Here is a 144,179-nt window from a genome sequence, read left to right as displayed (position 1 = left end):
TTTGATGTTTTTAAGCATCTACTTGACTTCCGTTTTCCCATACACTCTGAAACAGTAGCTCTAGTGTTACTCTTGTTGGAACAGGTTGAGTTTTAACCTTCTATGGTTCTCTTGAATAGTTGATTCTGATTGGTCAGTCGTGGAATTCTATGGTCAAATATTTTGTATAATGACTACTAAACTGTAGGGCTGGGTATTGATACAAATTTCCAGATTCGATTCTGATTCACAAGTTTTCGATTCTGATTTCAATTCTATATCGATTAATATGGGTATATTTAAGTTATAATGTCCCTTTTGCTTGCATATGAAAGCAATTATCTCCTAGCTAATACTGTTAATTATACTGGGGACCTTCTAACTAGGTACATTATGAAAATATAAATTTGACTAGTTATAGGGACCTGGGTAGCTCAGTGAGTAAAGATGCTGACTATCACCCCTGGAGTTCGCGAGTTCGAATCCAGGGGATGTTGAATGACTCCAGCCAGGTCTCCTAAGCAACCAAATTGGCCCGGTTGCTATGGAGTGTAGAGTCACATAAGTTAATCTCCTCGTGGTCGCTATAATGTGGTTCGCTCTCGGTGGGGCACGTGGTGAGTTGTGCGTGGATGCCGCGGAGAATAGCGTGAAGCCTCCACACGCTACATCTCCGCGGTAACACGTTCAACAAGCCACGTGATATGATGTGTGGGTTGATGATCTCAGACGCAGAAGCAACTGAGATTCGTCCTCCGCCACCCAGATTGAGGCGAGTCACCATGCCACCGTGAGGACTTAGGGTTAGAGTGCATTGGGAATTGGGAATTCCAAATTGGGGAGAAATAGGGAGGAACATTTTTTTTTTTTTTTACTAATTATATTTGATTAGTTTTTCATCATTTTGGTCACATTTGAGCTTTGTAAAAATGAACATATGAAAATGTATTCAATCAATAAATATGATATTATATTGCATATATTATATTTTGTTACATGTTTGTTGTTAAATTGCATAATGTGTACTATTCACAGGTGTTTACATTGATTTGTTCTACACGTGCTAAAAAGCGGTACTGTCTCTTTAAGAAAACCGACAGTTCTGTAAAGAGTGTCTGTAAATGAGCGCACATTAAAGAGAGAGACTAGAATGGCTTTATCTCATCTGTGCTATGCGTGATTATAATTAAATGTTGTTTTTGATCAGCTACTGACTATAAACAACAGAAAGGGTATTAAAAGAGACATTACTCAATGACAAAGGGGTTGCGTGGATCTTGTCTTTGGACACATATTACACAAACAACTTTTACTCTGAACATGTAGTGAAAGGATCTCACTGCTGACTACACCACCACTATACTACACAATTACTGGAGAGTGAAATGTAAACATTTAACAGCAAGTTGCCAAATATATACATTTTAGTCACATAGCACGAAATTTGGTTTCAAATGTGAGCAATTTCTTCTCATTGTAGTAGACGGCTGCGCATAAAGTTAAAGATCGATCTGGGGGTTTAAGAATCGATAATGAAGATTACAATGCATTGGAAAATCAATATTTTTACCCACCCCTACTAAACTGTATAATTGACCATTGTACCAGGCAACCGATTTTCTACATAGCTGTGCTCATTTCAAGTCTCTCGTTTGACTCCACGGATCCTTCTCGCAAAATAATTTAAACATTTTGTGATAATAAATGGCTGACGGTACATCATCCCTTATGTATAACTTAGTGGGCCACCATCAATTTCAAATAAGTAATGTGCTTTGATATACCACAATTCTGAATGATTGCAATATTCAGACTTTTCAGACAATTTGCTGGACATTTTTGTCAGAGAGGCAGTGGTGCTGTTCAGGCGAATCAAGAGATGCAAACGAGGGATGCGAGCCACACTTTCGAGTATACCGAGCATCCAGGATGTGTGCTCTCCCCACTGCTCTTCTCCATGTATGCAAAAGACTGCACTGCCAAGGAACCCTCTGTCAAGCTCCTGAAGTTTTGCAGATGACACTACAGTAATCAGCCTTTTCTAAGATGACGGTGAGTCTGCATAGAGAAGGAATGTTAAACAGTTGGCTGACTGGTGCAGTTAAAAAACACTTGAAGCTGAACACACTCTAAACAGTGGAGATGTTGGTGGTTTTCAGGAGAAACACCCCAACACTAACTCCTCTCACCATTCTAAACTGCACTTGAGTAATTCAGGTTCCTAGGCTCTACCATCTCACAGGACCTGAAGTGGGAGAGCCACCTAGACTACATTGTGAAAAAGGCCTAGCAAAGTTTGTACAACTTTTGCCAGATGAAGAAGTTCAACGTGCCACAGGCACTGCTGATACAGTTCTACTAAGCAGTCATTAGCTGCTTTTCCACCATTGAGCCAGCGCGATCAACTAGGGCTATCAACAGGTCAGCCGGGGCCAATAGCCTTGGACCTCACACAAAACCAATCTGCATTCCCACCATCGGGCCAATAGCACCGCAGCGTTGCCCTAAAACCCGCCATTAATGTGCCATCCTGGTGCTAACTTCACACACCCCCGCCGATTTCACAAGCAAGAGGGATGCTCGAGCTGAGGTATCATGTTATCTAGTTATCTGGAACACCAAGTTTATATTGTATGTAAAGATTAGCTTAAAGGTAACATTGACAGGCTCACTAAATGTAACTGCCATGTTGTCCCGAGTGGTCTCTCCACTTACAGCGGGGGCGATGTCCCAGCACACCATCCATGATCTCAAACCATGACATTTTTTTTCCTTTGGGCACCGCTTTGTCCATTGTGCGCCTTAATTTATTACAAAGGACAGTTCGGACTGCTAAGAGAATTAGTGGTGCTTCCCTGCCCATCCTCCAAGAACTGTACACCTTCAGAGTGAGGAAAAGGGCTGAAAAAATCACTCTGAACCCCACTTACCCAGTCCACTACTACTTTGAACTGTTGCCCTCTGGCTGGCGCTACAGAGCAATGAGCAGCAGAGCAGCCAGGCACAAGAACAGTTTTTTTTCCCCTCAGGTCATCCACCTCATGAACAGTTAAAACCGCCCTCAAGGACTCACTACAGTGCAATATAATCATGTGCAATACCTAATTAACATGTATATTGATTTAACATACTCTACCTCTTCTACCATTATATTCCCTTGCACAAAATTGTATATTTGCAAATATATAATATTTGTACATTTCGTTATTTTTTGTCTTGTGTATTTCTATGTATATGTTTTTCACTTATTTTTATTTTATTTTACTATGTGTCTTGTTGTTGTTTCTTTTTTGCACTGAAAGCTTATCACTAAAATTTTAATACCAAAATTTTAATAGGCAGATCTATACATATATCCAAGTTTTGATGGAGTATTGGCTGAGGGCCTTTATTTGCTTCGCTAACTGTATAAAACAGACTGAACAATAAGAAACCGATAGGCAGGCTGCTCTTGTTAACATATAGCCTATGTGATCAACATGTTTAAACATGTTTGGTTTTGATCTTTTTGACAGTACGTTGTATGGACAGCAGTGTGGGTGGCCTGGAACGTCTTCATCATCTGTTTCTACCTGGATGTTGGAGGTCTGTCAAAGGTAAGAGAGACTGAGGGGGTTATGCAGGGGTCAGTCAAAGTTTATGAATACGAGGCATTTTAATGACCATGTTTTACAGTTAAACAGGACCATTTGCGATGTCTTTACAGACAGTCTAAAACTGCATTTTTATATGTTTGTGTGGCTTTGTGTCTTTTTATTTATCTCTGCTGAAAAATAAAAAGCTTAAAACAGCCTAAGATGGTTTGTTGGTCTTTGTTGGTTTAAATTGGTCTAGCTGGTCTCACAATCTCAACAAGCTGGTCTTCAGCTGGTCTCCCACTCTGGGTAAGCTGGTCTTAAGCTGGTCTAGCGGGTCTCCTAGTATGGTGTCGCTGGTCTCCCAGTCTGGCAAAGCAGGTCTTAAGCTGGTTAAGATGGTCTCCAGCTGGTCTAGCTGGTCTCCCAGCCTGGTTAAGTTGGTCTCCCTTCCTGGCCAAGCAGGTCTTCAGCTGGTTTTAAATGGTCTTCCAGCCTGGTTAAACTTTTCTTCTGTTGGTTTAGGTGGTCTCACAACAAGGCCAAGCAGGTTTTTAGCTGGTTTAGCTGGTCTGCCAGCCCAGTTAAGCAGGTCTTCAGCTTGTTTAGCTGGTCTCCAGATGGTCTAGGTAGCCTGCCTGCCTGGCCAAGCAGGTCTTCAGCTGGTTAAGCTGGTCTCCCAGCCTGGTTAAGATGGTCTGCAGCTTGTTTAGCTGGCTGGCCAGTTGGTCTACCAGTGTGTCCAGCTGACAAGTGCCCAAAAGCCTTGCAATCAAGACCAGGCGACCTCTGCGAATGGCCAACCATCTTAGGGTGGTTTAAGCTGTTTTGTTTTGTTTTTTCAGCAGAGACATGTCTTATGCTTGAGCACTTTGCATTGAGCACTCTGGAAACTAATATATAACAACTGATTGTTCCAGTGAAGTGTTTTTGTAGAGGGAATGAAATCAGGTTAAATCCCTAAGGTTTTCCATTTGAAAACAGAAATTAACAGAAGCTTAGAGCACTTGTGTGTGTTATCCCAACCCTGACACAAACCACCCATCCCAGGATACACTTTTCTTTACATGTGCTGACAGGTCATGGACACAAACATTTAGCCCCTAGTATGTTAGCAGTGAGAAACAAGTTTGCTTTATAATTTACACATTCTCCTCTCTGTGTACGTGCTTGTTTATGACTGTTTTTTCAGCTTGGCCAGTTTCCTCGACTCAAATCTCTTATTCCCACAACGGAAAGCACTTATCCGCTTTCAGAATCTGGAGTGAGATTGTAGGAGAACATCTCAAAGTCTCAGTAGATCCATATAGAGTGAAACAGAGTTAATGTGGTACATATGTAAGGAGCTGTTGTTATCAGATTTAACCTTGTTTTCCACCGTTATCGCAACCACATGGGATAAAATGGCTAAGACTGTGCCAAGGAAATGGGAATAATTGTCAAAGCAGCTTCCTAACAAATCCTGAATTTCTGTGCTGGGGATATTGACATGTTCATGTCCTATACATTGACATGCCTAAAAATTCATTGAAACAGTTTATGAGAATAGACCAAAAGTTCTTAATAACTTTTAATCTTTATGGTCTGTAGAGGATCTCACCAAAATTTAAACCGGAAATTTAAACTATGGTATACTTTCGACTTGGCATAAGCAAAATAATCAGAGTAAAAATATTTTGCTTCTAGGCCATTTGGTTCAAACGTTATAAGCCAAAACATAAATGCAACTTTGAACTTTTGATGGCACTAGAGGGTTTGAGGTAGAGACTCCAAATTTGACACCAGGAATGTTCAGACTCTACCAGTGTGCCAAATCTCTCAACTTTTTACCATAAGTTTCCATGGGCTGCCATTGACCCCCCCATATGTAAAAAGAGGTGCCTATTGCTTTCAGTGCTTGGCCCCTACAAACATTGTTTACTTTATGTATGAATCACCTTTACCTTAGGGAACATTCCCAGACATCCCCAAATAAAGGGAACATTCCCAGACATCCCCAAATAAAGGTTTGTCAGATTTAACCAACTTCTGGGGATAAAGTAAAGCTAAGAAAAGCTTCTCTTTACCATTATGTATTCTTCCAAACATCCCCTCCACCCTTCTCTCTACTGATTAACAATGATGTAATGTATCTAGATTTACTGAGTCCACTGCTGCCCACCTTGAATTTGGGGTTTTGCTTTCATCCTTTTACTCTGCTTCCTCTGTTTTACACAGTTACGCTCTGTCACTCCCATCCTTCTCTTTACTGTCACAGGTGGGACACCATCCCCCCAAAGCCCCCACCTCCACTCCATAAACTCAAAATACATGAATATTCATGAACTGTTGCAGACAGATCTGCTGTCCAGAACGCAACGAGTAGAACCGCATTGATCCCCTCCATTCTGTCTCTCTGTGTGTTACCTCCATTAGCCGCTTGTCCTCCTGCTGTCCATATGTAGCAGTGAGGCAGTGCTGTGTGTCCATCTGTCAGGTTAATGCCTGAGTCAGCCCTCTGCCACCTGCTCCCCATAACACCCCACTATTCAGCCCTGCGAAACCCCACAACACTTCTCACACACACACACAAACTTGTTTTTATATCATTGTGGGGACTCTCCATAGACTTCCATGCATCTTATGGATTTTATACAGATCTAACGATAATTTCTATCTCCTACCCCTAAACCTAACCCTCACAGAAACCTTTTTGCATCTTTATATTTTCAAAAAAACATCGTTTAGTATGTTTAATAAGCCATTTCCCTTGTGGGGACCACTGGCTGGGTCCCACAAGGTAGGTGATCTCAGGTTTTGCTATCCTTGTGGGGACATTTGGTCCCCACAATGTAGCATAAACATGTATACACACACACACACCCTGCATTAACACAGTCCATCTTAAACCCTCAGTGAAACACCTCAAAACACTACTGTCTCACTGTGGTCTTCAATGTCATACTGGAAATGATAAAGCAGATATTGAGCTATAATTTTGATAACACTTGGCCATTGATAAGAATTCACAATCAGTTTGACTTGATATTCTTTTGACTTAAAGGTGTATTTTTTTATTTTATTTTATCTCAGCTTAATATGCAGAGACAGCTGTATGGCTTTTGCTTTGAAAGTGAGAGCGAAAACTGATGGAGAGAAAACGTTGCGCAAAATAATTTAACACAAGACAACTTAACATAATACATTTTTGTATTTTATGTACTTTTAGAAGTAACATTTCCCAACACTGGAGACCGAAAACTCTTTAAGATAAAGCATATTTATGAAACAGGACCTCCCCTCCTCTGTATCTCAGTCTCTGTGTCTCATTGATTGAGGTGTTTTGATGGGGTTGTCCTCTCATGCATAGCTGCAGGCTCTGGCTGTCAGTCTCACACTGTGGCCGTGATTAAATACGAGGCAGGGCAGTCTGAATCGACACCCTCCCTGACACACACACACTCTTCTCAATGACATATAATGTGTTCTGGACCTAAGCGATACTTTTAATGATAACACCTACTGATGCTAAAGAGGACAAACACCTCTATCCTGTTGTTATCCAGAAGGAGGTCAAAGACAAGTTACACTCTAATAAGCACATGAAGTCCATAGGTTTTCTCTTTGACAAGTGTCATTTATCATGTGTGACCTTGAGAACTGTATGGATTGACAGACGCTAAAAGATCTGACATGATATTATTGGAAGGCAGCAGCAGCTCTGGTACACAAGTAACTGTGAGGTATCACAAATAAATCATAAGGCACTTTCACACTTGCAGCTTTGTCATAAATTTAGCATATTTCCATCTAAAGGTTGTGTGAACGAGCTAACGCATTTACTCCACACCTTTACTTGTAAGACTGCGTGACTTGAGAGTTGAATCTGATATTAGAGTGCACTATATTGATATTCCTCAAACATTCTGGATAGGGTTTGTTTTATTAATATTTTATAATTGATTCAGCCCAAACCGCGAATCACACAAACTCCATTCAAACTTTGTTTTGTTGATAATTTCAGCCTTAGGTATGCCTTAGTTTTTGTTTATTGTAAACTCTATGGCCATGCACACACAAATCCAAGTTTTAAACATCTGTTTTCAGTTTACTAATGACATCGTTTTCCAAAGTATGCGGTAATGGAGAGCATTTTCTAAAGTCTCCATTTTCGGTGAAGGAAAACTGCATTCTAGTGTGGATGAGAGGATCTGACTAAAAGCGATGATGTCATTTGATCTTAAAGGGACAGCTCACCCAAAAATTATCTGATCCTTTATTCACCACCATGCCATCTCAGATGTGTATGACTTTCTTTCATCTGCAGAACACAAACAAAGATTTTTAGAAGGTTTCAGCTCTGTAGGTCCATATAATGCAAGTTAATGGTGGCCAGACTTTTGAAGCTCAAAAGCACATAAAGTTAGCATAAAAGTAATCCATAAGACTCCACTGTTTAAATCCATGTCTTCAGAAGCAATTTGATTGGTGTGGGTGAGAAACAGATCAATATTTTAATATTTTAATATTTAAATGTTAAATTCTTTCACATTTTGAAAGTGAAAGTGGAGATTTATGGTAAAAAAAAAAAAAAAAAATAATAAAAAATATCTTAAATATTGATCTGTTTCTCACCCACACCTATCACATTGCTTCTGAAGACATGGATTTAAACACTGGAGTCTTATGGATTACTTTTATGCTGCCTTAATTTTTGTAGTGTACTATCCCTTTAATGAACCAGAACTAACTGTGTTGTACAAATAAATATTGTTGAATTTAAAAAAAGTTCTTTCATATTGTATACATGCCATTCCTCCCTCTCTTATGTCTATGGAACAAAATCTTGTCAGCCCCATGTTAAATTATGTATGCATGTTTTTCAGTGTGCAGCCCTATCACTCCCTTATGGGTTTTATTGATGTTTGGCTGAATTTGATGACGTCTCCTCCACTCTCTCCTTTTAGGACAGCAACCTATTGACCTTTAACATCTCGGCACACCACTCTTGGTGGAGCGAGCATGGGCCGGGCTGTGTTCGACGAGAGATCCCCACCAGCGCAGACCGCGGTGCGGACACCCAGTCCTACATATCAATCATGGGCTGCCTGCTGGAGTACCAGTACATCGAAGTCCTCCACAGCAGCTTCCAAATCCTTATCTCTGTGAGTCCCTTAAAAAAAAACACACTCAAACAAATTATATGCTGTGAAGAGTGGACCCATTTTGTGTAGAAATTTGAGTTCCTTCAAAATAGCGAGTCTGACAGCCCTGCTTTTACTATAGTTTATAGTCACCACTCACTATATATACACTAACTATAGGGGTATGTGTGCTTATACATGGCAACAACTGAAAGTGTCCCCTCAATACTTTTTTTCCAGATGCATATTCATGCAAAAGATGCTCTTTCATTACCGTAGCAACTCATTGCCTGTTTCTATACACTCAGCCGGTTCTTAAAAGTGCTTAAAAACCTCACCAGCCTAAATTGTACCCTGTGCATGTGTAAAACGCCCCTGTCCAAGTACCAAGCCTGTGTTATTGTGGTGAAGTGGACCCTTGAGTTGAGGTCTGGCATGCCTCCAGGTTTTAGTCGAGCAAACTTAGTGGATTATAATCAGTAGGCTGCGAAACCCTCCTGGTCATGCAGAAAGGCTGTGAGATCATTTTCTAAAGGGGATATGTTTTGTTGGCTTAAATGTGCTATTTACAGTGCCCCCAAAAACGTTCAGTATATGGACACTCAAGCCACACTTAAAATGTATGAATTTCATTGCAATACATAACAAAATATCAAAGCAAAGTAGAATCTGCTAACAAATGTTTCTAGATCTTTTCTCAGAACTAACCTCACTTTCTGAGACATTTACTTTTAACCAAATAGTCAGTTCTCCAAGTTCACACAGGTGACCTAGCAGAATAATCAAAGATGTAGTTCATCACATTAACTATGAACATGGTCTACAAACATTCAACAACTGGAAGTGTCTAAATACATGTATTCTTCATTTTGTAAAAGTACATCAATTGTTTTATCAATTAAAACCCAACAAACTTTTATTTGTTAAATGTTTTGCTTGTAAATATGCTTGTGCTATGTTTCTTTAAATTAAATGCCACTTGGTATGGTACATTGTTATCTAATTTAGCACCATTCTTGCCCTAAGTGTGGCTAAATGTTCAAAATACTTTTTGGGGCCACTGTATATAAAGTTGTTTGCATTCTTCCATATTTTTTTTGGCATGATCCTTGTCTGAATATATATTGCACACCGTCCTACATATGCAGTGTTTGCTCATGCTTGTTAACTGTCTTTGTCAAAGTACTGAGCAAATATCAGTGGAAATATAAACCGGGTGTTTGGGGGTAAGGAATGCCGGAAGGTTCTCCAGAGTGATGATTATCCGCTCATTTCGAAACAATGAAACGCTAACATCACCATGAGAGTTGAGAGTTGTGGCCTGCAGGAAGTGAGAGCTTATAAACACACACAGTCAAGTTCCTACAGGCTTTTCAATGTGAAATACTGAGATTGGTTAGAAGGATGAAGATTTTTGTCTTCATTCCCAAAAGTACACAGCTTGTGGTCCTCTCAAAATTGGAAGTGAAGTAAAAGTACAATACACCTTCACAAAGGGATTGGAAGATGACTTTACAGGTAACATGAAGCAGCATTCGCAACCCACTTTACTTTCGTAATGTGGCGTATTTCAGAGTGAAACAGGATATTCAATGAGAAAAAATGTAGGGCAAGACCTGATTTTATCCATCAGAACTGATTGCATTGTTTAAAGGGGCGTTCCATACCAGAAAGTTGCCAAACTTAAATGTTAATTTGCAGTAAATTCCACAAGGCAATTGCCCTCCTGAAACACATGCAAGCCTTAGTTTCCGAGGCAGAGCAATTTTTAGGGCATTTGTGGACTGTGCGTTTTTGCTATATCATATACCACACATAGATTCTGTATATCTACACACACTTATGATATATGACGTGTGGTTGTTTGTGGGCAAGGGGAGCTGACATTGCTAGATGGTTATTTAATATATAAACCATTTTCCCATTCGAGTTCCCGCGCCAATTTCCATTGTGATATGTCAATAGATATTTACTAGGAATGATACCACAGATACAGATAGTGTTTTTTTTTTGTTTTTTGTTTTTTAATTCCATATTCAACAGTTTATTTATCAATTGTATTATCAAAATGGGGTCTAAATAAATGAATTCATTAAAACCGCAATCAAATGAAATTAGAAAATTTAATTTTCAACATAATATTGTATTATTTTTATCGAATTAAGAGATTTTATATAGAACCTCATAGCACAGTCTAAAACACAATATTGGAGTTATTTTTGTCAAATAAAGTGCTGCACTACAGAGCATCACATACTGTATGAGATATTGCGAAAATATAAAATAATTGTTATTGATTTATTATTATTAGTAGTAGTAGTAGTAGTGGTAATATTACATTACTATACAGTAGTGATATATTTCTGTCTTTTTCCATTTAAATTTAGCTTTTCTTTTGGCGGAAGCTTTTATTTTGGAGTTAAGCCCTTTCCATTTCTGTGTTTTTGACAGTCGTTTCTTGCCTCTGGAAATGCAGGTCGCTACATGACCCAGTGTGATTATTAAATTGCAAAAGGCTACTATTTCACTATATAAATACTATTTCACTATACTGCACACACAGACTACACTGTGTGTGCAGTGTGCTACATAGTGAATTGGCGCTCACCGCTACAAATGACATTGTTTTAGACCTTCCTGGTATGAGTATTTGACTTCACACTGACATTCATACATTCTTAAAACATGGTCTATTTACTTTGAAGCGCACAGCACTTGTAAACTAAATATTTATCTCATTAAAAAGCAGTTTTGCAGTTTAATAGTCACACTAGGACAAACGTGATTTTAATTTGTGCGCTGAATGTTTACGCAGTGACATTTGTACGTCAGATGGTATCGGTTTTTGCTATCAGAGCATTTTTATGAGCACGAGTACAAGCACTTGAGTGCAGTATTGGACTCGATTCCAATACCAGTATCTGTATCGGGACATCCCGAATAAATACCATATACACTGATGAACCAAAACATTATTACCACCTGCCTAATATGCTGTTGGTGCTCCGCGTACCGCCAAAAAGGTACCGATCCGTCGAGGCATGGACTCTGCAAGACCCCTGACACCAAGACATTAGTAGCAGATTCTTCAAGTCCTGTAAGTTGCAAGGTTGAGTCGCCGTGGATCGGACTTGTTGGTCCAGCACATCCCACAGATGCTCAATCGGATTGAGATCTGGGGAATTTGGAGGACAGGGCAACATCTTGAACTCTTCATCATGTTCCACAAACCATTCCTGAACAATGTGTGCAGTGTGGCAGGGCGCATTATCCTGCTGAAAGAGGCCACTGCCATCAGGGAATACCATTGCCATGAAGGGGTGTACCTGGTCTGCAACCATGTTTAGGTAGGTGGCACGTGTCAAATTGATGTCCACAGTCGTCTGGCCATAACAATTTGGCCCTTGTCAAAGTCGCTCAGGTCTTTACTCCTGCCCAATGCTCCTGCATTCAACACATTGTCTAAGAGAACTGATTGTTTGCTTACCATCTAATCTACCCTGAACTTGACATGTGGCCTTGTTAGGAGATGATCAGCATTGTTCACTTCACCTGTGAGTAGTCAAAATGTTTTGGCTCATCGGTGTATATATATGTACTGGATGGATGGATGGATGGATAGATTCATGATATAAAATTACTTATACAATTATATAAGATTTTGGTCATGTTAATGTTGACATAAGATGCAAGATAATTGACTGGGAGAGAGACATTTGTCATTAGTGTGGCAAATTGTTTGATGTCTTTTTTTTTTTAATTTTATGTGAGCGTGAGTGTGTGTGTGTAACTTTAGAACTAGGTCATTACAAAAACTGATTTTGCCATTGTAAATAGCCATGATTTTATGCTATTGTGAATTTCAACAGAACAGTCACAAGAGCGACCAAGAGAGTAGAGACAGCAGAGAAAACAATTGAACAACTGAGAGAGTCAGTACCATAGCTTCATGTAAAACCCTCCCTCAATGACAGCTGAGAAACGTATGTGTGAGTGTAAGAGAGCACCATCTGTTTTTCCCATTAGTGTAACCCATGAGGGAGTTTACCTGTGGAAACTCATGAACAGCCCTTTAGATGTGACCTCTTCTACTGTTTTTCATCCTTCATCACTGTCTGTGACCTGTCTGGAGCACCAGTTTGTGTCTTCTATCACTCTGTTTTTAATTTGTCTCTCGTCTTTCTCTCAGAAAGATTTTTTGTGTGACAGGCACACAAACGCAGGTGTTTTCATTCTGTACAGCTGTCACAGCTAGTCTGATGATTAGTCAAAGCTTATTACTCTCCTGTGAACTTTTCCGTTTACAGCAACAACAGGGTGGGTGAGTTCACTCCAGTGACATTTTCTCCGAGGGGGCAAGGGAGGCAATGCCTCTTCAATAAATTCTGATGACATTTTTTTTTACAGTACATAAATAAAACAAATAATATATTATGAAATGTGAGCTCAAATAATGTGTATAGCAGTCATATTTTATCTAACAACACCACTAGCGGAAAAAGTTTCAGAGGGAGGCATCGCCTTTCTCACCTCCCTTCAGCTCATTGTGATCTCATTGAGCTCCTAAGACGTGGCGTGAATGCGAGTGGCGTAACCGCAGAATATAGACGAAAAGTCACGTGAGAGGAGTCAATATGTGTGTTCAACTTGAACTCTTCTTTCCAATCGGCGAGATTTGCCTGTAGTCGGGGGAGGAGTTGAAAAGAGAGCCATCAAGCCGGACACTTTGCGCTTCTCGTTGTGTGCTGAACCTACATCAGTCACGGAAGATTGCGCGATTCTTTATTGCAGACGAAGTGGATTTCAGAAAGACAGAGGTTTGAATTTTACATATAATAACCAGAAACATTGTTCTTGTGAAAGGGTTAAAGAAGTAAGTCCAATAAATGCCTATATTATTTTAATACCAATAAAGGAGTCAGAATTTGTAATCATCATTAATTGTTTTTAAGAATAAACATGATATTAGTATGATAAACATAATATAAACATGATGGACTGTTATAAGAACTGGGATTTGTGAGAGTTTAGCGGAACAGAAAGTGTCAGAATAAAGACCTTGGTTATGGCATACTACCATACTACTCTTATTTCTGCGTAGATTTATATAGCAGGAGTAGTAAGATAAGTATGTGTAGTATGCTATTGTGAACACAGCCCATGAAACACACATCACCGTTGTCATGTTGTGAGTCTGGCCAATCACGAATAAGCTGTGTTGTCATCGGAGATTGAGCAGCTGCTTTGGAGCATCTGCAGCAGCTGATTGTTTATTTTTAGAGGCAGGAGAATTGATTCCTTGTCAAATTAGAATGATATCTTACTTTATCTGGCAGTACATCGCATCTGTAATCCAATTTTCTAAAGCTGTGGCCAGTTGTGCAGTCCACCAATAACACCCACTAGCAACTTCACAATACAGAGACTAGCAACACCCAGTCACTGTCGCTGGCGGTATGAATGGGGCTAATAATTGCCGGACAAATGCTAATAGTAATAGATACATGAAATATGCTTGTTGCTGTATAATTGTAACTATTATTTTTGAAGTCATGTAAAAAAAAAAAAATTCATATTCAAATGTGGTCATATATATTCAAATTTCACTTTGATATGGTAACATATACTGTATATACATATATATAAAAAACCAGCAATTTTTTTGTAGTATTTTGAAATTTTGTTGCATACATGTGCAAGTATGTGACTTTTTATACAGTATCAGTGAAAACCATACATAAACATATAGTACACTGTATGTGTTTTACATATATTGTCATGTATCACATTTCTGTATGGGTTTCGCCTGAAAACAATGTAAACATCAATTGGAAGTGAAATATAATTTTGCACTGGCCTAAAAATAAAGCAAACCCTGAGATGGCATTGTGCCTGTCCACACACCACTGGTTCATTCCTCTATCTACTCGCTGTATCTTCCTCTTTTTTTCATCTCTCATCTCTCTCATGTTATATATCAGTTGCTCTTGTCTTCAGTAAAACATTCAAGTAAAGATATAGGGAGCTGCTTGAGATGAAGGAGAATATGGTTTGGGAATTCATCACTACTTCCATAGCTTTAAATTAAAGTTTCACACAAAATTCAAATGTTCATACTTATGGAAATCATTGGAATGTCTTTGATAATGTATATCTTAAAAAGAAAGTGAAAAGTCAAAAATCAAGGACTCCATTGCAATTTATTCAAAAGAGAAGAGAAATAAAAGAATAACACAATGTTAATAAAAATATATTAATTAAAATACAAAACATATGTTCTTAATTGCAGCATAATATTATACATTAATGCATAATTTCTATGAAGATAATTACACACAGATACAAATTTCAAAAAATAATAAGAAAATAAAAAATTGTTAAAATAAATTAAATAAAAAACATCATATACTCCTGTAACAGTTCAAGGATGGGCAAGGAGGAGGCGGGAACTGGCTGAACAGTCAACATAAAGGTTTAATGATCTAAATGAACTTAAAACGAACATAAACAGACACACATGCAACGTGGCCACGTGCGTCTCTCTCTCTCTCGAACTGGCGCCTATGGCTCGTCTTTATCCCCCTACTGGCTGATTAGCCCAATTCAGGGCCGGCTGTGTGTCCTCACGGACCAGCCCCACCCTCCTCCTTGTCACAATCCTCCATCGCCCGTCTCAGGCCTGGCATGACGCACTCCCCTCCCTTCCTTTTGGAGCCCTGGAGGAGGGAAGGGGGAAGAGGGAAAGATCGAGGTGGAGCGACAGAGAGAGAGAGAGGAGAGACAGAGAAAAAAATTGCTCGCCGGCTCCCGGACGCGCTGTCGCCCGGTCCTCAACCACTCCTCTGCCCTCTGGCGGACTCCAGCTCGCTCCTCCCCCGTCAGACAGCAGCGAGTCCTCTGGACCCTGGTTGATGGAACCACTCCTCCCCTTCTTCGGCGGACGGCAGTGGTTCCTCTGGCTCTCGGTGGCCGGCAGTGACCCCTTCGTCCCCAGGCATCCCCTGGCGGATGGCAGCGGCGAGGACTCCGTAACAGCGCATCCCTCCTCCCTACCAGGTTTCAGCATCTCTGTAACAGTAAACCATAACACAAACAGACACGGCTGCGTGTGTGTCTCTCTCTCGAACCGCCGTCTCCGGCTACCCCTTATCTCGCTATCCCGCTGATCAGCTGATTCAGCGCGGTCGTACTCCATCACGGCTCGGCCACGCCCTCCCCCTCGTCACAACTCCTAATTACACCATAAAATTATACAATAATATGTGTAATTTCTATGAAGATAACTACACATTCTGATAATAATGTTAAAAATAATAAAATAAAAATAATAAAAATAAATTACATTAAAATAATAAAACATCATTCTCTTAATTACAGCATAATATTATGCAACAATATAATGTGAAATTTTTATGAAGATAAATAAACATACTAAAAATAATCTTAAAAGATATAAAGAAAATGAAAATAATTCAAACATAAATTATATTAAAATAATAAAACAGCATTCTCTTAATTACAGCATATTACTAAACAATAAATCAATGTGTAATATCTATAAAGATTGTACATCCTAAATGAAAATGCAAGAGAGATAAAAAGTGGGAGTGGCCTGATGAGCATTAGTTCAGTTATGCAAATGAGTACTGTTAAATCTGTGCTTATATGGTGATATACAAGGCACAGTATTTATATACAAATGTAACATGATTTACATTATAACATTATATACAGTAACATGAACACTAATTCTCTATATAAAGTGGACCCTCATCATAAATGTGTCCAGTTATGAATTGTGTATGGACTGTGAGGTTTTATGGTTGTTTATGTGAAGCAGGTTTCTCAATGTTGACTTCAGTAGCTTAAGGGCTTCATCTGCTCTACTTTAGATAGAGAATAAGCTATCATGTGCATCAGACTTTATGCCTATAGTCAAGTCTGATTATGCAAGACTACTGTTTTCTTGAAATCTCCATAATCTCTTGACATAAACATCTACAATTATATTTAATAAATCATAAGAGAGTAGCAAATTATTTATCAGTTTAACATCTTTGTTTGTTAAAGTTGGAATTTAGAAGTAAACAGTTTAAAAATGTATGATTCCTACGTGAATTCATGCTCATTTTCCCTTCAGCACCCAGATGTGTTTTTAAAAACGGTCACGTTCCAACTACGCTCGTTATCACAAATTCAACTGTTTTTACGCCATTCTAGACTGTTGCTGACTGCATGTCTGAGAACATGATTAAGCAAAGTTTGACTTCAAAGCATCTCCCTTTACTCCCTGAGGAGGTTTAATCACTGTTCATGTTTTACACACACATGTACTTAGGTACATAAGTGATTGGACATGGCCACCTGAAAACGTTTAGAGCTGTTTGTTTAGCCACGGAAATCATGACAGGTAGAATATTTTTGCACAGTTTCAAATTGTGAAGTGCTTTAGGAGTTTGTGTGTGTGTTGTGGCTCTGCAGCTGCATTGAAACCTGTTGTAGTGAGTGCTGTGATTCCGATGTGATATAGCTGTGAATTTTGCCTAGAGGCAACTGAAACAGAGAGAGACATAATTGAACTGCTGTTTATTGAGTATGTAGGAGTGTGATTGCTTGTGTGTGTGCATGCTGAGAGGCACAACCATATACTGGTACGTGTACAGACTCAATCAGTTTGAACTAATTTCCATCACAGCAGGGTGACATTGTTACATAATTAACCTGTCAAAAGTTATGTTCTTGTGGTTCATCTTGTGGTGTGTGTGTGTGTGTGTGTGTGTGTGTGTGTGTGTGTGTCTTTCTGGCTTGTAGATTTGCATGGCATGAGGTCTGTATAATTACTCTCTCGATTTTAATTTCAAAGTACTTAATTGGCCTGATTGTTTTACAGTATTTCAATATTTGTAAAGCATCAATGCACAAGCACAAAATGCACAAAAAATAAAAAACATTTAAAATATAAATTGCTATTAATAGTAATAAAATAATGGTGCAGGTCAGAGATAGAAACTTTAGTCTAAGAATTAGACTGAAGTTGCAAATAAAAAAACAATTAACTTGAAAAACAGAGATTCTTTTTTGTCTATAAGAAGAAAGGTTTTCTCTGAATATTGTGACACTGTTTAGATACAAGGCCTATCATACACTTTCTGTTGCTTTTTCCTGTGAAAATGCCTGGTCATTTTCTCACATTTTCTTTGAAATCCCGACATCATCACACTGAAATCAACATGTTGTTTCCGAAAGTTCATGTACCCTGAAATAAACCTCTGACAGCCTAGTTACTGACAAACGGCACGCCCCATTAGATATTTTTCAACAATTCAAGTGTGAATGAATTTCCCTCTAGTGCTACGCCCAAGACATGGGTTCTGGTCCTGTGGGAACCAGGAAGTAATCGCATTCATATAAACAATGGTAAGCATGATTCAGAAGTTGTTTTTTCGCTCTAAAAGGACATTTTTACTCCAGTGAAGGTTAGGTTTGGGGCTGGGGTTTTGGGTTAGGTGGTAGAGTGAATAAAATATACATTCCTATTGACTGGATTACATCATATACAACAAAAAATGCAACTCACTTTTGGCACCTTTCTGTAGACATTTCACTCGGAAATAACAACACTTCCAGCTTTGGCCACTGGGGGCAGTGATTTGAATTTCGGTAAGCACAGACCGATTTCAGCAGCAAAACTTTTGACATACTGTCACCCAATTTCAGTGTTATCAGTCTGGAAATCCATAGAAATAATTATTTTTTTTTAAATATATGTAACATTTTTCTGCAGCAGGGTTTATTAAACTAATCTGCAGCTCATAGAAAAGTGTTACCAAAAAAGATTAAAGCCTTGACTTGGACTCGAGTCATGACAGAAGACTAAGACTTGACTTGGACTTGGCCTTAAAAAGACTTGAAACTTGACCTAGATTCATGACAAAAGACTTTGACGTGGACTCTGTGTCAGAGATTTGTGAACATCTTGGATACAGTACTCAATAAAATAGAATAAAATGAGTATTTAATGCAGACTGATCTCACAGTGAAATTGGTGACAGAAGGTCGAAAGCTCTGCAGCCGAAATCGTTCTATGCTTACCGAAATTCAAATCGCTGCCCCCAGTGGCTGAAGCTGAAAGTGTGGTTTAATGTATAGACACTTGTGAGCAACTGTTTCCTAGTGAAACGTCCACAGAGTGGTGCCAAAAGCGAGTTGTATTTTTTGTTGTAAATTATGTAACTCTTGAATATGGTGTCTGTCTCTCTCTCTTTGTCTCTCTCTTAGTTTCAGCCAGCTTTCTTGGCAAGGCAAATAATGCTACATGAAAGGAGATAATGAATATAAACAGAGCTTTAGAACTAATGCTTGGGCTCTGCTGAGAAAGAGGGCTGTTTGCTTAACTCTTGGGGGTGATGTGAGTGGGGGTCATCAAGTTTGTGTTTACAGGATTTGTCAGTTTTTCTGTCTTTACAATTAGTGTTGTACAATTAGCAGGTATATAACAGTTCAGATGACAGAAGCAGGTCATTGCATAGCATAGGCGTTTGATCTCTGAGACATGCAGAGAGAATGTCTCTTCCATTTTACGTGTTACTCTGAACCATGTTACTGGTTGTAAAGTAATTCCAATGCATTGCTGTTTATAATAATTGTTAGCATATTCTGCACAATCAATGTTTTATAAATTAGAGTTATCCAGTTAATTAATCTAGCTATCGTAAAAAAAACAAAAACAAAAAAACAGATAAATGAATATATGGTTATATTAATTGATATTACAAATAAATAAAAGCAAAATGCATGTCAAAAATATTATAGCATCAATACATGTTGAATAAGCTATCAGTTTTGGAATCAAAATTTATTTTGGTATTCTTTGTGGGGTTTAAAGTAAAAAATGTCAAGCTTATAACTGTCTCGAGATTGTATTGAAGAGAATCTGTCTGCAATTCCTAAAAGATAACTTTGACATAATGCTCTCATTTCTTGACCAAATACAAATTACTTAAAAAGTTTTGTTTTTACCATAGTCTTTGTTATTTCTTTTCAACAATACAAGTCATTTTTACAAGAAATTTCAGGTTTGGCACTATTTATAAAGGCCTTTCTCATAATGGCTGAATTCCCAAGCTGCAAAATTAAAAACAACTGAAACTGTAAAAAATAAAACAAAAAAAACAATTTTTTTCATTCACATTAAAATGTTTTACGGTTATTATGCCATTGCAGCAAATGCATTTTCAGATAAAGAGTTTTGTGATCTGGGAACACATCAAGATTAGATCTTAGTTGCAGGCAAATTCCACAATTTTGAAATAATTTCATAGACATTGAAGTTATTATTAAGACTAAACAGAGAGATTGAAAGTTGAATTAGCTGGCATGAGAACCATTCTGAGGGACATTTAAGGCTAATGACCAAGAAACCCTCCTCTCTCTGTCTCTCTCTCTCTCTCTCTCTCTCTCTCTCTCTCTCTCTCCTGCAAATTTACCCTTTAACCTAAAAGATCAGACCATATAATGCAGCCTAAGCACGATTTAACTCAACCTGTCACCCATATCACTTCATATTACAAAGAGAGAGAGAAGTTCAGGTTACATCTACACCACTTCACTTCTATCCATCAGAGAGGAGATAGAGATGCTGAAACAGCAAAGCCCTGAGGAGGTATTATCTCTGAATTTATTAAATTATGAGTTAAATTTGTGGCCAGAGTCTGAGTTTTCACAGTGGTGGAAACTTAGCTTTTTTCAAGAGAGGTAAACTCATCAATAATTGAATTAATCTTAATAACTATATAATAAATAGTCTGTTCTTTTCATTTTGATACAGCCAGTTTCAGTATAGAACATGTACAGTTGTGCTCAAAAGTACCCTGGCAGAAATTGTGACATTTTGGCATTGATTTGAAAATATGACTGATCATGCAAATTTATTTTATTTAAGGATAGTGATCATATGAAGCCATTTATTATCACATAGTTGTCTGGCTCCTTTTTAAATCATAATGATAACAGAAATCACACAAATGGCCCTGATCAAAAGTTTACATACCCTTGAATGTTTGGCCTTGTTACAGACACACAAGGTGACACACACAGGTTTAAATGGCAATTAAAGGTTAATTTCCCACACTTGTGGCTTTTTAAATTGCAATTAGTGTCTGTGTATAAATAGTCAATGAGTTTGTTAGCTCTCACGTGGATGCACTGTGCAGGCTAGATACTGAGCCATGGGGAGGAGAAAAGAACTGTCAAAAGACCTGCGTAACAAGGTAATGGAACTTTATAAAGATGGAAAAGGATATAAAAAGATATCCAAAGCCTTGAAAATGCCAGTTAGTACTGTTCAATCACTTATTAAGAAGTGGAAAATTTGGGAATCTCTTGATACCAAGCCAAGGTCAGGTAGACCAAGAAAGATTTCAGCCACAACTGCCAGAAGAATTGTTCAGGATACAAAGAAAAACCCACAGGTAACCTCAGGAGAAATACAGGCTGCTCTGGAAAAAGACGGTGTAGTTGTTTCAAGGAGCACAATACGATGATACTTGAAATGAGCTGCATGGTCGAGTTGCCAGAAAGAAGCCTTTACTGCGCCAATGCCACAAAAAAGCCCGGTTACAATATCCCGAAAACACCTTGACATGCCTTACAGCTTCTGGCACACTGTAATTTGGAGTGACGAGACCAAAATAGAGCTTTATGGTCACAACCATAAGCGCTATGTTTGGAGAGGGGTCAACAAGGCCTATAGTGAAAAGAATACCATCCCCACTGTGAAGCATGGTGGTGGCTCACTGATGTTTTGGGGGTGTGTGAGCTCTAAAGGCATGGGGAATCTTGTGAAAATTGATGGCAAATGAATGCAGCATGTTATCAGAAAATACTGGCAGACAATTTGCATTCTTCTGCACGAAAGCTGCGCATGGGATGCTCTTGGACTTTCCAGCATGACAATGACCCTAAACACAAGGCCAAGTTGTCCCTCCAGTGGTTACAGCAGAAAAAGGTGAAGGTTCTGGAATGGCCATCACAGTCTTCTGACCTTAATATCATCGAGCCACTCTGGGGAGATCTCAAATGTGCGGTTCATGCAAGACGACCAAAGACTTTGCATGACCTGGAGGCATTTTGCCAAGACGAACGGGCAGCTATACCACCTGCAAGAATTTAGGGCCTCATAGACAACTATTTCAAAAGACTGCACGCTGTCATTGATGCTAAAGGGGGCAATACACAGTATTAAGAACTAAGGGTATGCAGACTTTTGAACAGGGGTCATTTCATTTTTTTCTTTGTTGTCATGTTGCCATTCTGTTATAACCTACAGTTGAATATGAATCCCATAAGAAATAAAAGAAATGTGTTTTTCCAGCTCATGTTTTCTTTAAAAATGGTACATATATTACCAATTTTCCAAGGATATGCAAACTTTTGAGCACAACTGTATGTACAGTGCCTCCAAAAATTTGAAACTTGAGCATATAAAAAAAGATAGGAATGTCAGTGCATTAGGTCAGGGGTTCCCAATCTGTTTGTATCAGTTGAACCAGTATGACCTAAAGTATTATAAATACTTGAAGTAGGCCTATTGTAAGAATATTTTAACCTTGTGCATCCCCCCGTACACATGCGTGGACGTTATATTTTGGCTTCGCTATACACAACGCATAATTCAAATTCATTTAAACTGACTGATCTCAGTTTAGGAGACTCTGTGCTGTCAGTAAAGGGTTACATTTCGACGCAAAGACTCATGTTATAAAACAACATTGCGCTGATCACAGCGGAGTTTGTCTCTGGAAGAAACGGCAACAAAACTAAATCTTGTAAGAAACCTAATTAAGTTTTTACATTGAAACGATATGCCATTTTAAAAGTTTGAGCGATTTATCGCGAAACACCATGCTGCTAAACACAATGTACACTTATGTGTACTTCAGCACATTATTTCCTTAAAAATCCTTGATTTACTGTTCATTATCACATTGAGGATTAATGGGTTCATCCAAAAGCTGAAAAAGGCTTTACATGGTGTTAGGGTGAAAATAAGGTTCTGAGACCAGTGCAGACAGACAGCACACTGGAGGTTAAGTCATTCACTAAATAGGGAGCAAAGAAGCACCCTATAGCTCTCTATGCAGTTAAGTACATTCAATCCAAACTTCCTATCAAAAGTTCAGTTTCAGGCTGCAGATGATGTTTGGACCAATCAACATGATTGGCAGACATGGGACAATGGTAATCAGTACTTAGATTCAGAATTTAAAATGTATAATTATATTTTAAAATGGTTGGCAATGATTGAATGATGCTGGACATTACATTGAATCAGAATTAATTATGCTAATTTCTGATGTAACGTCTGTAACATCTCAACTTGAAAAACCAACACTCCTGGAAACATAATTTGATAAAATAGCTTTTGTATAGCTTGGTATTATTTAAAATTTCATAACTTAGTTCCTCTGTCCACATATGTCACCATCCATTTTTAAGAAAACTATTTGCTCTAGAAATTTATTTTTTTGTGCATGTTTATTACTAGTTACAAATCAAAAAAGGGAAATGGAAAATGTACACAGTAGTCATGCCCGGGTCTCAGGAGGTAAAGAAATAGAAATTATGATTATTATTATGCTTTAATATCATAATGGCAATCACAACATGCAGGTGTATCAAGTTCATAGTTGTGTGGCTTAGAACTGACCCCACATGTTTTGAATACACACACACACAAACAGATTCAAGGTTAACACAACGTTAATCAAGCCAGCTTTCCCCCCTGCAGTCGCCAGTCTGGCTGTTGACATTTCCTCTGATGTGATTGGTATTTCACAGCTCCTTCAGTGTAATAAAAACGGACTCTGAGTCACTTTACCCTGCACAGAGAGAGCTGCAGCTGTTTTTGTCACCTGTGCTGTGGCATTCAGCCATGTGCCTGCATTTAAAACCTTACACACAGACTCCACAGCCTCTCACGGGCCTCTTAGACTTCTCATTTCGGCACTTTAGATTTCATTGGCATCTCTCTCTCTTTCTTTCTCCTTCTCTCATACACAGATGCAAACATACTGTACTCATTTTTTCGAGGTAGATGTATGCAGGGCAGTCTGCCCAATGACGGATTAATTAGTTTGGAGTAGTGCCACTTTCTGTGAGTTGAGTTTGCCCTGTGTGTGTTTTAGAGCAGAGCTGTGCCATCTGCCTCTGTGGCACTGCCGTACCCATCAATATGCCAGTTATATACATACACACACCCTTTCCCTTTGCACTTGGCAAAGGAACTTGTAAAACTATTGCTTATAGTTTGCATTAAACTTTGGCATGTATTTTGTCCTGCACTATTTGTGCTACGGACATAAATGATACCTCAAATTGTATGGCTTATTTATGAGAGGTGTGCTGTTACTTTTCTAAGCAATCACACTTATGATTTTTACCTGGCGGACAATAAAATGGGCAAGAAAATCCCATGGTCTTGAGCTAGAGACTTGGCGGAGGGCTCTTTTGACTTGGGCCGGTAATCAACCACCCAGAACATCAGGGCTGGCGCTGGCTATAGGCTAATCTGCCTAGGCCCTCCGCATTAGGACCTCCAAATCCCAGAACAGTCCCCAGATTGTTTTCTCAATTTTCACAAGATATGATTTGCAATATACTTCAGACAATATTGTAGATATGTAAACATTCCAAATTAAACAAAGTATTGCTAAAATGCTCTTGTCCGACCGCTTTCGTCAGACTGATGTTTTTGTTTTGTCTCCTCAGCTACTGGGTTTCATCTACGCCTGCTACGTCATCAGCGTCATCACAGAGGAGGAAGACAGCTGTGAGTGTCTTCGTCTCTTTCTCTCTCTAGATAGTCTAGTTAGGTCAAAAATGTATGTGTGTAATGTGTGTGATGAGAGAATAATGGAAGTCTGTCCAAACAACACAGTCTTTACTCTATAATGCATTGCATACACTTTCAACAATATTATTAAAGAAATATTTACTTTTGTTTGTACTTTTACATAAGCACTGTACACAGGAGAGGATGTCTTTTTCTGTGTCATACTAGTTTTATTTTGTGAGGGAAAAACAAAACAGAATAGATCTGAAGCACATGAATTATCAATGTTAAAGAATATTAAATATTTATTTAAAAAGCAAACCAATTTTTGATCTGTGGGAAGTAGAGCACACTGCTAGATGTACTTTGTTCCCCTGTGAGAAACACTGTTTGTCATAGTGTACACTCTTAAGAAAAATGGTTCTAAATAGTACCAAGTAAGGGTTCTTTGGCTTTTAACAATAGCAGAACCCTTTTTGGTGCTAAATACAACTCTTTTTAAAGGTTCCATAAAGAACCTTCCATTGAAAGTGCTATTTATAATCTCAGTAGTGCTATAAAGAACCTATTTGATGCAAGGAGGGTTTTTTGTCTACCCCTCTATATATTTGCTCCTGTAAAAATTATGGTTTTATATTAAATATAACCAAGCAACCAAACAAACAAACAAATAAAAGCAAGGCATGTGTGTCAATTAAGAACTTTTATATTCTATTTAAATTAAATTTCTTAGAAAAAATAACAATGCTTGTACAGCAATCATTAGTTGAATACATTAATATATTATTGTAATTAAATAATTAAAAATGCATAAATCACTCACATTAATAAATACATCACATGAAAGAGTCAATAAATGCATATGCAAATGAATAAGCAGATCCACATTGCTCCACACATTAAGGCTGGGACAGAAACGTGTACATTCTTTTATATAGAGAGCATTTTTCTTCCATAGAGACAACCAATTGTTCAAGGAAGAGCAAAGTCCCATGGAAACACAAAATAAATGCAATGAAGGCTACATTTCATTAAAATATCTGCACAATCCTCTATGATGTCTTCACCATCCATCACTGTGTATTTTGGTGTAATTAATTGGCAGCCCCTCTCTGCAGGTAATGAGGTTGTGGGGTCCAACAGCATCTGTCTGAGTAGAAATACACAATTAGGTTCAGAGTCAGTGTTTCAGTATATGTAGACAATATATGTGAGCCCTTCACAATGTCAAAAAAGTGAAATAAAGTATGATAGGTTTTTGTTTTATAGGTGTTTATTTATTTTGTGACTGGGCAAAATTTTTATACATAAACCCAAGTAAATAATTGAAAAAATTCTATATGGATCACAAATTCAGTCTTTTAACACTCACGTGCTTAATGGAGAAGCGGAGAGAAGTGTTTCCACAGAACACAGCTGGAAGACATAGTGTAGCTGCGTTTTAACTGTAAACCTATGACACAAAGAAATGACATTGTATTAAATAATCATAGTGTATAAATGAATGGCAAAATAGATATAAAAAGGAAAGAGAGATAAAAAAGACTACTTAAAACACACATAACCTGATAGCTTAAAGGCAGGCATATGCTGTTTTCAGAGTAGACAGTTCATACTGCCGGTGGGATGGATACCTGAAATCACTATAAAAATCCAAAATGACCTTTTTCAGAAAATAATGTCAGTATTTTAAACAAAATGACAGCTCACCTCTTGAGTTGGTCACACTTGCATGTTCTGGTAGAGATCTATAAAATAAAAAAAGACAATTTTACGGCTAGAAAACCACCAGTTACAGAAAGTTTTACTTTGTAAAGGTTAAAATTTAAAGCGCTTAATATAGACTTGCTCAGCATTTTGCAAAAACCTACCCATGTGCTGTGCTGCCTTTATCAAGCAGTGATAAACTGTCTGTTGTCTGATAACAGGCATAGTTTCATTCATTCTGTGATTATTATTTAGAGGTTATATTATAAGCACTAAAGTTTGTCCATCAGTCTCATGCACAGCAGAGAGAGAAAAACAGATGTCACAAGCTCTAGGTTGAATTCTCTTCAAGGTTATTAAATATATTTGCAAAAAATAACTGGATGCAGGTTTTATTTGGACTATGTGGCTAAATTTCTAAATCTGAAGGTTAAGAAGCTCTGAGTAAAATAACTTGTAATTATTGAATGCCTAGAGGATAATGTTGCAACAAGAAAAATTATTTTGTGCAGTTGGTCATGCAAATGCTTAAAATAGTAACAGCTGGTGGAAAGTTCCGCCATAGCGGTAACAAAATTAAAATTTGGCCAACCTCGAAATGTTTTGCTCCCAAACAACACATTTACGATAAACTGTAAACTTTAAATTCGCTATGGTTTCACTTTCAGATACTGTGAGTGAAGCGAAAGAAAAATAAGCAAATGCTCACTCCCAAACTGAGCTAATGGGATTTTTTGTCCCTGAAAACTTAACCGCTAAAACTACTAATGGCTAAAATGTTTCTGTGACATATTTAAAAATATATATCTAGTTTACCCGTGGTGACAGTCTGTGTAACTGTCGGTTGAACTGCCAGGACTCCAGTGCTGCGAGTCAACCAATGACGCTGTGGCTTTGAAAGACTTTATTTACAGTTACATTCAAAAACCAAAAGAGCGGGAATAAAGAACCATTTCAGCAAAAAGGGTTCTTCAGTTAGATATGGTTCTAAATAGAACAATTAAGGCCAGTAAAGAACCTTTGAAGAACCATCTTTTTTTAGAGTGTAGCATTACTCCGCTCACTTTGTGAAATGTGAATGTGTGAGTACGTACTTAGCTATAGTTTGGGTATAAAATGTTTTTGAAAAGTGAGCTATATCTGACAAAACCTCAATTTGGTGACATTCAGGGACATTCTCAATTGGAACAATCAATTAATAAATAAAGCAAGTAAACTGTTAGTGTTCATTTTCTGTAGATCATAACAGCAGTAATACATCAAATAATGGTCAAATGATGGAGAAGCATGTTAAAATGTGGCATATGTAGTCAAGTGCATTTTTGGCATGTTAAAGAGATGATTCAGGTATCTGTATTATAGTAGCAGAGAGATGCTGTACAGTCCTGGCAAAGTGTGTCAGATAACATTGGTCTGCTGCATCCTCTGCTATGTAGCGCTCAGAATCGGCCCAGAAGATTGGAATTGTGGCGTGCAAATTGCATTCAGTACAAATTTTGTTGCCACAATTGCACAGATGCCTGATCTGTACAAATACTTTTTTAGTGAATTGGGTGCTAAACTAGTGCAGACAGGGTATGCAAATAAACAATGCTTTTACCGGCTGCAATTTATTTATTGTTGGTGAATTACCCCTATAACCTTCAAAAATCTTTTCTAAGTGGAAGAGGACCAGAGTGAAGCCCAGGGGGTGAGAATAAGATCAAGCCCTATTTGAAATGGTCAAACAGCAGACCTCAACTGACCATTAACGTTTGTATTCCTCTCCCTTGGCCCAAAAAAGTAATGAATATTTACCACCACTGAACATTCCCCAGAGAGCTGATCCACTCTCACATGAGGGAGTGGACACCACAGAAATAATTGACTTTTATCTTTTACAGTCACTTCCTGCTTGTTTTTGGGTTTTGATGACCTCTGAGTGTTAACTGTCACGAGGGGATGTGTCTGTTTGTGTTTGACAGCAGGGAGTCTGAATGGGGGACATAATGCCTGTTGGGGTGAACTCTGTAAAGCTCTGTACAAATTTACCAACATCAAATTGATTAGTTCGCAGAGAAAGTGAGTGTGATCCATTGGTTGTGCAGGAAGTGACTGGAATTTATTCTTTAGGAAATAAATCAAAACAAGAATCATCATCATTGTCATGATGTTTTTCTTAAAATTCCTTAGAGAATTAAAGAAATTAACACATGAGACGGTTGATTGGTATCAGTTGGTATCTTTGCAAATCTGAGCACAGTTTTAGACGTTGTTGAGATCTCTTCTGGAGACACATAACAGTAAGTAAGATAACAGGGATTTTTTTCTCAAGAGAAAAATCTGAGAAGCAGGAGACTTAAGCAAAAGTCTCCATTTAATAGAGAAACAATAGAGTGCAACAGTCTGGTTCTAGAAGTAAAAATCCCATTAATTTTTTCCATAGAAGAATTGATTTTCAATGATGACTTTAAACCTTCAAAGACTGTTAACTCAGAGGTTGTTCATCAATGGTATATGCCTTTGTTGAAACCATCAGTCCGCTTTATTTAACCTTCTTTGTTTAAAAATCGTGTTTAAATCCCTGGTGAACAACTGCACTATCCATGGTCCAGCAGAGAAAGATCCACCAATCAGAGAACTGCGGCCAACCAAGTCCAACAGCGACCGGCCACTTCCATGTCGCTTTGTGGATGATACAATTGAGTCGGTCTCCCTACACCCTCTAACTACATACATATGTGTATATATCAGAATATTTTGCAGTACACCTAAAGTATATTTTTTCTATACTTATAATCAACAACCTAAAATCAATAGTTTTATATTTCCATTTGTTTTTATTCGATTACATCAATCGCAATTCTTCATGGAATTGTAGTTCATGTTGTTTGGAGCTGGTTGGTTTGGTTCGGTTCATCGCTTAAAAACTTTTTTATGAAAAGCCTATGGAAGAAATCAATGGGAAAAATACCTCAAAAACTCAGACAGCTGAAAAGCTGGGCGAGCACTGTTGTGCTGTATTGAGATTAAAAAGATTTCATTTGTTGTTTTTCTTTTCTACGGGTTGTTTGTGTCTGGGCACAAATATACTTCTAGCCAAATCGAAGAAAGAACGGGTGTGACGTCATTTTAAATTTAATCTGTTCTAAAAAAAATTTAAAAAAAGGAAAGAAAGGTGTTTTTCAGTTCGTTGCAGTGATTCCAAACAGCTTGTTATCGCAAACTTTCAGGAAAACTTTGTGCTAGCTATTAAATACTTTCTTGCTGCCATTTTTTCTGGTTGAAGTCTTCACTCAGCCGAGCTGGTGCAAACTTACCTACATCTATATGATCGTTCACGCAGAGACATTTTCCAAGACCATGTCATGCTTTTTTTAAATCGATTAATTTGAATTTGCATGCTAGAGCATTTTTTCTCATGTCCTCATGATACATTGGTGTTGGAAATGAGGGAATGATTGTATGTGTGCGCGTGTGTGTGTGTGTGTGTGAGCAGCCCAGTGGGTCTGTTTTCTATCAAGCAAAGCTGTGTTTGGTTCATTTACACGCTCATTTGAAGTGGAGGATTTAATTTCTCCACTGCACTTCGTTCCTCTGAAGTTTATCTTCTCTCTCTCTCTCTCTCTGTCTGTCTGTTTTTTTTTCTTTTTCTCCACAGGTGATTTGAATAATAATGTGTCAGGCTTCATTTTTATCCATGGATTTTTCCTCTGCCTTCCTCTCATCGCTCTCTCTCTCTCTGTTTTAAATGGCTTGCATCCATAATTAGTTTGTGGTCTCAGTGCCCCTGTTACTGCAGGCTCATTAAAAGCTGTGTAAATCTATATAATGACAGCAGACAGGTCAGCCCAACTACCTGATCTAAGCCTAGTTTATTATACGATTTTTGTCACTTTACATTCACTTCAGACATAACGGACTGTTTACATAAGTACCCCACCAGATAATGCAGCGGTGCCCAAATCTGTCTGCTCTGCACAATCAGTGAACTGTGCAAGTGTATTTGCTTAGTGTTTTCCTGTGGATTCATGCGGATCATTTGAGTAGCGCATTTGTGTCCCGCTTTTGGAGCATTTATCTGGTCATAAAACTCATAAGTAAATAAAACAGGCATGTAATGAGTCATTGTGAAGGAGGAATGTGAGGTGCTAAGTGTATGACTTGCGTATAACAATGAACAATGAAGAAATATAGACTTTATTTTGAATTTGTTGAGCGGAAAAGTGTTTTAGAAAGTAACTTAAAAGTAAAGTAATTAGAAATGTGATTACTTTTTCAATGAAGTAATTAGTAATCTTCATTTGTAATGGATTACTATTTGTATGTAACTTACCCAGCACTAAATGCAATGTAAACAACATGGTGGCGCTCGTACCTGGCAATCGCGATCGTCTTATGATAATCAATCATTATAAACATCTAAAAATCACATTATATGTATTATAATATATAACTGTCCACCAGTGCATCTGCTGTGAAGTGTAAGGTGACTTAAAAAAAAAAAAAATTATTACAGTGCGCATTAAAGAACTCGCGCTGAAAAATTAACACTGCATCAGAGATGTGTGCGTGTCAAAATAGGACAGAGAGAGTGTGAGTGACCATGAATGTCTGCTTGGTTATCAGTGCTGAGCAGATTCCTTTGCACACCCTTAAAAAAACAGCTTCTTTTTTATGAAAGTGGGTCAAAATAGTGTAGTGCTGAACGTTAGCCTGAGTGCTGCCCCTCTCGAAATGTATTACACCCCTCTTTCCATAGAGAGAGACTAAACCAGAAGCCACAGAGAAGAGAGAAATAGATACACACTTTATTATAGAGTCAAAGAGAATTCATGTGAAACATAATATTCTCACCCTAATGCCGTCTCACTGTCTTTCTTCTGCAGAACACAAATGAAGATATTTTGAGTGTGTATGATGTGTTTTTGTCCATACATTGTAAGTCAATGGGGCCCAAAACTTTCAATCTCCAAAAACAACAAAGGCAACATAAAAATAATCCAAAGGACTTGAGGGGTAATGTCTTCTGAAGTGATACGATCATTTTGGGTGAGAAACAGACTAAAATGTAAGTCCTTATTAACTATAGATATGTAGACTATTAATGTTGATCTTATTCACAAAATTAATCGCAATACTATGTTACAATTACAAAGGAAATAATCGACAATTACATAGCAGTGCAACTCATGCTCTCTGAAACTCTGCAGACGCATCAAACGCTAATGACACATCATGAGCTCAAAGCCTGCCTTTTAGGATGCACAAACCAGCTGCTCTCTATTCAAGCCTGCTGCATGTACATTCATAATATGTAATGCTGAGACAACTAAAAGTAAACCATTCGTAGGTCAATTTCCAATAAGTGTAAACATTGTGGCACTGACATGACAAGATTGACTCAACCAATGGTGTGAAATTGGGGCAAGACTATTTGTTTGTTTGACTAATGGCAAAAAAAAACTTCATATTTTTGCGATTCAATTTTGTGCCACTTGTAGGACTGAAATAACACTTCATCTTTACATTTTCGATAGCTTAACTTTTATGTGCATACATTTAAAAACTGATTTAGCAGCTTTGAAAATCCATTAGAAATAGTATTCATCATGTGATTTGGGACACCGTTCTAGTGTGTGTGTGTGTGTGTGTGTGTGTGTGTGTGTGTGTATGCCTGTGCAAGAGTAAAATCAAATAAAGGTTTGTACGAATACATTTAGTCATTTAGCAGATGCTTTTATCCAAAGCAGCTTGCAAATGAGGAACAAGCAAGCAATTCAGAAACTTGTTCAAGTACTTTCAGTCAAGCACAAATGCTTTGGTGTGTGTGTGTGTGTGTGTGTGTGTATTACAGTGTGATAATTTTAAATTCTGTTCTCATGTAGACAATATTCATTGTTATTAATTATGTCTGCTTTGTGTAATAAAAAGTGGCGTAGTCGATATTCCAGGGTTAATGTTCACATTAATTCATATTCATGAAGTCATGCATTATGTCTGCTCATGGTTTTTGCATCAAGTGATCATCATCATTTTGTGTTCCGTTTCATTTGTTCTCCTCGCGGCTCATTTTCCCCTTTCATTTCTTTCATTCATTAATTTCAAAATTCTTTTGTTTGGTTTTTCAGTTGATTTTATTGGTGGATTTGACCCATTCCCACTCTACCATGTCAATGAGAAACCATCCCATCTACTATTAAAGCCTGTGCATCAGTAAGTACCCGTTTGTGTGTTTGTGTGTGTGTGTTAAGTTTAGATCCTATTACACATGTCCCTGCTTGTCCCTTGTCTGTAGCATTAATTAAAGTTAGCTTTTCTTTAATTAGTGTAAGTTCTTAATTAGTCTATTCATTAAGCATTCAGATCTTGTCCAATGAGGGATTAATTAAGACTGTCACAAGCTAAATTTAGCAGTGGGGAGCTTTTATATAGACTTGGAAATAAATGGCCACTTTAAAATTGTTTTTGGCAAATATTACTTGTAGGGTATGTGCTCAAGCTCTTATGTCTGTTTAACATAAGAAAAGTGTCTCATGTTAGACGTAACTTTTTTCAGATTTTTTAGTGACCTATCCCTTTAGCTAACGTTTGCTAATAGGCGCTTTCACTCATATGGCCATTTACATAAATTTAATGGAATTTAACAGTGATGCAGCGCTGTTTTCTGATGTCAAACAAAGAATTTATAAACTAGTTAGTCCACTTGAGCTTTCTCCCATTCCATCTGTCACTCATTCTTACCCCTTCCGGGGCAAAAAAAAGTGGAAGTGCTAGTTTTTTAGAACCATCAAAGCTTGATGAACTCAGAATCCCATGCTGCATTGGTATGTAAACAATATGGCAGCGCGCATAGCTGGCAGTCACGTTCGGAATTTTTGTTTGACTGAAAATTCTTTATTTTTCCATTTATAGGTCATAATGTGTGTGAGCAGTTAGAGATTATTTCCGGGAAATGACATCAGAGTTTTAATAGCATTTTGGTGCTGATGTGTAAAAGTTAGCAGTACGGAAAATAGATGGAAAGTTGTTGCTTGTGTGAAAAGTAGATATGGTACATTTATCGGAAAAGGTAATCTTTCAATTTTACTGCAATATAATGGATTTCGTGTGTAAGTGGCTAATAATGTTACTTAGCTAGCCTCTACTAGCTTGCAGCAACTCACCACAGCCCTGCTTGCTGCTCTTCCCATTTTCATTATAACAGCAACTCCTCCGATTGGTGGATCTCACTTTAGGATTGTGGGTAGTGTAGTACTCCACAGAGTCAATCACAATTACAAAAAGTTGAAATCACACTGACCTATGGGTTCTATAAAAGCATATACCATAATTTAACAACCAGAACTACTGACCTCTCTAGCCCAGACATCTACACTGCAGTAACCTTGAAGTCTTTATTTCACAACTGCATCTAATAATTCTTACTTCAGAGACAGCGATCTCCTCTCATGTTCTGTTTATTATTACCTGCTACTATATATCATTAATCTAAAGTCTTGTGTTTTTCATTTGGAGAAAATAGATCAGTGGAGTGATCCCTCTGAGCCCAGTCTTGGCCTCATTTCAATAAGCCTTAAATTATGCAGTATGTGTAATGAGTGTGTGCGCAAGAAGCCTTTTTAATTTCAATATGTGCACATGGAGGTGCTAAATACATTATATTTGCCCCAGGGACATTTCTCATGACAGTTTAATCAGACTAGTTGCAAATAAGACAAGTGCTTGTCCTGTCTCTACATACACAACCAATTCACAGTCAGAGGGATGTTAATATATCACCCAGCAGGTGTGCATCTGTGTGTTCACCTATAAGTGAACGGAACAGGTTTGGGCACAGTACAGAATTTCAGAATTTTCTCTTTTAATTCATGAATTGGAATTTAAATGTCATTGGACACGCCCTATAAGATGTTGAATTGGAATTTGGATTGGGAAGGAAAAGGAATTTACTGACTTGCATTTTTAAGAAATTCAACACAGTCGCATACTGTTAAAAAGGAATTTAATTGGTCCAGCACAAGAATAGATAACTTTGTATGTGTTCTGTTTAAAGGGATAGTGTAAAATAAAATGAAAATTCTCTCATCATTTACTCACCCTCATGCCATCCCAGATGAGTATGACTTTCTTGCTTCTGCTGAACACAAATGAAGATTTTTAGAAGAATATTTCAGCTCTGTAGGTCCATACAATGCAAGTGAATGGTGGCCAGAACTTTGATGGTCTAAAAAGGCTTTTTTACTATAAATCTCCACTTTCACATTCTTCTTCTTTTGTTTTTGGCAATTCCCATTCTTTGTTAACATCGCCACCTACTGGGCATGAAGGAGAATTTATAGTAAAAAAGGACTTAAATATTGATCTGTTTCTCACCCACACCTATCATATCGCTTCTGAAGATATGGATTTTGAAGACACTGGAGTCATAAGGAGTACTTTTTATGCTGCCTTTGTGTGCTTTTTGGACGCTCAAAGTTCTGGCCAACATTCACTTTCATTGTATGGACCTACAGAGCTGAAATATTCTTCTAAAAATCGTTGTGTTCAGCAGAAGAAAGAAAGTCATACACATCTGGGATGGCTTGAGGGTGAGTAAATAATGAGAGAATTTTCATTTTTGGGTGAACTATCCCTTTAAGGTTTCCATCTTTTAAGCTTGCTTTGTAAATTAGGAGGGTTCTTCCACCATAGTCCAAAAAAATGTAAGTTAATTTATTAAATATAATTAAGCAATATCATATAGGCAAGAGTGCTGTGATTCGGGCACAGGCACAATACTGATATAGACCAACAGCACGATTGCAAGTGTGATATTCCTTTTATACAACAGTTCAATAGACATATAATAAATAAATAATATGAAATAACTTGCATTTTAGACAAAATTGTCCAGTTAGTTTGTGCAGTTTTATCTCCGCCAGCAAAAATAGTTCTTAAAGAAGTTAAAGTGTCTGTTTTGAACTAGTGATGTTTTGTCCATAATCGAGTCAGTGTTTTTGAACTAATCATTTCAGTGAATGAATTATCTCATTCACATCCATACAGGGCTTAACATTAACTTTTTGGCTAACTGGCCACTCTGGATAGTGGTATTTCAAAGTCACTAGCCACCCAGTATTTTCACTTACCAAAATCCCCTGTCCCACAAAAAGTGATGAACCTAACTGGAGACTGTAACTGCATGCATTTGTTTTGGACATTTTATTTGAATGAGAATGATATGAGTTAAGCAGGACACAAGCCTAACGATTTAAGTCATCTCTTAGAATATCTAGAGGCAAACATGACCTGTTAAATGGAATAGGACAGAACAAGAGGAAACCTTATCAATAATATGTCCATTGGTCTATGAAAGTCCAGATTTTAACCCCTTTAACCATTCTAAAATGTACTTGCCTTTATGGAAGCTAACTGTTGTTCTTCCATTTTTTTAACAGTGGCATTTGTAATGATAAAGCCATTGCCACAGGTAAGACCATGGATACAGAAAGTCTTCCTAAAAAATCAACAATAATATTTTATTACTAAAAGAGCCTAAACGTGTTTAGAAACCTTTAACTACAACTTTCACAGTAAATAATTCCATGGAGTACAAAATGGATAATAAAATGGAGATGTTAAGTAGATTAAACTCAGTAACTATGTACTTTCATTGCATCTTTTCGCATTCAGGGAAGAAAGTCCTAAGGGGTTGGATCGAGATAAAGGTGACTGAATGATAACAGAAGTCGTATAGATTCACCCTAATCGATTTAATATGCACCTATACCAGTTAACAGTTAGTGTTACTTCTGTAAAACATTTTAGTTTGGATGATGAGGTGTATTTAAAAAAAAAAAACTTGTAATCGATGTTGATGCAGGGTGCACTGTTATCTCTTTCAGGGCTGTCTAGCAGTTTGAGAGGTTCGACTTCCTCCATATTGAGATTTTTACTAGAAGTTAGAACGTTCTTTGTAGAATTCAAATGGGTCACATAAGTTTTGTGGTCTCTGCCGGCCGCTGCGATATCAAAGCCCGACTGAATCACGCAAGTTTCGCTCTGTGCTGTCCCAGAGCTCTGACTCTATCTCTGGAGCACGATAATGTGCGCTGCGGCGGTTCGCGGTCACAACCCTAGTCCAAATTAAACTTCTAGTAATCTTATAACCTTACGTGTATTTGTGTTTTTCAGGTCTTCGTAAATGAAAGTGTGTTTGCAAAGAGGAGCAGCCTGGCTGATTCCTCCTCTCCACCAGACTCCTCGTTCCCCGTCGCCTGCATTATTCCTCAGTGTCTCTCCATACCCATTAAAACACTTCCTAATCTTCCTAAATCAGCCTCTGCTGGGTTGGAGGGAGGATTGGAGAATTGTTTCTCCTCTTCCCATCTCTGGACAAAATGCAGTCCTGCAGACGCACTAACTCCTGCATTGTTCCAGCTGCCACATTTACGGCCATAAAAATATCTAAACAATAAGGTCTATTATATTTATCAGGCGGGTTTCCATGTTGTGTGTGTGTGGTCCAAGTTTAGTATGCATTGTGACCTCAAAGGCCACAACCCATGTGAGTTATTCAGAGTGACTGTGGGGCTCAGATGTTAGGTTAACTGAGTTACAGCTCTGTTTGTGTTTGAGAGAGGAGCCCTATTGAATGCTGTTTACTTTCACACAGGATTTGTGCATGTACACAAGCTGTGCAGTAAAACAGCGGAAAGAGCCAAGAGGAGGAAGGGTGGGCTGGAAAGCGGGTTTGGCCCAAAAATCAAAGACAAAGCAAGCAAACCTCTTGTAGCTGTATTTAAAAATAGAAGTAAAATAAGAACACATTGTGTGGCAATATAAAAGATAAGAAAGAATTAGAGCTGTTTTGAGACTCATTTAATAGTATGCTTCTAAAGATTTTGTCATTGTCAGATTAGCTAGGACTTTTTCCAAGTACAAAAGTGCTCTTTAAGATGCAACAGCCCCAAAAACTATTTGGACACTTAAGCCTTACTTAAAAATGTATGAATGTCATTGCACTAGATAACAAAATATTAAAGCAAGTGGAATTTATTTTAAAGTGGGCAGCACGAGCACACTTCTAAAGCTAAACTTTTCACAAAAAGACATTTGTTTAATGATAAAACAATAGATTTACCGTTCAAAATGAAGGCACATCCAGAGTTAATGTGATGAACTACACCTTTGAACTTGAGGACAAGTCCTACATCCACTAAAAATCACCTTGACAAGAGTTGGTTAAAAGTCATTGCAAAAAGTTAGTTCTGAGAAAAGTTCTAGTGTCATTGGTTTACAGATGTCACTTGGTTTCATTTTGATTTGATATAATCCAATGGCAATTTCTGTGGCTTTAGTGTTCAAATACCACATCAGTATTTTTCTTGTGTTATCAGCATTTATTGCGAAATGTGTTTGAATTTAATCAACCTTTAGATCAATATTAAATCATCGGGGCTTCCTCTGGTAGTCAGTCCATAAATAAATTCTCATACTGAACTGTTGGACTGGTAGATATAATGACGCTCCTTTCGTAGAGATGGTGCTTGGAATCAAATATCATTTTGTAAAAAAGTAACTTGTAAAACAAACCATCAGCATGCCTTGTCCTTATGAATATAAGTAACAGTTGAGTGGCTGTCCAAGTCTTTTACTGTAGATGCAAAGCTACTGTATCTGTTTACTGGAAAAATAAACCTCAAAGCACAATTGCTTGATTTGTTGACATGCAACATTAGATGTATCTTAATGTGTTTGGCATGTTTTGAAGAGATGGCCTCTGTATTGCTTCACAAACTGAGATGTGAAGGCCAAAGGTCAGTTTGAACAAATTCGTATAATCTCCATAGTCAAATAGCTGAGTTGTCTCGTTATACCACATCTTTCATTAAATACATTGTATTTACATTTTTGGATGCTAGTTCCCTGATGGTTAAAGGATACACACACAAATGAAAATTCTGTAGTCATTTAGGCCACAACCACATAATTCATTTTCATTTGAAAATGCATTGATTTCGCAACGTTTACATCTCTCATTCACACTAGAAAGATGTTTTCCTCGACCAAAAATGCTCTCCATTACCGCATACTTTGGGAAACAATGAGTTTTCAAATGAAAAGGGATAAAGGGGCGGTCACACTAGGCTTTGAGCACTTTTTTTTTTTTTTTTCGGATAATGCAACAGGCAAGGATATGATGTCACGTGGGAGGGCTTCTGGTGTAAGTAAATAACACATCAAAAATAACAAATAAAATTATATTTAAAGGGGGGTCTGGGTAGCTCAGTGAGTATTGACGCTGACTACCACCCCTGGAGTCGCGAGTCCGAATCCAGGGTGTGCTGAGTGACTCCAGCCAGGCTTCCTAAGCAACCAAATTGGTCCGGTTGCTAGGGAGGGTAGAGTCACATGGCGTAACCTCCTCATGGTCGCTATAATGTGGTTCGCTCTTGGTGGGGCGTGTGGTGAGTTGTGCGTGGATGCCGCGGAGAATAGCGTGAAGCCTCCACATGCGCTAGGTCTCTGCGATAACACGCTCAACAAGCCACGTGATTAGATGAGCGGATTGACGGTCTCAGATGCGGAAGTGACTGAGATTCGTCCTCCGCCACCTTGAATGAGGTGAGTCACTACGCCACCACGAGAACTTAGAGAGCGCATTGGGAAATGGGCATTCCAAATTGGGGAGAAAAAGGTGAGAAAAACAGTTCTATTTAAAGTGTTAAAATATATTGTCTACTCACTTTCCTGCAACAATAAAACATGTATTCTTTGTATTGAGCCAAGAGGTCAGCATGTGGCCTTTCCATCTTCTATTGGTCAGTGTCCTCTCATCATCCAGATTCGCAGGTCCAAGTTCACCAAACTTGCACTCTTGTACACAGCAGAGTACAAAATTTCTTCGCATGAGCTTGCATTTCCGGTCTCCCGCGCTCAGATGCGATTGAATTGGAGCGAATAAAGCACAAAGTGTAGACTGACCGCTACTCCCATTCAAACGCATCTGAACGTGGGTGACCAGAAAAGCAAGCTCATGCAAAGAAATTTCGTACTACACTGCATATCGAAAGTTCTAACCTGAGTCCAAAATTACATACTGACAGTGTATGTACTGTATATGATGAAAGATGCACTTATTTGCTGGTAAAACAGTATGTTGTTTAGGTATGCATGTGAGAAGTAGGAATAGATTCTGGACATACTTCATCCGGGGACGTGGGTATTGATCCGTGATCCTAATAGATGACGTATTGCATCCGCAAAAATAATCTACTCTCGTTTTATTAAACAAGCACCATTTAAGCACAACTAACAACTTTCTTGGTATATATGTATCACTTGCATTTGAAAAGAGCATTAGAATTTTAAATCCAGCATACTGAACATGACGCCTCTACAACTCCCGAATGATTATGGGATAGTACATTTTCTAGTAGATCCGCATTTCAGAATCTCACCAGAAATACTTGTCTAGTTCATCCGCGTATTTCATGCTTGGTGTTTTATGAATGCTGAGGATTTGGACATACTAACACTCCACTGACATCTTGTTTTTGGCATACTATATAGTAGGGAAGTATGCATATTAGGACGCAGCGCAGAGAGGACTCTTGCTGACCTCTTGGCTCAATTCAAAGTATACATATTTCAAAGCTGCATGTTTTATTGTTGCAGGAAAGTAAGTAGACAATATATTTTAACACTTTAAATATAATATTTTTTAGTTATTTGTGACGTATTATTTACTCTCTCCAGAAGTCCTCCCGCATGACATCATATCCTGGTCTGTTGCAAAAAAGTTTGCGTGCTCAAGCCTAGTGTGACCGGCCCTTTAGTGTGCATGTTGGCTGTCAAAAGGACAAAAAAGCCTTTTATGTTTTAATAAATGATGACAGGGTTTACATTTTGGATGATGCATCCATTTAAATTTCTCAACGGTGAATGGGAACTGTTATAGCTGTTAGTTTACGGATTTGTGTAACTCGAAATGGCAAAAACATTTCCAGCTTCTGTGGAGTAATCTTGAACAATGTTCCATGCTGTCTGCATAGTGCTTATGGATCTACTCTACCCCCTAGTGTCCAGTGGTCTTCTATACATGCAGTGGATGAAATGCATTGTTGCCACTAACTGATGAGATCTGTGTACATTTGTCATTCTAGAATTTAGGATAATGAATCTAGCAAATGTAGCTATTTGTTGCTGAAAGCTGTTAAAAGTGGTACATCTGTATCCCTCCTTTTCTCCTTATGTCACATCTTTTGCCCTCAGATTTATTTCTCCTTGTTTCTTTTTACTGGCACATCTTTTGTAAACAATGCTTTTTGTATCTCTTCATTTGGTCTCTTCTCAGTTCTTCATTGACTGCCTGTCCATCAACATGTGTTTGCTGAGCAAGGTGTAAATAGATGTTTGTTAATAAAATATTTGCTTTTCATCTACTGGTCATGTCATCTTGTTTGTGTTTGGAATGATGCTTCCATCTATGTGCTGTTGCTGATGAAACATGCACAAATACTGTTACTTATGCACACACACACACATTTCCTATATAATCAGCCATGGATTTCCCAATTTTAACAAAATGAAGCATTCAGACAAAGAAGAGTAATGCAAATAATTGTTATTAATGAAAATTAAAGTGCACTGTGTTAATACAATTATAATAAAGTTTTTATAATAATATAATATGCCCCATTATGAATTACAAATTGTAATAATTGTATTTATTTTGCTTTGCATTTTTTTTTTAAGAAATGAAAAACATTTATCAATAACTTACAAGCATGCAAAGCATTTTTATGTCACTTTTTTTTTTTTTAAGGACTAGTTCACCCAAAAATTATAATTCTGTCATCATTTACTCATCCTCATGCCATTCAAAACCCGAACTGTGTTATTTTTGCTTGGAACACAATTTACATTTTTTGAAGAATCTGCACATAATGACAGTTCATAGCGTCCAAGCCTGACAAGCACTTAAAAAGGGAAAATAAGCAGTTAAAATATTCAAAAGTATAAAAAAGGTTTTAGATTTTTTTGTGAATATCAACTTAGAGTGAAAAGAGATAGTTCACCCAAAAATGAAAATTCTCTCCTCATTTACTCACCCTCATGTCATCCCAGATGTGTGACTTTCTTTCTTCTGCTAAACACAAACTAAGATTTTTAGAAGAATATTTCAGCTCTGTAGGTCCATACAATACAAGTGAATGGTGACCAAAATTTTGAAGGTCCAATAAGCACATTAAGGCAGCATAAAAGTAATCCATACCACTCCAGAGCTTTAATCCAAATCTTCAGAAGCAGTATAAGTGTGGGTGAGAGATACTTTTTTTTTTTTTGCTATAAATCTCCACTTTTACTTTCAGATTCTTCTTCTTTTGTTTTTGGCGATTCACATTCTTTGTGCATATCTCCACATACTGGACAGGAAGGAGAATTTACAGAAAAAAGGACTTAAATATTGATCTGTTTCTCACCCACATTTACAGTATCATATCGCTTCTGAAGATATGGATTTAAACACTGGAGTCAAATGGATTACGTTTAAGCTGCCTTTATGTGCTTTTTGGAACTTCAAAATATTGTTACCCATTCACTTGTATTGTATGGACCTACAGAAATGAAATATTCTTCTTAAAATCTTTGTTTGTGTTCAGCAGAAGAAAAAAAGTCACACATCTGGGATGGCATGAGGGTGAGTAAATGATGAGAGAATTTCCATTTTTGGGTCATATGGACTATTTTATGTTACTTTCATGGTGTTTTTTTTTTTTTTCCTTTAAGCTTGACAGATGTGGTCACTATGAACTGTTGTATGGAAAAGTGCTGCATGAAGGTTCTTCAAAAATTATCTTTTTGGGTTACACATGCAAAAATAACAGCATGCAGATTAGTATGAGTAAATAATGAGAGAGTTTTGATTTTTTGGGGGTGAACTATTCCTTTAGAGAATGACCAAAAAGCAGCATTACCAAGCACCACCAATATGTCAACCGCACTGCTGATTTGGAAGCGGATAATAATATCTGTAGAGTATTTCTCAGCATTCATCAGACTATGCACTCTTTGTTAAAGACTTTTCAGTTCAGAACTTTAGGACATGAATGCTCGAACGCTCCCCCGGATGACTGCCCTGCAGATGGGGCAGTGGTGCAGACTTGCTGCGCAGTCAGTGCAGACAACCAGATGGCCACAGGGGATGAAGACCATGGAGACATGTTTGTCCATGCAGACCTTGCAGGTCCTCTCTTCCTGAAGCTGTCTCAATTGCTCCTCTGGACTCATGTCTGATCGCACTGAAAAACACACAAACATACAAGTGAGGACATTTGAACTGAGTCATTAGATGTTTACTGTATGATCTCTTTCATGCTCTTAAAAAACTTAAGGTTCTTCAATGGTTCTTGCAGCACCTTAGGTTCAGCAAAGAACGTTTATCTTATCAAGAAAATGTTTTCACTGTATATGGGTCTTTGGAGATTTAAAAAATAATTTGTTACATTATGGGTTTGAAGAATCTAAAATAGAAGATATGTGTAACATGTTTCAGTCACTACATAACTCCCATACCTCCATTTGTGTTATTTCATAGTTTTGATGATATTACCATAATTATAAAATGGGGACAATAGTAATTATAAAGAAAGAATACAAGTTTCCAAACTTTGACTGGTAATGCAGATTGTATTCTAAAGAATCATAGAACTTATAAATGTTCCTCTGGCACTAGGCTGTCAAAACCTTTTTATGAGTACATCTTTACATGCTACTAGGTGGAGAGAGGATTAAAACACACACACACACGTTTGTGCGGCTATCCTTATGAGGACTCTCCAGACATAATGATTTTTATACTGTACGAACTATAGATTCTATCCCCTAACCCTTACCCTAAACCTAACCCCCACAAAAAACTTTCTGCATTTTTACATTTTCAATCAAACATCATTTAGTATGTTTTTTAAGCGATTTGAATTATGGGGACACTAGAAATGTCCTCATAAACCACATTTATACTATAGTATAATACCCTTGTAATTACCAGTTTGTAACCTAAAAAAGTGTCCTCGTAAACCACCCAAACCCGCACACACACACACACACACACACACACACACACACACACACACTGAATATGGACCTTTCTCCCTGACTGTGACCTGTGTTCTCTTCCCACCTGCACTGCTGCCCTGCCTCTCCACAGTCTCTAAAAGAAACAAACCATCCACATGTTAGAGGGTGGAGGATTGGGATATGCCATAAAGTATTTTATTAGAATCTTTTTGTTTCCTTCATTTTATGATGAAAAATATCTGTTTGACATAATATATCCTAAGCTAAATAGTGTCTATGTTCCAAAACCTTATGAGCTGCCTACCTAAGCAGCATTTTAGGCAGGCTTGAGCTGCATCTACCTAGGCAAGCTGCCCTTTAAGATACTTCAGTTTGGCCAAATTCTAAGGCAGCATCTCATGTATCCTTAAAGGGATAGTTCACCCAAAAATGAAAATTCTCTCATCATTTACTCACCCTCATGCCATCCCAGATGTGTATGACTTTCTTTCTCCTGCTCAACACAAACAAAGATTTTTAGAAAAATATCTCAGCTCTGTAGGTGTGATAGGTGTGGGTGAGAAACAAAGCAATATTTAAGTCCTTTTTTACCATAAATATCCATTTTCACTTCCACATTCTTCTTTTGTTTTTGGCAATTCATATTTGTCGTGCATATCGCCACCTACTGGGCAGGAGGTGAATTTATAGGAAAAATGACTTAAATATTGGTCTGTTTCTCACCCACACCTATCATATTGCTTCTGAAGACATGAATTAAACCACTGGAGTCTTCTGGATTACTTTTATGCTGCCTTTATGTGCTTTTTCGAACTTCAAAGTTCTGGCGATCATTCACTTGCATTGTATGGACCTACAGTTGAGATATTCTAAAAATGTTTGTTTGTGTTCAGCAGAAGAAAGTCATACACATCTAGGATGGCATGATGGCGAGTAAATGATTTTTGTGTGATGTTAATTCCAAAATGCATTACGACGAGCTCCGTGAATGTTTTTTTTTTTTTTTGTTTGTGAAAAAAATAATATACCATAATAATAATAAAGATGGCAGACAGTAGAGAGAAATGTCAATTATAACTATATTAAATTAACTACTGAAAAGTATTGATAAAACACAGTTAATTTAATATAATTAAAAAAACAACTATTTTGCGCTATTTACAAAAATATTTGTGTGCTATTTATTTTTATGCTTATTAAAGTATTTTGTCATTAGCTTAGCAACATGCTAATGTCAAACCTTATAGAGCGCAACAGGTTCGTTTCGGAAGTAAAAATCCCATTCATTTTTTCCATAGAGGAATTGATTATTATTATTTTTATTTCCTCCCCTTTTCTCCCCAATTTGGAATGCCCAGTTCCCAATGTGCTCTAAGTCCTCATGGCGGCGTAGTGACTCACCTCAATCTGGGTGGCGGAGGACGAATCTCAGTTGCCTCCACGTCTGAGACCGTCAATCCGCGCATCTTATCACGTGGCTTGTTGAGCGCGTTACCGCGGATACATAGCACGTGTGGAGGCTTCACGCTATTCTCCACGGCATCCACGCACAACTCACCACACGCCCCACCGAGAGCGAACCACATTATAGAGACCACGAGGAGGTTACCCCATGTGACTCTACCCACCCTAGCAACCGGGCCAATTGGTTGCTTAGGACGCCTGACTTCATTTTTTAAAAATCGTGTTTAAGAGCAGAATTCCTGTTAAAAAACTACACTACCCATAATCCAGCAGAGAAAGATCCACCAATCAGATAATCAAAAAAAAAAAAAGAAAAAAGGCAGCAAAAGAGCTCTGCAGCACTGTCTACTTCCATCCTGTACTGTGAATGACGCAATCAAGTTCCAGCATTCCAACATCTGAAAACTATATATTTGTATACATATAATGTTTTGCTAAATACTTTGAATATATTTATTCTGTACTCAAAATCAACAATGTTAAATAAATATTTTGATATATTTGCCATTGCTTTTAATTCGATTATGTCAGTGCTTCATGGTATTGTAGTTCATGGCCTCATTAAAGATGTTAAGTACACAGTCTTGTACCTTCATCTTTTTCTAAGATTTCAACATTTTTCAAAACAAAGTTTGTAATGTTGTGATTTACCTTGAAGCTGGTTGGTTTGGTTCATGGCTTAAAACTCTTTTATGAGGGATTTTATGAAATCCCTATGGAAAAAATGAATGGCAAAAATACTTTCGGAGCCAAGATGGCTGAAAAAGTGTGCAGGCAATGTTGTGCCCTATTGAAATAAATTGTGAGTCGAGTCTCCTGAGTGCTTCACGTGAGGATTGCTATTTGTACTAGTTACTGCCTATGTAGAGCAGGGCCATTTTCATGGTGGGTGGGTGAGAAGTGGGCAACCAGGATATTGTCACAGGCCCCACCCATAAAATGTTGTCCTGCACCACATGAATTTTAGCAACGACCCTGATGTAGAGCATTCCAAATCAGTCACTTATGAGGTTCCATTTCAGTTAGGATACTGCCATACAAGACAGCTGCCAAGGTAGGCAGTAGACAGAAAGGTAGCTCATTAGGTTTTGGAATAGAGCTATTGGCTCCCCCTAGTGCCAATTAAAGGTATTGCAGCTATTTTGAAACCGAGGGTCCTCTACACCTGGACTGGGATTCCCCGTCTGCCTCTCCTCCTCTTCGGCCTGCAGGACGTCGGTCACCAGGTCAGACACTGAGGTGTAGTGTGAGCCGGTGAGCAGGTAGTGTGACTGCACCAGACTCTCCACCTGTGAGCTCTGGAAGCCCATCTGCAGCACCGCCTGCACCACAGGAGACAACATCGGTGCTGCCACCGAGCTCTGCCCACCCAACAACTCTGCCAGCGGGACAGCACACAGGAACACTGAGTGCACATTTGTGTGAATGTGTACTTGTTGTAGTGTACTTGTGAGGACTTGTGCTGCGTTCCATTCAAAGTCGGATATGGGATATTCCTGCTTGATAAAACTGATCTCTGAATAAAGAGGCATTCCATTGCCAGATGTTGGGAAGATGATGTGTGTGGAAACAAAACTGCAATGCTCCCATTAGCTTAGTAGGGGTTCTCTACTAATGCAACTCTAGCATTTGTACTACAGGTGTATGATTACCAAAAGAGAGTATAATTTACCATGTTTTGTCTCTGCAAACATTTGTTAAACGTGCTTTAATATCATGTAATGTAGGAACTTTGACTCACTGACCAATATTCTTAATAAAAGTGTTATTATTTCTTCCTACACTTTTCCTAGGAGGAAGATTGAAATTCCAACTTTCCGATTTGAATGGAATGCAGCATAATATTTCTGAAAATGTCCTCATAAATGTAGCAAATTTTTTTAAAACCATCTTTTGAGGATGGTCCTCACTAGTAAAAAGGTTAATAAAAGAGCCAATTAATGTCTTAATTTAAATTTTAAAATGGTAAAGGTGTCTGTAAGTGTGTAGTATTGAAATTAGCCTTAAAGAATGTTCCAGGTTTAATGCAAGTTAAGCTCAATCGTCACTCATTATGTAAGAAAAAGCAACAATCGCGGTTACAGTGAGGCACTTACAATAGACGTTAATGGGGCCAGTCCATAAAAAATAAAATACACATTGTTTCAGAAGCACAGCCACAAGATTACATTTTCTACATGTTAACATGATTTTATTGCTGCATTTACCAGATTACAGGAAATACAGCTTTACAGCATCATGACAACAGTTGTAATATTGGATATTTACACAGATAAGGTTAGTAAGTGATTTTATCACACTAAAATCATGTATAAAATAACATGTACTGTATAATGTTTACATCTTGTTGCTATACTTTTATAACAGTTTATTTTTAAAGTTTATTCACTGGCCCCATTCACTTACATTGTAAGTGCCTTATTGTAACTGCAGTTTTTGCTTTATAAACAGTATATATATATATATATATATATATATATATATACACACACACACACACACACACACACACACACACACACACACACACACACACTGGTGGCCAATAGTTTGTAATAATGTACAGATTTTGCTGTTTTGGAAGGAAATTGGTACTTTAATTCACCAAAGTGGCATTCAACTGATCACAAAATATAATCAGGACATTACTGATGTTAAAAACAGCACCATCACTATATGAAAAAAAGTCATTTTTGATCAAATCTAGACAGGCCCCATTTCCAGCAGCCATCACTCCAACACCTTATCCTTGAGTAATCATGATAAACTGCTAATTTGGTACTAGAAAATCACTTGCCATTATATCAAACACAGCTGAAAGCTATTTGGTTCATTAAATGAAGCTTAACATTGTCTTTGTGTTTGTTTTTGAGTTACCACAGTATGCAATAGACTGGCTTGTCTTAAGGTCAATATTAGGTCAAAAATGGCAAAAAAGAAACAGCTTTCTCTAGAAACTCATCAGTCAATCATTGTTTTGAGGAATGAAGGCTATACTATGCTTGAAACTGCCAAAAAACTGAAGATTTCATACAAAGGTGTACACTACAGTCTTCAAAGACAAAGGACAACTGGCTCTAACAAGGACAGAAAGAGATGTGGAAGACCAGATGTACAACTAAACAAGAGGATAAGTACATCAGAGTCTCTAGTTTGAGAAATAGACGCCTCACATGTCCTCAGCTGTCAGCTTCATTGAATTCTACCCATTCAACACCAGTTTCATGTACAACAGTAAAGAGAAGACTCAGGGGTGCAGGCCTTTTGGGAAGAATTGCAAAGAAAAAGCCACTTTTGAAACAGAAATACACAAAGAAAATGTTAGAGTGGGCAAAGAAACACAGACATTGGACAACAGATAATTGGAAAAGAGTGTTATGGATCTGAACCCCATTGAGCTTTTGTGGGATCAGCTGGACTGTAAGGTGCGTGAGAAGTGCCCGACAAGACAGCCACATCTATGGCAAGTGCTACAGGAAGTGTGGGGTGAAATGTCACCTGAGTATCTGGACAAACTCGGGCTCGGGACTCGGATCGACGTCATATCCATTAAAAAAAACAAGAAATCCGAGATGGATGCGTTCCTTTTACTCACAACACGACAAGTCGGAAAAAAAGATGGACACCTCCAGGAAAGTAATTGTTGCACTAGCTCTTTTGGAGTACAGAGAGCTACAAAATAAGTATGCTCTTCACCTAAGAGACCTCGAGGAAGATGACAGAAAGCGGAAAAGTATGTCAATGTTTCCGCGCATTTGATTGTATCAAAACATGTTAACCACGTTTTAATCGAACCAGCGGTGTAAACAAAGGGCAATGCCCTATGGAAGTACAAACGTATATTTGCAATATAAATTTGCCAAACTGTGTTATGTGTAAACGGTTTTACGGTTTGTAATGTTTGGCAGTGTTGTTGTAGCAACACTGACCATTGTTCTTGTAGCAGCAGCGACCAAGCCAATTTTAGCTGTACCAGTTTATAAACAACACATTACGTGGTAATTCACACATAACAGGATCGTAGCAACATGCCTATAGGCAACGGTAATACAGTATTGTGTATACAACTTACTAAATTGGACACAAAAAAGACAAAAGTGCTAAAAAAAAACTTTAAACCCACAGCATACTACAGTCAATGCTCTTCGTAGCCATCTTGCTTTCTGAACTCAGGGTCCTCTGAGTTCGTCCGACTATCCGAGTAGGAATTCCGACATCGGGGGGCGTTCCATTTGTCAGTTCCAGTCTCGGAACTCGGAAAATAACTCGGAGCTCCGACTTCCGAGACAAATGGAACGCAGCATTAAACAACTGTTATAGCTCCCACTTGTCCCACTTTAGTGACTGGCCCATTTTATTTCCTCTTTTATAAAAAATAAATAAATAAATAAATAAAAAGCCACATGGCCTGTACATACTTTTATTCACTTACCTGAGGTAATACTCCCTTCAGTTGATGACAGAGATCCACCCTTTAAAAAAGAAAACAGTTACAAACCCCAGAACGGCTTACAAAAATGACTTATTTGTTAAACATACAATAAACTTTTAATTAGTTACATCACTATTTCTCACCACTCTCTCAGTCATGTTGAAGTACGACTGCTGGATGTTACTCACATATTCCCGTCCTCTGGATTGAAGCAAATATTCACATCTTTTGAAGCATAAGACAAAAAGACAAAATGAACAATAATCAAACATGGCTACTTGAGAAAAGCTTACATAAAGTAATATATCCCTTTAGGCTTTAACTCACTAGTTATTCATTTAAGAATGTGAACATGTATTTATTATTCATTTACTGTATAGTGTTGTATTATTATATAATTTTGCAGAAACTTCTTGTGGCCTGTTTATATGTATATATATATATATAAGAGCAATAATTCAGTGCTCACTGTGGAAACCATTTGGCGTGTTCTTGCCAAGGGTCATCTCCTGGTTCCCAGTTCCTCAGACCACCATCACAAAAGAAACACTTCACATTGTCACCATGACCTGAGAAACAGAGACAATCAGTTAATAACATCTCACAATACCACAATATACATTGCAATTACAATACACATACCTATGCACTGTAAAAATGTTTTACATTACATTATAACAGCCGGGCCAAAATCGGCATAGACATTGAGGGAACACGTTCCCCCAATACACTAAAATAAATGACTTTTTTGATAGTATAGTGCAAATATAGTAGAAAAGTTTAAAGGTGCACTCAGTAACTTTTGTCTTTGTGTAATCTTGAACTTACACTGACACCTAGCGGCTTGGATGAAGCATCATATAAAATCAATAGTTTTCAGTTTCAGATATCATTGTAGAAATGTAGTATTTACAGTCAGCCATGATTACTTTAATCAATGAGTGAAAGTGTCAAATAACAGGAAGGTTACTGAGATTAAGTGAGTAGTATTCGGCTGGTCATGTGATTCTAACATGGCAGCCCCCATGTGCGGACCCTCTCCATGTAGAATAAAACAGCTTTTATAAGGTTACTGATATGACTGGAGTCTTTATTAATGTGAGTGCTCATGATTTCCTTCATATATCGCAAAATTACAATTCATGTCTTTAGGAGTTAAACTTTTTTAATGGGGAAAAAATTACTGAGTGCACCTTTAAGTATTTTCTAATAGGTTAGTTTAAGCGTAAACTTGAAATTATTAAGTAAATTCAGTATTTGTTCTCAGTTCAAGCATGTAAAAATGAATGCTCTAGCTTATAAGTAAATATTGTTTATGATTGATATGTTTACAATGCGTCATCATGTACCAGTCCTAAAATAGAAAACCTTGTCAGATTTATTTGCTAATTTGAATAAATTTCAGCTTCGGAAAGTTAAGTAAAATGTACTTATTTAATTTACTTGTGAAATCTATTCAGATTTATGCATGCACAAGGCTTGAATATTTCATGAACTTGCATGACTTCACTGTTTGTAAGTTTATTTACACTTGTTTTATTGTTGATTTTGTCGTTACATTTTGAAACGTTTTGTGAAGTCTGAAGTTCATGATCAAAAAAATTATCTGTTAATTGTTATCGTCATCGTGTTTTCTGCACCATGTGTTGAGGTCTGAATGTGCAGCTCTCTATCGTCTTTCTATTGCCAGTAATGCAAGGTGATGTTGTCTTACAGACTATATAGCATGCATTAAGCTTCCCAGTGGAAGGTTTCCATATGTCATGTGGTGCATGATTAAACGTGCTTATAAGGAAAGTTCAAAAGGTGAATTGTTCATATAAAATACTCATTTAAATTGTACTCAGTTTATTTAAGTACCATGTACATCAGATTTGTAAGTAAAAGTTACTGTATTAACTGAAATGTTAAAGTTACATTTACGCACTTTTAATGTCATAAAGTAGATTTTACTTAATTTTATACCATTAAACTTTACTACGAAAAACTGTGTGCAAAAACTTGTGGGAAAAAATGAAGTAAATCTTACCAGGTATTTTTTTTTTGGCTGATTCTTAAACTATCAGGCTACACTTGACAATCTCTTTTCTTGACTAATTCTCTATTTATTGTAGTGGTTTAATTAAAGTAAAAAATACAGTAATATTTAAACTGACTGAATTAACCTGAAAACATTATGTTACACTAATTAAAAATTATTTCTATTGGTGAGATCAGGTATAAATAGACTGTTTAAGTAACAACCTCACATTCTTTACAATGAAGTTAACTTTGGCACTACTTTGATTTTGCTTAACCTAAACTTTATGGCAGCAATATATATGTGTATATGTGTGTGTTTATCTATATATATATATATATATATATATATATATATATATATATATATATATATATATATATATATATATATATATATATATATTATTATTATTATTATTATTATTATTATTATTATTATTATTTAAGAAAACAAACAAATAGTGGCTTCAGATTAAAATAATTCAATGAACATATTCTGAACAGAACGTTTTTATAACCTTTTATCTATTTGAATAGCTTTTACATATTTCTATTACTATTTGACTGTATATTAAGGGACTTAATATTTTTCTTATATATGTGTAGCAGGCATTGTTACGCATTTTTGAGTAAACTAAGCAACAGCCAGAAACATTGCTGTTTTCAGAATAATAACTGTTCATCGCTCGCGTGCTCTCTCGTTCATTCCGCCCATTCACAGTGCGCGTGACTGCAGGGGCGCGTGATTGTGCGTCCAGAAATGAAAAGTGGCAAAGTTTCGCTGCTTCGGTAAATCGAAACCGAACAGAAAATGACAATCTTAACTTTATAAGAGAATAAAGACTCTAAGCCAACTTTGCTTCCTGCTTTATCGCCACATACCTGTGTAGAAAAAGCCAGCTCGCGCCAGCGTGTCCGGCTGCACTGATGCTCCGGTGGGCCAGTTGTGATAGGTGGTCAGTCTGTTGTCCTCTGACTCCATCTCCGGGTACACCGCCTGCCCGGACACCGCCTGTTCGTCCACGGACAGCCGCTGCAGTTGACTCAAGAGCTGTCCGTCCACAGAATCAGTCGAACCCAGCGGAACATTGCCCACATCTCTGCCCATCACGAAGCCGCATGTGGGAAAGTGTCTCTCATGTTCCCCGAGTGGGGTATCCCCATCAACCCAATGTCTCAGTATCCCATTACAGCAGAAGCACTGCACCGTATCACTGTATCCCAGATAGAGAAACCCAGCCCGGGCCAGCTCCGCAGGGCTCACCGGCGCATCTCTGGGCCAGTTTTGGAAAGTCTGTAGTCTCTCCTCCTCACTCCGCATCCCGAGCAGAACCCCCGCCTCCATCTGCGTGCTCCTCTCGCGTTCACGTCCATGATCTCCCCTCATCCTGCTCACCTTCCATAGTGGACCGTCCAAGTGTGCTTCAACCCCCCCTCCACTAACAATATAGCCTATTATTGCCTGTAACAGAGCACAGTTTGGGTTACTATACCAATACACATTTCCAGAATAGGCAGTGGTTAAAATGATCTGCCCTCTGGCCAAGCTCTGAATAGCATTCATACAATAGAAGCCTTTCATGGTGATCTCTAGCAAATTTGAAACTTTCACATACCTAGGCAATAGGCAACTTTATATTAAATATATATTTTGTACAATCCTAATTAAGACATTAATTGTATAATATAATATAATATTCCTAACAAAAAGAAAACAGGCTATTTTCCATGTCGACCTTTAACTCATCCATAGAAAACAGCTAGTAGATCTCTGTAAAACTGTTTAGGTCAATTACTTATCAATTCATAATTGAAAATGTCACAAAAAGGACAAGCTTTGTGTCTACCTTTTTAAAACAAAATTAAATAATACAATTAAAATGATGTTTCTATTAGTTCACACTGTTTTGAGTTTAATGATAAAGTCACCTATTTATTTGTTTATTCTTCTTTGACGATTTGTAATCCTAAAGATTTTCCAAATCGCTTTAAACTACGACTCCCATGATCCTTCACAGGAAGTCTGTCACGTGTTGGCGTGACGTCAAGCATCATGGCGGCTTAGGAAAACGAACAGGCTTCGCAAGCGTCGCGTTTTTTAACTCAAACGGTGAGGAATTATATGGATTTTATTCTCGTTTATTCAAAGCACGGTTAGATATATTATTCGCAACTTTAACTGTTTTAAACTATATTTTATAAAGACGTTCAGGTTTTCAACGGCTTTGTTTATTGGAGGGAGCAGGCCATTGCAGGGCTGAACGCGGTCACTGTTTCTCTCCGTGTGTTTATCATGTTTAAATACCAACATTACTAATACACCAGTGCAATATTGATTTATTTATGGGGTATATTTCACATTTACAGTTACTCTGCTATATAAATGTAATTATTACACTTGTTGTGTTTTAATGTGACTTATACCTTGCCTAAGCAATGCAAAATGTATTTTCCATTTAATTAAATCAAATCAAACATTTTGCATTCTGTTAAATGTCACACAGTGGTGGTAAAAAAATAAATACAAATGTTCAAATTATGAGAAAGCATGCACATTTTACTCATCCCCTGCGATCTTGCATCTACACACATAATCCACCCTCAAACTTCAACATAACTTTCCACTCAAACACACATTTTACTCTGTTTTCCAGATGGCTGGTGATCCCTCTGATAAGAAGGACCTGGACACCGCAGGGAAGGAGCGGGAGTCCCGTAAGCGTAGTCGTTCTCGCTCCAGGGATCGTGATCGTAAAGGGTCTCACGACAGAGAGCGTAAACGACACAGATCCCGTGAACGCAAGCGCTCCCGCAGCAGATCCAAATCTGCTGACCGGTATGTAGAGCTGTATATTCTTTACCCCAAATAATAATGAAACTTGTATTCATGTAAAGGAAAGTGTTGTTATGAACATACGTTTACTCTTTTCTCTGTCTTTAGAGATCGCCGTCAGAAAGACAAAGAAAGAGACAGAGAGAAGGACAGAGACAGGAACCGCAGAGACAGGGACAGACGGGACAAAGACCGGTCCAAAAAATCAAGGTTTGAATCATAGTTGCCTCACCAACCTTGTCTTGATTTGCCTGATATATGGAGACCACACACTGCATGTTGATGATACTGATGTTCGCCGTGATAATGCTGCAGTGGCATTAAAGTTTGTGCTCTCTCCTCTCAGGAGCACTTCTCCAAAATCCAGGGATTTAAAGATAAAGAGAGAAAAGGATGGGAAAAAAGAGGAAGATGATGAAGATGACAAGAAGAAAGACAAGGTGCCTCACTAGAATTAATTTGAAACTTGAAAGTTGCTTTTTTGCATTCTTTCGTCTTTTCCCTTATACTCTTTGTGTGCACACTTTCAGGTTCAGCCTTTGTCTCTGGAAGAGCTGCTTGCTAAAAAGAAGGCAGAAGAAGAGGCAGAATCAAAGGTAAAGAGATTTTAAGATGTATACACTACCAATCAAAATTTTGGACACCCTTAACTAAACTTATGATTCTCATTATCTTAAATGGTTTTGTGATGGATGAGCTGGACCAGATAGTGAAGGAAAAGCAGCCAACAAATGGCCAGCATACATGGGAACTACTACAATACTGTTGAAAAAGCATCCCAGTAGGATACCGCATAAAGTTGGTTAAGAGAGTGAGCAGAGCACAAATATCTCAAAGGGTGGTTAATTTGGTTGCTTGACCATTTTTAATTTTCCAATGTTTTTTTGTTGTTTTTTGAGTCATTACCTCTATGTATTGGTGTTGCAAAACCACCAGTTTTTTATTTTTATTTTACTTGATTTAACCACGACAGCCATCTATGTGTCATGGCACACAACAAATTTTGGTTATACAGCTGTTTGTGAAAAACTCCTTGGAACAAAAACTGATCTCTCGAGCACATTATAAGGTACATGTATGTATGTATATAAACATTTTGCACATTCTTGTTCCTTATACTTAGAACTTAAGTCTTAATGTAATGCTCAAGATTGCTTAAAGATCCACTTTTAGAGTCAGTTTATAATGGGAAGAGTCTGTCTTTTTTTTTTTAGGGGGTACCTAGGTAAGTATAGTGTGCATGCAGAACATTTCAGGTTTGAGACTTCTCTTATTTTGTTTTTATGAGGGTGAGAAAGTGCAATATTCTAAAAATTCCACTGACTTTTGTTGAATATCTCTGGTGGGGGACCAGATATGTTAACAGATATGTAACATTTCTAATAAAACATGTACTTGTAAACATGTAAAATACTGTTCATTTTTATGATTTGTTATGCATATATTACATCTGTTCATTTCTCAGAATGCATGAATAAAGTAGGCTTTTCCCCAGATTTCTACTACCCCTAGCTCTGTAACCAGTGGAATCTCAAACTGAATGCTACTATAGAGGACTTATTTCTGTGAAAATTTCAGGTTCCTATCTGGTCCCCCACCAGAGATATTCAACATAAATGTCAGGGGAATTTTTAGAATATTGCACTTTCTCACCCTCATAAAAACAAAATAAGAGAAGTCTCAAACCTGAAATGTAGAATAGTAGACTACTATTATTACTATTATTAAGGTGGAAAATAGTAATAGAGAACGAGTAGGTGTTTCAAAACTTGACTGCTGGTGTAAAAATGGATGTAGTGGGCTTGTTGGCTGTTAGCTCTTTCTTTAAACTTGTATATTTTTTTCCTGAACTCTTCTAGAGGTAGGTAGAAATCCGTTTTACGATTAATCGGTGCCGGTAGTTGCTTTTTGATTTGTAACTGGTAACCCCTATTTTAGACCAAATAGTTTTACTAAAAATGTATGTCCACATATGTGGACAGCAGGACTAAGTTGTGAAATTTTAAATAATACCAAGCTATAGAAAGTCTGTTTTATTTTAATCAAATTATGTTTCCAGGAGTGTTGGTTATTCATGTTTTTGAGACTTTACAGACATTACATCAGAAATGAGCATGATTAATTGTGATTCAAAGTAAAGGCCAGCATAATTCAATCGCTTCCAACAATGTTAAAATAAAATGTAGCATTATAAATTCTGAATCTATGTACTGAATACCATTGTCCATGTCTGCCAAACATGTTGAGTAGTCCTAACATCATCTGCAGCCTGAAACTGAACTTTTGGTCAGATTTTAGGAGTGAATGCACTTAGTTGCATAGGAAAGCTATAGGATGCTCCCTAATTAGTGAATTACTTAACCTCCAGTGTGCTGTCTGTCTGCACTGGTCTCAGAACAGTTTGAAATGCAACATATTTTCACCCTATCTCCACATACAGCCGTATACAACATTTACCAGCTTTTGAAAGCTTCCATTGATTCTCAATGTGATAATGCACAGTGAATATAGGATATTTAAGGAAAATGAGCCTATAGTCCACATATGTGGTCATTGCTTAACAGCGTGCCGTTTCATGGTTCTACTCTTGACTCCAACAGGTTTTAATGTAGAAACTTAATGAAGTTTCTCACCAGATGTAGTTTTGTTGCCATTTCTCCTAAAGACAAACTCTGCTGAGATCATGTTGTTTTGTCACATGACTCCGTACGTCAAAAGTCTAACCCTTTTATGGCAGCCTAGAGTTTCCTGAACTGAGATCAGTCAGTTTAAATGAAATTAAATTATGCATAGCCTTTAGCAAAGCCAAAACGTAATGTTCACGCATGTGGACGCGAGGTCTCAGTAGGATCTATATATATACATAAACACACATATACATACATACACAGTTGAAGTCAGAAGTTTACATACCCTTAGGTTGATGTCATTAAAACTAATTTAACCACTCCACAGATTTAATATTAGCAAACTAGTTTTGGCAAGTCGTTTAGGACATCTACTTTGTGCTTGACACGAGTAATTTTTCCAACAATTGTATACAGACAGATTGTTTCACTTTTAATTGACTATATCACAATTCCAGTGAGTCAGAAGTTTACATACACTAAGTTAACTGTGCCTTTAAGCAGCTTGGAAAATTCCAAAAAATGTTGTCAAGCCTTTAGACAATTAGCCAATTAGTTTCTGACAGGAGGCGTACTGAATTGGAGGTGTACCTGTGGATGTATTTTAAGGCCTACCTTCAAACTCGGTGCCTCTTTGCTTGACATCATGGGAAAATCAAACTAAATCAGCCAAGACCTCAGGAAAAAAAAATCTGGACCTCCACAAGTCTGGTTCATCCTTGGGAGCAATTTCCAAACGCCTGAAGGTACCACATTCATCTGTACAAACAATAGTATGCAAGTACAAACACTATGGGACCACGCAGCCATCATACCGCTCAGGAAGGAGACGCATTCTGTCTCCTAGAGATGAATGTAGTTTGGTGCAAAAAGTGCAAATCAATCCCAGAACAACAGCAAAGGACCTTGTGAAGATGCTGGAGGAAACAGGTAGACAAGTATCTATATCCACAGTAAAACAAGTCCTATATTGACATAACCTGAAAGGCTGATCAGCAAGGAAGAAGCCACTGCTCCAAAACCACCATAAAAAAGCCAGAACACAGTTTGCAAGTGCAGATGGGTACAAAGATCTTACTTTTTGGAGAAATTTCCTCTGGTCTGATGAAACAAATATGGAACTTTTTGACCAAAATGACCAATGTTATGTTTGGAGGAAAAAGGGTGAGGCTTGCAAGCCGAAGAACACTATCCCAACCGTGAAGCATGGGGGTGGCAGCATCATGTTGTGTGGGTGCTTTGCTGCAGGAGGGACTGGTGCACTTCACAGAATAGATGGCATCATGAGGAAGGAAAATTATGTGGATATATTGAAGCAACATCTCAAGACATCAGCCAGGAAGTTAAAGCTCGGTTGCAAATGGGTCTTCCAAATGGACAATGACCCCAAGCATACCTCCAAAGTTGTGGCGAAATGGCTTAAGGACATCAAAGTCAAGGTATTGGAGTGGCCATCACAAAGCCCTGACCTCAATCTGATAGAAAATTTGGCAGAACTGAAAAAGCATGTGCTGGCAAGGAGGCCTACAAACCTGACTCAGTTACACCAGTTCTGTCTAGAGAAATGGGCCATAATTCCAGCAACTTATTGTGAGAAGCTTGTGGAAGGCTACCCTTTGACCCAAGTTAAACAATTTAAAGGCAATGCTACAAAATACTAACAAATTGTATGTAAACTTCTGACTCACTGGGAATGTGATGAAAGAAATATAAGGTGAAATAAATCGTTCTCTCTACTATTATTCTGACATTTCACATTCTTAAAATAAAGTAGTGATCCTAACTGACCTAAGACAGGGAATGTTTTCTACGATTAAATGTCAGAAATTGTGAAAAACTAAGTTTAAATGTATTTGGCTAAGGTGTATGTAAACTTCTGACTTCAACTGTATATATATATATATATATATATATATATATATATATATATATATATATATATACAGTTGCAATCGAAATTATTCAACCCCCTGACCAGCAATACATTCTGGTGATGTGAATTAAAACACATCAACTAAAACCTCAGTAAACAGTCAAAGTAAGTTTTTAATACACATTTGAGTGATTTTGAGAACAAAGTTCAATTTACCCAAATTTTAAAATAAAAAAATAACTAATTATCTCCACAAATGTCATGTCAAAAATATTCAACCCCCAAAGTCAATCATTTGTGGAGCATCCTTTATCCTTAATAACAGCAAATAAATGTTTCAGGTTAGTGTTCTCAGGCTTCGGACACCTCTCTATTAGAATTTGTACACATTTCTCATGAACAAAAGCTTCCAGCTCATTGACATTCTTTGGTTTCTGTGCTGCCACTGCTTCCTTGAAATCCCAACAAAGGTTTGCAATGGGATTTTAATGATGGACTGAAAGGGCCATTTAAGGACATTCCACGACCTATCCCTGAACCAGATTTTAGACAACTTGGATGTATCCTTGGTGTTATTGTCTTGCTGGAAAGTCCAGTGATCACCAAGCTTCAATTTACACACCGAAGGCATCACATTTTTCATGCCAAAATGGCCTGATACCTGAAAGAATCCATGGTGTCAGTCACATAGTCAGGATAGCTGTTTCCTGCAGCCACAAAACACCCCCATAACAGGACTGACCCACCTCCATGCTTGACTGTGGGGATGGTGTTGTTCTTGTCATCACCTTGTCATCTTACTCCAGATGTACTGCTGACCCATGGGTCTAAAACTCATTTTCTGTTTAGTGTCATACATCTATAAAACCTTCTTCCCGGACTCCACAGGTCTTTCCTAATTACTTCTTGAATATTCAAGTCAACATTTCCCTTGGTGAAGTTTTGCTTTCTTCCACACCCCAAGGAGGTTGCTGTTGTACCATATTAAAAAAATTTATGAATGGTGCTGCCAACTTTGGCTATTGGAAATTGAAGTGCCTTGGAAATGTACTTTTAGCCATGGTCTTTTCTTGTGTAATGAAATAATCTCCTCCATTAGCTTTTGAGGCGTATATTAAATTGCATTTTTTGCATAGAAATACATTTTTGCTTACAATGCTAAACTTAAATTTTAAAACTTAAGTGCCATTGCAGATTGATGACTTAATTTTGTTTTAAAACAATTACTTGTGTAGCCTTACATATTTAAGGAACAGCTACATGCAATAGGGGTTGAATAATTATGACATGGCTGTATTTAAAAAAAAAAAATCCTGCTATTTAGAAATATTACATTATATATTCACACTATGACTTTAAATGTGTCACTCAACTGATATAGATGTGAAGTTTAAAAATTCTGGGTCATCAGAAAAGCTTGCCTTTGTAAATCCTTACTGTCTTGGGAGGGGTTGAATAATTTTGATTGCAACTGTATATAGATATATACACACTCTCACAGACCACTTTATTAGGTACACCTGTACATCTACTTATTCATGTGATTATCTAATCAGCCAATAGTGTGGCAGCAGTGTAATGTATATAATCATGCAGATATGGGTCAGGAGCTTCAGTTAATGTTCACATCAACCATCCGAATGGGGAAAAAATTTTGATGATAGTGATTTAGACTGTGGCAGGATGGTTGGTGCCAGATGGGCTGGTTTTGGGTATTTCTGTAACTGCTGATCTCCTGGGATTTTCATGTGCAACAGTCTCTAAAGTTTACTCAGAATGGTGCCAAAAACAAAAACAATCAGTTAGTGACAGTTCTGTGGACGAAAACGCCTTATTGATGAAAGAGGTCAACAGAGAATGGCCAGACTGGTTCGAGCTGATAGAAAGGCTACGGTAACTCAGATAACCCCTCTGTACAATTGTAGTGAGCAGTAGGCTTGCCACGGTATACGGTGTTACCAGTTATACTCGGTACATAAGGCAACACTGGTGCAAAATTTTATACCGGTAAACATTATGAAAGAAACTTACTTAATGACAGCAGTTCCTGTATCAATTGCCAAACGAATAGAATTGCCTACATAAAGTCGCTTTTCACTGGCAGCAATTTTTCTGTGTGCCCTTGTCTTTCAAGAGTTTATCATAAAATGCAGAGCAGACCAGTCTAAAATTAAGACATACGAAAAGCATTGCCTTCATGACTGTTACACTGAGTCGAGATTTATCTGGTGTCCATGCTGTGTTCATTAATGAGAACACACGCTCCACAGATGCAGATGTCCCAGGCAGGCATAAAACAAACTCCGCAACCTTGGCTAAGACTCTGAAGTTGATGGTCTTGCTCTCCAGCTCATGGAAAATGTCTGTCCATCTCTCAGACACGGCCATCTTGTTCATGTTCCACTCAGTGATGTGACGAGTGACAATGTTTTCATGCAAGCCCACTCATCAAAGAGCGTGGTAATACTCTGCTCATGTCACCAGCATGTCACCAGCTTCAACCAGGGCATCCAACTGCTTTTTAATGTCAGAGGGTATGAATGATTCCTCCAGCCTGGCCTGCAAGACTTTTCTCAGGTCATGAATGTGCAAAGCGTCTTCTGTGGCTGATGTGTTGTCTTGCTCTACTATCTCCAGTGCACAGTTAAAAGTGGCTGAATGCTTGAGTGAAAATGTGTAGTATTCTTTCAAGAGCTGGACTAAGAGAGAGGAAATGTGTGTTGCCATGCTGCAGTAATTTCTGATAGTCCAGCTGCACACAAGTGAGTACGTTGCATATGACAGCTTCAGATTTGGTGCAGGCAGGAGAAAATGTTGGCTCATACAAATTCATGATCAATTTCGCAGTGCAGTCAGCCGACCTGAAACAATGGCAATGCACAACAGAATAAGCAAAAAGTCCTTCACTTGCATGCACCTTGTCAGATTCAGAACTTTGCTTCACAAAAAATCGCTAACACTTGGTGTGGCACACTTTTAGCAGCATCCACATGCTTTTTTGTATGAACATGCTGCACGATGTCAGCGCGGCCTCCACGGGTGATGGAAAAGCGAGCTCCACAAATCTCACACCTCACTTTACTAGGCTCTGTCTGTGACTCCTTTTATAGAAATGTAAACTCTTTTTGACGATACTCATTTAATGTACAGTACATGTACGCTTCCTTGACATTTTTCCAGCCACAGTTTTATCGGTGTGGCCTTTCCAACTGATTCTTCAATCAGTTCACTAACTGGATGTCTATTGATAGGGGATTGTGTTTGGATAGTTTAATCCAATCATGTACTTCAAATAACACGGTGTAATTTTATTGGTTTCACAAGCCGTATCTTTGGCTACCTTTGATTAGAATACTCGTGACTGAGAAAGCCACATATGCGATAGAGAAATTTTAGGAGAGGGGAAATACAGGACAAAACACGATTTTACCAGAATAAGTCGGGACACTAGAAAAAGTGCTTAAGTACGGGACTGTCCCAGGAAAAACGGGACGTCTGTCCACCCTAGATCAATGCCACTCTGTGCACGTCTTTTGTCATGTTTCCATCAAAAGTAGGAGAATTTTGTCAAATATTTAGTCAAAAATATAGCATTCGAGTGCATGATAATAGTTTCCTTCATTGTGATTCCAAAACACCAGTAAACACATATTCATGACGGAAGATGGAGAGAGACTCAAATGACTGTGAGGAAAAACTGCAGCACTTTTAAAAAAAACTGTAATATAAAGAGAAATACACTACATTCATGTAAAGCCTTTTCTATAAAAAAAAACAACACACACAAAAAACATCATTGACATGTACAAAGACACCTAAAAGGTCAAATTAATTTTTAGTGATACCATTTTAGCACGGTAGTCAAATACTATAAATGGATGAGCCCAATTTTAAACGGAGAGCTCTTTTCGTTGAGCTTTAAAAACAGAAAAGGCATATTCATTACAGGGAAGAAAACCTTTAACGGAAAAAATAGCTCCATTGATTCGTTCTTTTGGGAAAGGTAGTGTTTATTAGAAGGAAACGTGGATATTTTTTTTCTTTCTCCCTGGTCGTAGCCTTTTCCATTAGGCCTATTTGTTGGGGCTGTTCGCAACAAATGCGTATTTGTGTCCATCAGTGCTGTTTTTCAATGTAATTATGTTCTAATCGGACCTCTTTGACATCTGGCAGCTTGTCAGTTAAAAAATAACAAAACACATCTCGATACACCTGCATTCTGCTTGTTGCATCTTATGTTGCTTTAGCTCAAGGCGCATTCGGCGCCAAGAAGATCATTATCGGAATGAATGAATGTATGATTCCCATAAAAGAGTGACATCTCCCATGGAAAGCCAACGAGCTGCATTACCACTGCTGGCAAACATGGCAAAAAATATTTGTGCATTTGCGCAACAAGCACCACGTCTGAAATGGAACAGAATGAAGTGACCCCCCCCAAGAGATCACTGCTCAAGCCTGAAAAGGTGGACATGCTGTACATATTTATTGTTTGGCATGTTTGTTTTGTACATAGCCTATGTTGGTTGAGGTTTGTTGAACAACACAGTTTAATCTGATTGCACTTTATTTTTTCAGTTTAATTTTCATTTAGTTTAAATAAAATTAAAAGTTTGAAATCAAGCTGCCTTATATTATTGTATAGACCACCGAACAACGACAATTACACCATAGCACCACTGAGCGTCCAACTAACGGTATAACCGGATTTGAACGCGGATACTCACCGTTATGAAAATTATGACATCGTGGTAAGTCTAGTGAGCAGAATAGCATCTCTCAATGCACAACGTGTCGAACATTGAGGGGGATGGGCTACAACAGCAGAAGACCACGTTGAGTTCCACTTCTGTTAGCCAAGAACAGAAAACTGAGGCTGCAGTGGGCCTACCATTTGTGTACCTCAGTAGAAATCCAGATTTGTTAGACCAGGCGATGTTTTTCCAATCATCTACTGTCCAGTTTTGGTGAGCCTGTGCCCACTGCAGCCTCAGTTTCCTGTTCTAAGCTGACAGTAGTGGTACCCAGAGGGGTTTTCTGCTGCTGTAGCACATCTGCTCCAATGTTCGACATGTTGTGTGTTCAGAAATGCTTTACTGCATAGAACTGTTGTATCCCAGGAGATCAGCAGTTACAGAAATTCTCAAACCAGCCCATCTGGCACCAACAATCATGCCATGGTCCAAATCACAGAGATCAAATTTTTTCTCCATTCTGATGGTTGATGTGAACATTAACTGAAGCTCCTGACCCATATCTGCATGATTTAATACATTACACTGCAGCCACACGACTGGCTGATTAGATAATCACATGAAAAAGTAGATGTACAGGTTTACCTAATAAAGTGGCCGGTGAGTGAGTGAGTGAGTGAGTGAGTGAGTGAGTGAGTGAGTGAGTGTGTGTGTGTGTGTATATAGATAGATAGATAGATATATTGACCTATTTCATGTGACGTCACTGTATGACTGCGCCGCCATGTTTGTGAACAAAATTCCATATATCTTCATTGTGCTGCACTGTGGGATGCGGCAAAAGTCGGTGAATTTTTTTTTCTATTTATAAATCTTGCATAGGTGATACAGCAGTTTAATTACCAGAGCCAAAATGTAATTTTCTTTCAATAAAGTTTTATCTTTCAAGTGACACGGCTTAATTTCGCCAAAGTTAAGCAGCGATGAAGGGGGAGAGTGGGGATAAAAACACTGGTGGGTCTTTGCTAATTTAATCAGACATGTCAGTTATCTGTACACGTGTCAGTTATATTTATAACATCATCTATTCGGATACAGTTAAACTGGAAATGCACATAGGACAATGTTATTCATAACACCCAGACTGAATAAAGGTATGTGATAATTGTAACATGTTGTAATAAATAAAAAGCACTATAATGTGATATAGTATATATTTAATGTGTATAGACTAATGTTAGTCAATAAACAACACATCATAAGATCATGAAGCACAGACTTTATTCACACTGCCAGACTACAATGTAAACATATTACTCTTATTCACTACTATGTCTCAGTTGCTTTGTGTATTCTTCATGTTAAAAGCAGGTCTTACATTCATACAGATGAGTTTTGTAATATTGTGACCAAATCAGAGCAGAACACAACACAAACATTTGTAACTTCAGAATGAGAGATGTTTATGGGGTCAGTGTGTGCACTCGCTGGTCACACAACAGACTTGCCTGGGAAAAGTGACGTCACTGAAACAGGTGTGTATATATACACAAAACCCTTCATCTGATGAATACACAGGCTATAAAAAACTTAATATGTTAAATACTCATGTTAAATACATTTCATCTCAAAATAAGAGTCCCTGGTGTATTTTGGGCCTGTTGATAGTTAAAAGTCGTGCGTTATATTTTTTTCAGGTTATTATTGGGATTTTGGTTCTGGAGTTTCATTCATTTTGAATGCGTGTAGCCTCTGTCTGTGCCTGTCACAGTAAGGAAAAAAAGAAAAAAAATTGATTAACATTCTGTAAATTGATTTTAAATTCTATTGGTTTTTTTCCACCACCTTAGTTATCAGTATCGGCAAAATTCACTATCGGTTGACCTCTAAACTCATCCTCCCATTGCAGCCCAAGTTCCTGTCTAAAGCAGAGCGGGAAGCTGAAGCTATCAGACGAAGGGAGCAGCAGACAGAGGAGCGCCGAAAACAGCTGGAGGAGGAGAGGAAGAAACGAAGAGTGTTTCAGGACACTGGGAGGAAGATGCTTGGTGAGAGACTGGAGGGTTAAAGACATCTGTAGAAACGTGTTTGTATTTAAAGTCAACATGAAACAATGTTTGCAAACCATTTTACTTCGTTTATGTGACGTATTTCAGAGTGCAACGGGATATTCAGTGAGAAAATATGTTGGGCAGGACTTGATTTTAACCATCAGGAATTGATTGGTTTGTGAAAAGTGGGCGTTACATACCAGACTTACCAGTTACATGCCAGGTGGTTGGAGGGAAGGGGTTGAAAAAATAAAAGGGCTTGGTGATATCAGCTGAAAAGGAAAGTCATTTGAGAAAATAATCTATAATAAATAATATTAATAGCACCAATGAATCATGTACAATAAGACCAGGAACGTGTTAAAGAGGTAAATAATTTTAATTACATTTTGACTTTGTGCACTGGTGAAAGTCATTGGCGCAGTCATGTCTGAACAATGAATTGATTCATTAATGGATTGATTGAACTTGCAGAGGATCCTCAGGAGAGAGAGCGACGGGAAAGAAGGGAGCGAATGGAGAGGGAGAACAATGGGAATGATGAAGATGATGGACGGCAGAAGATTCGAGAGGAAAAAGACAAAGGAAAAGAGCTGCAAGCCATAAAGGTTCAAACTAATCAGTCATTTACAAGCATCATTCTTTAGAGTAATCTTTTTTAAAACAGGATTTATTTAAATTTTTAAAAGGAAACATCAACCATTTAACACTTTTCACTCATTGTGAGGTAAACAGTGGGTGGACAAAAAAAAATATTTAGTGGTTATGTGTTTCTGATGACTTGTGAACCAAGATTTATTTTGTCTTTAGGAGCGTTATCTTGGTGGAATGAAGAAACGTCGACGCACACGTCATTTGAATGACAGGAAGTTCGTCTTTGAGTGGGATGCGTCTGAAGACACATCAACTGACTACAATCCACTGTGAGTCTCTCCTGGGACAGCTCAAATAACCGCACTGCTGTGTAGTTTACAATTATAAGTCCACATTATTTTGTTCATTTTATTGCATTGTTTTTGCTCTCAGGCCTTATATAAGACCATATATAAGACCAGTTATTGGATTGCATTTATGCCACCTTTAAAATGTCTGTGAAAACTTAAGTCTCATCATTTGGCAACAGACTGCTGAGGGCAGTAAATGAAGAAAAATCTAATGACAATGATATCATAAATTGTGCTGCTTTAGCTCAGATCACGCAAAAAACCCCACTATTTTTCAGGCTGGTTCAGCCTGCTTCAGCATAATGCGCATGCATGTTCTGGGGTTGACTGACAGGTGATGTCTGTAGGATGTCTGTAGGCAGGACTTCCTTTACTACATCTGTTGGGCGTTCTAATTTCTCCCATTCGTTGGTCTGTCTCTGCTAAATAGTCTCTGCTGTTCATTCAGTATGTGTGATAGAAAAGCCATAAAGAGTTGTAAAAAGAGTCCTAGTGTGCATGTTTAACTGTTGTTTGTGTGTTTAGGTATAAAGAGAAGCATCAAGTTCAGCTCTATGGCAGAGGCTTCATTGCCGGCATTGACCTCAAGCAGCAGAAGAGAGATCAGTCTCATTTCTATGGAGACCTGATGGAGAAGAGACGAACCATTGAGGAGAAAGAGCAGGAGGAGTAAGCCACACACTTATCATTTGACCTATGATACACATGTATATTAATTAACTTCTGCTTAATTTACGTTTCTAATTCAACCAGATCTGCTGTACTTTAAAGTTTCATGTTAATGAATTGTGTCTTCTTCAGACTGCGTCTCAAGAAGGTCCGAAAGAAGGAGGCTAAGCAGCGCTGGGATGACAGGCACTGGTCTCAGAAGAAGCTAGATGAGATGACGGATAGAGACTGGAGAATCTTCAGAGAAGACTACAGCATCACAACCAAAGGAGGCAAGATCCCCAACCCCATCCGCAACTGGAAGGAGTATGCGCTGCCGCCACACATTCTGGAGGTCATCGAGAAGTGTGGCTATAAGGTCAGCTCCATCATGTTTTATGCACAACAGATTAATGTGCTTTTTTTTTCCTATGTGTTCGGTCCATTTTTCAATTACGATATGATCCCGCAAGTTCAATGTTCTTTTAAAAGTCGAGTCAGTTCACTCCGATATTTTCTATGTAAGCAATAGGGAAACAAGTACAGCTCCTTATCAACTTGAATGGGGAAATATTGAAATTGACAACTCTTTAAGATTAATAAATAAAACAAATTAAACTAGCAATAAAATCTGACAAATTGTAATTCTTCCTTTAGTGTAATCCACAGTATTTTTCAGGCTGGTACCGTTAGAGTAAACAAACAGGCGATGCCTCTATCAAAAAGGCGATTGGGTCTTTTTATTGAAAGGCAGGACTTTCATTTCTAAAGCTGCCATACTTCCTGTTAAGATTTCTCCCATTCATTGCCCAACGAGTGGTCTGTTTTTTCCCCTTTATATTATCTCTGGCGAGTTTTACTTATAATGTACAGAATTATTCTCTGAGCAGTTATGAAATGGTTGGCTACATGTTACGTGTGTACCTTGAATGTATTTACCACTAATTACATTTTTCTTCCCCTTTAATCAGGACCCCACACCTATCCAGAGACAGGCCATTCCCATTGGTTTACAGAACCGTGACATCATCGGTGTGGCTGAGACTGGTAGCGGTAAAACCGCCGCCTTCCTCATTCCATTATTGGTCTGGATTACCACTCTGCCTAAGATTGACAGGTGAGAGCTCACTTAACCAACTACCATTCTGTCATACTTTTACACGGCAACACTTGTTTTGCATAATCAGATCAAATGTGGAAAAGTCTCCGTTAACCATATCTGCGTGTTGACTGTAGAATTGAGGACTCCGATCAGGGACCGTATGCTGTTATTCTGGCCCCCACTCGTGAGTTGGCCCAGCAGATCGAGGAGGAGACCATTAAATTTGGCAAACCGCTGGGGATCCGGACGGTGGCTGTTATTGGTGGAATATCCAGAGAAGATCAAGGGTTCAAACTCAGAATGGGTTGTGAGGTGAGAATTAAACTGCCTTTGTTTGTGTGACAAAGGGAACTTTATCCCTGACAGGCTTTAAAAACAAAATAAGTGAATGTATAGTTAAAGTGTGCATATTCTTATCATCTCTCTTCTAGTTTTATTAAAGGTATAGTTCACCCAAAAATGATAATTCTCATCATTTACTCAACATCATGCCATCCCAGATGTGTATGACTTTCTTTCTTCTGAAGAACACAAACAAAATTTTTTTAAAAGAATATCTCAGCTTTGTAGGTCCATACAATGCAAGTGAATGGTGGCCAGAACTTTGAAGCTCCAAAAGTCACAAAGGCAGCATAAAAGTAATCCATGTCTTCAGAAGTGATATGATAGGTGTGGGTGAGAAACAGATACGTCCTTTTTTACTATAAATCTCCCCTTCCACATTCTGAAAATTAAAGTGGAGATTTATAGTAAAAAAGGATTGAAATTAGAGCTGGGCGTTATGGCCAAAAATATTATCACGATATTCTTTTTCATATTGTACAATATCAATATTTATCATGATATACATTCACAATAGATGTCACTCCATATGCTTCTAGACCTGATCTTAATTTTATCTTCTTCCTCAGATTGTCATAGCCACACCTGGTCGTTTGATCGACGTGTTAGAGAACCGATACCTCGTCCTGAGCAGGTGCACATATGTGGTACTGGACGAAGCCGACAGAATGATTGACATGGGTTTTGAACCTGATGTACAGAAGATTCTAGAATACATTCCTGTGACCAATCAGAAGCCAGACACAGATGATGCTGAGGACCCTGAAAAAATGATGCAGAACTTTGAGTCTGGCAAACACAAGTACAGACAGGTAACGGATACAGTCATCACACCCTTATCTTAAAACTCTGAATCGCCTTTTTGAATCCATTTGATATAAAAAATGATGTAAAAATGGATCAGTTATACATTCTGAAATGAAAAACATCTTTTTTTAAACCTTTCTTTTCCTCTTTTTCCCCGCTTAATTTTTTTTATTTCATGTTATCGCCTTTTTTTTTTTTTTATCTCTCCAGACCGTCATGTTTACGGCCACTATGCCTCCAGCAGTGGAGCGTTTGGCCAGGAGTTATCTCCGGCGCCCCGCGGTGGTGTACATCGGTTCTGCAGGCAAACCTCACGAGAGAGTGGAACAGAAGGTCATCCTCATGTCAGAGGGTGAAAAGAGGTCAGAGCGAGGTCACATTAACCAGTAGTCTTTTATATGCATACATGAGCAGATGACAAATTTTACTTAACTAAACATTTTCTCTGTGTTATGTAAACAGGAAGAAGCTGTTGGGTGTTCTGGCGAGTGGCTTTGAGCCGCCAATCATCATCTTTGTTAACCAGAAGAAGGGTTGTGATGTTCTGGCTAAGTCTTTGGAGAAGATGGGCGTAAGTACACAGTGTTTATTATTATCATAAAAAAAAAAATATGCCATGAGGTTTTTCTGTCCCGTGTTGAACGGGAAGTTTGGGCGGGATTTGGTTTGCATCACAGCCATAAACCATGATTTTCTACTGGCTGGTCATTTGCAGGGGGAGGAACATTCTCATTCTATAGAGCATTTAATTGGACAAAAATCTGTGTAGTGCAAGATGAGTCATCAATATTTTCCTGAAAGAGAAAGACTTCATATAAATGTGTATAGCTGCTAAAATGTTTAGGAGAACATTAGCATATAGATGGCCTCAATGCTGACAGACATTAACTGAAAGTCACAAAAATCTAGTGTTGATTTTATGTACATTGTGAACCATAAGTGGAAACATTTTGTTCTATACATTCTTTTCATCCTAGTTGTTTTGAAATAACTTTTACCAGATGTAATCAAAAATGAACTATCAATCTTTCCCTTCCTCTATTTTCCCCTGCAGTACAACGCTTGTACACTTCACGGTGGTAAAGGACAGGAGCAGAGAGAGTTCGCCCTGTCCAACCTGAAGGCTGGAGCCAAAGACATCCTGGTGGCCACAGATGTGGCAGGCAGAGGTATCGACATCCATGACGTCTCCATGGTTCTCAACTATGACATGGCCAAGAACATCGAGGGTGAGTGTTAACAGCTCTGTGACTTCAGCCTTCAACATTTGCGCCTTTGCTCTCAGTTTTTGTTGTGCAGTTATGATATGGGGCTTCCTGTTTCTCTGTGATCAGTATGCATCCTAATAAACAAAGGTTAGATCGTTTGGGTGCAACCGAGGTTGAAAAAATAAGGGGCATTAGACAGTTTGATCTGTTTATAGTATGTAGCTCAATCTTATTACAATGTTTTATAGTGTAAATATAAATGTTTTATTTACACTGGATAAAAAGTAAACATTTTGCTTAAAGATTAATGTTTGACTTTGCTCCTTTTGCCAGATTATATCCATCGTATCGGCCGAACAGGTCGTGCTGGAAAGAGTGGTGTGGCAATGACCTTCCTGACCAAAGAAGACTCCTCTGTGTTCTACGACCTGAAACAGGCCATCTTAGAGAGCCCGGTGTCCACCTGCCCGCCCGAGCTGGCCAATCACCCTGATGCCCAGCACAAGCCTGGCACTATCCTTACCAAGAAGAGGAGGGAGGAGACTATCTTTGCCTGAGCCAAATCACCAACTACACATGGCTCTTTTCTTTCCCATTCAACTCAATTTTCTATGTACATCTCCTGATTGTGCTGTTTCATGAAACCAGATTCTTTATAGCTCTTAAATATCCTGATAAGAAACCCCAGTAAACCATACTGCAGTTTTCTGACAGATAGACAAGTCACTGACTAGAGTTAAAAAAGTGTAGAATACCATCCCTTTTTTTTTTTTTTTTTTATACAGTCCATTGGATTGTGTTTGTGACTTTTACATTGTGTAAAAATATTCATTCATTGTTAACCTGTACACCAGAGTGCATCTGTAGTCATTTTCTGTCAGAGCATGAGGAAAACTGTTCATTCATTCTGTGGATTAATAATAAAGTCCTTTTGACAGAACAATGCTGTTTTTTCTTTCTGAAGTCATCATGAAATAAAAAAAAAAAAGAGCCCAATACTCCTTCCTGGTCTTTTTATGCATGACTCATCCATGCGCATTATTCCAGAGAAATGTAACGAATTGCTCCGTCTGATTTTCAACTTTCAGTCTTTAAGTTGATGTCATATAGGCTGGGCAATGGGGAAAATGTTAAGCAATAGCCAAAAAGATTTAAAGGGGTCGTGATATGCCTTTTTTATTTTAAAATGTTCCTTGAGGTTCACTTATCATATTAGTAAAGTGTTTTGCACAAAGTCATATATTGGTAAAACATGATAATTTTCCACCCTCATTCTGACACCTCTGTCAGAAATGCTCTATTTTAGTGCTGCTTCTCCTTTAACCTCCTGAGACCTGAGCATGACTGCTTTGTGCAATTTCCATTCCCCTTTTTGATTTGTTAGTAGCCCCTAAGAAACATGAATTTTTATTATTATTTTTAGACCAAATAGTTTTCCTAAAAATTGATGTCCATATATATAGACAGTGGGACTATGTGATAATGCACAGTGAATATAGGATTTTTAAGGAAAATGAGCCTATAGTCCACATACGTGGTCACTGTTTTCAACAGCGTGCCATTTCGCGATAAATCGATGACATTTTAAAAATGGCATATTGGATAAAACTAGAGACTACTGTTTTGACTCAAACAGGTTGTAATATAAAAACTTTACAAACGAGTTTTCTTGACAGATGTAGTTTTGTTGCCATTTCTCCCAAGAGTTCTGCGCCATGTTGTTTGTCACATGACTCAGTGAGTCAAAAGTTTAATCCTTAAATCACAGCCTAGAGTCTCCTAAACTAAGATCAGTTGGTTTAAATGAAATTAAAATATGTATAGCCCATAGCGAATCTAAAACGTAATGTCCCACGCATGTGGATGCGGGGTCTCAGGAGGTTAAGAATTGACAGTCAGTGCCCACTGTTATGATTGGCTCTCTGCTCTTGACTGCTCTCTCCTCATCATCTCACTGCTCAACACTACTAGGCGGGCTACAGAAGTGATTAAAGGTAAAGTAGGCGTTGATATGTTGTTGTGGAGGTGATCAGATGCAAATGTCTACCACAGTGTGACATCTCAATGTGGAGGAAGTAGAGAACGAGTCATTCTGGCAGCTTGGTTTCAACAAATGCTATTTTTGCAGTGAGGAGGAAGTTTTGAGTTCTGAAACTTACAGTTTGTTTTTATAGTACAATGAACTCTTATATGTTAAAAGATCAAGGAAAGTTTGATTCCTCATGTCATGACCCCTGTTTTAGGCTATGTTGTAGGTAATGCAGCCTTTACAAAATCATATAATGACATAAAATAGTTAACAGTAATTTAATCCCAGTTAATGTTATAAAGGCTGCTTCACTGCATTGCTTAACTGCACCGATAACAAATAATGGCCGAGGTCTCGACAATTGCATGAAGGTATCGGATTAGTGGTCACTGTTATTCTAATTCAGCATAACAATAACTGAAAAAGATCTGGAAGACTTCAGATAACATTTTGTCGATTGATAGCAAACCTTAATAGTGCACTGCTTCAGTAAAGCAACTTCTTTCAGTAAACGAAAACAAAAATGTGTGCTTGTAATACAAAACATGCACAAGTCTTGGGCATACGTAAAAAAATAAATAAAACAAAACTGTAGCCATAAAAATGCGAGCAAAGATCAAACACGACTGAAGTGTTAAAAGTACATAAAATGTTTTTTTTATTATTTTTTTTATTCTTATTATTATAACTAGTGGCATTTTATTTAAATAGAAAGCATATACAGCATCAGGCAGGATTTTAGTTTTCATGTTTTCTTGTCAGAAAGATGAAGGGGTGAAAGAGAGTGTACCTACGTCACGCCTGAGGACCAATTCACTGTCCATTGGGATTATTCTTGTACCTAGTGCATTTATTGCATTACAAAGCAGACATCAAAACAGAAAAATATAGTGCAATATCTTTTTCTCTACTTACCCAGAAGTGTTAATGTTCTAAGGCGATTTCTTTCCATGTTTGTATTGCATACAGAATAGAAGACAAAGGACTCATACCCATTGTAAAAACTGTGCTTCTTATACCTCAGAAAGCAAGAAAAAAGTTTATGGTTGCTGTATTGGTCCGCGAAAAAACAATGTGATGCCATAACAGAAAAATAAATAAAAATGTAGCATTTACATTGGCATGTATTAACACATGCAAAACGTTTTTAGTTTTTGCTTTAACAGGACCTAATTTAGCATATTGTCAATACCTTTTTTACATTTTGCATTTTACATATCATCTCTTTTCTAAATTTGATCTCAAAGGAATATTCCAGGTTAAATACAAGTTAAGCTCTATCCATTGCACCTGAGGTATGCTGTCACTTTCTACAGAAAATAATTTTGATTCATACCTCAGTTTGTAAAAAAAAAAAAAAAAAAAAACGTGTTGACAGAAATGTATTTACAATAGAAGTCTATGGGGCAAGGTTGCCCCATAGACTTCTATTATAAGTGCAGCATTGTCAATGCATTTTTTTGTTTGTTGTTGTGGATAGGGCTTAACAGTACAAGTAGCTTGTAGAGTGCACTTTCACTCTTTTTGGTGAGAAGTCCTATTTTGAAATCATAGTTGTATAATTGTTGGTCCTGATAAATGATATTTAATGCATTGATGAAGTAGAGGCCATGTCCAAAAGTTATCAAAAATAAAAACAGAACAATGGAGGTACTGAAGCCCACGAGTTTGTAAAAGGAGCTTTTCAAAGAAAATTATTTGTTCGACAGGAGCCCCTTGTCTGTCCTCAGTATAAAAGAGGGTGAATAGTCTTACTAACTAGAATAATACCTACAAACAACAAGAAGAATCAATGCAATACTAAAGTATATCAGAAACAATCGAAAGTAACAATCAGATCATGCAACACTTGCATAGAATTATTTTTTCAGTCATGCTTTGATTTTCTTTGTCTTTTTTGTTTTTAAATATAGAACAATAGATTAAAGTGAAACATGTCGATAGCAAATAAAGATGCAGTACACTAAAAGAGAGGACAGGTCAAGGAATTTTTTCACATGGACTTGCTACCCTTCCACACCCCAGAACATGTCAGTTTCTCTTTATGCTCTAAATGGTAAGCTTTTGCTTTAAGATCAATGCACTAAACACAATGTCCAATTTTACGACACACAATCTACATCAATTTAAACTTGTGTGAGAAAGGCAAGAGCTGGGAAGATACAGTCACTTGTCTAATGACCTGGGTTGTTAACAAGCAATCGCGTGATTTCGGATATAGACTCAAACTCTACGCAAATGCTTCTAGCTATGCAAACTCAATTACATACGTCATTGTAGTAAGAACGCAATTCATAATGCAACTCAAGTGTTTTCACAAGCATTCTCAATGTTGCCACAAGGGGTGCTATAAGCAGGTATTAACATAAACTCTTCTTCTACAGCTGCTGTCATGGCGTAGCAACAGTTCAAAGAGACCCTTGCAAAACAAGTTAGTTATAGTAAGTCAAACAGTCAACATGTTTATAGCTAGCTGCCTGAATAATAACATATCCGGTCCAAAGTACGTGATAATGTAGAACGTTTTTTAAAACACTCCATTTTCGGTAGAGAAAAATGCCATTCTAGGGTAGATGAAAACATAAACGTAGCAAAATGAATGCATTTTTAAATGAAAACCTATTAGTGTGGATGTGGCCTCTATCGCCACCTTGAGTACTGAGGTTTGTTAATGCCATAATAACGCAAGAACACACATCAAGTATGTACAACCAGATTGCACTGGCAATGTGTTTGCCAAGCATCCATGTCTGTGTTTGCGTATTTGCGTAAAGTAAGTTTTATCATGAATGCTTTACCAACACATTGCAATTGCACGGTCCCCTTGAACACACGTTGCTGTGGCGGTAACAAATCTCAGCGGGTGATAGAGTTACCTTAAAATGTTTGTGACATTAAAACGCATGTCTTATAATTCAAGTAGCTAGCTAGCTAGCTAGCTATAAACATTTGTTTACAGTCAACAGTTTAAATTTAACTAACTCAATCAGCAAGCTTCTCTTAAAATTGTTACTCCAACATGACTAGGGTTGCCACTCGTCCCGTAAAATACAGGATTGTCTCGTATTTAAAGATAAAATGATGCGTCCCATATCGAATCAATACATGATGTGATTTTTCCCGTATTTAAGCTGGTCAGATGGCGTCAAGGTGAAATTGTTCCAGATCACTAATTTAACATTGATATTAGGGAAAATTTGCCTATGGTGGGTAAGGGACCATCTGAAAAGTCCACACATTGTGCTAAAATGTGCTAATACTGTGGAGGGTGTGGTAAGGGACCATCTGAAAAGTCCACAAATGGTGCTAAAACTATGGATTTTTTTCTATATAAATGTTCATTAAAATCAAACAATGTATGAATACAATCTCTGAGTCATAAAGACAAGTACAGGAGAAGGAAAAAATAAACAAATAAAATAAAATAAATAAAAATGATTAAAAAATATAAATACTTATAAACCAACCAAAATGTATACATAAATAAGATAAAGACAAATAATCGAAAAAATTGAAATATATTTTTATCATGTAAAAGATGTACTTTTTTTTTCAAGTCATGGGTCAGGAGAGTTCTCATTTTAGCATATAAGAAAGGATATACCATTTTTATTAATAACGCATATTAACTCAATGCATTTATTGCTAAAACTGTGGAGGGATGTTTCCCTTATTTTACAACTTCAAAGTGGCAACCCTAAACATGACAGTAATGGCCATAGAAGAGGAATTTACGCTAATGCTCACTATATCATCCTTTGCAGTAATGCTGAGAATGTAACACGCGTTGCATTATGAATAACATAGTGACACATTTCGTAATGCTATGACGCACAAAATCAAGTTTTTGAAGCAAGATGTGTTGGCATTCACATATTTGTGTAGAATATGTTTTGGGCCTTATGCCGCATTTACGTCATGTCGGAATTACTTTAGGCTAATTATTTTCCTCGAAGCTGTTCACATTCTCGGATCTTATTCGTTTCTATGGCAACACTCATAACTCTATATGTTCTTGGAAAATGTTTAAAAAACAAAGAAATCGCTCCAGGTGACAAAGGCATAGTAAAATGGCATATCAAACTGAAATATGTTCACTAACTTTAACTATTGAGGCCGCAGCCATATTGGTTCTTTTTACTAGAGGTAGACCGATATATCGGTTTTACAGATTAATCAGTGCCGATGGTTGCTTTTTGGAGCTATCGGTTATCGGCAAAAATCTGTCGATAGTTGTCAATTGTTTTTTCATCATTTAGTAATTTAGTCCCCAGTGTGTTTCTGGCTTGTTCATACTGAAAAGTCCCTCGTTATGTAACAAATCTTCATTTTTTTCTGGTTATTATTGGGATTTTGGTTGAACAAAAAACTGCGTCTGGAATTTTATTCATTTTTGACTCTTTGTCTTTGCCCAGCATAATAAAGAAAGAATAAGAATTTTAGATTTAAGAATTAAGATTACATTCTATAAATCAATTTGAAAAACTATCGGCCGATTAATCGGTTATCGGCCTTTCCCACCACCTTAGTTGTCATAATCGGCAAAATCCAAATCGGCCAACTGTCAAGTCGGAGCTTTCACAGAATTCCGAGTTTACAATTTGTAATTACGTGTTCTACGGAGACGTGAATGCTTTTTACAAGTTGGAATCTTGTAATTACTGTAATTTTGACATGAAATGAATGCAATGTAATGTAGTGGCCACTAGTAGGTGCTGTTTCTCCAGTTTGGATTTCAGTGTATGGTAAAGGTATTCACATAAATAACTTTCCTGCATTAAGTTGTAAAATTGACATAAACACTACAGCTGTGATATGTTGTCCTAATACAACACTGGCCACACTGATGGCTCATTCTTCAGATTTTGGTCTATAAGAAAAGCCATAACAATCTAAAATTAGGGATGATGTTTCTAAAAGTGCATTCTGGGAGTGTATAGATCCAATACAATCAACGCAACACAATTCATTGAGGGACCGTCAATATGGCACAATACCTCCGGTGGTGTTAAGGCATGCAACTATACATTCACTCAAGTCTCTGTGCATGTTTTTAAGGAACTGTGTAGTCTATGTGATATAAGTACATGTCCTATATATAAACACTGCATTAAATCGAAAAGTTCTTAAGAAAAATAAGGATTTCTCTTGTTGGATGGCAACTGACCAATGTACTGAAATCTAGAGGCCACGACAACAAATTATTTAAAAGTTAATTAGTTAGAGGGTCCAAATCAAGAACTACAGCGCTACATGAAAGTGTACTGCAACTTTATGTGACTACATAACCGTACAACAACTGACCTTACATATATTTCAATGCGTCTCACATCATCAAACTCTGAGTGAGAGCAATCTTGACTTTGACAACATAGCAACATGTCTTAAAAACACATTACAGATCCATAATTACAAGGTAAATTAACTTTCTAAAGAATTATATCCAGGATCTGGTCAATTTCCATTCAATTTATATACACTTATTATTCTTAGATGTGTTACTGTTATCCTGTTGCAGATTTAAAACTTTAAACAAAAAGATGAGTAGATTTTTCAACCCTACTATACTTAAAAGTTTTCAAAAGGTCCTGTACCAACCCTAATGTGCAAATAGTCCTAAATAGCTGTATTCGAGACATGCAGTGGTAAAGATATACATGTAAATTTTAAGGCCAGTTTGAATGGTTCTACATTGGATAAACCTTAGCCTAAGCTGCTAAAGGTAACATCCAAGTCTAGAAGTCATGGTAATGACTAAACGGAGAAACGTCTTGGATTTGGTCAGAACGCAACCTTGTTGACATATGCTAATGTAATCACCAAGCAGGTAATTAAACTAGCCAGTGTTGAATGTGTTGCCAAAGCAAGGTGTGACGCTATGTGTTTTTAAGTAGCCCATGGTAGACACCACTTTAGACATCCTCAGAGAGAGAAGAGTGGTGGGAAAGGGAGGAAGAAGGAAGATAGCTAGTTTCTTTAAGACACATTCTTCTCGATATAGACTTTTGAGGCAAATTGGTTCACTCGGCGGTCATCTTGGCAATGCCCCCCATCAGCTATTTTCTAGACATGCAAGTACAGCTCCTATCTACTTGAATGGGGAAAGACCAAAGTCTCCAAAACTGTTTCCCAAACGTACAAATCAGCAAAAAAAAAAAAAGTGGACAACATTGGTATCAAGTTTGCTTCTTTAGCTCAAATCAGGCGGAACAAACCTGTATTTTTCAGCTTGGTCAGGTAATGTGCATGCGTGTTCCAGAGCAAAATGACTGGCCGATGCCTTAGCCAATGAAAGTCGGGACTTCCTTATACAGCTGGCATTAGTAAGCATTGCAATTTCTCCTATTCATTTTTCTACAAGTGGTAAATCTCTACCTCCTCAAACTGTCTCTGGCAAAGGTCAACCAACAGATTACTTGGAAGTGTGTAAAATAGATGAACCTCGACCAACTTTCCATGCATACCCATAAACAGATGCATTCATCTACCTGAATCATTCGGTCAAGTAACAACTGGACCATCCCATTTCCCAAAATGGACACAAAAAACCTGGCGTGCTACAAGCATTAAAAAGCCTACACTGTATATATGGACACTTATATGTTATAAAATATCTTTAGTTTTCTCTTATTTTAATATCTCAGCAATAAAAACAGATAATCCCGCTGAAAAAGTGTGTGAAGGTTGTAGCTTTTGGAACGTGGCAGCTGATTTCCTGGGTTGGGAGGGTTACTTTTGAAATGTATTCCACTACAGTTTACAGAATACATGCTGTTAAGTGTAATTTGTAACGTATTCTGTTAGATTACTCAAGGTCAGTAATGAAATCTAAATACTTCGGATTACTTTTTCAGCACAGATATTTTTCACTCGTTTTGACTATAAACAAGTGAAAAAAATGCCAGTACTGTAATACTAATTACACTAAAATTGAAAATACATTCTCTGCAACAAACCTAAATATCTTATGCAGTGATGCTCCTAAAACAAGATAAAGTACATTTATCATGTTTCAAGGATTTTTTGATATTTTCCTGTAACAATAAAAAAAAAAGAATTAAAAAAAAATAATTGTGATCAAACATGGATTTTCTTGATAGAAAAAATATAATCGTGCCTATCCAGTAATCCAATAATTTTTGAATGTAACTGTATTCTGATGAACAACTATTTAAATTGTAACTGTAGTGGAATACAGTTACTTATTTTTTGTGTTTTAAATACGTAATCCCGTTACATGTATTCTGTTACTCCCCAACCCTGCTGATTTCTAGCTGGTCATTAGCAGGTCCAAGCTGGATTAGGTGGTTAACCATCTTGAACCAGCAAAAAACAGCTACCAGGTTCCAAAAAACAGCTTGACCACCTTAAGCTAGTATGACCTGCAAGGAGGTCAAAGTCATCTCAGTGCAGTCGCCACCAGCTTGCATAATCATGGACCAAATATCAGTGGTCATCATGTTCCAAAAAATAGCTACCACCCATAAGGTGGTTTTAGCAAGATTTTTCATAAAGAAACACTGTCCTATTTAGGCTTCCTCTCTATGGTCTGTTTTTCATCACATGCTATTAGCATTACAAAATGCTATATGCTAAGATTCAAAAGGATGATCAACCGCTTCTTTTCTTACTAGAACTGGAATGTATCTTAAGTGCAAACCCAGACTACAGACCGAATAAGCAGTTGCACTCCACAAAAGCAGAGCATAACCCTGTGTGCCCTGAATTCCCTTTCTAGATACGTGGTGCTTCTGCAAGTGGCAATGTGTGCTACATCTGGATGTGACAAAAAAGTGACTGCTCATGTCAGTTGCCTGAATTATTAAAGTTGTCCAGAGGACATCCAATGAACAAATGATAATGATACAAATACACAAGAACTCCTGTCAGGCTTGAGCCAAAAAATCAGAATGATATATTCACATTTAAAAGCACGCTAGCAAAAAATAAGTCTTTAAAGTAAGATGCAACAAAATGCTACAATATCTTTCTTTGTGACTACCATTCCATGCTATAAAAGTGCTTTTCCTTATCCCGTAATACCTTCTGTGCTCATTAGGTTTAAGGAGAGGGTAAAATCAAGCTCCTCCCTGCTGAAAAAATGCTTAAACTAGTCTAAGATGGTTTGCTGGTCTTAGCTGGTTTACACTGGTCTCCAAGTCTGACCAGCTCAGAAGTGCCCCAAACCCTCCTAAAACCAGCAAACAGACCAGCTAAGATCAGAAAACCATCTTAAGTTGTTTTTTAAATAATATTTGACTCAGGTAAGGGTTTTCCTCCAGAGGAAGCTCAAATGTTGTTTCGATATAAACCTGCATTTGGTCTTTAAGGAGAAAAGCTGCCCTGCTTTTTAAAGGCAAATGTAGTACAATCTCTCAAACAATAATGACCACATAAGCTTATAAAACAAAATAATCTATTCTTCAACCATGGTTAGTTTCATCCACACACTGTGTGGTTCCTAGTTCCTCACCAATCCCATCAACCCATTACCCCAATTCACGACCCAACCCTCTTCTCCTAACTCGTACAGGCGGGTGCTCAGTAGTTGTCTCTCGGCCAGGCGCGTGTACGCTGTTGATTGTTGCGTTGGTTGTGTCCATCTTGCGAGTCTCGCTTTTGAAGGAGACGGTCCTCTGACTCATGCCCATTAGCGCTGTGGATGCTTGCGGGGTGGTTACGGTTGGGCGGGTACATGTCCCGGTACATATGGGAGTGGCTGTGGGGTTCGTATTCATCCTCCTCTTCCTCCTCTTCTTCCTCGTCCTCGGGGGGTTGCAGGGATCTAGAACCCCCTCGGCAGAGGGAGCGGGAGTCACTGGCCTCGTCGGAGGGCATGAGGCTGTCCTGCTCACCCTGCTCCTCCTCCTCCACCCCCACTCCACCCCCGGCGGGTAACAGCTGCTGGTTCTGAGATAGAAAGAGAGAGATAACAACTCTAAACCATATTGAGGTCACACGTTTCCTCTGTTTGTTTGTTTGTTTTCACTCCAAAGAAAAATGAGTAATTTAGAAGACAGCGAGACCCATATACACACAGTAAACACAAATATATAAAACACATAATGGGAGTGGAGAATAGGAGTTTTTGGAGACAGTTATGCCTCAACGAGGACATTAGGAAATTTAAAGTGCCTGGTTTCTATGGCTTTGTTCACACTGCACACAAATCCGATTGGTGATTTATATAAAATTTGTTATGCATTACACTTTGCTACACATTTTCCTCTGGAGCAAAAATATTCTGTTAGTTTTAGAAACAAGGATGGTGCATTAAAAGGGAAGTTAGATGGGTTGTCACATTCACAAAGCATCAGTCTGTGTGATCAGATACAGCCCCTTTTCCAGAGCCAAGGCTTTACAATCTACAGATTACTTGATAATGCAGGAAAACAGGCAGTGGTATCTGCTTTGTGAAATAATCATATGGACGTCATGAGGTTGTACAGTGTTAACATCAGTCAGCAAGGTGCATAATAAGAGCATTTTGAGATGACAGAATATGCAGCAAAAATGCAAACTAAAAAAAAGTGCACAGGGTCAGAAAAAGGTGTAGTGTAATGGGATAGAAATGATAGAATTTAAAAAGGCCTTTTCAAATGGAAAGTTTACACTGCCATATGGGAGTTCAAATCATTTGACTGAAATGGACGGATAAAGCATGTATTGTATATTTAGTTCAGTTCGAACATCTGTGATTTAAACTCTATAGTACAGTATTTCCAACATGTTTTCAAATGATATATTTTGATTAATTTAATCATGAATGTAATTAATCTCAAAAGAGGTGCATTGCATAGGGCTCAACAATAAGAATGTGAGAGAGTTTGTTTGAACGACCACCTGCAAACTTTAACGTTTGGTTTTCTGTGAGGCATTAAACACTGTTGTTGCAAATTCTACAGATTTAAAGGGGTCATGACATGAGGAATCAAATTTTCATTGATCTTTTGACATATAAGAGGTCATTGTACTATAAAACTTACTGTTTCAGAACTGAAAACGTCCTCCTTAATAGAAAAAGAGCATTTATTTAAACCAAGCTGCAAAAACGGCTCATTTGGAATTCGTGGAAATTGTGACATCACAAGGACCAAATACATCTGCATATGCAATGCCTATTTTTCCATCATTGCACCCTCGGCCCCGCCCACTGGTGCTCAGTCAATCACACAGTTGAAGAGAAGAGAGATGGGGCCTATCATGGGAGATTCATCCAAAGTGGACCCTGAAGAACTACAGAGAGGTCCCATGAAGGAATGAGGCGTGGTCTGAAGGGATTCAACCTCCTGGCACTTCTCATGTGCATATCTGGGTTTAAATGTTTTTCTATATAAATATTCACAGACAGACGTTCGGCTTTGACCGAATGATACATATCTCGGGCTGCTTATAAAAGACGTGGTGTCAAGTTACAACTCTGAAGAAGAGAAGCTCCCTGTCATTTAGCTGCTGCCTCGCATTCTTTCGCCTATTTGCGCTATTTTTAGTTGTTGGTGTATGAAAACATGATGGAATGATACTGGAAACTGGATGTGGATGTGTCTTTAGCGTATTTTAGAGTCGATTATATGTTCGGCTCATATCATACTAGTCATTATACGATTCAAGCTTTGCAAAGGAACTGTTATTGAAGGGGGCAGTTAAAACACTTGGACACGATCGCAAAAACCATGAGTAAACAGTTTCATTCATGAATATTTGATATGCCATGACTGTGTGACAGTTTATGGTGCTGACATCCTGTTTACACCGGGTGCATTCATTGACGCGACGCAACGGCTTGAGGCGGTCTACACCGGGCGTATCAACACTAAATTTCTAAACCGTTTATTTGTGTTGTTGGCAGTAGTAGCGTTTACTGTTTACTGTTGGCACAATGCGATTTCATAGTTTTATAATGTTGATGAGCTGGTTCATTTTCTTCTGACTGAATTTCAAAAATGGCTCTATTCGATGGGCTGCATGATGTTAGCAAATTATAACAGTGGGCGTTTACTTTGAAGTTTTAAGGAGTCGCTAAGGCCAAAACCGAGCGTTTCAGACAGAGGGCCAAAAACAGTCTATATTACTAAATTATGACTGTTTTAATGCAAAATAACTTTGCAATAACTTTAATAAAAATTATCAGTGGACCTCATGGAAGACAATAAAACTATAAAAAAAAAAAAAAAGAGCATTTCATGACCCCTTTAAACTTGTCACCAAGATAATATTATCTATCTGGCTGACATAGATAAGGTTTTGTCAAAATTGTGAGAATGACTTGTGACATTGAGAAATTTTGAAGCATTAGTAAGAATGGTTTTAAAATTATAAACCAATCAGTAAAGTTTTGCGTCACATGTCATCATTCTGTTTTGCATCACATGTCATAAATGTGCTCTATAAATAAAGGTTGACTTGACTTGACTTGATTGTCCAGCAAAAGTGTGTTTATGAATGCCTGTCATTACATTAAGGGTAACATTATAGCTGCATAATTTCCACCAATTTTGGAAGATTTTATTTTTTTTCCTTCTGAAATTCAATGAATAATATACATTGTATACAAATGTATACATATATTTTCTTGAACATTAAAATTCATTGATAAAATAAAATGTATCAGATTTGTGGTGAGGCCAGTGAAAATGTTGGCAGGGCAAATAAAAATCTGAACAACAGGCCTGAACGGGCCAGCAGAAAAAAATCCTTATTGCTGAGCCCTGATTTAAGCATACCTTTACATCTTTACAAACCTGACCTACACCTTTATAAACATGACCTATACCTTTGTAAACAAGACCTACACCTGTAGATACACGACCTAGTGTATCTACCTTTAGAAACACAACCTAAACATTTACATGACCTACACATTTACAAACTTGACCTACACCTTTATAAACATGACTTATACCTTTATAAACAAGACCTACACCTGTAAATACACGACCCACATCTTTAGAAACACGACCGAAACATTTACATGGCCTACACCTTTACAAACACGACCTAAGCCTTTAAAAACATGACCTACACTTTCAGAAACACGACCTACACGTTTACATGGCCTACACCTTTACAAACATGATCTATACCTTTATAAACATGACCTATACCTTTATAAACATGACTTACGCCTTTAAAAACATGACCTATGCCTTTAAAAACATGACCTAAACCTTTACAAACATGACCTAAACCTTTACAAACATGATCTATACCTTTATAAGCATGATCTATACCTTTATAAACATGACCTACGCCTTTAAAAACATGACCTACGCCTTTAAAAACATGACCTAAACCTTTAGAAACACGAATTATACCTTTATAAACATGACCTACCTCTTTAAAAACCTGACCTACACCTTTACAAACATGATCTATACCTTTATAAGCATGACGTATACCTTTATAAACATGACGTATACCTTTATAAACATGACGTATACCTTTATAAAAATGACCTACGCCTTTAAAAACATGACCTACGCCTTTAAAAACACGACCTAAACCTTTAGAAACACGAATTATACCTTTATAAACATGACCTACCTCTTTAAAAACCTGACCTACACCTTTACAAACATGATCTATACCTTTATAAACATGACCTATACCTTTACAAACATGACCTACACCTTTACAAACATGATCTATACCTTTATAAACATGACCTATACCTTTACAAACATGACCTACACCTTTATAAACATGACCTATACCTTTAAAAAAACACGACCTACGCCTTTAAAAACATAACCTTCGACTTTACAAACATGACCTACACCTTTAGAAACACGACCTACACCTTTATAAACATGACCTACACCTTTATAAACATGGCCTATGCCTTTACAAACATGACCTACACCTTTAGAAACACGACCTACACCTTTATAAACATGACCTACACCTTTATAAACATGGCCTATGCCTTTACAAACATGATCAATACCTTTTGGTAAAACAAACGAAACCTTTATAAACATGGCCTACACCTTTACAAACATGAACTACACCTTTACAAACATGACCTTCACCTTTAGAGACATGTCCTACACCTTTAAAAACATGACCTATGCCTTTAAAAACATGACCTACAGCTTTACAAATTTACACATTTAAAAACATGACCTACGCCTTTAAAAACATAACCTTCGACTTTACAAACATGACCTACACCTTTACATGACCTACACCTTTATAAACATGGCCTATGCCTTTATCAACATGACCTACACCTTTACAATCATGACCTACGCCTTTAAAAACATTACCTACGCCTTTACAAATACGACCTAAACCTTTAGAAGCATGACCTATACCTTTATAAACATGACCTACACCTTTAGAAACACGACCTACACTTTAATAAACATGACCTTCACCTTTATAAACATGGCCTTTGCCTTTACAAACATGACCTACACCTTTACAAACTCTACCTACACCTTTATAAGCATGACCTACGCCTTTAAAAACCTGACCTACACCTTTACAAACATGACATATACCTTTATAGATATGGCCTACTAGGGCTGGTCGATATGTAAAAATTATTTTATCGATAATTGCCTTACAAAATATCACAATATACGTTTATATCGTCAACTCCCCTACCGAGGGTCAATTAATTTTTTTGCTTTATTGATTTTGCTTTAAAAATGTTATTCATTTATTGAAACATGAAAAACATAAACAAAAGACATTTCTAAATCCAAATTGCACTTTAAACTAAACTAAAAAAGCAATAAAATAATGAATTGATCAAAAAATCTTATTTAACCACCTCCCCAAATCCAAACATTTACCATCTCTAACAGCCCCATTTGCCATCACGCAAGAATCCGTCAACGACACCAGGTGGAAAATTACTAATAGCCAACAGATTAAGAACTAAAGACAATCATAAATGTAAAGACAATAATCATAATAAATAAGCATAATAAATTCCCTTGTGTTCCCAAAATAATGCTGCCAAATGTGTGTTCTCATCAAATTTGTGTTTGTATTGCATTTTGGTAATAGTTAATGATGCCTAAAGAAAATAAAATAGAACTCAATTTTAGGTTCAAGGTGAACGTGTCTTGTATTACAATTGTCTTGTATCTTTAATACAATACACAATGCATGCTTACCGCATGGAAATAAAGCGAACTAAACTCACAGCACCTCCTGAGATGATCGGAGATAATTTGCTGCATTCTCTTAGACAACATTATTCTTGCAAACAGTTTTCAAATGAATGAAACAGAGAAAAAAAAGAGTGAAAACTCTTTACATGCGTTTGTTCCACAAGACAGGTTTGCGCTGCACGCCGACATGCATGTGTTCCACATGACAGGCTCGTGCTGCACGCCTCTGAACAAACAGCAACTCAGACACAAGCATTGACTTGTGACATTCATTTCTTTTGTCTGTTCTTAGAAATATAATAAAGTGTGTTTCTTCAAGAACATGTCTTTGTGACTAATAGCATTTCTTGCCATGTATCATTCTGAGACATCTTACAGGTCGCCCATCTGTTGCGGGTAGATGAGCGAAATTACCCATGCATGAAATACATTTGGATGAGGAGCTTGCGGACTGGATTTAGCCTCGTCGCATTTTGTGGGTGGCGGGTGCTAGTTTCACACGCTGTCCTACTGTTTAATATATTTGCCGACTTCCCAGATCCATGGTTTTGCCATTTCCAGATATTGTCGATCATCATTTGTCAATGAGTGTCGCAATCAGCATCGGGATCTTTGTAAGACATTGTCAATATCCGATAACATCATCCTATCGCCCAGCCCTATGGCCTACGCCTTTACAAAAATGGCCTACACCTTTATAAACACTAACAAAACCTTTATAAACATGTCCTACAACTTTAAAAATATGACCTACACCTTTACAAATATGAACTACACATTTATAAAAATGGCCTACACTTTTTCAAATATGACCTACACCTTTATAAACATGACATACATCTGTACAAACATGACCTACGCCTTTACAAACATGACCCACGCCTTTACAAACATTTAGCCAGCAGCCATATCACCCTGCAGCTCTCACCTGATTGCCCACTAAAGCTAAGCAGGGTTGAGCCTGGCCAGAACCTGGATGGGAGATCTCCTGGGGAAAACTAAGGTTGCTGCAAGAAGAGGTATTAGGGAAGCCAGCAGGAGGTGCTCACCCAGTGGTCTGTGTGGATCCTAATGCCCCAGTATAGTGGAGGGGATACAATACTGTAAAAAAGGACCGTCTTTTGGATGACAAGTCAAGAGGTCCTGAGTCTCTGCGGTCATTAAAAATACCAGGGCACTTCATGTAAAGAGTAGGGGTGTACCCTGGTATAAATATAAACATGACTTACACCTTTATAAACATGGCCTATGCCTTTACAAACAGGACCTACAGCTTTATAAACATTATCTACACCTTAACAGGCATGATGTACAGTTTTACAATCATATTATCTTTGTAAACATCATCTACACTTTTATAAACATGACCTACACCTTTACAAACACACCCAACACCTTTATAAACATGACCTACACCTTTACAAACACACCCAACACCTTTATAAACATGACCTACACCTTAAGAAACATGCCCTACACCTTTATAAACACTAACAAAAACTTTATAAACACTAACAAAACCTTTATAAACATAGCCTACAACTTTAAAAATACTATGACCTACACTTTTAGAAATGCTGCCTCCTTTAGCTTTATAAACATGACCTACACTTTTGCAAATATGAACTAGACCTTTATACAAATGGCCTACACCTTTACAAATATGACCTACACTTTTATAAACATGGTCTATGCCTTTACAAACATGACCGACACCTTTACAAACATGAATTTCATCTTTACAAAAATGGCCTATGCCTTTACAAACATGACTTATACCTTTACAAACATGACCTACACCTTTACAAACATGAATTTCATCTTTACAAAAATGGCCTATGCCTTTACAAACATGACTTATACCTTTACAAACATGACCTACACCTTTACAAACATGACTTTCATCTTTACAAACATGACCTACACCTTTACAAACATGACCTATACCTTTACAAACATGACTTTCATCTGTACAAAAATGGCCTACGCCTTTACAAACATGATCTACAGATTTACAAACATGACCAACACCATTACAAACATGACCAACACCATTACAAACATGACCTACACCTTTACAAACATGACCTAAACCTTTATAAACATGACCTACACTTTCAGAAACATGACCTACACGTTTACATGGCCTACACCTTTAAAAACATGACCTACGCCTTTACAATCATGATCTATACCTTTACAAGCATGACCTATACCTTTACAAACATGTCCAACACCATTACAAACATGACCTACACCTTTACAAACATGACTTACACCTTTACAAACATGACCTAAACCTTTATAAACATGACCTAAACCTTTATAAACATGACCTACACCTTTACAAACATGATCTATACCTTTAGAAACATGACCTACACCTTTACAAACATGACCTACACCTTTACAAACATGACTTACACCTTTACAAACATGACCTAAACCTTTATAAACATGACCTAAACCTTTATAAACATGACCTACACCTTTACAAACATGACCTATACCTTTACAAACATGACCTACACCTTTACAAACATGACCTATACCTTTACAAACATGACTTACACCTTTACAAACATGACCAACACCATTACAAACATGACTTACACCTTTACAAACATGACCTACACCTTTACAAACATGACCAACACATTACAAACATGACCTAAACCATTATAAACATGACCTACACCTTTACAAACATGACATACACCTTAACAAATATGACCTAAACCTTTATAAACATGAACTACACCTTTATAAACATGACCTACCCTTTTACAAACATGACCTACACCTTTACAAACATAAATTACACCCGCACAAACATTATCTATACCTTAACAAACATGATGTACACTTTTACAAACATATTACCTTTATAAACATCATCTACACTTTTATAAACTTGACCTATACTTTTATAAATATGACCTACACCTTCACAAACATGATCTACAGAAGTGCTGCCAATACCTTGAGAAACATTCCCTCCACCTTTAAAAACACTGTCTACACCACCAGAAGCACAGAGTACACTTTCTGAAATGCTGTCTACACCTTTATAAGCAATTACACTTAACAGTGTGTGCACCTTTTAGAAAGACTGACTTCACATTAATGCCAAAAGAATGGTCAGTAAAATAGCACCTGATAGCTTATACTCATTCAGTCATGTTCAAAGGATATTTTAATGTGATTTTAGAGAAAGTTAAGGTTTGTTACCTGCTTGAACATTTTAAGTCATTTAAAGACTTCATTAATTTTTATGAAGTCAAATATTTGTTTTTACATAACTACATTTTCCACCTCTGGGCAAATGAGTTAATACATCAAAATAAAAATAGCAAGTGAGCTAGCTACATGTCTCCAAAATTACACAAAAACCAGGACAAAATGTTTGTCTAAACACAACAGAGTATCAAAATCATATATTTGCATATATGATTTTTTACCAGTTCTTTGTCACATGGCCATTTCCATTTGGAGGGGTTAAAGGAACTGGAGGATGTAAAGACGAATCAGGATGTGTTTTTTTATTACAGTCTGTGTGGGAAAAGTAACATTGACCATCCCACCTACTCACCGCAGGTTTGTAAGCGTTCATTCAATTAATTCCTGTGTTTCAGAGAACTGCAAAGATGTCAGGCATGAATGAGACACAGAACAGACAGATTCAGACTTACAAAATGTCATTATTAAATGCTTCTTTGGACCCAAGACAACAAACAACAGAAAAAAATGGAGTATAGGAATGAATAGAACAGACAAATGCTTACTTTATAACTTTTCTGTTGTCAAAAAAGAGAATTACTTGCTCTGTCAAACCCAAATATACATGACTTGACATTTGTGGCCTTATTGTTAATTGTGAACATAAACTGATTAAAGCAGAACGGAATTGTCACTGGAGTTTTGGCTTTGAGTTCTGAATAAATGTGAGGCCAAGCTAATTCACGAATACATGGACTGTGTACATGGATCATTATGTGTAGACAGTAAATCTCTGTGAAATAAAATTAGCTGGTTTATAAGGTTCATGTTTAAAAAAAACAAACACTTTATTTTATGTTTTACATGTTATTTATTGGCTGGGTCCGAATCCTAAGGTAGCTGCCTTGTAGCCTCCGTGACCTATTAGTCAATGACTTAAAAGACACCGTTTGCGTACAAAGGTACCTTCCCTAGAAATGGAATAAAAAGGCTTCGTCCACCATTTTTATTCTTCAGCTCAACCGCTGTGGATCTGCACGCACAGGATTGTGGGATTTCATAGGCAGTGAAGGATACATCTATGCTGCCTTCAAAAATCAATCAGATGAATGTATCTCAATAGACAGGATGTGATGCAAACGTTGAATTTGGACACGCCTTCATCCCTTCCTACCTCTGTATACAGCTTCCAGAAGCAGCATTCTCCTGGTTTCAGACGAGGCATTACGTACCCGTATGTTACATGTGAACTAAAACCCTTTTCTGTGAAACATCCTAATTCGCATACTTATACTGTGCACTAAAAGTATGTACTCTGTTGGTGATGCGAAAGTACATATTTTTCAGTGTTTAGTAAGACAGTGAGTGTGTAAGTGAGCTAGTGTGCTATTATTGGGACACACTACCATTAAATGGAGTTCTTAAACAAAGGTTTGGGAGGAATATATAAGCTAATGCTTACATACTCTTGTGGCAGTCTTTGAGCCATCCCTCCACCTCCTCATCTCCGATCAATCAAACTTAATCAGAGTTCCTGTCCTACAGCTTCCTCCATATATTAAAAAGTCCCTTAGGGGGTTAAATCAGAACTCTAGTCGAGCCTCGTCATTGAGCCTCTCCTTTGCAGCAAGCCAAATACACGTTTACCCTTTATCGCTCAAAGATTATATGGGCAGGCAAACTCATGAAATTGTCATTTTCTCTTAATACCACAGACTCGCTTGTCGCATACTGTTTGCATTTGCATATGAGTGTTAGCATCTAGCTAAAATGTATAACCAGGGCTACCGATAAGGGGGTACAACTGGACCTTTTGTCCCAAGCCCGGGCTTGAGGGGGGCCCGGAGTTGAGAGAGGGTTCACAGAAAGGCTATTCCATATTGTATAACGAATCTAACTGCATTCAGCGGGAGATGCGGATACAAACACGGATATAGCGTGCAACCACGAAATCCATCTAGGTAGCCCACGCCGATGTGATAACTGAAAAACAAGACTTAATATCTGATGTTATTTTACTTCTCAAGTAAATGTGTCCTATTTAGAGGATGCTTAGATATTTTTACAGAAAAACAAGACAAAAATACTAATTAAAAAATGATTTCTTTTTGCAGTGTATTTTCAATGTACTTTGATTTGGGACACACAAATTAATATCTCACATACTATTTAGGATGAATAAAACGCAAATTTGGATGCAGCATTTATGTGCAATTTTGACCTTTTGGGAATGACAGATGTATAATTAAAATGAGATCACTTGACATTAAATTTGACTTTGGAATATCTTGAAGCAGACATGGACTAGAACATTTTAGCACAGAAATCAGGTGCATATTTCTTAAAGTTCATGGTTCATCTGCCATCTATCAAGTTGACAACAAACTATCTACAGCACAGCAGGACACTACATTCTGGACGATTATGTGTATTTTTGGCACAGTCCTGGTACAAAAACACAGTTCTTGACTACTTTCCTGGCTGATCAATAAGTACCCATACTAAGTCTGGTGGCTTCTGGTCTAACTAGGTCATTGCATATATAACTGCAAGACTTAAGGGGTGTTCACACTGCCAGCGGTCACCCATCCACACAGACAACCTCACCTGTAGGCTGGAGATTGCTGAGGCAGGAGTCATCAGATTTTGCTCCATTAAGGGGTTGAGAGGGGCAGTGCCTGGCAGATGAGTGGCACGCCAGTAAACCTCCAGATATTCGGCGAGGTGCTCACAGGCGTCCTCCAATTGGTTCTCGTCCAAAATGATATCAAACATCTCCTGATGGGAAGACAGGGTTGAGGAGAAGATGACATGCAGGGGATGGAATTAGAAGATATTATTTCAAATATCTTGTGATGGTGGTCAGGTGATGGGATATGGCACTGAGCGACAGGTAGGATAATGGCTCTATGGAACAACATGAAACATGGCTTTCGTCAGAATGTGGTTTGGAAAAGCAAGTGACTACATCACTACAACTGTAGCAAGACCTGTGTCAACAGATTTGGTTAAAAATTAAGCTATAGGGCTTCCTTAAATAGTTGAAGTTCTATCAATCAAGTTCGAATGAAGAACAAACATTTTAAGAGGTTTTTGTTACACCAGTTTCACTGACCACTTTGCATTTATTTGCAAATAACACAAAATACATTAATATGATTTAGTCAAAGAGTTGGAGGAACATTGTGTTTATTTTTGCAGCAAAAAGCCCTTTCTTTCTTCTTGATACAGCCACTGATAGTTTTAAAATGGATGTAGGAAACACATCTATTCACTTTGTTTGGGTTTTGAGACTTTGGTGGGTAATAGGGTGTTTTTATACACTGTGCTTTAAAGTCAATATGAAACAGCTATTGTATTGCAAACTTTGCACTTCATTTTACTTCTGTAATCTGATGAATTCCCAAGTGAAAGTGGATATTAAACAATTTTTATATAATGTGCATGATGAATCGTACACAACAAGACCAGGAATGAGCATTAAGAAAGAAAAGAGGACCCATTTAAATTTTTATGTTGACTTTAAAGAACAAATTTGTGCCTTTCAATTGTGCTATAAAAAGTGCTGTGAAAGAACCAGGTCCCAGCCCAAGGTGTAATGGCTCCAAAACCTCTCCAGAAGTTTTCAGGATAGACCTTTTTTAAGACCCTTTTTCCAGACAGTGCAGTACAGTAAAAAGCCTAAAAGTAGGGATGGGCATTTAGGGTGTGTTCACACTTGTAGTTTGGTTCTCTTGGTCCTCTTGGTCCGGACCAAAAAAGAAAATGATACATTTAGTCCTGGTTCGCTTAGTGTTCACACTGGCATTTTTAACACCAAACCTAAAGATACGAAACAAAAGGCATCAGGAAAAAGTCACAACCTGATTGGACAGCTTTTATGACGCATATTTTGTGATGGAACTTGCCGAACATCCAAAACAATGCTGGCTGCTGGGCGAAATGTGTTCCTTGGATTTATAAATGTATATATGGTGGTATTTTTACCAGCTGAGAACAAACGAAGAGCTAATAAAATGTGTAAAGGTGTCAAAACAGCGCCAGGAATTCCTCCGTTGAACACACAAACGAAGATATGCTGCAGGGACGGCTGACGGCGGTTCCGACGCCTGTACCGAACTGTAATGGGCAACATAGCTCCTGTGATGAGAAGAACCAAGTATGATTGAGGTCAGTATTAGGCAAATTACTTCCTGTTTTTGGTCCGTTTAGACGTCTTTGGTCCATGTTGTGTTCATATATCAGTCGAACCGCACCAGTGTTCGTTTGGAAGCGGACCGAGACCCACTATTCAGGCGGTCTTTGTCCGCTAGTTTGATGCGCACCAAGGTTCGGATGGCAGCGTTCACACTTTTTCAAATTAACCGCACTAACAGAGCAATCGCACCAGAGTTCATTTTAATCTAACCAAACCTGCCAAGTGTGAACACACCCTTATAGTAATATTTTAGTCGAGTACTCTAACACATAAAAAAAATAAAAAATTGAGTAATCAATTACTTGAAATTTGCACTCTATGCATAAACAAGATTAAAATTATAAAAAAAAAAAAATACAAATACAAATTTGCACACACAGAAACATACATACATTCCAAGTCTTCTGAAGCAATAGAAAGATTTTAATTAATGGCAGAATTTTCATTTTGGGAGAACTAACGTCAAAATTTTGGTGAGAAGCAGTTTTAATGTTGCCCACGGCAAGCAAAGGCACAAGGGAAAATCAAATTGCAATATTTGAGTAGTGTTTTTACTAGTTTAATATTTAAAACTGAACGAGTACTCAATTAATTGATTACTCATGCACATATTTACCAAAAAGCATAATGGATATCAAATAAGGTGGTATCAGTTTATCATTTTAAATGTTATTAAATGCATACTAACAACATTACCATACTGCACACATATGGTGTATTTGAAAGACTAAAAAATGTGTCTGAACACAACTGTAATTGTGTAAGAGGATTGGTTTTGTGTGTGTGTGTGGGCAGGTTTAAGTGGTTTATGAGGAAAATATTTTTAGGTGACAAACTGGTAATTACAAGGGTATTATGCTATGAATGTGGTTAATGAGGACATTTCTAGTGTCCCCATAATTCAAATATCTTAAAAAACATACTACACGATGTTTTATTGAAAATGTAAAAATGCAGAAAGTTTTTTGTGAGGGTTAGGTTTAGGGGTAGGGTTAGGGTTAGGGGATAGAATCTATAGTTCATACAGTATAAAAATCATTATGTCTATGGAGAATCCTCATAATGATAGCTGCACCAACGTGTGTCTGTGTGTGTGTGTGTGTGTGTTTAAACTTGATGAACTCACAGGAGGACACTGAGACAGTTTATCTGCTGCCATCATCTGGACATTCAGATGTTTGCTCTGTGATTTACCCCTCGACTTTATCAACCGCTGCAGGACCTGCCGAGAAAAAAGAACAATAAGAAACTGGGTTATCTTTGACTACACAAATGCAATGTCCAAAAAGGACAATTATTAACAAACATCTTATGGAGTTTTCTGTTTCTTGCCACAGTCACCTTTAGCCTCCTCACTGGGGGTCTAAATACAAATGTTGTTTATTTATTTATTTAATTATTTATTTTAAGGCACAATTTACAATCATGTTTTTTATCAAATCACACAATTATGACTAAGACATTACAAATTTTACAGATTAATTTTCTGTTAAGGCATAATTTTCTGTAAAGCTGTGTGTTGTGAAAAGCGCTATACAAATAAAAATGACATGACTTGACATGACAAGACACTCAAAATGTTCAGAAGGAATTTTGGACCATTCTCAACTACTACTAAGCTTCAGCTGATGAGCAGCCACCCTGACATTATCCTGTAGGAAATCTTGATAAACTTGGGAATTCATTTTTCCCCTCAATGATGGCAAATGGTCCAGGCCCAGAAGCAGCAAAGCAGCCCCAAATTATGATGCTCCCTCCACCGTACTACACTGTTGGAATGATGTGTTCATGTTGGTATGTGGTGCCCTTTTTAGGCCATACGTAGTGCTGCGTGTTCTTCCCAAACAATTCAACCTTAGTTTCATCAGTCCACAAAACATTTTCCCAGTAGCATTGTGGAGTGTCAAGGTGGTCTTTCGCAAATTTCAGGAGTGCAGTTATGTTTTTGTTGGAAAGCAGCGGCTTCCTTTGTTGTGTCCTGCCATGGACACCATGCCTGTTTAATGTTTTCCATACAATAAACTCATGAACAGAGATGTTAACCAGTTCCAATAATTCCTTCAAGTCTTAAGCTGTCACTCTAGGGTTCTATTTTACCTCACTGAGCATTCTGTGGTGCGTCTTCTTGGCTGGACAGCCACTTCCAGTGAGAGTAGCCACAGTACTAAATCATCTCCATTTATAGACAATTTGTCTAACTGTGGATAGATGAATATCTAAGCTCTTTAAAATAACTTTGTAACCCTTTCCAGCTTTATGCAAGGCAACAATTCTTGATCGTAGGTCTTCTGAAATCTCTTTGCTTCTTGTGAACAGAAAACTCAAAATGTGATTTTTATAAGTCAAAGTAGTTCTAACCCACACCTCCAATCTTGTTTTCATTAATTGCATGCCAGGTTTGCCAACTCCTGATTCTAATGAGCTTTTTTGACGTCATTAGCCTAGGGGTTCACATACTTTTTCCAACATACACTGTGAATGTTTGAATGATGTATTTAATATGTACAAGAACAATACAATTATTTGTGTGTTGTAAGTTAAAACAGATTGTGTTTGTTCATTATTGTAACTGGAAGATCTTTGATGAAGATCAAACCAGATTTTAAGACAAATTTATACATTAATGCAGGTAATTCCAAAGGGTTAACATACTTTTTCTTTCCACTGTAGTTAAGAAGGCTTGGTAGGGACACAAACATACCAGCATCTCAAAACACAACATACGCTTGTGACATCCACTGAGGGTGGTTTAAAAGGGATAAATGGTGCACACATGCGTTTATGAGGCATACCTTTGGTGAGGAGACCTTGACATACACTATGATGGGAGCTAGTGATGTTTTAGCGAGCTGTGCAGGATGATTAATGGTATCTGCATCCAAAACCACCAGCTGAAGGGTTTTAGCCAGTTCAAAAATCCTCTCAATCTCACTCTGGACCTCCGCTGACAGCACAAACAGATAAACAAAACATGAGGCCAGAGAAAACAGAGGAAGAACATGGGCCAGATTTCAAAGTATGTCTTTAGTGTGTGATGCTCTCACCCAGACTGGTTCGAGTGTTGGATCTCTCCATGATGGGCCTCTTGTTGAGAACTGATCTTTTGGCCAGAGAAAGGTCAGCGGTAACCCGGGTTATAGAAATCCTGTCAATATAACAACAATTTTATAAACTTCTATCCATGTTTTTAACATCCAGATGTGAAATGTGACAAGTTCATATGTCTTTTCAAACTCACCTTCCATCAAAGCGATGTTTGACAAAGTCAAACAGGGCTTTCTGCATCATGTCTGTCACCTGTCAACAGACATACACATGTGATGACACATTTAAAAGAGAAATACTTGTAATAGTGTGGCATACAGAGGGCTGTATGATGTCTAGCACTCACCTCATAGCCCTTCAGTGAAGGCCCAACCAGAACCACAGGTCTCATGGACGGCACCACATCGTAAGGAGGAATGTGTTCAGTCTAATTCAGAAAGACAAGAGCAGCACTGTGACAGATGATATAGTCATACAGAGCTAAAGCAGCAAGTACACCAAACTGGAATTTCAATAGTATCAGTACTGTAAAAACAAGGAGTGGTAACTTACAATCATTGTGCATACTGTCTTGTCAAGCATATCAATTAAAGGAATTCTACGGGTTCAATACAAGTCAGTATGAATGTTTTAATATTTTCCCTTTAGTTTTACCCATTTGTGTACTAGGATAAGATTCTATATCCATATTGCATCACATTATAAAATTAAAATAAAGATAAACCATTGAAACACAAATGAACCATACATGAAACAGACTATATTTATAAAACAAAACAACGCAAACTGACAGAGCCTGGCAAAATAAATGTACACAAAATTATTTTGACTCAACTTTCAGTTTGCAAAAATCGCATTTACAATAATGCGCTTACAATGGAAGTCTATGGGGCAAGGCATTCTGGAGGGTTTAAAAACAGAAGTGTTCAGCTTGCATTTTACAATTTTATTTTATGCACTTAACAAATTTTTTCATTTGCATAGTAAAGGTGTCTAAATTATTCTTTTAGTGGTGGAACTTGTAACGATGCTGGCAATGACAGGCAGACGATGACAATAAAGTGAAGAACCCAGGTGAAGTTTATTTACATGAAGCATGAAAACAAAAACGTGACTACAAAACATAAACATGAACTAAACTAGACTTGACATAACTTGACTTGACATAACTTGACATAACTTGACTTGACTTCCAAACAATGTAACATAAACACAATACCTGACAACCAACAGTAGCAAACATGAGGGCTTAAATACACAGACATGGGTAATAAGACAACCAATGAATAGACAGAACTATAAACAAGATAAGACTATTAAACTAAACCAATGACAAACTAGAAATTATAACGAGTTAACAAGACAATAAACCAATGAAAACAAGACACATGAACATGGAGGGAAACATGAAATCACATGACCAGGGAACCACATGACATGAAACAGGAACAGGAACTAAACTTTTAAAATATGACATGAAAAACATAAACAAACACACACAACACTGACATATCCCCCCCTCTAGGGGCGGCTCCCGATGCCCCAAAACAAAAACACAAATTTCAAGAGGGAGCTGGGGGTGGGGACCGTGGCGACTTGACATGGTTACGTGGCAGGACATGGAAACGTGGTGAAACATGGCGTGGTGCATGAAACCAGGCAGAGCCAGTGGGGGTTGGAGCCATGAGAGGCTCAAGGGGCGAAACCATGGAGAACTGGATACCCGGAGAGTAGCCAAAGACTCGAAGGGCCAGGCTGGAGCCAGAGGCAGAGAGCACCAAGGCGGCGCCAGAGGCTCGGAGGAGCAAGGCGGAGCTGGGGGATCAGAAGACTGAGGTGGAGCTGGTGGGGCTGAGGACCAAGGCAGAGCCGTAGGGATGGAGGTCCCCGGTGGAGTTGAAGGATCAGAGAGATGAGGTGTAGCCAGAGGATCGGAGAACCAAGGTGGATCCAGGTGACCGACAGACCAAAGAGGAGCTGGAGGGACGAGGGACCCCAGTAAAGCCAACAGGCTGAAGGACCGCAGTGGAGCCGAGGGAACATAGAGCCGAGATGTTGTCGAGGGATCGACAGGCCAAGACGGAGTCCAGGGCTCGGAGGGTCTAGGCGAAGTCGGAGGTTCGAAAGTTCTCCTTGTCTGGGATATCTTAGAGGGCGATGATCGAGCTTGGGGGGAACCGGCAGAATAGGAGAACTCAGGGTGGGCACAAGGGCATGAACCAATTCCAACTCAAATAGCCCAGTGAGAGATGGCTCTGGATCGGACGAGGTTTGCAACGCTGGCTCCGGGACAGACGAGGCTTGCAACGCTGGTTCGTTGGCCGTCGCAGACGTGGGCGTTGGCTCATTGACCGTGGCAGGCTGGGGCGTTGACTCATTGACCAGAGGTGAGCCTGAGACATTGCATGGAGCAGACTGATGCTTGGCTGTGACATGGCATGGAGCAGACTCAGAATCCGGGGCAAAAGATGGTGCTAGCTCAGCAACCATGATGTGGGATGCTGGCTTGGTGGCCATGACGTGGGACGCTGGCTCGGTGGCCAAGACTTGGGACGCTGGCTCGGAGGCCATGACGTGGAATGCTGGCTCGGCGGCCATGACGTGGGATGCTGGCCCGGCGGCCATGACGTAGGACGCTGATGTGGCGGCTATGAATTTGGGCTGAGGTATGGTGAGTGCTGTGGAATTGCTGAGTTCCTCATTCACAATTCCAACAGTGAACGAAGAACCGCTCAGCATAAGAGCATAGTCAATGTAGTCAATAAGAGTCCCTGGAACAGTGCCTTCAGGCATAAGATATTTCAAAAATTCATTCAAACCATTTCGAAAAATGTCCTTTAGGGCCACCTAATTAAAATCCACAAGGTAGCAAAGACCACAAAACTCTGTGACATAATCCTCCAGGGGACGATTTCCCTGTTGTAAATGAAGCTGGATTGCTGGGTTCATTTTGGTCAGTCAGGTATTCTGTAATGTATGTTTAGCAATGACAGGCAGATGATGACGATGAAGTGAAGAACCCAGGTGCAGTTTATTTATATGAAGCGTGAAAACCAAAAACGTGACTACAAAACCTTGACTTGATTTGACCTGACCTGACCTGACTTGACTTGACTTGACTTCCAAACAACGTTACATAAACACAATACCTGACAACCAACAATGGCAAACATGAGGGCTTAAATACACAGACATGGGTAACAAGACAACCAATGAACAGACAGAACTATAAACAAGATAACAAAATTATTAAACTAAACCAATGACAAACTAGAACTGATAACGAGTTAAAAAGACAATAAACCAATGAAAACAAGACACATGAACATGTAGGGAAACATGAAATCACATGACATGAAACAGGAACAGGAACTAAACTTTCAAAATAAAAGACATGAAAAACATAAACACACACAACCCTGACAGAACCACTTTTCTAGACAGATGAACTTCAGTTTTTGTGTTGCTGACGTAATTTTTGTGGATGGCCTTTTCTCTATGTCAACAGTCCCTTTCTAGTATCTTTGCAGATGTAAAGCAGATGTTACTATTTATCGGCTTTACATGGTGATGAAGTGAGTTGCAAACTTGATATAGTCTCATATTAAGACATATAATTTTTAAGTCTTGTGTCTGTACCTTCAAAACAGTGTGTATTTTAACATTTATTCTGGTGCAGTAACTTGCCCCATAGACTTACATTATAAGAAGATTACTGTAATTACTGTTATTATAAGATTACTGTTTGTTGTTTATACATCTAAATTAGATTTTTAGAGGGTTTAAAGGCAAAACTGTGAGGCTTATAATTTTATAAAAGCACTTACATCTGTTAAAACACGTGTATTATTTGAGCTGTAAACTTTTTTTTAAAAGGGTTTTATAGTTATAGTGTTATGTTGTCATGGCAACAAAATTGTAAAATTGGCTATATCTTTACACAAAAAAGGTTGGTAAGTGATTTTTATCACATTAAAATCACGTTAACACACATACTGTTTACATCTTGTGGCTATAATTTTGAAACCATGAGTATTTTAATGTTTACAGATTGGGCTTTCCGACGTGACGCCATGCAAGGGGCAGACGTGTGAGTGAAAGCCCCGACAGGCCTACAGACCAGGGACTCGATTTGGATCCAGAGGAGATCCAGCATCAGTTGTCCAACATCTTGGTGATGTTGACGAAGATTTTTGCTGACTTAGAGGATCTCGCTGTAATATGTCGATCGATTACAGCGATGGAAACAAAATTCTCTGAGCTAGTTACAAGAGTGACTGATGTTGAGAGACGAATCGATTTTTTGAATCTTCAGAGAAGGAATTAACCGCTAATCCGCCCGCGACCAAAGTTGATTTGGAACATCTCAGTGAAAAGCTTGAAGATCTTGAGAATAGAAGCCACAGGAATAACATTCGAATTGTTGGAATTCCTGAGCATGAGGAGGACAGAGATATGGTGAAATTCCTAGATGAGTTTTTCCCGAGTCTGCTCGACATAACAGGCCACAAGTTGGAAATCGAGCGAGCTCACAGAGTCCCAGCTCACAGATTTGCTGAGGGAGACAAGCCCCGATCGATTGTGGCCAGATTTCTGAGATCATCCGATAAAGATCCAGTGTTGCGCCAGGCGAGGAGCAAAGGGAAGCTTTCTTGGAAAATCCATAATATTTTCTTGTTCCCGGAGTTTGCGGACTCGACAAGAGAGAAACGCGATCGGTTCAAGGAATGTAAGAAACTCTTACATCGGCGAAAAATCCCTTTTGCTCTGATGTTTCTGGCCAAACTGAGAATAGAAACGAAGGATGGTCGCAAAGTATTTACATGTCCCAATCAGGCAAAGTCTTTTATTGAATCAATGGGTGAGTAAACCATTGGGTGTTTCTCATGTGAGTGGGTCGACTCACTGTACTTACTCGAGGAAGCTGGGTGACATTTTGGTTTCTTTTTTCTTTTTGCGTTGGCTCCGCCGTGCAACTGGAGCTTGTTTTGTGAATAACACTTTTCCTTAAAGAAACTTTTGCATCTATTGAATAACACTCCTTTGGAACAGCTGTGGATTAATCTGTTCATTCTTCGTGCTTATTCCTCCTGCTGGCTGTAGTTTGTTTTGTTGAGTTTTTTTACGGGACATTGGAATGATTACGTCATCTGTTGAACTCATAACAGCCAGCTCACTGAACATATCTGAATGTTTTATATCAGCTGGAATTTGTTTTGTGGAAGATCGCACCTTTGAGACAATTCTGTGAATGAATCTACACATTCTTTGTGTTCATTCTTCCTATTGGCTGGGTTTATTTTACAAAGTATTTTCTGTTATATAATTTTGCCTCACAAATTTGTGAGGCAAAATTGTGCAATCCGATGGCAAAGTTGTCGTGGGGGTTCGTGGGCGTTCATGGACCTTTTGAGTTTAAAGGGATTGATGCCGGTTGGCGCTTTCGTGCACGGGGTTAATGCGCACATTTTTTTTTTCTGTTTGTTTTGTTCGGGGTTTGATTGTTTCACTAATGGGGAATGTGTTCTATATAATTTTGCTTTTGACACACAATTTATTTTTTCTACTATATCAAAATGTCAAATGTTAATATGAGTGGATTGTATCTCTCCACGTGGAATGTGAATGGGTTGAGGCACCCCATAAAAAGAAGAAAGGTTATTACTTTTCTTAAATGTAAGAAATATGATATAGTGTTTCTTCAAGAAACACATCTCTCCTCGCAGGAAACTGAAAAATTTGGGAAGATATGGGGTGGACATGTTTTTTTTTTGTGCTGGCTCAAATAAGAGCAAGGGAGTCATTATATTGATTAATAAACATCTACAATTCAAATTTCTCAAACAGACTAATGATAAATTAGGGAGAGTCATTATTGTTTTAGCTGAAATTTAAGGGCAAAGGTTGATTTTGGCTAATATTTACGCACCTAACGCTGATAATCAGGGCTTTTTTATAGATCTTGAAGGGATGTTGCAAACCGCTGGCACCCCTCATGATATAATATTGGGAGGAGACTTTAATCTTTTGATGGACTCAGTCCTTGATCACAGTGAAGCAAAAGTGTGTAAACCCCCTAGAGCAACATTGACGCTTCACAGGATGTGTAAAAATCTTGGTCTTACGGATATTTGGAGACTTTTGCACCCATCTGGTAGGGACAATACATTTTTTTCATCAGTCCATAAGATTTATTCTAGAATAGATTTTTTTTTATATCCAAATCCCTCATTTCATCTGTTGTGGATTGCTCAATTGGAAACATTTTAGTCTCAGATCATGCCCTGGTGAGTTTAGAGGTGATGCCACATATAGAGAAAAAGAAATCATATAGTTGGCGCTTTAATGTATCCCTTTTGCAAAATCCTGATTTCCAACAAATGTTAAAGACTGAAATCAATGTTTATATGGAGATCAACTGGTCTTCAGTTTAGGGCTTTACTGGTTGTTTAGATCAATCTTACTATCAGAAATAATTAATAATTATTTGTGCTGGCTCAAATAAGAGCAAGGGAGCAATTAATTTAAATATTAATTAATAATTATTTCTGTAGTTATTAATTAATATTTAAATTAATCAATTGAATCTAACTCATTAAAACCTCATATGGGGCTCCAGTAAATGTAGTGTGCTGCGTTTAGGAGCAAGTTTGGTTATTAGCAATAATTAATAATTATCAAAGACAATTATTAATTATTAAAATCAATAGAACATTGATGATCCTTTTTTAATCCTTTAAAATCAACAATTATCAAAGATAATCGTTAATTGTTAACATCGATGAAACATTAATTAAAATTAACACTAGCTTATTGATCATTCAAATTCAACAACCATCAAAGATAATTATCAATTATCAAAAATCAATAGAATATTAATAAGGATTAACATTGACGGGGCACCACCCTGAAATCAGGGACTAATAACAAGATAGTAAAACAGTCTCAATATTAGATTGTTTTCTTAGGAAAATCGACATCCGAAGAATATCGATTTTCGGGAAAAAAAACAATGAATGAAGGTTTGAATCCGAGCACTGACATCCCGTCAGCATGACACAGGTGTATGCAAAACAAACCAAAACACCTCTCTTTGTAATATAAACAAAGTTTATTTATGCAGTAATATCAATTAATAATTAATACAATGCAGTCAATAAACTTCCGACTTACAACTACAAACTAAACAGTGATATGATTAGATAATTATATAATAATTCTATAACACATAAGGTGTGTGTGTGTGTGTGTGTGTGTGTGTGTGTGTGTGTGTGTGTGGTTAGTACGAGAGAGAGAGAGATGACGGCCCTAAAGCCGATTTCGCGATCGAGGGAGAGAAAACAGCTGTTAGTTCATCGCTCAGAGACGCGGTGGACGGCTCGTAAACAGTCCCGCATTATTTGACTCTTTAATGGATGAACTCAGTTGCTGTCTCACCCGCGATGGCGAAATTGCAAAACAGTCCAATTTGGTTGGACCACAATACAGCAAAACAAATTCGTGATAATTAATACCCTGAGTATTAATAATGAGCGGACATGGCGGTCCGTAAACTGTACAAGCAAAAAAAAAAAAAAACCTTGAAAACCCTATCTCTGCCCAGACGTAAACCTCTTACTTGAATCGCATGAGGACACAGGTAGAATGTGTTTTACTCTGTCCTTTAACTCTGACCCGGTTCCTTGAGGCTCGGGTGATGACGGGAGGCCGTTTCTTCGCTCTGTCGGCGGGCGGTACGGCTGTTGATTCTCGGCGGGCTGGCGGAGAACTCAGAAATGTCGACTTGATTGAAGATGGAAGAGAAATCTTTAATCTCTTCACTTCTGCAGGCAAATGGATGAAGATGTGAATTGCTCGGCGGTCTCCTTCGGATCCGTTAGAGTGTTCGGTTGAACACAGAGTAATCTCAACTCGTCCAGCGAGATGGAGATTGTATGGCCACAGTTTCAAGTTGGACGATACTTCCTTGTGCCACGAGGTTGCACCGGAGAGCAGCGAAGAGCTGCGTCCACACGCTGCAAACAAAGTTGCTGGAAGCAAATCTCGAAAGCATTTCAGAGGTATTTCAACTCCTGATGATGTCATGGTTTGAGGTGACGTTCTGTTGTGTGCCTCATCCAATAGGAGTTGAGAGTTCGATCCTTTAGTGAGCAAGGCTTCATGGATTTGTAGTCTGTTTTGGACTCCCTTTGTTTGATTTTGGCGCGATTTTTATCAATAAGATTTACGACTTGGAATGTGGGGGTTTGAGTTAGGTTTTTACGACTGTGTTAGGCCTGCCTTTGTCTTCTATCTGAATACATGAGGCCCAACATCAGTATCCTCTGTGGGCGTGGCTTGGGAGGCACTTAAGGCGTTTCTTAGGGGCCGGATCATACAGTATGCCTCATTCATCAAAAAATCCAAAGCACGAGAACTTGTGGAGTTGGAAGGAAATATTAAAAGTGCAGAGGCAGAGCTGTAGCGCTGTATGTCAGCTGATGGCCTCAGAGAATTGACCCAATTGAAATATAGATATAATACTATTTCATCACGGAAAGTGGAGTTTTGGTTATTCAGGGCAAGACAGTCATACTTTGAGTCGGGGGACAAAGCAGGGAAGCTTTTGGCTAGATATATAAATCAGAGAGAGTCTCTTTCTATCATTCCCTCAGTGCAATCTGCTGGTAGTGAAATTTTTACCTCAGCCATTGATATTAATAATGCCTTTAAAGAATTCTATATTGATCTTTATAGTTCCACATCTTCGTCTACTGATGAAGATATTAGAAACTTTGTGGAAACATTAGAGCTTCCTAAACTGATGATTGAGCAAAAAAACTCTCTTGATTCTGAGATAACCTTGGAGGAGCTTGACAAGGTAATTAAGTCCCTACCTACTGGCAAGGCTCCGGGGACAGATGGTTTTGCCACAGAATTTTTTAGATCTTATGCTACAGAACTGGCTCCAATTTTGTTAGAAGTTTATACTGAATCATTAAAGAATGGAAAGCTTCCTCCAACCATGACACAAGCCCAGATCAGTCTGATTCTTAAAAAGGTCAAAGATCCAAGCGAGTGTAAAAGTTACCGTCCAATCTCCCTGATCCAACTAGATATAAAAATATTGTCAAAAATTTTGGCTAACCGATTAAGTAAGGTTATGACATCTCTTATACATATAGATCAGGTGGGATTTATTTGGGGCCGTAACTCTTCTGATAACATCAGGCATCTCATAAATATCATGTGGTCAGTTGCAAATGATCAATCTCCGATCGCTGCCATCTCACTTGACGCCGAAAAGGCATTTGATATGGTAGAATGGGATTATCTTTTTAAGATTTTGGAAATGTATGGGTTCAGGAGTACGTTTATTGGTTGGATTAAGTTACTTTATAGATGCCCTGTTGCAGCAGTACAAACAAATGGATTAATTTCAGATTATTTTACTCTGAATAGGGGCACTCGGCAGGGCTGCCCTCTTTCCCAATTATTGTTCTGTCTTGCCCTGGAGCCATTAGCAGCCGCGATAAGAAAGGAGGATGATTTTCCAGGGGTGGTTGCAGGAGGTGTGGCGCATAAGCTTCTGCTTTACGCAGATGATATTTTATTATTTGTCTCTGAACCTACGAGATCTATGTCTTGCCTCCACAGAATTATTAATTCCTTTTCCAAGTTCTCAGGATACAAAGTCAATTGGTCTAAATCCGAAGCTTTGGCTCTGACAGCCTACTGTCCAGTAATGGCTTTCCAGCCGGGCGCCTTCCAGTGGCCCAAACAGGGCATTAAGTATTTGGGGATTTTATTCCCAGCAAATTTGTCTGATTTAGTTAGTGTTAATTTTGACCCGTTAATAAAAAAGTTTTTGAGCAATGTGGGCAGGTGGGCTTCATTACATTTATCTATGAGTGGTAAGATTAATGTTATTAAAATGAATTGTATTCCAAAATGTAACTTCCTGCTACAATCTCTCCCTGTAGATGTCCCCCTCTCTTATTTCAAGCAATTTGATAACATAGCGAAGTCCTTCATTTGGAATGGTAAACATCCCAGATTGTATTTTAATAAGTTACATAGGCCAATAGACAAAGGTGGGCTAGGCCAACCCAAGATTTTGTTTTATTACTATGCATTCAATCTCAGACATTTGGCTCATTGGTCACTTCCACCTGAAAGAGCCCCTCCCTGGTTTGTTATTGAACAGGCAGTTCTTGCCCCTATTTCGCCATTACAAAGCATCTCTATCAAACTAATTGGAAAAGTTAAGTTACACCCCGTTATTTCGCATTTACACTCGGTATGGATTAAAGTGTCCAGATTGTTTAAATTCGACACTTATTTAAATGTTGCCTCGAGCATATGGTAGAACCCAAAATTGTGTATTGGCAAGTCCCCTTTCTGCTGGCCAGAGTGGATTGTGAGGGGGGTTACTACACTCGGTGACCTATATGAAAGTGGAGTGTTGAGATCATTTGAAAACTTGGTCCAACATTTTGGGATCCCCAGACCTCAGTTTTATAGGTATTTACAACTGCGCCACCTGCTTTGTACTATTTTTGGGAGTAGCACACACCCCACTAAGGAGGCAGATGCTTTGTGAGAGGTGATTGCGGCTTTTGGAAAAGGTCATGAGGCATCAGTGTACTACTCCCTGTTAATTCAGAGTATGGGGGATGGAGCCTTAACTTCTCTCAAGAGAGTATGGGAGAAAGATTTCAACTTGGCATTGGAGGAAAGACTGTGGGCTAAGATTCTTAAAAACGTTAAGTCTGCATCTAGAGATGCAAGGGTGTGTCTTATACAATTCAAAATTTTGCATAGATTTTATTGGACCTCTAGACTGTATAGGCTTGGTCTTAAAGACACACCCACCTGCTGGAGATGCCAATTGGAGGATGGAGACATGGCCCATGTTTTTTGGTGGTGTGTCGATATCCAGAAATTCTGGTCGAAGGTTCAGAATTTTGTGTGCAACGTGGTGGGCACTCGGGTTTCATTTTGCCCCAAAATTTGTATTCTGGGCAATGGGGCGGTCATCGATGTGGGGGATGGCCATATAGAGAACTGGATTCTGACCTGTATGATGATTGCCAGGCTGGTTATTTTGAGGGGTTGGAGGTCAGCTGGTGCGTCCCCATATCCGGAGTGGTGCACGGAGGTGGGGAGGATGGCAGCTTATGAGGAGGTGTCATTGGGAAGACGGGGTGGCTTGGATACGTTTATACAGAAATGGGGCAAGTATTTGGAGTTTTTGGAGGGCTCTCGGGTGGGGTGTGGAGAGAGTAGTGTAATATAGTTAGTATGATTATTATGTGTGTGTATGTATGTATGTATGTATGTGTATATATATGTGTATGTATTTATGTTTGTATATGTATGTATATATATATATATATATATATATATATATATATATATATATATATATATATATATATATATATATATGTGTGTGTGTGTGTGTGTGTGTGTGTGTCTGTTTGATTTTTATTTCTACATATTTACTTATGTTTGACCACAGGTTGTTTTTTGGGGGGACGGGGTTGGGAAGGGGGGGTTGTGGGGTTTAAATGTTGATTTTATATATATATATATAAAGTTTACATTTTATTGTTATTGTATGATTTAATAAAAAATGTTAATTACAAAAACAAAAGTTGGCCTCATTCATTTCCATTGTAAGTGCCTCACTGTAACCCAGATTTTTGCTTGTTTAAAGTAAATGAAGGATGAGTCAAAATGTATTTTTGTGATAATCAACAGTTTGAAACTCTTGGATTAAACCTGGAATATTCCTTTAAAATGAATTTAACATTTTTAAAAGATTCTACATGTGCAATGTATTTGTCAAGCACACATCCAAAGACCAGGCAGTTTATCCCATTTGACATTAAAAAAAAAAAAAAAAAGTAGTTTGGGCAGCATAAAACCACAATAAAAAACCCAAAGTGTCCCTTTGTACTTGCTATGAGTTTCACAATAAATCATCTCATCAAAAATCTTACATCATGCCAGTCGCAAGGAAAGTAAAAGATGAAATTAGAACAGACATGTATGACTCTCTTCAGCTATATAACACATAAATAATGGCTGTGTCAACACACCTACCTGCTTTAGCTTCTGTTTGGCTTTTGAAAATAAGAAAACACAATCAAAATCACACAAATCAGCTTTTAGAAGATTTACGCTTAGAATTGCTTATAATATATATATATATTTTTTTACTGTAACCTGAACCTCATAGGTGGTTGTTTGGATTTGACAATTGAATCTTAAAGGCATAGTTCATCCAAATATTTCAATTCTGTACTCACTCTCATGTCGTTTCAAACCCTTATGTTACTATTTTTTTAGGGGAACACAAAATTAAATAGAAGAATGTTTATGCATTTCTTTTCCATAGTGACCACGACTATTAAACTCAAGAAAAAATGAAAAAAGTAGCCAATAAGCTACCTCTATCCAGCATAATCGAATTCACATGCAACATTCAGTTGAATCACGCGAGAATCAATGCTGTTTGCCTTCAATGACGTCAAACCTCATGTAACATATTGACATGCCATTGTTTTTCAATCTAAACAAGAAAACAAATGACATTTAGAACGAGTTTCTGTTGAGGGCAAGCTTATTAGTAAATAACAGTTTAAAGGGATAGTTCCCCCAAAAATGAAAATTCTCTCATCATTTACTCACTCTCATGTCGTCCCAGACATGTATGACTTTCTTTCTTCTGCTGAACACAAATTAAGATTTTTAGAATAATATTTTGGCTCTGTAGGTCTATACAATGCAAGTGAATGGTGACCAGATCTTTCAAGCTCCAAATAGCACATAAAGGCAGCATACACATAATCTATAAGACTCCAGTGGTTAATCTATATATTCAGAAGCGATATGATAGGTGTGGGTGAGAAACAGATCAATATTTAATATTTTTTTACTATAAATCTCCACTTTCACTTCCACTTTCTTACAATCTGAAAGTAAAAGTGACAGTGATTTATAGTAAAAAAGGACTGAAATATTGATCTGTTTCTCACCTAAAGGGATTGCATCGCTTCAGAAGACATACATTAAATACTAGAGTCATATGGATTACTTTTATGCTGCCTTAACGTGACTTTTGGACCTTCAAAGTTCTGGCCACCATTTACTTGCACTGTATGGACCTACAGAGCTAAAATATTCTTCTAAAAATCTTTGTTTGTGTTCTGCAAAAGAAAGTCATACACATCTGGGATGGCATGAGGGTGAGTAAATGATGAGAGAATTTTCATTTTTGGGTGAACTATCCCTTTAACATTTGCTTTGTTCCTCACTCAAAGATATTGTTGACTTTCGAAGACTTACAAGGAATATAATGCACAAGTCTTTATGACACTTTAATGGTGTGTTTTTGTTTCGTCCTTTTTAGAGCTTGACAGACTTAAAATAAATTGTTGTTTTGAAAAGAGCTGTGTAAAGATTTTTCAAAATATCCCCTTGAGTGTTCCATGGAAAAAATAACTACATATGGGTTTAGATGGAATTACATGAGGCTGTGCAAAAAATGACATCATTTTCATTTTTGAGTGAACTATTCCTTTAACCTATGAAAGAATACCTAATGCATGTTTAAAAGAGGAGAAAAGAATAACAACAAAATTAAGGGGAGAATAAACTCACTGATCAGCTTCAGTTCTACTGATTTTATTCTCATTTGGGGCAGCATTCCCAGGCACACACATCCCCTCCAAAGCAGCATGTCGCTCAGGCCCTGTCATACTCACTCTCACCTGCAGATGGTGACGTGGATTTCCAACCTCCTGATACCATGTCGCCCAGACTCGAGGAGTTGCCACTTTTCCTGCAGAGACAGAAACAACATTGTCACAATCACAGAGCAGCAAATACAACATTCTTTCACAGAGCTGGTAAGTTATCTGAACACAGAATGGAGTGTAGAAATTAGTAGAAAATGTGTTATAAAAGTATAGTTAACCCAAAAATGTAAATTTTGCCATTATTTACTCACCCTAATGTTGCTGTGGAACACAAAAGGTAAAGTCTTTACAAGGTTTATTTGGCATATAATGAAAGTTAATAGTGACGCAACATCAAAAAGTTTGCAAGCTTAAAAAAGGACAAAAAACACCAGAAACTACATTAAAAGTAGTCAGTGAGACTTAAAGGGATAGACAGCTCACCCAAAAATTCTCTCATCATTTACTCACCCTCATGCAATTCCAGATGTGTATGACTTTCTTTCTTCTGCTGAACACAAATGAAGATTTTTAGAAGAATATTTCAGCTCTGTAGGTCCATACAATGCAAGTGAATGGTGACCAGAACTTACAAGCTCCAAAAAGCACATAAAGGCAGCATAAAAGCAATCCATAAGACTCCAGTGTTTAAATCTATGTATTCAGAAGTGATATGATAGGTGTGGGTGAGAAACAGATCAATATTTAAGTCCTTTTTTACTATAAATCTCCACTTTCTCATTCTTCTTTTGTATTTGCCAATTCACATTTTTCGTGCATATCACCACTTACTGGGCAGGAGGAGAATTTATAGTAAAAAACAAAAGACTAAAATATTGATAATATTAATGAATTATCTTTGTTTGTGTTCAGCAGAAGAAAGAAAGTCATACACATCTGGGATGGCATGAGGGTGAGTAAATGATGAGAATTTTCATTTGTGGGTGAACTATCCCTTTAGTCTTCTGAATCCATACAATCCCTTTGTGTGATGAAGTTGTTATTCAGTCTCAAATCAAATCTCAAATTAAAAAAGCGCTGAAATTATGGCGGCTACGTCAATAACATAAAACCTCAATAAATATTCACCTTTTGTGTACCACCCAAGAAAAAAAAAAGTCAGACAGGTTTGGATCAACACAATGATAAGTAAATAAAGACAGAATTCAATTTGTAAACTTTTCTCACCGAACTATTCATTTTTGCTTTAAGGTCTTTCCATTTCACAAACACAACTCTGAAAACAAATCAGATGTGTTTGAAGAAATATCTTGTTAGCATGCTACTATTAATGAAACATTTGAATGCCATGACTCTACCAAACTTTCATGGACTTGTTTTTGTTCAGAAGTGCTCATTGTGGCAGTCTGGTACCTTGTACACTACACTTTGTTTCACTTTGGACTAAAAAATCCTGTGCACCCTGACTCACAGACATCGTGTAGCATGCAATCAATCAAACTGGAACTTGCTATTTTCTAAAGCTCTTGTCATTTTAGTGTGGTGTGTATTAGATGGTCTGTGATTGGTTTGTGGGCTTAGACTAGCCACTGCAATACAAACAGGCACATGTTAATACTACGATTCAGGCAGAGGAAGTTTTGTGCGTGAGATGTTATGAGCATGTGTCAGAGAGAGACCTCTGTTGTTTTTGCTCCTGTTTGAGTCTCATGGCCTCCAGTCGTAGGGGGCTAGGAATGAAGCTGATGTCTGCCCCCTCTTTCACCAGTCTTCCAATCCACCAGTCATTATTGTACTTCTGCAACACCCACAAGAAAAAATACAAACTAAGTCATACTTGGGCTAAGGGTTGTCACAATACCAATATTCAATGGTCAATACCAATACAAGTGAATTTTACGGGGGTTTTTTTTTTCTCTAAATAAATCTCGAGAGGAGCATGGTATGGATTAAACTGTGTCAGCCCTCATTTCCAAATGAACATGTATAACATCAGCAAGAACACCTACATACATTTGCTTCAAGGTAAATTAAAGCTAATAACTTAATTAATTTACTGTATGTATTGTTTCAGGTCTTAGTAAAGGCGACTGCAAATAAAGAGTTCACAGCATCATAGTGAGTGTGTAATGAGATGTTATGAGCAGTTATGGTCACTAACACTAATGCTATCAGGTGTGTAATTGCTATCAAATGACACTTTTCTCTTTTCAAGTGACAAGTGATAATCTTTTGCCTCAATTCTGATTCACAGTCTCCACAGTTTTCAATCAAATTACTGTGTAATTGAACAAAAAACGTCAGATTAATACGCTTTAAAGTGTCACTCATCATTCCAGCCCATGTAAGAATATTATCGATTCTATTTATGAGACTATTTTGCCAAAAACCGTGCTGTTCACTTCAATCTCTCATTCATTCCTATGAGAAGTTCTGCAAAGCTTGTGTAGCTTACCTCTTTTATGTGCAGAAAGTCTTTGGCTTCAAAGTTTATGGCAGCACCCTGAACAGGACAGTCCTCATCGAGAGCCCCACAATAATTTACATTTGTCTTCACTGCGAACGCTACAGGTTTGGACTGCCAGAAAAAAGCAAATGTTAACAATCACACAGCGTGCGTGTGTGTGTGTGTGTGTGTTTGTGTGTGTTTCAGCAAAACACATTAACTCTAAAGCTTCCATTTGTGCTACATTTGTGTTTATTAAAAAACTATAATTTCTACAGTACGTAATATTAGATTATATTTACTAAATATGCTGTATATAAACTGTAACACTACTATCTAACTTCTCTGTGGACACACTTTAGTACCTTAACATTTACATCTGCATTTTTTAATTCAGCAACACATTCATCCAAAGCAAGGAATACTACAACATAAACACTTATGCTATAACTATCCTAACACCTTTCTAAAGCTACATGCACTCTGTGTGTGTGTGTGTGTGTGTGTGTGTGTGTGTGTGTGTATTTGTGTGTGTGTGTGTGTGTGTGCGTGCACGTGTGTGTAGACTGACACTTTAGTACTGCCCTTAGTGCAAAAAATAGTCTAATGCTCATTTGAGAAGAGCTTGAAAAACCTTGGCTCTCTCAAGCTGCAGCTGGGCCTGGCGTTCGGCTTCACGCCGATACGCCTCGCGGTCCTCCTCCGCTGACAGCTCGGAATCCGAAGGTCTGCTTGTGTACGAATCGGCTGAACCCTGCAGAACAGAGAACAAGGGAAGCCAAGAACGTTTAGCAGAATAGAGAAATTAACTTGCAGTGTAAACATATGTCAACACTCAGCAACATGCAGCATCATTCAAAAACAATAGTTTTTAGTTTCAGATGCCATTGATAGAAGTTAGTATGTACAATCAGCCATGATTACTTTAATCAATGAGTGAAAGTGTCAAATAAAAGGACGGTTGCTGAGATTAAGCAAGTAGTATTCGGCTGGTCATGTGATTCAAACATGGCAGCCCCCATGTGCGGACCCTCTCTATGTAGAGTAAAACAGCTTTTATAAGGTTACTCCTATGACTGGAGTCTTCATTTTAATGTGAGTGCTCATGATTTTATACAGATATTTTCAAATTGTAATTTATTTCTTTAGTAGTAAAACTTTTTTGTGAGGAAAAAATTACTGAGTGCACCTTTAAAACAAAACAAAACGATAATGGCCAATAGACTTCAATTATGTAATGACACAAGACACAGAAATGTAAACAGACCATGAATTTACAATATAGGCTAATTTACATAATGGAAAGGGCCATCTTTCCTAAAACACTTAAACGTGTGAGGTACGATAAATGGACTATGAACTACATAAATGCAATACGTACAAGTTAGTTCTATTTTATATTTGAAGCTTATGTCTTAAAAGCACTGCTATCTACATTATGCGGTACATTTATTTGCACATAAAAAATCATAATGTGAATATCATCAGTTTAGACAAGTATTTCATAACTTTACGACAATGCACAGCATATGTCCACAAAAATAATGAAATAAACCTTTGTAAAAGAATGATAATGTATAAAGTATACTAGACATGTACATGTGAAATGTACATTTTAAAACTGTGTGAATGTCATAATCTATGACAAATAATGTTTATATGAAAATGTAAATGGACAAATGGATCTTTCCCTCACAAAAAGTACAGTACCGTAGTACAGTGTTGGTGTCAGATGGTAATGACATGGTACTTTGATTTATACCAAAGTAATGACTGATTAGCATATTCGTGCATCATGGTATTTGCATGGTACTCCAAGGTGCCTCAAAGAATACCATGCTTCTACATGTCCAAAAAAAAAAAAAAAACAAGGTAGTACCATGACACTTTCTGATACTTTTTTGTTAGTGTCACTGCACTTAAATTCTTCTTTATAAAAAGCATTCAACTGAATGTGCTAGTATGGAAAACAGATGTATGTACATGTTAATTGGTGTACAATAGAAACAATTTGTTAGTATTTTTTGTGTGTGATGTGGAAATTCAAAACTAAAAATTCCTGCAGTATAGGCTATTTTATTTTCTTATTCTGGGATGTCAGAAATACCGTTTAAAACTCCATGTTATATTTCCTGTAAAACCAACCAGCGAAGCAACAAAAGAGCTGAAATGTTGATGGTCAATGAGTCATCAGATGCTTCTTCCAATGGATTGTACAATCCTAATGGCCACATAAAATAGCCACAGCTAACTTCAAACAATTCAGATGACTTAAAGATAAAACAGAACCTGTACATAAGTTCTGTGTTGGAAATTCGATAAAATCAATACATAAAACTGTCAACCGTGACCTAGTGATCCTCATACTAAAAGATTTTTATCTTTACAGCCTCTCCAGAAAGTGACAGATTACTACAGCACTGAAGCGGTGAGCCTGAGGCTGCATGTAACGCACAGAACAATGATTCCCCAATGAATAATGAAACAAAAACAAGCAAAAACCCCAATAACACCAGCATGTGCTTTTGCAAATCAAAGCTATACTAACGTCTATCTATATCAATGTCGATAACAATACTGCATTCAGACCAACACCCTAAATTTTGTTTGATTTATGCTTAAAACAAGAAAAAACTAGTAGCCAAAAGGGTAAGAAAAATAAACTTATCATCAAAGCATCAGCACCGCATCTCTTTGCAAAAATTACAACATAAATTCCTCCTACCTTCCTCAGGACAATGGTTAGTGGTGTTTGTTTAACACAATCCCATTCTATCTGAGCTCGAGAGAGAGAGAACGAGTCCCCAGTCCTCTCTCAAAGCATCGTCCTGTGGTTGGTGGCCCTTTCCTGATCCATTCGGAAGAGCAAAAACCATCAGCCGGGGCTCAATGCCACCGCTAAACCACACAGGGATCAGAGTAAAACAGAGCAATTCTGTCCTCAGAATCTCACACTGCAGGGAGGTTGGAAGAGAGAGAGAGAGAGAGAGAGTATGGAACACTAGAGACAAATGAAAATGCAGGCAGGCGGTACAAGTTGTTACAAGGGGAAAAAGTGAAGGGGCGGGGGTTTGAAAACAAGCACCTCAGGACTAGCCGAGCTGCAGTAAGAGAATGCTTTCAGGGAAAAACACAACTGTATGTCAGTGTGGACTACTGTAGTATATGGCAGCTTAAAAACAGTTCATTGGCATCATCACCACTAACAACTTACTTGTTTGATATCAAATGCTGTGTCCATATAACACAGACTCAGAGTCAGCATTTTCTCTTCCCACCACAATAACATCACCAGGTTGAAGTTCTTTTTTTCTTAACATGGCACTCATGGCATGAGGTGCTGAAAAAACCAAGTGCATCTCAGCATTTACACGACACACCCACTCCAAGTAACACCCCCTTTGTGGATCACAACGATGTCTCTCAACTATATAAATATGACAAAGAATAACTTTTAATTTACATATCACATATCATATTATTAAACCAAAGATATAAATGGTGAAATTAAACATTTCTCTGTTCTGTTCTTTACAGTTAGCTCAAAAGCTAACCAGTTAGCCTATTAGCTTAGCATACCGCTAGCTTCTTCTCCTCTTGATTTTCATCATGTTTCTCCTAAATTGTCGACAAGACTGTGTACTTAATGAGGCCATGAACTATAATACCATGAAGCATTGCAAATATAAAAGTATTGATTAAAGTTGATTATATGTTATATTAAATATTATTAGTGCTGTCAGTCGATTAAAATTTGTAATCGCGATTAAGCGCATACTTTTTTTTAGTTAATCGCGATTAATTGCAGATTTTGAAAATGCTGGAATTTCACACCATATATATTTCTTTTCTTGTATTTATTTCCATTTTAGGAAAGAAAACAAAACAATATGTAACAATACAATGCTTTATTAACATTTTCCAAACAAAGTCTTCTACAGTATAAAGACAGAAATGCACTAAAATAGCACCAATTCAAGTAACATTAAACGTTTCCGTAAGTCTAAGTGGGAGTTTGACTAATTGAAAGTCTCAATTAATTCAACTAGTCTCCACATACAGTATGTTGCATATTCATTGCAGTGAGAATTTAATCTCTTAAACTCAAATCCTCCATAATATTAATCTGCCTGGAGACTGTGGCTATCCGCTTTGTTACAGCAATCGTGAAGTTGCGTTCATGATCCGTATCAGTGCGTCAATGCCAGCGTCAAGCATCACTTTGAACTCCACATGAAAAGCATTTGCAAACAAAAACATCTCATTCTGCATTTGGTGATAGTTAAGACTTGGCATGCTTCGATGGTAATTAAAATGCTCTTACATAGGCTGAAAATACTTGATTTCTAACACAAGTCCCATCTGTGCTTGTTTTGTACATCAAATAGCATTAGGAGGTCCTTTATCTGTCATTTGATCACTCACAGGGAAGCGCTGTTGTGTGTGTGTTGTGAAGTGTGCGTCAGTTCCGCCCTCCCAACAAGTGTTTATGCATGGTTTATGCTGTATTAACAAAAAATTGTGTTAATCGCGATTTAGAAAAATGTACGCATTAAACTTTTAAAAATAATTGCATGTGTTAACTCGTTAATTCTGACAGCTCTAAATATAATATTTTGATTTACAGTCTTTTTGGAATTGGATCGTGACCCCCTAATCGAAATGGTGAGGTACCTAAAGATTCCCACTTCTAGTGTAATCAGTAATCTGTCCTGTCTGACAACTTGTGATCAGATACCCAAGACAGATGTTAATACCAGATGTAAACAAGGCCCATACATGGAAGTCTCCATCAATGCAGTGCTCCATAAATCATGCCAGTGAAAGTCAGTGCCAATATAACGCAGTGTTCCAGTACTGTAGCTTTCATGTTTGAACACTACCACATTGACAGGGCATGAGGTAAAGCACACACATACACACTCTTATTCATTATTAACAGCAGCCAACAGAAGAAAGAAGGCGGCAAGAAAGTGCAGACATTAGCATATTTAACTCTCTCCGGCTCTGAACAAACGGCATGTTTTTGCCAATTCAGCTCTTTCATAGTGAGCTGTGCGTCATCGCAGCTGTCTCCGAGTAGCGCTCATCGAACATTAGTAATTAATCTCCTTCAAAACAACAATTTAATTGAGCGTTTCGAGAACTATTGTGCTGTTGTCTGTTTTGTCAAGGATATTGATTTGATATAGACATATTAGCTAGCTCACAGAAAACACAGGAAGGAAATATGTAGGCAGGCACACATGTACAGTGTTAGTAAATTAAACTACAACTACACCTAATCTCAAATGTGTATTCACTTTAGAGCATAAATAATATTTTCACGAGAAATTGCAAGTGCTCGTGCAAAAGCTGCCACCATGATGCTAGGTTGTGCGTGGCTGCCAGGGCATTGCTATGCTGTTCTAAAGGCTAAGGTACACTATGCTCCGCTTTTTCGCATGCCGTTATGTCTTGCGCATTGTTGGTTGTTCTTGCCTTTCAATATACACTATTCACCTTGAGCCCATATGGACGCTCAACGTATGAACACTACGGCTGTTTTGTGACTCTTTAGTACAGTCAACTCCAGACACATGCGGAGATGACATGCACAGATTTACACAAGTCTGTGAGGTTACAAAAACTGGGGCCGTAAAGTATGGTTTTTAGTGTGTTGCTATGTGGTTGCTAGGGTATTGTGGGAGGTTGCTAAGGCATTTATATGCAGTTGCAAGGAGTACTGAGTGTTTTTAGTGCATTGCTATGTGGTTGCTGGGGTGTTCTGGGTGGTTGCTAGGGCATTTCTATACTGTTGCAAAGGAGTTCTAAATGTTTTAGTGCATTGCTATGCGGCAGCAAAGGAGTTCTGAGTGTTTTTTAGAGTGTTGCTATATGGTTGCTAGGGTGCTCTGGGTGGTTGCAAAGGAGTTCTGAATGTATATGGCCCCGTTTCCACCTGGTATTAACCTTGTGTGATGCCGCATCCACATGCGTGGACGTTGTATTTTGGCTTTGCTATGAATAAAAACCGACTGAATACTGTTCACAAGACTTTAGACTGTCATTTAAAGGGTTAAACTTCTGCAACACCGAGTCAAGTGACACAACAGCATGCAGTTGATTTCCTTGAAGCGCTCCTATGGACGCAGCACCAATAAAAGTGCCTTTGGTAAGAAATCTAATTTTTTCATTGAAACCTGTTTGGTTGTAAAGAGTAGTCTCTAGTTTTGTTTGATATGCTGCTTTAAAAAAAATTCACACGTCACAGCCTTGATAAACATGATGTCCTCATATCTGGATACTGGCACTGCATTTCCTCAAAAGTAGAAAAAACATGTTATTTTGAATTACTTTCAACTCGAAGACATCTGTGGTTCATTTAGCTTCATTTTAATATACATTTTGTTATGTTTAATTTCGTTATCACTGTACAATACAATTCTATTCATTAACATTAGTAAATGCATCCCTATATATTTACTGTGCATTTTCATACTGAGAATCAATGGGTTCATTCAAAAGCTGCAAAATGTTGCTTTCAGAGGCTTTATATGGAGTTAGGATGAAAATAAGGTGCATTTCTTTTGTTTTTTCCCATTTTCTCCCAATTTGGAATGCCCAATTCCCAATGTGCTTTTAAGTCCTCATGGTCATGTAGTGATTTGCCTCAGTCCGGGTGGCAGAGGACAAATCCCAGTTGCCTCCACATCTGAGATCGTCAACCCGCGCATCTTATCACGTGGCTTGTTGAGCGTGTTGCCACGGAGACATTGCGCGTGTGGAGGCTTCAAGCCATTCACCGCGGCAACCACGCTCAACTCACCACGTGCCCCACCGAGAACAAACCACATTATAGCAACCACGAGGAGGTTACCCCATGTGACTCTACCCTCCCTAGCAACTGGGCCAATTTGGTTGCTTAGGAGACCTGGCTGGAGTCACTCAGCACGCCCTGGGATTCGAACTAGAGAACTCCAGGGGTAATAAGGTGCATTTCGAATGTTCTGAGACCAGTGCAGACAGACAGCACACTGGAGGTTAAGTCATTCACTAAATAGGGAGCAAGGGAGCATCCTTTATCTCTCTATGCAGCTAAGTGCATTCAATCCTAACATCCTGTCAAAAGTTCAGTTTCAGGCTGCAGATGATGTTTGAACCACTCAATATGTTTGGCAGACATGGGACAATGGTAATCAGTACATAGATTCAGAATTTGTATAATAACATGATTGACAGTGATTGGATGATGCTGGCCATTACTTTGAATCAGAATGAATTATTCAGCTTTACAGAAAATCAGCTGTAATGTCTGTAACATTTCAATAATATGAATAACCAACACTCCTGGAAACATAATAAACAATTTGATGAAAAGAAATCTGACTTTCTATAGCTTGGTATTATTTTACATTTCACAACTTAGTCCCGCTGTCCACATATGTGGACATTAATTTTTAGGAAAACTATTTGCTCTAGAAAAACAAATTCTGCCCAGATGCGGTTGAAATTTAATCTCAGCACAAACGCAGCATGTCACCTGTATTCAAGGAGCTTCAGGTGTTCGTGCTTGTCATCTGTGTTGATATCAGGCACACTAAAGAAGATCTGTGAATCTCTTGTGATTGTGTATGTATCTGCTTTTTTTAATTTTACGATTGGATGGTTATTTCCTTTTAAAGCCGCATGTAACCAGCAAAGTTTAAACTCTTGTTTTAGCACAGCAGTTGCAGATGAGGGGTTGCGCTTGCAGACAGATGAGGGGTTGCGCTTCACTGCTGCCGGGACGCATACAGGACGGATTACTGTTTACACCTCAAATGCAATGTGGTTTTTGTGATCCAATCACAAAACGTTTTAGACCCCATTTAGACTTGTATTTAAGGCTGACCACATGTGATCAGATCACCTTGAAACGCATCTTAATACATTGGTGCGTTGCTATGCAGTTGCTAGGGTGCTCTGCGAGGTTGCTAAGGAGTTTTTATTTTTTTATTTTTTTATTTGTGCATTGCTATCAGATCCCACGGTGTTCTGTGTGGTTGCTAGGGCAATTCCCTCACTCAAACTATGACCAATAATAACAGTATTGCTTACCACAAAACACCATTAATAAAAGACAAAATCTATAAGTCCGGTTTTGCCTACATCGTGGGGACCAGCTAACCATGAGGAAAATGCTTAATAAACGTACTAAATAATGTTTTAATGAAAGTGTAAAAAAGCAAGGTTTGTGTGAGGATTAGGTGTAGGGGTAGGGGATAGAAAATCTAACCGACTCAGTATAACACCAACAGAAGTCAAAGGAAAGTCCAAAGTTGTTTGGTTTGTGCACAGTTAAGACACTTGCTTTCTTCTTGCTGCACTGTGGAGCATAATAGGATTCTTGTTCGCAGAGGTCTCTCTCTCTTCCCCTATACCTCTCTCTCTTTCTCTCACTTTCTTCCTGTGTCTTCCTCTCTTCTCTCCCATGTGTACCACTGGCTTTGTTTGAGGCAGTGTTATTTAGGGCTGACAGAATCAGGACTGAGTTTCAAATATAGGAGGAAGTATTGCTGTGGCCTCACCAACCAGAAGACATCTCTTCTACCAGCCCAGAATGTCCCCTCATTATCTCCTCCATTTCTTCCTTCAACAACATAATTTCCACAAGATTCCCTTATCTCTCTCATCTTTTTACATGTTCCTCTCTCGTGCACATGAGATATATATATATATATATATTTGTGCATTTTCCTAGATATTTTTAGTAAAAATATCTAAATATCCTTAAAAAATACAAAATGTATTGAGAGAAAAAAATGGTGTGAAATTATTTTTTTAATTATGTTGATGTTTCTTATTATTTTTACCTGTTGGATGGCAAATTGATTTTTTCTTGTTTTAAGCATAAATCATCATTACATTATATTCCTATAACTTTCATAACAATTTTACTAAAAATAAACAATAAGTCAATGGGGTAAGTAACACAACTAATTCAAGATATGTTCTCTGAAAACTATTTTTATTATGTAGAAATTTTCTACATAATATTTTAATTTCATTTAATTTCAAGTAAATGTATCTTGCTTTAAGGATGTTTAGATGTTTTTACTGGAAAATAAGACAAAAAATAATTACGATTTTTTTTTCTTCCATCAGTCAACCATTTTTGCTCTGTTTTTCTCAATATTTATAGTGGCAGATTCATCGTATTCCGTGTTGACAGTGACCATCATTTTCATCCCGCTCATGGCAATGTGGTTTTACACATGGCACAAGACATCTGCTTATCTTACTATATTATGCCTTATCTACTCATTATTTCCCCCTGCCTCATGAAAAGGTTGTAGTATTGTTTGATAACTTCGGCATATCTCCATGTTAAAATATAAAATTGTCTGATGGATAAATGATATCCGTGATGCAGTAAATCTATGGAGATTACACAAGGAGATGGAGATGATCTATGTGCTGTAAGGGGAAAGGAGAAGCAGGGGGTGGAGGGGGGGGGGTTGTGCTATATTTGGTGTTGCAGTGAAGCAGGTGTGGGTGTGAAACAAGCTTCATCTGCCACCAGAGGATTGCTAAGAAAAGGGGCAGGAATAAACATCAGCACATATATAAGTTGGAGCATTGGATGAAGGAGGAAAAAGAGGGTGTGAATGTGACCCTCAAGTGAGCCCTTGTTGGGGAACGAATGAAGTTCCATTCTTTTCAAAAACAATGATGATGTCATAATGGTAGCAGATGAGTATAATAATGATGGGTTAATGGGTAAAAATGTAATACGGACATGAATGATACCTCAAATCATATGTGAGGTGTGCTATTATTTTTCTAACTGATCAGACTTAAGATTTTCTGCCTGGCGGACGACAAAACACGCAAAACAATCCTATAGATCTACATTGAGGGACCAGAATATCATTGAGATTTTTGACATGGGCCAATAAGCAACAAACACCCAGAACAGCCTGGCAACCACATAGCAATACACTTGCAATCACATGTAACATCATAGCATCATGGTATCGACTTTTGCATGAGCAAAGACCAAAATATTTTTTATTTATATTTATATAATAAATCCTATTTTTATTATTTATTTTATTGTATTATTAAATTGTTTACAATATAGCATCATGGTGGAGACTTTTGCATGGGCAAACACCACATTTTCTTTATTCATTTTTGTATTGTTTTATTTTTTACACCATCGAAGTGGTGACTTAGTCAACAGTTATTTTTATAGCTAAATCTAGTAATTATAATAATGCTTTAATATTTATTATAAAAAATATTATCTATATTATCTAATTTATATAGAAATATGATTTGTTATTTTATTGTATTATTGTATTTTTATTAAATTATTTTTAATGATTTTTTTTTATTTATATGATTTTGTCTCGTTATTTTCCTTAAATGTATGTTTGTTATGTACGCTGTATTTCTTTGTATGTTTGGCAATACAAATGTACAGTTATTTGTCATGCCAATAAAGCACATTATTGGAGAGGGAGAGAGAGAGAGAGAGGGCGAGAGAGATGTGAGATATGTTGGAATGCAGGAAAACATGATGAATTGTGGTTAGAGATACCAAACTAGTCTTAGATGGATGCTGGATGCCAAGCTACAGCATTGGCAAAAACATGACATGACAAAAAGTCTGATGAGCATTCTTGGACCAAGTACACACACTGCCAAAAACACAAATACATGGAGACTGAGGCAGACAGTGGAATGAAAGTCAAGCATCAAGCACCCAGCAGTCAAGCATTCAGATTTCTACACAGTAGCCCTCCCTGTGTGTCTGGCCTGTGAGCGGCACAAGCGGGAAAAGGGCTCCAGCTAAGTGATCCTTAATGATGTTATGGCCGTTTGTGGACTGTCAAAGCGGCCATTTCCCATCCATTATTAATGCGATAGATTTCAACATCGCTCGAAGTGCTACACACCCTGCACTGATTTCTGAGCCTGCCTTCACATTTCACGATGCTTCGATGTGGAAAACACTGATACGTTTCAGTATTTCTCTCAAAAGTGAGAAGGCATGTAAGAATGTGTGTTTGTCAGATCTAAGATGATTCTTCAGTCTAAATGTAATGTTCCCTTTTGCTGATTGGGTGAATCTCAAAAAATGGCAGGCCTGGGTGATATTTCGGCCTTAAATCAAAAGAAAAAAGTAAAACATTATATATTTTGCATTAAGCCTATTTTTTGGAACATTTAGGATTTTATGTCTTTATTTTTATGACTATGAATGCTTTTTTAAATCAGTATAATTTCACCTTATAATGCTGTGTGTAACATATTTGATACATGATTTTATAAAGCCTCTACATCATCAACATGATCAATACTTTGCTGAAAAGCCTGCTGTATGCAATGTACTAGATGTCTACTGCCTCCTGGTGAAAGTTTCCGTGCTCTTCTGGAAGTGAACAACTTTGTAATATAATTTTCAAAATGGCTTGCTTTATATTGTGCATGTATATGTATTACTGCTGTGAAATCGTTGCTGATTTTGATTAAGTAAAAATAACAATAATGTGAGTAATGTTACTGAGTATTTGCTAAATATAAGCAACTTGCTTCCTTGTATAACATTTTGTACATAATTTTATAGAAAAATCACATTGAATTGCATGTATCAAATATGAAACAACAGGGATATCTCTCAATCATCATTACATTATATTCATATAACTTTCATAAAAAAAATTATATATGCATGCTCTGTTATTATAAAGATTTTCTGCATGTACAGTAAAACCCTGCAATGTTTGTGCTATGGGCATGAATGAGACCTCAAATCATCGGGCTTGTCAAAGAGAGTTGTATTATTACTTTCCTAAACAATCAGACTTAAGTTTTTTGTCTGGTTGACGATAAAACAGCAAAAAAAAATCCCATAGATTTATATTCCAGTAGGTACTATACCAGAGCCATATCTGGGGACCAGAATATCCGAGAAAAATCAGGGTGGGTTCTTTTTACATATGACAGTAAGCAACCACCTATCAACAGTGATGGGCAGTAGCTTCGCTACAAACAGCAAAGCTATCAGCTTAACTACATTTCTGAGTAGTGAGGTGGTAGCTTTGCTAGTTTTTAAATCAAGTAGCTTTTCAGTAGCGAAGCTATGTTTTTGATTAGGTAGCAGTGTAGCTTTGACAAAAGCTACCCCGGTACATCATGCATACGTACCCGGTGTTTACTATAACCAGTTTTTAATCAGAACTAAAGATGTCAGATTCACAAGTGAATCGCTCATTTGAGTTGTTCTTTACAATGAATTGGTCACACGTGTTAGCAAAGCAGTCTGAATCGGTTTACGATTCAATCTTAATGAATCAGTAAGCACACACATGCACTGCTGAATCATTTGGTGTGTGCTCTCACTTGCCAAAATGCTCACAGAATATTTTAAAAATAAATAAAGATAATGCTGGTTGCAGTGGATCTATGATCAATGGAAACCAAACCAGCAAATGCGTCCTATCGTTTGCCAGTGATGAAGAAGGTCTTTATTATGTTCAACGCGTGTGCAGCTTGTGAACGACTACTGCAGGTAAATACATCTTTCAACCGAAACAGTATCAAAACACTAGTAGCCTACACGAAAAAACGTGTACCATGGTTTTTTTTTTTTTGGACATGTACCGTTACCTGGTAGCACCATGTTAATACAATGGTATATGAATATGATAATCATATCTCAAATTTTCATGGTAGTACCATGGCATAATTTTAAGTACTTTGAAGCACCTTGTGCAAATATTGTCCAATTAATCAAACTGGCTGATATATCAGTATATCACTAATATTGAATGAATACTATAGTTATGTACCATTGTGGACACTAGGCGGAGTGACCACTTCTATTAATCAGCCAAGTAGGCACAGTTATCATCCAATGCCCATAATCTCGAATTCTCACCAAATACTAGCAGATTAATCAACCTGGACGATATATTGATCTATCACTAGTAATGACTAAATACTATAGCTATGTACCATTGTGGACACTAGGCGGAGTGACCACTTCTATTAATCGGCCAAGTAGGCACAGTTATTGTCCAATGCCAATATTCTCAAAATCTCACCAAATATTGGCAGATTAATCAACCTGGCCGATATATCGATCTATCACTAGTACTGAATGAATACTATAGTTATGTACCATTGTGGACACTAGGGGGAGTGACCACTTCTTTTAATCGGCAAAGTAGGCACAGTTATTGTCAGATGCTGATAATTTCAAAATCTCACCAAATATTGGTCAATTTATCAACCTGGCCGATATATCGATCTATCACTAGTAATGAATGAAACAATAGTTATGTACCATTGTGGACACTAGTGGGAGTGACCACTTCTATTAATGGGCCAAGTAGGCACAGTTATCGTCCAATGCTGATCATTTCGAAATCTCACCAAATATTGGCAGATTAATCAACCTGGCCGATATATCAGTTTATCACTAGTACTGAATGAATACTACAGTTATGTACTATTGTGGACACTAGGTGGAGTGACCACTTCTATTAATTGGCAAAATAAGCACAGTTGTTGTCCGATGCTGATAACCACAAAATATATTTTAATATCGGCCAATTAATCAGCCTGGGTGATAAATTGGTCTATTAATAGTACTGCATGATAAACATAGTTACTGTATGTACCATGATATTAACAAAGAATACCATAATACTACCATTATACATGTCTAAAACAACATGCAATTTTTTAATGCTTTTTAATTAGCTCTGAAAGTGAGAAATAGCAAAAGAGAGAGAGGCTTGGAAAGAGAGAGAGAGCGAGAGATCCACAGTTCAGGCCATCCACACTTTTATCAGTATTCATTTCCATGTAAATAAAATAACGCCTCTTGTAGTTGCTGGAGTCCATATATAAGAGACGATTCATGTGGGGTACGTTTTCTTACTCTGCAAAAACAGATGGGATCTGATAGAGTCTTGAAATAGATCCACTCGACAGCAGCAGGTAAATGCCACTGTATCTCCCGCAGAGATGAGTCACAATCCAGCAAAGCAACCCCACCCCAGTCAAGCAAGATTTCTCTAAGTTAATGCGAGGAAACAAAAGCAAGGTGACAGCTACACAAACAGCGTGAAACTACTTTTAGAGCAGCTCTAGTCAAAAGACACAGAGCATCAAACCCCCTTCATTTATAAAGTTCATTTGGCCCAAAATACAGTGTTTGCATAAAAAGGCTAATGTTTGCAATGATCTCTAAAGGTTAGATTTACATTTGTCAATGACTATTATTACTATTATTATTATTACTATAAATACTCTTATAATTATACTATTATACTACATAGTAGAATAGTTTAAAATATTCTTTGCCATGTGACTGGATTTTGTTTCTACAATTTTCACATATCATTACCATAGAACTGCGCTTGACTGTCAAAAGCGCTGGTAAACTAAATTTGAATTTTTTACTTAAATATTACCTAAATTCAAGTTATATTCACATTTTAAAGACATTACCTCAGTAAGGGAAAAAGCTAAAGGCTTGTCTCCTAAGCCCACAAGAGGGTGCAATGAGCAAATATAAACCAAACCAAGCACCACATTAAATTGTTTATTCAATGCAAAGAACATAACTGGCTGTTAACAAAAGTGCATTATGTTTTCAACTTAAGTGCATAAAAATGTATCATTTAATAAATTGCATAAAACAATTATAAACAAAACAGCATCATTTTAAATTATTTAATGCAAAGAACATATCTGACTTTTAAAAAATGCATTCCGTTTTAAAATAAATGATACAATTATAAAATCAAAAGATTAACCTAGGCTTTTAGGTCAGTTCTTATTATATCAAATCTTATATATTTTATATATAAAATCACATCAGCTCAGCTCATGTGTTGGCCAGTTGTGCAGTATGCCGACAACGTGTGTGGTCATGTAAACGCATTAAACCATCCTAAACAGCTTAAGAATAAAACAATCGACACAGGTAGAATTTTGCCCATTACCTCGATATCGTGTTGCATGTAAACACCTTTACAAGCGTTCTTACTTGCTTATCCAATGTTGCAAGAGTTGTGCGCATGTCTCTTCATGGTTTGATGTCAAAAGCAGAGAATAACTTGATTATTTCAAATCTCATGTAAACGCAATTTCTTGCATTGTCTGATTTTTTAAATAAGCTGATTTTTGGGAGTTATCAGCATATTGCTGTGCATGTAAATGGGCTCATAAGCAGTTCTTTGGAGCTGAGTTATAAGAATGTGTTGCATCAGGAGCACATCCGATGAAGAAATGTATTTGTCCATTGACAATGCCTCTGTTGTGATCTTGAAAGGTTGGAAAGCATTATTCACCTGAAAATATTAACAGTCTAATTAATAACTTTGTCAGCTCTTGTTACTTGTATTCTCCAAAAACGTTTTCAAACATAACGATTCGAGTGATATAATCAGACTAATTATTGCACTGTAACAAATATTTAACTACAACCAGCGGATGTTCATACTTAGCATTTCCATCGGAACCCAACTTTAGATGAGACAGCTTCTTGTCAAAGATCACAGCGGCCACAGGTGTTTGCTGTTCCATCGGGTTGGGCAGTCGTTAATAAGCTTGTCCGTTTTCAGCCCCAATAGTTTCTGTTTCTTCTCTAGCAGGGAGATGTCAACAGCTGACTTGCCGAAATGGGCAGCCGTCTGCTTTAGTCTGCTATTCGCCATTTCGATGGCTCGAAAATGAAGCCCCTTACATACAGTCAGATGATTTAGTGTATGCGCTAAACACGGAGGATCCCAACTGCCTTCATGTAGTTCCCTGCGTTATCCATAGTCACCCATATCACGGTCTCCAATTTTGACATCAAATCCCCTCAGTATCTGCACAATGCATTCACTCACATTTTTGGCAATATGATTTTCTCTCAGCTCTTCTGTTTTCAGCATGTAGTTTTTCATGTGCAGTGACATAATAAGTGCAGTGACTGTGAAATATGCATCAGTGGCTGGAGAAGTCCAGCCATCAGTTGTCAAGGTCACAATTCGGTAGTTCAATGAGACTTTCGTGCTCTTGGCGGTGATGTCATATATCTTAGCAATGCGATTGCTCACTGTACCCCGCCTAGGAATATAATATCGAGGGTTGAGTTTTTAACAAAGTTTTGAAAGACCTCTCCATCCATGATACTTATCGGGTGCACATCTTTGCAGATAAAACTGCTCGGCTTTTAGGTGATTTCTTCCTGTTTTGGAGCAGGAAGCGGCTGTGTTGTAGTCGTGATGTAAAATGAAGTTACCCGGGACTGTATTAATGCTGGCCCCTCGTCTGGGCATTCTTGAGAAAACTCTACGGGATAAGAACACTGCATGTGTGCTCTTAAGTTAGATGTTGTGGAGTGATAAAAAAAGCTGTTTATGACGAGTGATATAAAAGCTGTTTATGACACAACTTACAAACGACTTTGGTTTTGTCAACAATTTCATCTCCGACACTTCAGAAACCGAAGATGCGCCACACTACACTTTTAAGATGTTTAGATGTGAATAAAATCTTCTCTGCATTGTACTGCTCTTTTTCTGCCATGTTTCGAATGAACAGCCCTACCACGCCACCTCTAGTGGGTTGAACTGGATAGGCCAAGCAAAACATTTAAAAATAACCACATCACCTACGTCATCATCATGTCTTGGGCACCACTGAAGATGAGTCAGTGCTTAACGTGCACATTTTCATTTTAAATTCAATGAATATTCGAAATTCTAATTTTAATTTCTCATGTTAAGTTATAAGTACAGTACATTCCCTTATCTGGGGGTTATATGTAAAAGCACACTTTTACTTGGTGTTGCATACACATGTGCACTAGGTGTCAGTATCAGTTGACTAACACATGACTGCCATATCAGTCAGTGCAACATATGCAAAGAAATTACTTAGTGTGCTTTTAATAATCACAGTAGGGCTGGGTGATATGCAAGAAGTATTTTTACAAATCAATATATTTTTATTAAAAAAAAATGATTGTAATATATGATTACTTCGTCGACCCCCCTGCCCACACTGCCGATGGATCGTTAAATATTTTTGCATGCATTTCACGTCCACCGGTCGTTTTTACTTAAAAAATTTAATTAACTTATTGAAACACCAAAAAAACGTAAGTCAAAGATTTTTCTAAATTCATTTTGTATTTCAAACGAACCAAATAAGCAATTAAAATAATGAAGTAGGTAATAAAATCGTACAAGACATTCATGTACATCCAAACAATTCTCGATATTATCCGTCTATGACAACATGTGGAAAATTACCAATACAAATTAAGATGTGTTTGTGTTCCCCAATGCTGCCTAATAATTTCCACAGTGTTCTTATCAGATTTGGGTTTGTGTTGCATTTGCTTTTGTATTATGTTATGATTTAATCACTTATAATAATCTTTGTTTCTTAAACTGCTCTTTCCCTAAGCAAATTGTAAGGTTGTTTAATGGGGCATGCGCACGCCATAATTTTACTTAAAGAAAACTTTAATTTCATGGACTGCAAATTAAAACCTTTTCTTTATGGAGTTGGTGATGAATACAAGTAGAATGTGTTTTGAAAAGCTTTTGAATAAAGTTTTCATAAAGACCGATGATTCGTCACTCTCAATTATTTTCACTTTAATGCTGTTTCATAATAATGCCTTTTCCCGACAGGCTGTATTTCCTTAATAATGACATTTCTAATATACCTGCTGTTTTTATCTAGTTGCTTAGCCATAGTGTATTTTTTACAACCCATGTCTGAATCTAGAGAATAGGTTATAACTGGAAAATGTTTTATGCTATTCAGATAACATGTCAGAAGTAAAAATGGACACAACCAACCTTTTTATTCCATAATGTTTTTAAAGTTTTCATATTTTCATTAGTATCTAAAAACGTAAGTGCTTGGTAACTATTTGGCTACAATTTTATATATTTTGCGACTTCCCAGCTCCATGGATTGTTATTTCCAGATATAGTCGATCATCAATCAGCATCTAAAAATGTATCAGATATCATCAATATCCGATTACATCATCCTCTCACCCAGCCCTAATGCACAGATGACTACAAGTGACCTATTCATAGGTTGATTCCCTTGAAAAGTGTAACACTGTGGCTCTGTGGCACTTTCAAAACATTGCTCTGTTTGTTTGAGTATCCCAACCAACCCAACACAGTAACATTGACTCAACCAATCTGTTTGTAGACCAGTGGCAACCAAAAACCTGTTTTTTTTTTTTTTGCAATTCCATTTGGTGACACTAGTGGCGCACTTCACCTATTTATAAAATGCCTCTATGGCCTTCATAAATGTAAAGATTCCATAATGTATGTCACAGATACTAATGTACAGGTCCACCCTCACGGCACAGGTGAAATATTATGAACAAACAGAGAGTGTGAGGATTTAACATCCATTAGCAAGCTCCACACCAAATGAGCTCTATTAATATTTTAGGAACTGTTATATTCTGGGAGAAAATTGAAACTTCCATGACCCCGCTCATTGTCATCTGTTCTTTCCACACACACACACACACACACACACACACACACACACACAACTCTCTCTTTCTATCTCATTATTGGGTTAGCAAATAAAACTCTACCTGCACTGCATGTCAGACATTTAGTGGTTCCATTAAAGGCATAGTTCACCCAAAAAGGAAAATTCTGTCATTATGAACTCACCCAGATGTTGTTCCTTACCTGAATGACTTTTTTTCTTCCATGGAACACAAAAGGATTAATTAGGCAGAATGCCTGAGTCACCATTCACTTTCATTGCATCTTTTTTCCATACATTTAAATTGAATGGTGACTGAGGCTGTCATTCTGCCTAAAATCTCCTTTTGTGTTCCATGGAAGAAAGAATGTCATACATGCTTGAAACAACATTAGGGTGAGTTCATAAAGACAGAATTGTCATTTTTTTTTTAGGTGAACTGTACCTTTAATGCCCTTTAAACTTCAGTGTGCTTGTATGTGAACTTGTCTTTGCTAGTTTCCTGATACATTAAAATAATTTAGAGTATCTACGGGTGTCACATTTCACAGGCTGAATATAAGGACAAATGAGCATATATGGTATGAGCAGAACAAACTGAAGAATTTGGGTCACTCATTACAGAAGAAATTAATTGATGTTACGAGGTTGAAATAGATGATGTACCATGGAGAAATACAGCTTCAAGAGTGCTTGTCATAACCTATTTTTTTCCCTTTTGGTGTTTTTGTCACCAGTTCAAAAGATTTTGTTAAATAACACCAAATCTCCCTCCTACTCCTGGCTTGACTGACCTGAAAACATTAATTAAAAAAAAGAAAAAAAAAAGAAAAGAAAAATGGAGATTTTCATGCATCCAGATGCTGCAGTGAAGTTAGGCAACTGCTTCCATCTAGAGGCCATATCTTGAATTGCAGCATAAATAAGATAAGTGACATATTAGGGTTGTAACCTGGCAACAACCTTTCATAATATCAGAACAACTAAGGTTGTCTTTTATTAAAAATAAAATATAAATAACAGTATATTTTTATAATGTTACATCATAAGTTTAGCAAGGTATGGCATGGTTACCATGCCATTTGGAGCAAGTCAAATTCCTGTAAATGCAATATACTTGCACTAAACATGAATTCTGATTTTGATAAAGATCACGTATTTTATGAAACCTATGAAATACACCACTTTTACCCTGCAGAATATGTAAACACACTTACACACTCTAAAATGTAAAAAGTATTTGAAAAATGTATAGTATAATAAAGCATAATCTTTCTTAACAATGCTGAATCGACAGCATGTATTTAACAGAATTGTTATTTCAGTGCTCTGTCATTTTTAAATGTTTAAAACAACCCTATAAAAACATCTGAAGTTCATTAGAGTAGAAACACAAACTAAAGATAAATGAGTTTTATATAAACATGCCAATTGCAAGTGATGTCCAATTAAAGTCTTATTTGCTGGAGAATAATAAATTGCAAAGATATGACATTTGCTGTAAATCAATACAAAATAAAATCTTACAAGAAACCTGGCCATTTCAGTTTCTATCGAGTCACCTAACCTGGTCAAACTAAACAACAACCTCAGTAACTATTCAAGAAATGATAGACATCAAGTGACCACTCCAAACATCTGAATACACAAATCATAGTTACAGAAACAATATATTATTATAAGACAAATGGCTATTGAGGCTTACCTGTCGTTTGATGAAGCTGGAGGTGGTGTCAGAGGAGGTGCTGCCATCTGAGCGTTTAAAACGACCCTTGCGCTTCGGCAGCTTTCGTGGTAACTAGATGGAGATGTCCAAATCAAAACAAACAGTCAGCCGGTTACAGTAGCATCACAAACACAAGTTGCCTTAAGAATAGGATGCTTTTTGTTGCAGTCTGCTCTTAACAAAACAGGTAATGTTGCCTTAGATTGGAAAACTAGGCTAAGGTACCATATGTAACCATTTCTGGAGCTGCAGAAATAGTGTTCATATTACAGTATAGGGGAAGCTCTTTGATTAGGTGAAAGTACTGTTAAACTCTAGTAAGTCTAGTACTAGTACTTATGGTAGAAGTATCATGTCGTGCAACATGGAACATGGAAATATGAAATTTTACATCCAATTCAGGATAAAACCTGACTTGGATAGTTCACACAAAAATGAAAATTCTCCCATCATTTACTCACCCTCATGCCATCCCAGATGTGTATGACTTTCTTTCTTCTGCAGAACACAAATGAAGATTTTTAGAAGAATATTTCAGCCCTGTAGATTCATACAATGCAAATAAATGGTGGCCAGAACTTTGAAGCTCCAAAAAGCACATAAAGGCAGCATAAACGTAATCAGGTGTGGGTGAGAAACATATCAATATTTTAGTCCTTTTTTACTCTAAATCTCGGCTGTTTCTCAATGTCTGTTCGTTTTGCGTTCTTGCGTTCTTGTGGACTTTTTTGACGTCATCACTCACCTCCAAAAAAAAAAAGAAAATAGTTAAGAGGTTGTTGATGGATGCGTTTTACGTCCTCATGTCTTCCGAGTTCACTCTTTCAAGGTAGTTAGGCAAGACAGATTTTCACAAGAATGAGAACACGTTCTTAGTATTGAGAAACACCCCTCTACTTCAACTTTCACTTTTGACATTCTTCTTCTTTTGCTTTGGGTGATTCGCATTCTTTTTGCATATCGCCACCTACTTGGCAGGGAGGAGAATTTATAGTAAAAAGGACTTAAATATGGGGGCCTGGGTAGCTTAGCGAGTAAAGATGCTGACTAACACCCCTGGAGTCGCGAGTTCAAATCCAGGGCATGCTGAGTGACTTCAGCCAGGTCTACTAAGCAACCAAATTGGCCTGGTTGCTAGGGAGGGTAGAGTCACATGGGGTAACCTCTTCATGGTCACTATAATGTGGTTCGCTCTTGGTGGGGCGCATGGTGAGTTGTGCGTGGATGCCGCGGAGAATAGCGTCAAGCCACCACACGCGCTACGTCTCAGCAGTAACGCACTCAACAAGCCACATGATAAGATGTGCGTGTTGACGGTCTCAGACGCGGAAGCAACTGAGATTCGTCCTCCGCCACTCGGATTGAGGCGAGTCACTACGCCACCATGAGGACTTAGAGCGCATTGGGAATTGGGCATTCCAAATTGGGGAGAAAAGGGGAGAAAAAAAAAAGGACTTAAATATTGATATGTTTCTCTCCCACATCTATCATATCTCTTCTGAAGACATGGATTTAACCACTGGAGATTTTATGCTGCCTTTATGTGGTTTTTGGACCTTCAAAGTTCTGGCCACTATTCACTTACATTGCATGTCCATTACATTTGTCCCAACAGAGCTGAGATATTCTTCTAAAAATCTTCGTTTGTGTTCAGGGGCCAGTTGCACCAGCGGCGTAAATGGGCCCTAAGTCACAGTTTACACACTACTAAATATATGAGCACTGCACCATTAAACTTAGGTAGAAAGTAATCCTACGTATAAACTAAATATTTACGGAAGCCTCCGAACAGGAGTAACAGATGGAATAAAAAAGCAGACTCATTTAATTACATCAATGAGCTCATGTTTTGGTAGACAAGCTTTAGTCCTTTCGACATATATGATGATGTTAGCATGATTCAACCGATTAAACGGTGCACTTAATGGTGTCAAGTTTCAACATATATGATATATATATAAGATATTAAAATGAATAAATGTCTATTTTGCCAGCCTGCTGTAGAAGTAATTATTTATTTATTGCTACTTATTCATTTTAGATACAGTTATTGAACATTGCTATTTACATAGGCTAAATATACCATTAATGAAATCTTGTTTTATTACATATCGTATTTCAGTGGAGATATAATTTATTACAGCTGACAGTTACATGAGCAAACAAGGTTTGAACAAGATCAACTTGAAATTCACGGCTGTTTAACACTTCTGTGTACAAATTTAAAGGCTGCTTATTGGATAAATACAGATAAACATCATATTATGTGACTACACATTACTTAACGGAGAGCTTACAATATACTATTCAGGTCTTGCCTTAAGAGCAGGTGGTGCAACCAAATTAAGCACAGACTAACTAGTAGATACAAAGCCCTGTGTGAACTTTATGTCCTAACTTAAGTGAGACCTCACCCAAAGCTGGTGCAACCCTACCCAGCAGAAGAAAGAAAGCCATTCACATTTGGGATGGCATGAGGGTGAGTAAATGATGAGAGAATTTTCATTTTTCAATTTTCAACTATCCCTTTAAGAACATGTACTGTGTGTTGTGTCCAGACTGTTCTAATGCCCAAATATAGCCTATGTTTACTATTTATTTACTATATATACTAACCCTAACCTCCATATACAGGCTACTTTTCTTGTTTAGAGGCAAATCCTTTTATTTGTGGCATTAGACCTACAATATGTATTAAGCGTATGGATAAGGCTGGTGACCACGGCACTTTGGTTGGCTACAGGTGATAACCAATAAGTGCCAGTGATCGAGGCTTCACCATGAGGGAATTATGAGAGATTTTAGCCCAGTTGATCCATTCCACTAATTATAAACTGAGAGAAAGTCATTATTTCTACTGTTAAATGTTCACTAAGCCTATAGATGCCTTGAGGCCTTGGTTGCGGTGAGAATTCTCAGGGCGGAGGGGTAAACAGGAATCGGGAGTTTCACGGATGGTGGAAGAGCATCAAAACATCTTATCATCATCTCGACTCATTAACAAGGCAACTGCGCGTGGCCGATTACCAGCGCGATAAAGGCAATATTACAAAACCAGATTGTGTAGCTGAAGCGCTCTGCTTCAACACACGACTGCTCCAACAACAAGTAGCAAGACATTAACCATTTACCAGATGATATACAAATCCCAACCAAAGTCTTACCTGAAAATAGTGCGTCTGAGAAGCGCTTTCGACACCAGACAGAGGGTCTGCGGAAGATTTGGACATCTTTACTTGCACCATCTATTTGAGAGCGCAGAGAGGCGGGTGCACGGATGTGAAATACATATGCCTGCCGAGGAAGAGGAGGGGATCACGATAGAACACTGAAGCATGTCTATTTCAGCTATAGACGTCAAGATCATTAGATCTATTACGACGCGCGGAGAATCATAAATCCAGATAGTAAATACAGGTGTCCAAATGCAACGTCTGTTTTCCTCTCTCTCTCTCTCTCTCTCTCTCTCTCTCTCTCTCTCTCTCTCTCTCTCTCTCTCTCAATTCCCAGTGCATATACTATATTTGCCTCTTTCTTATACAGTTTGCATTTTGGGGCTTTGTCCATAGTCTTCCAGCTATAAAATTTTACCACCCAAAACATCATTAGTTTTACAACCACTCACTAAATTGAACCTCTTTAAAGAATTTTTTTTTAATACCATATATATATATATATATATATATATATATATATATATATATATATATATATATTGCAATTAACATACAAATCACAAACATTTCATTATCTTATAAATGTTTCATCAATTAGCGACCTAAAAATGTTTTTTTTTAATTTTTTTTTTTTTATGACATGACGCAAAGGTTTCCTGATCTGCTGCAAGGAGTTCCAATTAGGGTTGCCGATTTAACATGTTAATTCAGTGCGATTAATTATATAAAAAAAAGTATGCGTAACAAAATTAACGGAATTAATCATAATAATCAATTAATTCCATTGGAGCAATACAAGCTTGATGTATCACCTGTTTTCAGCAGGGGGTAGTAAGCGAAACTCCAGCTGGATGGGCAGCACGCAGCTGTACAGATATCAAAACCGTGATGGGAGAAAGGTGGATCTGGTTGTTCCTTGCCGGATACTTAGCCTTAAGGCCCAGGTATACTTCGTTTTAGCGTGTTCCGGATCGACACGCACCTGGTTGACCGCGTTGCCATTGCGAGTATACTCTTCTGGCCGCAAGCGAATACGAACACGTTTGACGCATGCCCACTACAACTTCTTTGTGATATTCTTTTAGAGTCAATGGCCGGCGCATGCAGCGACGATGCGCTTTGACAGAAGATGAACGCATCCGCTAGTCAAGAAAATCTGGCCGGCGCACGGTCAGGCCGTACAGACGAAATTTACGTCACGCATACTGTGCCCTCAACGCGGACATGCAAAGTATACTTTGGCCTTTACAGGCTGCATATGGTTAGGATTAGGGTAGGGGTGCAGTTAGGGCATCTGCTGCCTCCCAGGAACAAACTGAGGCCCCTTTGTACAATGGGCTAACAAAACCACACTTAGGTTAGTTTGTGGCTTAAGCCACACTGTTTTCAATAAAGCCCCAAATGTTTGTATCATCTTGTAGTGATGTCAGAAGCACCAGTGCTTCGGTATCAAGTCGATAATAAAACATATAATATTTTAACAATATATTTTAATATAAAGTCATAAATTGTAGCAGGGGTTGTCACAATATATAAATAATAATACTTGTATTTCAACAGTATCGATAACACCAAAATCAGACTCAATTCAGTAAAAACGCGCTGTCTGTCTTTGCAACACTAATATTTGTGCACGTATGCAAGAAGAGCGCTCGCGACACGCGATTGCTGCTCTTTGTGTGTCTGGTCAACATTCTTTTCTTGGTGAGAAACTGTGTTGATTTGGGTCATCCAGATGCAGTAAGTACCAAATATAAAGATATAAAACCCTGAAAAAAAGAGTAATATATACAGATGTGCTCGATCGGCTATTTGAAAACTTTAAGTCACTTTTGTATTTGTGTCATCTTGGACTTACACTGACACCTAGCGGACTGGATGCAGCATCGTTTAAAATCAATAGTTTTCAGTTTCAGATGCCATTGTAGAAATGTAGTATTTACAGTCAGCCATGATTACTTTAATCAATGAGTGAAAGTGTCAAATAACAGGACGGTTACTGAGATTAAGTGAGTAGTATTCGGCTGGTCATGTGATTCTAACATGGCAGCCTCCATGTGCGGACCCTCTCCATGTAGAGTAAAACAGCTTTTATAAGGTTACTGATATAACTGAAGTCTTCATTTTAATGTGAGTGCTCATGATTTCCTTCATATATTGCAAAATTACAATTCATGTCTTTAGGAGTTAAACTTTTTTAATGAGGAAAAAATTACTGAGTGCACCTTTAAAACACTCAATGGATCAATGATGTAAAACTGTCAATTGCAAACAATATGCGTAAAACTATGGAAAGCCGATAGAGACAATACAGTGGGTTTTTTAAATCACGTTTTAAAGTATATAGTGTTAAAAGCATGCAATTTCTGATATTCGAACATATCTTCAAAATCAAATCACTTTATTGTCACTCAACCATATACACAAGTGCAATAGTGGGTGAAAGTCTTGGGTGCAGTTCCGAGCAACATAACAGTCATGACAGTGATGAGACATATACCAATCTACAATAAAAATCAGATTTACACAAAACAATTTACAAAACTAATATACACATAATTATTGAACAAAATATACAAATAATAATATACAATGTATAGTATACAATACACACAATATACAATAAAAATAATACATATAAATGTGCAGTAAGGTTGTATAGTGTTGTATTGACATTTAGGCTGTCGGTTGATAGTCAGTTGCCAGTGTATTGTTAAGAGAAATATAATTTTGACAGTCCAGTTTGAGATTAATTAAGTGCAGTGTTGGTATATGTTGATCATGAGCGATCAAGAGTTCAAAAGTCTGATTGCTTGGGGGAAGAAGCTATCATGAAGTCGGCTGGTGCGGGTCCTGATGCTGCGATACCGCCTGCCTGATGGTAGCAGTGAGAGCAGCCCATGGCTAGGGTGGCTGGAGTCTCTGATGATCCTCTGAGCTTTTTTCACACACCACCTGGAATAGATGTCCTGGAGGGAGGGAAGCTCACCTCTGATGATGTGTCTGGCAGTTTGCACCACCCTTTGCAGGGCTTTGCGGTTGAGGGTGGTGTTGTTGCCGTATCAGGCAGTAATGCAGCCAGTCAGGATGCTCTCAGTTTCAGAGCCCGGAGTTATGCATCAAGCTTGGAGGGCACTATGGTGTTGAATGCTGAGCTGTAGTCTACAAACAGCATTCTCACATATGTGTTCCTTTTTTCCAAGTGGGAATGAGCATTGTGTATTGTGACTGCAATTGCATCATCAGTGGAGCGGTTGCTTCTGTAAGCAAACTGTAGTGGGTCCAGTGAGGCAAGCAGCACAGAGCAGATGTGGTCTCTGATAAGATTTTCAAAGCACTTGCTGATGATGGGAGTTAGGGCAACAGGATGCCAGTCATTTAAACAAGTTATCTTTGACTGTTTTGGTATGGGCACAATGGTGGATGTCTTAAAGCATGTAGGAACCACAGACAGGGAGAGCGAGAGATTGAAAATGTCCATTAAAACACACGCTAGTTGATCCGCGCATGCTCTGAGAGCACAGCCCAGAATGCCGTCTGGACCCGCAGTTTTGCGAATATTCACCCGTTTGAGAGATCGGGTTACATTCGCAACAGAGACAGTAAGTATCTTAAGCTGAGACAAAAGTTAGCGGGACATTTTAGTTTAGTTTAGTAGTTTCAGTAATATTTAAATGATATTATTATTATAGTATAATACATTATTATATTCAGATATTTCATCTAAGAATCAACAGAGGTCTGGGTTAAGCCCTGAATATCCACAGACTCTTGAACCGCCCCTTCAGGCCAATGATATTCTTACAGTATGTTCAAAAAATTGGAAATAAAAAATATACTGCATTCTAGAGACAGTGTTTGTATTGTCTTATCAATGCTTTTCTCATCTGCCACAAGACACTGACTACCACCCCTGGAGTCGCGAGTTCGAATCCAGGGCGTGCTGAGTGACTCCAGCCAGGTCTCCTAGGCAACCAAATTGCTCTGGTTGCTAGGGAGGGTAGAGTCACATGGGGTAACCTCCTCGTGGTCGCTATAATGTGGTTCTCGCTCTCGGTGGGGCGTGTGGTGAGTTGTGCAAGGATGCCACTCAACAAGCCACGTGATAAGATGCACGGATTGACGGTCTCAGACATGGAGGCAACTAAGATTTGTCCTCCACCACCCGGACTGAGGCAAGTCGCTATGCCACCGCGAGGACTTCGAGCACATTGGGAATTGGGCATTCCAAATTGGGGAGAAAAGGGGAGGGGAAAAAAATTATATAAATTATTATATTTATATATTATATTTATACTAATTTAAATTTAACTATTTATAATAATTAAATCATTATATATTAAATCATTGCTATTTTGAGGGCCTTCTCAGAAAAAACTTATATATGCAATTAATTGTGATTAATTTGATTAATTAATCAGCATATAATGTAATTAATTAGATTTAAAAAAAATTATTGACAGCTGTAATTCTATTTAATGAAAATATCCAAGGGCGAAAACCGTTGATCAAGTTGCCAAAGTCCCGCGAAAAGGCAATGTGTGAGGAGGTCAACGCTGACCTCTGCAACATCTTAGAGATGCTCAAAGGCACCACCATGAAGAAGTTGGAGATAATGGGGGAAGTAATCTACAGCTAAGGAGCGGAACGGTTTGGAGTGGTAGAAATTAGGAAAACTACGCCGACAATCCCCATTAAGTCTAGGAGGCAGAAGGAAATAGATTGTCTCATCAGAGAGATGAGGCAGCTGAAGAAGCAATGGAGGAAGGCCACAGAGGAGGAGAAGGAAGGCATAAACTTGTTGCAAGCAGACATCCGGAGCAGGCTTGTGACACTGAGGAGAGCTGAGAACCTGGTAAAGAAGTGCAGAAAGAAGGAGCGGACAAGAACAAGCTTCTACAAAGATCCCTTCAAATTTGTGAAGGGTCTCTTCACAAAGGAGAAAAGTGGAAGTCTCTCAGTGTCAAAGGCAGACCTGGGAAAACAACTGAAAAAGTCCTGCACAGACAACCAATGGCACAAAGAGATCACCCTCCCACCTGATATGCCACCAGTCCATCTACCAGAACACTAACTAGATTTCAGCCCACCTAGATGGAGTGAAGTGAGGAAAACTGTGCATAGAACAAGGGCTTCATCAGTCCCAGGTCCCAATGGAGTTCCATACAGGCTCTACAAAAATGCACCAGAAGGCTTATGAAGGTGGTATGGCGCAAGCAGGACATACCAACATCCTGGCGGAGAGCCGGAGGAATCCTGATCCCAAAGGAAAAGGAGTCATTGGAAATTGGCCAATTTCACCAGATCAGCCTCCTAAATGTTGAGGGCAAAATCTTCTTTAGCGTGGTGGCTCGCAGGCTGTCGGGATAATTGCAAAGAAACCATTTGATTGATACATCGATCCAGAAAGCAGGGATATCAGGCTTCTCCGGTTGCTTGGAATATGCTAGCACCATCTGGCATCAGATCCAGGTCGCTAAGAAGGAGGGAACTGACCTTCATGTGGTGTTCCTGGACCTCGCCAACGCCTTTGGCTCAGTACCTCATAACCTCCTCTGGACACCTACTTCCAGGACATCCAGCTGTGCTTGACAACATTAGACTACACCACAGCATGGCAACATCTGGAAGTGGGAATCATGGCCGTCTGTACCATCTCCCCGCTGGCCTTCACCATGGCTATGGAAGTAATCATTAGAGCATCTCGATGGGTGGTGGGAGGACAGAGCTTGAGACCTGGCCTGAGGCTGCCACCTGCCAGAGCATACATGGATGATCTCACAACACTCACCACAACCAAAGCTTGTATGGTACAGCTGTTGAGAAAGCTTCAAGAAAACATTGAGCTGGCTTGGATGAAGATCAAGCCGAGCAAGTCCAGAAGCATCTCCATTGTCAAGGGGAAGCTATCAGACCAACGCTTTTACATTGCTGATGAAATGATTCCAACAGTCTCTGAGAAACCTGTGAAGAGCCTAGGTCGGTGGTACAGTGCATCCCTCAAAGACACAGAGCAAGTAGTTCAGCTCAGGAAGGATGTCATCAGTGGCCTGAAGAGCATCGACAGAACCACACTCCCTGGCAAGCTGAAGCTCTGGTGAATGCAATTTGGGCTCCTTCCATGCCTCATGTGGCCACTAACCCTATATGAATCTCCAATCTCGAAAGTGGAAAAGCTGGAGAGACTGATCAGCTCATACATAAGGAAGTGGCTTGGTCTTCCTAGGTGCCTCAGCAGCTTAGGGCTCTATGGCAAAGGAGTCCTAGAGCTACCCATTTCCAGTCTCTCAGAGGAGTACAGATGCACCAAAGTAAGACTGGAGATGATGCTAACAGTGTTGAGTGATCCGTTTGTAGCCAAAGCTGCCCCCATCCTGGCTACCAGGAGGAAATGGGCCCCAGCAGAAGCATCCGAGCAGGCAAAGGCAGTGCTCAAGCACAGAGACATCATGGGCTGAGTGCAGCAAGGGAGGGGTGGTCTTGGCCTTGGGTCTCAGAGACGCAGGCTCATGGTGCAGGAGATATGTCAGTAGGAGGAGGCAGCAAGGTGCGTAAAGGCCATCGCTCAGACAAGGCAAGGGCAATGGACGAGATGGGAGGGAGTGGAGAAGAGAAAGATCTCTTGGAAAGAGCTGTGGGAAATGGAGACATTCAGAACGAGCTTCATCATCAAGGCTGCCTATGATGTCCTGCCATTCACTGCTGTACCCTTTGGAGGTGTCGTGGGCCTATCAGCGAAACATCGAAGAAAGAGGGTGCCCACTTGATAACCCAGAAGATGCCATCACTCACTTGACCAAGCTTAGGCAGCTTGTCTCACGTTTGCAATTAAGGGATAATAACATCAAGTCCTACATAACAGAATGAAGTCTATAATACCCAGAGACAGCTATATGTTAGAATTCCCATTTATCAATGGTAGTCGCTCAGCTGGCTCATGCACTCCCAGAAGCACGCTCAAGGGCACTTAGTTCTGTCACCCAGATTGACAGCTGGTCCACCCAATAAAAACTGCAGGAATATTCAAACACAGTTGCTCATGTTCTCTGCACTGTGCAGCGCTATACATTCATGCCTGTAAACAGATCCAATTAGCACCAAGATAATTTATCCATGCTTTGTCTCACTTAATTTTTTACTGTTATTTATTATTTTACATAGGAGTGTGGATGACATGGCAGGGTATGAAATTAGCGGGTAATTTTCTACCCACAGCTGTAGCAGGCGACCTGTAAGACGTCTCAGAGTGACAAATGACAAGAAACGTCATTAGACACAAATAATTACATTTGAAGAAGGACACTTGTTTATATTTTGAAAAACAGACAAAAGAAAAGCCTTTGATGCACATCTCTGATTTGCTTTGTGTTCAGAGGTTTATTGGCATGTTGGCGCTCGTGCTGTGTCTCGCAGAATACGCACATATGACGAGTTCTCACTATTTCTTCTCCATCCGTAATCTGGGAACAATTTGCAGGAATAGTGTTGTCTATGAGAATGCTAAATAAGATCTCAGACCATCTCAGGATGCAACAACATTGGGACAACAGGTGAACTGTCATATGTTTCATAATTCAGTAGCTGCAACAACCTCAGAAATAGTTCTTGAACACAAAGTTTCTCTTCAGTGCTTGTCTACTCTTTAGACTCCATTTGAATGTAACATTCTATAACTCTATAGGAGAGCTGTTAAATAGAACATCT

The 144,179-nt window shown here is 38.0% G+C and overlaps 4 protein-coding genes across 6 annotated transcripts in view; 2 read left to right on the top strand and 2 right to left on the bottom strand.

Annotated features, from left to right (window-relative positions):
• The window catches only part of nkain4 (sodium/potassium transporting ATPase interacting 4), a 93,803-nt gene extending 53,183 nt beyond the window's left edge, over positions 1–40,620 (top strand). Inside the window, exons 3-7 of one of the 2 annotated variants that reach the window (XM_051661833.1) lie at positions 3,495–3,575; positions 8,501–8,698; positions 24,446–24,506; positions 32,327–32,411; positions 36,372–40,620. In XM_051661833.1, coding sequence (XP_051517793.1) covers positions 3,495–3,575; positions 8,501–8,698; positions 24,446–24,506; positions 32,327–32,411; positions 36,372–36,381 — 435 coding nt within the window. In that variant the 3' untranslated portion in view covers positions 36,382–40,620. The remainder of the gene's footprint in view (positions 1–3,494; positions 3,576–8,500; positions 8,699–24,445; positions 24,507–32,326; positions 32,412–36,371) is intronic. The other variant, XM_051661834.1, reaches the window with a different exon arrangement.
• A 1,285-nt stretch (positions 40,621–41,905) lies between these two features.
• On the bottom strand, positions 41,906–54,315 carry birc7 (baculoviral IAP repeat containing 7). Its single transcript, XM_051661820.1, has 8 exons — positions 54,250–54,315; positions 52,063–52,642; positions 49,628–49,727; positions 49,302–49,383; positions 49,159–49,198; positions 45,892–46,104; positions 43,330–43,395; positions 41,906–42,484 (listed from the first exon to the last, which is right to left on the bottom strand). The coding sequence occupies exons 1-8, from the start codon at positions 54,289–54,291 to the stop codon at positions 42,282–42,284; spliced, it is 1,326 nt and encodes a 441-aa protein (XP_051517780.1). The 5' UTR covers positions 54,292–54,315; the 3' UTR covers positions 41,906–42,281.
• On the top strand, positions 53,213–71,305 carry ddx23 (DEAD (Asp-Glu-Ala-Asp) box polypeptide 23). The gene is made up of 17 exons (XM_051661806.1): positions 53,213–53,290; positions 53,835–54,016; positions 54,122–54,223; positions 54,360–54,453; positions 54,544–54,609; positions 65,117–65,255; positions 65,733–65,866; positions 66,069–66,181; positions 66,728–66,871; positions 67,004–67,229; positions 67,822–67,967; positions 68,087–68,264; positions 68,864–69,106; positions 69,312–69,463; positions 69,564–69,672; positions 70,156–70,330; positions 70,643–71,305. The coding sequence occupies exons 2-17, from the start codon at positions 53,835–53,837 to the stop codon at positions 70,864–70,866; spliced, it is 2,427 nt and encodes an 808-aa protein (XP_051517766.1). The 5' UTR covers positions 53,213–53,290; the 3' UTR covers positions 70,867–71,305.
• A 1,595-nt stretch (positions 71,306–72,900) lies between these two features.
• On the bottom strand, positions 72,901–136,711 carry LOC127419951 (voltage-dependent L-type calcium channel subunit beta-3-like). Of its 2 annotated transcripts, none has more exons than XM_051661807.1 (14): positions 136,464–136,711; positions 133,279–133,371; positions 113,695–113,814; positions 113,070–113,192; positions 112,294–112,412; positions 110,681–110,757; positions 109,017–109,036; positions 97,273–97,353; positions 97,120–97,178; positions 96,926–97,026; positions 96,674–96,825; positions 95,008–95,103; positions 92,291–92,461; positions 72,901–81,248 (listed from the first exon to the last, which is right to left on the bottom strand). In XM_051661807.1, exons 1-14 carry the CDS (start codon positions 136,542–136,544, stop codon positions 80,880–80,882), a joined length of 1,662 nt encoding a protein of 553 aa, XP_051517767.1. In that variant the 5' UTR covers positions 136,545–136,711; the 3' UTR covers positions 72,901–80,879. The 2 variants fall into 2 exon arrangements, with proteins under 2 accessions (XP_051517767.1, XP_051517768.1); XM_051661808.1 differs by having other exon boundaries at positions 110,687–110,757.
• Positions 136,712–144,179: the final 7,468 nt, after the last annotated feature.

The sequence above is a fragment of the Myxocyprinus asiaticus genome, chromosome 29 (assembly GCF_019703515.2).
Source record: "Myxocyprinus asiaticus isolate MX2 ecotype Aquarium Trade chromosome 29, UBuf_Myxa_2, whole genome shotgun sequence".
Classification (NCBI taxonomy): Eukaryota; Metazoa; Chordata; class Actinopteri; order Cypriniformes; family Catostomidae; genus Myxocyprinus; species Myxocyprinus asiaticus.
The sequence above is the reverse complement of the archived record's forward strand: the minus strand, read 5'-3'. Positions and strand labels throughout refer to the sequence as shown.

Coding starts and splice junctions, on each gene's coding strand:
- ddx23 (XM_051661806.1), top strand. CDS start 53,835: ATGGCTGGTGATCCCTCTGATAAGAAGGACCTGGACACCGCAGGGAAG. Junction 66,182..66,727: donor TCAACTGACTACAATCCACT/GTGAGTCTCTCC, acceptor TTGTGTGTTTAG/GTATAAAGAGAAGCATCAAG. Junction 68,265..68,863: donor AACTCAGAATGGGTTGTGAG/GTGAGAATTAAA, acceptor CTTCTTCCTCAG/ATTGTCATAGCCACACCTGG.
- birc7 (XM_051661820.1), bottom strand. CDS start 54,291: ATGCAGTGTGTGGTCTCCATATATCAGGCAAATCAAGACAAG. Junction 49,728..52,062: donor AGCTGGCTTTTTCTACACAG/GTATGTGGCGAT, acceptor TCTGTTTCTCAG/GTCATGGTGACAATGTGAAG. Junction 49,199..49,301: donor TCAACATGACTGAGAGAGTG/GTGAGAAATAGT, acceptor TCTTTTTTAAAG/GGTGGATCTCTGTCATCAAC.
- LOC127419951 (XM_051661807.1), bottom strand. CDS start 136,544: ATGGTGCAAGTAAAGATGTCCAAATCTTCCGCAGACCCTCTGTCTGGT. Junction 113,193..113,694: donor TGCAGCTTGAGAGAGCCAAG/GTTTTTCAAGCT, acceptor TTTTTCTGGCAG/TCCAAACCTGTAGCGTTCGC. Junction 81,249..92,290: donor CAGCAATCTCCAGCCTACAG/GTGAGGTTGTCT, acceptor TTTCTATCTCAG/AACCAGCAGCTGTTACCCGC.